Genomic DNA, 144,179 nt, shown 5'->3' with positions numbered 1-144,179 from the left:
TGTAGATATCTTCATCTTAATACAGATGGCGGTGTAGATATTTATATGTTCATACAGATGGCGGTGCAGATATTTCCATGTTCATACGGATGGCCGTGAAGATATTTCCATGTTCATACAGATGGCGGTGTAGAAACTTCCATGTTCGTACTGATAGCGGTGCTGATATTTCCCTGTTTACACAGGAAGCGGTGTAGATATTTCCATGTTTATACAGATAGCAGTGCAGATATTTCCATGTTTATACACATAGCGGTGTAGATATTTCCATGTTTATACAGATAGCGGTGTAGATATTTCCATGTTTATGCAGATAGTGGTGTAGATATCTCCATCTTAATACAGATGGCGGTGTAGATATTTATATGTTCATACAGATGGCGGTGCAGATATTTCCATGTTCATACAGATGGCGGTGTAGATATTTCCATGTTCATACAGATAGAGGTGTAGTTATTTCCATGTGTAAAGAGATAGCTGTGGAGGTATTTCCATGTATAAGCAGATAGCTCTGTAGATATTTCCGTTTTCATGCAGATAGCGGTGTATATATTTCCCTCTTCAAAGAGTTAGCGGTGTAGACATTTCCATGTTCATAAAGATAGCGGTGTAGATATTTCCATGTTTATACAGATAGCGGTGTAGATATTTCCATGTTCATACAGATAGACGTGTAGATATTGCCATGTTCATACCGATAGCGGTGCTGATACTTCCATGTTTATACAGGTAGCGGTGTACATATTTCCGTGTTTATACAGATACCGGTGTAGATATTTCCATGTTCATACAGATAGCGGTGTAGATATTTCCATGCTTATACAGATAGCGGTGTAGTTATCTCCTTCTTAATTCTGATGGCGGTGTAGATATTTCCATGTTCATACAGATGGCGGTGTAGATATTTCCATGTTTATAGAGATAGCGGTGTAGTTATTTCCATGTGCAAAGAGATAGCGGTGTAGATATTTCCATTTATATGCAGATAGTTGTGTAGATATTTCCTTTTTCATGCAGATAGCGGTGTGGATATTTCCATGTTCAAACAGATAGCGCGGTAGATATTTCCATGTTCATAAAGATAGCAGTGTAGATATTTCCATGTTTATACAGATAGCGGTGAAGATGTATGCATGTTTACACAGATAGCGGTGTAGATATTTCCAAGTTCATCCAGACGGCTGTGTAGACATATCCATGTTCATACAGATGGCGGTGAAGATATTTCCATGTTCATACAGATGGCTGTGTAGATATATCCATGTTCATACAGATGGCGGTGACGATATTTCCATGTTCATACAGACGGCGGTGTAGATATTTCCATGTTCATACAGATAGCGGTGCTGATATTTCCATGTTTATACAGGTAGCGGTGTAGATATTTCCATGTTTATACAGATAGCGGTGTAGATATTTCCATGTTTATACAGATAGCGGTGTAGATATTTCCATGTTTATACAGATAGCGGTGTAGATATCTCCATCTTAATACAGATGGCGGTGTAGATGTTTATATGTTCATACAGATGGCGGTGCAGATATTTCCATGTTCATACGGATGGCGGTGAAGATATTTCCATGTTCATACAGATGGCGGTGTAGAAACTTCCATGTTCATACTGATAGCGGTGCTGATATTTCCATGTTTATACAGGTAGCGGTGTAGATATTTCCATGTTTATACAGATAGCGGTGTAGATATTTCCATGTTTATACACATAGCGGTGTAGATATTTCCATGTTTATACATATATCGGTGTAGATATTTCCATGTTTATGCAGATAGTTGTGTAGATATCTCCATCTTAATACAGATGGCGGTGTAGATATTTAAATGTTCATACAGATGGCTGTGTAGACATATCCATGTTCATACAGATGGCGGTGAAGATATTCCCATGTTCATACAGATAGCGGTGTAGATATTTCCATGTTCATACAGATAGCGGTGTAGATATTTCCATGTTCATACAGATGTCTGTGTAGATATATCCATGATCCTACAGATGGCGGTGAAGATATTTCCATGTTCATACAGATGGCGGTGTAGATATTTCCATGTTCATCCGGATGGCTGTGTAGATATATCCATGTTCATACAGATAGCGGTGTTGATATTTCCATCTTAATACAGATAGCAGTGCAGATATTTCCATGTTCATCCAGATGGCTGTGTAGATATATCCATGTTCATACAGATGGCGGTGAAGATATTTCCATGTTCATACAGATAGCGGTGTAGATATTTCCATGTTCATACAGATAGCGGTGTAGATATTTCCGTGTTCATAAAGATAGCGGTGTAGATATTTCCATGTTTATACAGATAGCGGTGAAAATGTATGCATGTTTACACAGATAGCGGTGTAGATATTTCCATGCTCATCCAGATGGCTGTGTAGATATATCCATGTTCATACAGATGGCAGTGAAGATATTTCCATGTTCATACAGATAGCGGTGTAGATATTCCCATGTTTATACAGATAGCGGTGTAGATATTTCCATGTTCATACAGATAGCGGTGCATGTATTTCCATGTTCATACAGATAGCGGTGTAGATATTTCCGTGTTCATCCAGATGTCTGTGTAGATATTTCCATGTTGATACAGATAGCGGTGTATATATTTCCATGTTCATACAGATAGCGGTGTAGATATTTCCATGTTCATCCAGATGGCTGTGTAGACATATCCATGTTCATACAGATGGCGGTGAAGATATTTCCATGTTCATACAGATGGCTGTGTAGATATATCCATGTTCATACAGATGGCGGTGACGATATTTCCATGTTCATACAGACGGCGGTGTAGATATTTCCATGTTCATACAGATAGCGGTGCTGATATTTCCATGTTTATACAGGTAGCGGTGTAGATATTTCCATGTTTATACAGATAGCGGTGTAGATATTTCCATGTTTATACAGATAGCGGTGTAGATATCTCCTTCTTACTACAGATGGCGGTGTAGATATTTATATGTTCATACAGATGGCGGTGCAGGTATTTCCATGTTCATTCGGATGGCGGTGAAGATATTTCCATGTTCATACAGATGGCGGTGTAGAAAGTTCCATGTTCATACTGATAGCGGTGCTGATATTTCCATGTTTATACAGGTAGCGGTGTAGATATTTCCATGTTTATACAGATAGCGTTGTAGATATTTCCATGTTTATACACATAGCAGTGTAGATATTTCCATGTTTATACAGATAGCGGTGTAGATATTTCCATGTTTATGCAGATAGTTGTGTAGATATCTCCATCTTAATACAGATGGCGGTGTAGATATTTAAATGTTCATACAGATGGCTGTGTAGACATATCCATGTTCATACAGATGGCGGTGAAGATATTTCCATGTTCATACAGATAGCGGTGTAGATATTTCCATGTTCATACAGATAGCGGTGTGGATATTTCCATGTTCATACAGATGGCTGTGTAGATATATCCATGTTCCTACAGATGGCGGTGAAGATATTTCCATGTTCATACAGATGGCGTTGTAGATATTTGCATGTTCATACAGATAGCCGTGTAGATATTGGCATGTTCATACTGATAGCAGTGCTGATACTTCCATGTTTATACAGGTAGCGGTGTACATATTTCTGTGTTTATACAGGTAGCGGTGTAGATATTTCCATGTTCATACAGATAGCGGTGTAGATATTTCCATGTTTATACAGATAGCGGTGTAGATATCTCCTTCTTAATACAGACGGCAGTGTAGATATTTATATGTTCATAGAGATGGAGGTGCAGATATTTCCATTTTCATACAGATGGTGGTGTAGATATTTCCATGTTTATAGAGATAGCGGTGTAGTTATTTCCATGTGCAAAGAGATAGCTGTGTAGATATTTCCATGTATATGCAGATAGCTGAGTAGATATTTCCATTTTCATGCAGATAGCGGTGTAGATATTTCATTGTTCAAACAGATAGCGGTGTAGATATTACCATGTTCATACAGATAGCGGTGTGGATATTTCCCTGTTTATACAGATAGCGGTGAAGATGTATGCATGTTTACACAGATAGCGGTGTAGATATTTCCATGTTCATACAGATAGCTGTGTAGATATTTCCATGTTCATCCAGACGGCTGTGTAGACATATCCATGTTCACACAGATGGCGGTGAAGATATTTCCATGTTCATACAGATGGCTGTATAGTTATATCCATGTTCGTACAGATGACGGTGAAGATTTTTCCGTGCTCATACAGACGGCGGTGTAGATATTTCCATGTTCATACAGATAGCGGTGCGGATATTTCCATGTTTATACAGGTAGCAGTGTAGATATTAACATGTTTATACAGATAGCGGTGTAGATATTTCCATGTTTATACACATAGTGGTGTAGATATTTCCATGTTCATACAGATAGCGGTGTAGATATCTCCATCTTAATACAGATGGCGGTGTAGATATTTATATGTTCATACAGATGGCGGTGCAGATATTTCCATGTTCATACAGATGGCGGTGAAGATATTTCCATGTTCATACAGATGGCGGCGTAGATACTTCCATGTTCATACTGATAGCGGTGCTGATATTTCCTTGTTTATACAGGTAGCGGTGCAGATATTTCCATGTTTATACAGATAGCGGTGTAGATATTTCCATGTTTATACACATAGCGGTGTAGATATTTCCATCTTTATACAGATAGCGGTGTAGATATCTCCATCTTAATACAGATGGCGGTGTAGATATTTATATGTTCATTCAGATGTCGGTGCAGATATTTCCATGTTCATACAGACGGCGGTGTAGATATTTCCATGTTCATCCAGATGGCTGTGTAGATATATCCATGTTCATACAGATAGCGGTGTAGATATATCCATCTTCATACAGATAGCGGTGCAGATATTTCCATGTTCATCCAGATGGCTGTGTAGATATATCCATCTTCATACAGATGGCGGTGAAGATATTTCCATGTTCATACAGATAGCGGTGTAGATATTTCCATCTTCATACAGATAACGGTGCAGATATTTCCATGTTCATCCAGATGGCTGTGTAGATATATCCATGTCCATACAGATGGCGGTGAAGATATTTCCATGTTCATACAGATAGCGGTGTAGATATTTCCATGTTCATACAGATAGCGGTGTACATATTTCCATGTTCATACAGAAAGCGGTGTATATATTTCCATGTTTATACAGGTAGCGGTGTAGAAATCTCCTTCTTAATACAGATGGCGGTGTAGATATTTCCATGTTCATACAGATGGCGGTGTAGATATTTCCATGTTTATAGAGATAGTGGTGTAGCTATTTCCATGTGCAAAGAGATAGCTGTGTAGATTTTTCCATTTATATGCAGATAGTTGTGTATATATTTCCATTTTCATGCAGAAAGCGGTGTAGGTATTTCCATGTTCAAACAGATAGCGGTGTAGATATTTCCATGTTCATACAGATAGCGGTGTAGATATTTCCATGTTTATAAAAATACCGGTGAAGATGTATGCATGTTTACACAGATAGCGGTGTAGTTATTTCCATATTTATACAGATAGCGGTGAAGAGTTATGCATGTTTACACAGATAGCGGTGTAGATATTTCCATGTTCATCCAGATGGCTGTGTAGACATATCCATGTTCATACAGATGGCGGTGAAGATATTTCCATGTTCATACAGATAGCGGTGTAGATATTTCCATGTTCATACAGATGGCTGTGTAGATATATCCATGTTCCTAAAGATGGCGGTGAAGATATTTCCATGTTCATACAGATGGCGGTGTAGATATTTCCATGTTCATCCAGATGGCTGTGTAGATATATCCATGTTCATACAGATAGCGGTGTAGATATTTCCATCTTCATACAGATAGCGGTGCAGATATTTCCATGTTCATCCAGATGGCTGTGTAGATATATCCATGTTCATACAGATGGCGGTGAAGATATTTCCATGTTCATACAGATAGCGGTGTAGATATTTCCATGTTCATACAGATAGCGGTGTAGATATTTCCATGTTCATAAAGATAGCGGTGTAGATATTTCCATGTTTATACAGATAGCGGTGAAAATGTATGCATGTTTACACAGATAGCGGTGTAGATATTTCCATGTTCATCCAGATGACTTTGTAGATATATCCATGTTCATACAGATGGCGGTGAAGATATTTCCATGTTCATACAGATAGCGGTGTAGATATTTCCATGTTCATACAGATAGCGGTGTAGATATTTCCATGTTCATACAGATAGCGGTGCATGTATTTCCAAGTTCATACAGATAGCGGTGTAGATATTTCCGTGTTCATCCAGATGTCTGTGTAGATATTTCCATGTTCATACAGATAGCTGTGTAGATATTTCCATGTTCATACAGATAGCGGTGTAGATATTTCCATGTTCATCCAGATGGCTGTGTAGACATATCCATGTTCATACAGATGGCGGTGAAGATATTTCCATGTTCATACAGATGGCGGTGTAGATATTTCCATGTTCATACAGATAGCCGTGTAGATATTGCCATGTTCATGCCGATAGCGGTGCTGATACTTCCATGTTTATACAGGTAGCGGTGTACATATTTCCGTGTTTATACAGAGAGCGGTGTAGATATTTCCATGTTCATACAGAAAATGGTGTATATATTTCCAAGTTTATACAGATAGCGGTGTAGAAATCTCCTTCTTAATACAGATGGCGGTGTAGATATTTCCATGTTCATACAGATGGCGGTGTAGATATTTCCATGTTTATAGAGATAGCGGTGTAGCTATTTCCATGTGCAAAGAGATAGCTGTGTGGATATTTCCATTTATATGCAGATAGTTGTGTATATATTTCCATTTTAATGCAGAAAGCGGTATAGGTATTTCCATGTTCAAACAGATAGCGGTGTAGATATTTCCATGTTTAAACAGATAGCGGTGAAGATGTATGCATGTTTACACAGATAGCGGTGTAGTTATTTCCATATTTATACAGATAGCGGTGAAGATGTATGCATGTTTACACAGATAGCGGTGTAGATATTTCCATGTTCATACAGACGGCTGTGTAGACATATCCATGTTCATACAGATGGCGGTGAAGATATTTCCATGTTCATACAGATGGCTGTGTAGATATATCCATGTTCATACAGATGGCGGTGACGATATTTCCATGTTCATACAGACGGCGGTGTAGATATTTCCATGTTCATACAGATAGCGGTGCATGTATTTCCAAGTTCATACAGATAGCGGTGTAGATATTTCCGTGTTCATCCAGATGTCTGTGTAGATATTTCCATGTTCATACAGATAGCTGTGTAGATATTTCCATGTTCATACAGATAGCGGTTTAGATATTTCCATGTTCATCCAGATGGCTGTGTAGACATATCCATGTTCATACAGATGGCGGTGAAGATATTTCCATGTTCATACAGATGGCTGTGTAGATATATCCATGTTCATACAGATGGCGGTGACGATATTTCCATGTTCATACAGACGGCGGTGTAGATATTTCCATGTTCATACAGATAGCGGTGCTGATATTTCCATGTTTATACAGGTAGCGGTGTAGATATTTCCATGTTTATACAGATAGCGGTGTAGATATTTCCATGTTTATACAGGTAGCGGTGTAGATATTTCCATGTTTATACAGATAGCGGTGTAGATATCTCCATCTTAATACAGATGGCGGTGTAGATGTTTATATGTTCATACAGATGGCGGTGCAGATATTTCCATGTTCATACGGATGGCGGTGAAGATATTTCCATGTTCATACAGATGGCGGTGTAGAAACTTCCATGTTCATACTGATAGCGGTGCTGATATTTCCATGTTTATACAGGTAGCGGTGTAGATATTTCCATGTTTATACAGATAGCGGTGTAGATATTTCCATGTTTATACACATAGCGGTGTAGATATTTCCATGTTTATACATATAGCGGTGTAGATATTTCCATGTTTATGCAGATAGTTGTGTAGATATCTCCATCTTAATACAGATGGCGGTGTAGATATTTAAATGTTCATACAGATGGCTGTGTAGACATATCCATGTTCATACAGATGGCGGTGAAGATATTCCCATGTTCATACAGATAGCGGTGTAGATATTTCCATGTTCATACAGATAGCGGTGTAGATATTTCCATGTTCATACAGATGTCTGTGTAGATATATCCATGATCCTACAGATGGCGGTGAAGATATTTCCATGTTCATACAGATGGCGGTGTAGATATTTCCATGTTCATCCGGATGGCTGTGTAGATATATCCATGTTCATACAGATAGCGGTGTAGATATTTCCATCTTAATACAGATAGCAGTGCAGATATTTCCATGTTCATCCAGATGGCTGTGTAGATATATCCATGTTCATACAGATGGCGGTGAAGATATTTCCATGTTCATACAGATAGCGGTGTAGATATTTCCATGTTCATACAGATAGCGGTGTAGATATTTCCGTGTTCATAAAGATAGCGGTGTAGATATTTCCATGTTTATACAGATAGCGGTGAAAATGTATGCATGTTTACACAGATAGCGGTGTAGATATTTCCATGCTCATCCAGATGGCTGTGTAGATATATCCATGTTCATACAGATGGCGGTGAAGATATTTCCATGTTCATACAGATAGCGGTGTAGATATTTCCATGTTTATACAGATAGCGGTGTAGATATTTCCATGTTCATACAGATAGCGGTGCATGTATTTCCATGTTCATACAGATAGCGGTGTAGATATTTCCGTGTTCATCCAGATGTCTGTGTAGATATTTCCATGTTCATACAGATAGCGGTGTATATATTTCCATGTTCATACAGATAGCGGTGTAGATATTTCCATGTTCATCCAGATGGCTGTGTAGACATATCCATGTTCATACAGATGGCGGTGAAGATATTTCCATGTTCATACAGATGGCTGTGTAGATATATCCATGTTCATACAGATGGCGGTGACGATATTTCCATGTTCATACAGACGGCGGTGTAGATATTTCCATGTTCATACAGATAGCGGTGCTGATATTTCCATGTTTATACAGGTAGCGGTGTAGATATTTCCATGTTTATACAGATAGCGGTGTAGATATTTCCATGTTTATACAGATAGCGGTGTAGATATCTCCTTCTTACTACAGATGGCGGTGTAGATATTTATATGTTCATACAGATGGCGGTGCAGGTATTTCCATGTTCATACGGATGGCGGTGAAGATATTTCCATGTTCATACAGATGGCGGTGTAGAAAGTTCCATGTTCATACTGATAGCGGTGCTGATATTTCCATGTTTATACAGGTAGCGGTGTAGATATTTCCATGTTTATACAGATAGCGTTGTAGATATTTCCATGTTTATACACATAGCAGTGTAGATATTTCCATGTTTATACAGATAGCGGTGTAGATATTTCCATGTTTATGCAGATAGTTGTGTAGATATCTCCATCTTAATACAGATGGCGGTGTAGATATTTAAATGTTCATACAGATGGCTGTGTAGACATATCCATGTTCATACAGATGGCGGTGAAGATATTTCCATGTTCATACAGATAGCGGTGTAGATATTTCCATGTTCATACAGATAGCGGTGTGGATATTTCCATGTTCATACAGATGGCTGTGTAGATATATCCATGTTCCTACAGATGGCGGTGAAGATATTTCCATGTTCATACAGATGGCGTTGTAGATATTTGCATGTTCATACAGATAGCCGTGTAGATATTGGCATGTTCATACTGATAGCAGTGCTGATACTTCCATGTTTATACAGGTAGCGGTGTACATATTTCTGTGTTTATACAGGTAGCGGTGTAGATATTTCCATGTTCATACAGATAGCGGTGTAGATATTTCCATGTTTATACAGATAGCGGTGTAGATATCTCCTTCTTAATACAGACGGCAGTGTAGATATTTATATGTTCATAGAGATGGCGGTGCAGATATTTCCATTTTCATACAGATGGTGGTGTAGATATTTCCATGTTTATAGAGATAGCGGTGTAGTTATTTCCATGTGCAAAGAGATAGCTGTGTAGATATTTCCATGTATATGCAGATAGCTGAGTAGATATTTCCATTTTCATGCAGATAGCGGTGTAGATATTTCCATGTTCATACAGATAGCGGTGTGGATATTTCCCTGTTTATACAGATAGCGGTGAAGATGTATGCATGTTTACACAGATAGCGGTGTAGATATTTCCATGTTCATACAGATAGCTGTGTAGATATTTCCATGTTCATCCAGACGGATGTGTAGACATATCCATGTTCACACAGATGGCGGTGAAGATATTTCCATGTTCATACAGATGGCTGTATAGTTATATCCATGTTCGTACAGATGACGGTGAAGATTTTTCCGTGCTCATACAGACGGCGGTGTAGATATTTCCATGTTCATACAGATAGCGGTGCTGATATTTCCATGTTTATACAGGTAGCAGTGTAGATATTAACATGTTTATACAGATAGCGGTGTAGATATTTCCATGTTTATACACATAGTGGTGTAGATATTTCCATGTTCATACAGATAGCGGTGTAGATATCTCCATCTTAATACAGATGGCGGTGTAGATATTTATATGTTCATACAGATGGCGGTGCAGATATTTCCATGTTCATACAGATGGCGGTGAAGATATTTCCATGTTCATACAGACGGCGGTGTAGATACTGCCATGTTCATACTGAGAGCGGTGCTGATATTTCCTTGTTTATACAGGTAGCGGTGCAGATATTTCCATGTTTATACAGATAGCGGTGTAGATATTTCCATGTTTATACACATAGCGGTGTAGATATTTCCATCTTTATACAGATAGCGGTGTAGATATCTCCATCTTAATACAGATGGCGGTGTAGATATTTATATGTTCATTCAGATGGCGGTGCAGATATTTCCATGTTCATACAGACGGCGGTGTAGATATTTCCATGTTCATCCAGATGGCTGTGTAGATATATCCATGTTCATACAGATAGCGGTGTAGATATTTCCATCTTCATACAGATAGCGTTGCAGATATTTCCATGTTCATCCAGATGGCTGTGTAGATATATCCATGTTCATACAGATGGCGGTGAAGATATTTCCATGTTCATACAGATAGCGGTGTAGATATTTTCATCTTCATACAGATAGCGGTGCAGATATTTCCATGTTCATCCAGATGGCTGTGTAGATATATCCATGTTCATACAGATGGCGGTGAAGATATTTCCATGTTCATACAGATAGCGGTGTGGATATTTCCATGTTCATACAGATAGCGGTGTAGATATTTCCATGTTCATACAGATGGCTGTGTAGATATATCCATGTTCCTACAGATGGCGTTGAAGATATTTCCATGTTCATACAGATAGCGGTGTAGATATTTCCATCTTCATACAGATAGCGGTGCAGATATTTCCATGTTTTTCCAGATGGCTGTGTAGATATATCCATGTTCATACAGATGGCGGTGAAGATATTTCCATGTTCATACAGATAGCGGTGTAGATATTTCCATGTTCATACAGATAGCGGTGTAGATATTTCCATGTTCATAAAGATAGCGGTGTAGATATTTCCAAGTTTATACAGATAGCGGTGAAAATGCATGCATGTTTAAACAGGTAGCGGTGTAGATATTTCCATGTTCATCCAGATGGCTGTGTAGATATATCCATGTTCATACAGATGGCGGTGAAGATATTTCCATGTTCATACAGATAGCGGTGTAGATATTTCCATGTTCATACAGATAGCGGTGTAGATATTTCCATGTTCATACAGATAGCGGTGTATGTATTTCCAAGTTCATACAGATAGCGGTGTAGATATTTCCGTGTTCATCCAGATGTCTGTGTAGATATTTCCATGTTCATACAGATAGCTGTGTAGATATTTCATGTTCATACAGATAGCGGTGTAGGTATTTCCATGTTCATCCAGATGGCTGTGTAGACATATCCATGTTCATACAGATGGCGGTGAAGATATTTCCATGTTCATACAGATGGCGGTGTAGATATTTACATGTTCATACAGATAGCCGTGTAGATATTGCCATGTTCATACCGATAGCGGTGATGATACTTCCATGTTTATACAGGTAGCGGTGTACATATTTCCGTGTTTATACAGAGAGCGGTGTAGATATTTCCATGTTCATACAGAAAGCGGTGTATATATTTCCATGTTTATACAGGTAGCGGTGTAGAAATCTCCTTCTTAATACAGATGGCGGTGTAGATATTTCCATGTTCATACAGATGGCGGTGTAGATATTTCCATGTTTATAGAGATAGTGGTGTAGCTATTTCCATGTGCAAAGAGATAGCTGTGTAGATTTTTCCATTTATATGCAGATAGTTGTGTATATATTTCCATTTTCATGCAGAAAGCGGTGTAGGTATTTCCATGTTCAAACAGATAGCGGTGTAGATATTTCCATGTTCATACAGATAGCGGTGTAGATATTTCCATGTTTATACAAATACCGGTGAAGATGTATGCATGTTTACACAGATAGCGGTGTAGTTATTTCCATATTTATACAGATAGCGGTGAAGAGTTATGCATGTTTACACAGAGAGCGGAGTAGATATTTCCATGTTCATCCAGATGGCTGTGTAGACATATCCATGTTCATACAGATGGCGGTGAAGGTATTTCCATGTTCATACAGATAGCGGTGTAGATATTTCCATGTTCATACAGATAGCGGTGTAGATATTTCCATGTTCATACAGATGGCTGTGTAGATATATCCATGTTCCTAAAGATGGCGGTGAAGATATTTCCATGTTCATACAGATGGCGGTGTAGATATTTCCATGTTCATCCAGATGGCTGTGTTGATATATCCATGTTCATACAGATAGCGGTGTAGATATTTCCATCTTCATACAGATAGCGGAGCAGATATTTCCATGTTCATCCAGATGGCTGTGTAGATATATCCATGTTCATACAGATGGCGGTGAAGATATTTCCATGTTCATACAGATAGCGGTGTAGATATTTCCATGTTCATACAGATAGCGGTGTAGATATTTCCATGTTCATAAAGATAGCGGTGTAGATATTTCCATGTTTATACAGATAGCGGTGAAAATGTATGCATGTTTACACAGATAGCGGTGTAGATATTTCCATGTTCATCCAGATGACTTTGTAGATATATCCATGTTCATACAGATGGCGGTGAAGATATTTCCATGTTCATACAGATAGCGGTGTAGATATTTCCATGTTCATACAGATAGCGGTGTAGATATTTCCATGTTCATACAGATAGCGGTGCTTGTATTTCCAAGTTCATACAGATAGCGGTGTAGATATTTCCGTGTTCATCCAGATGTCTGTGTAGATATTTCCATGTTCATACAGATAGCTGTGTAGATATTTACATGTTCATACAGATAGCGGTGTAGATAATTCCATGTTCATCCAGATGGCTGTGTAGACATATCCATGTTCATACAGATGGCGGTGAAGATATTTCCATGTTCATACAGATGGAGGTGTAGATATTTCCATGTTCATACAGATAGCCGTGTAGATATTGCCATGTTCATGCCGATAGCGGTGCTGATACTTCCATGTTCATACAGGTAGCGGTGTACATATTTCCGTGTTTATACAGAGAGCGGTGTAGATATTTCCATGTTCATACAGAAAACGGTGTATATATTTCCAAGTTTGTACAGATAGCGGTGTAGAAATCTCCTTCTTAATACAGATGGCGGTGTAGATATTTCCATGTTCATACAGATGGCGGTGTAGATATTTCCATGTTTATAGAGATAGCGGTGTAGCTATTTCCATGTGCAAAGAGATAGCTGTGTAGATATTTCCATTTATATGCAGATAGTTGTGTATATATTTCCATTTTAATGCAGAAAGCGGTGTAGGTATTTCCATGTTCAAACAGATAGCGGTGTAGATATTTCCATGTTTAAACAGATAGCGGTGAAGATGTATGCATGTTTACACAGATAGCGGTGTAGTTATTTCCATATTTATACAGATAGCGGTGTAGATATTTCCATGTTCATACAGACGGCTGTGTAGACATATCCATGTTCATACAGATGGCGGTGAAGATATTTCCATGTTCATACAGATGACGGTGTAGATATTTCCATGTTCATACAGATAGCGGTGTAGATATTTCCATGTTCATACAGATAACGGTGTAGATATTTCCATGTTCATACAGATAGCGGTGTAGATATTTCCATGTTCATACAGATGGCTGTGTAGATATATCCATGTTCCTACAGATGGCGGTGAAGATATTTCCATGTTCATACAGATGGCGGTGTAGATATTTCCATGTTCATCCAGATGGCTGTGTAGATATATCCATGTTCATACAGATAGCAGTGTAGATATTTCCGTCTTCATACAGATAGCGGTGCAGATATTTCCATGTTCATCCAGATGGCTGTGTAGATATATCCATGTTCATACAGATGGCGTTGAAGATATTTCCATGTTCATACAGATAGCGGTGTAGATATTTCGATGTTCATACAGATAGCGGTGTAGATATTTCCATGTTCATAAAGATAGCTGTGTAGATATTTCCATGTTTATACAGATAGAGGTGAAAATGTATGCATGTTTACACAGATAGCGGTGTAGATATTTCCATGTTCATCCAGATGGCTGTGTAGATATATCCATGTTCATACAGATGGCGGTGAAGATATTTCCATGTTCATACAGATAGCGGTGCAGATATTTCCATGTTCATACAGATAGCGGTGTAGATATTTCCATGTTCATACAGATAGCGGTGCATGTATTTCCATGTTCATACAGATAGCGGTGTAGATATTTCCGTGTTCATCCAGATGTCTGTGTAGATATTTCCATTTTCATACAGATAGCGGTGTAGATATTTCCATGATCATACAGATAGCGGTGTAGATATTTCCATGTTTATCCAGATGGCTGTGTAGACATATCCATGTTCATACAGATGGCGGTGAAGATATTTCCATGTTCATACAGATGGCTGTGTAGATATATCCATGTTCATACAGATGACGGTGACGATATTTTCATGTTAATACAGACGGCGGAGTAGATATTTCCATGTTCATACAGACCGCGGTGCTGATATTTCCATGTTTATAAAGGTAGCGGTGTACATATTTCCATGTTTATACAGATAGCGGTGTAGATATTTCCATGTTTATACAGATAGCGGTGTAGATATTTCCATGTTTATACAGATAGCGGTGTAGATATCTCCATCTTAATACAGATGGCGGTGTAGATATTTATATGTTCATACAGATGGCGGTGCAGATATTTCCATGTTCATACGGATGGCGGTGAAGATATTTCCATGTTCATACAGATGGCAGTGTAGAAACTTCCATGTTCATACTGATAGCGGTGCTGATATTTCCATGTTTATACAGGTAGCGGTGTAGATATTTCCATGTTTATAGAGATAGCGGTGTAGATATTTCCATGTTTCTACACATAGCGGTGTAGATATTTCCATGTTTATACAGATAGCGGTGTAGATATTTCCATGTTTATGCAGATAGTTGTGTAGATATCTCCATCTTAATACAGATGGCGGTGTAGATATTTAAATGTTCATACAGATGGCTGTGTAGACATATCCATGTTCATACAGATGGCTGTGTAGATATATCCATGTTCCTACAGATGGCGGTGAAGATATTTCCATGTTCATACAGATGGCGGTGTAGATATTTCCATGTTCATCCAGATGGCTGTGTAGATATATCCATGTTCATACAGATAGCGGTGTAGATATTTCCATCTTCATACAGATAGCGGTGCAGATATTTCCATGTTCATCCAGATGGCTGTGTAGATATATCCATGTTCATACAGATGGCGGTGAAGATATTCCCATGTTCATACAGATAGCGGTGTAGATATTTCCATGTTAATACAGATAGCGGTGTAGATATTTCCATGTTCATAAAGATAGCGGTGTAGATATTTCCATGTTTATACAGATATCAGTGAAAATGTATGCATGTTTACACAGATAGCGGTGTAGATATTTCCATGTTTATACAGATAGCGGTGTAGATATCTCCTTCTTAATTTTGATGGCGGTGTAGATATTTCCATGTTCATACAGATGGCGGTGTAGATATTTCCATGTTTATAGAGATAGCGGTGTAGTTATTTCCATGTGCAAAGAGATAGCTGTGTAGATATTTCCATTTATATGCAGATAGTTGTCTAGATATTTCCTTTTTCATGCAGATAGCGGTGTAGATATTTCCATGTTCAAACAGATAGCGGTGTAGATATTTCCATGTTTATACAGATAGCGGTGAAGATGTATGCATGATTACACAGATAGCGGTGTAGATATTTAAATGTTCATCCAGACGGCTGTGTAGACATATCCATGTTCATACAGATGGCGGTGAAGATATTTCCATGTTCATACAGATGGCTGTGTAGATATATCCATGTTCATACAGATGACGGTGACGATATTTCCATGTTCATACAGATGGCGGTGTAGATATTTCCATGTTTATGCAGATAGTTGTGTAGATATCTCCATCTTAATACAGATGGCGGTGTAGATATTTAAATGTTCATACAGATGGCTGTGTAGACATATCTATGTTCATACAGATGGCGGTGAAGATATTTCCATGTTCATACAGATAGCGGTGTAGATATTTCCATGTTCATACAGATAGCGGTGTAGATATTTCAATGTTCATACAGATAGCGGTGTAGATATTTCCATGTTCATACAGATGGCTGTGTAGATATATCCATGTTCCTACAGATGGCGGTGAAGATATTTCCATGTTCATACAGATGGCGGTGTAGATATTTCCATGTTCATCCAGATGGCTGTGTAGATATATCCATGTTCATACAGATAGCAGTGTAGATATTTCCGTCTTCATACAGATAGCGGTGCAGATATTTCCACGTTCATCCAGATGGCTGTGTAGATATATCCATGTTCATACAGATGGCGGTGAAGATATTTCCATGTTCATACAGATAGCGGTGTAGATATTTCCATGTTCATACAGATAGCGGTGTAGATATTTCCATGTTTATAAAGATAGCTGTGTAGATATTTCCATGTTTATACAGATAGCGGTGAAAATGTATGCATGTTTACACAGATAGCGGTGTAGATATTTCCATGTTCATCCAGATGGCTGCGTAGATATATCCATGTTCATACAGATGGCGGTGAAGATATTTCCATGTTCATACAGATAGCGGTGCAGATATTACCATGTTCATACAGATAGCGGTGTAGATATTTCCATGTTCATACAGATAGCGGTGCATGTATTTCCATGTTCATACAGATAGCGGTGTAGATATTTCCGTGTTCATCCAGATGTCTGTGTAGATATTTCCATTTTCATACAGATAGCGGTGTAGATATTTCCTTGATCATACAGATAGCGGTGTAGATATTTCCATGTTCATCCAGATGGCTGTGTAGACATATCCATGTTCATACAGATGGCGGTGAAGATATTTCCATGTTCATACAGATGGCTGTGTAGATATATCCATGTTCATTCAGATGACGGTGACGATATTTCCATGTTAATACAGACGGCGGAGTAGATATTTCCATGTTCATACAGACAGCGGTGCTGATATTTCCATGTTTATAAAGGTAGCGGTGTAGATATTTCCATGTTTATACAGATAGCGGTGTAGATATTTCCATGTTTATACAGATAGCGGTGTAGATATTTCCATGTTTATACAGATAGCGGTGTAGATATCTCCATCTTAATACAGATGGCGGTGTAGATATTTATATGTTCATACAGATGGCGGTGCAGATATTTCCATGTTCATACGGATGGCGGTGAAGATATTTCCATGTTCATACAGATGGCGGTGTAGAAACTTCCATGTTCATACTGATAGCGGTGCTGACATTTCCATGTTTATACAGGTAGCGGTGTAGATATTTCCATGTTTATAGAGATAGCGGTGTAGATATTTCCATGTTTCTACACATAGCGGTGTAGATATTTCCATGTTTATACAGATAGCGGTGTAGATATTTCCATGTTTATGCAGATAGTTGTGTAGATATCTCCATCTTAATACAGATGGCGGTGTAGATATTTAAATGTTCATACAGATGGCTGTGTAGACATATCCATGTTCATACAGATAGCGGTGTAGATATTTCCATCTTCATACAGATAGCGGTGCAGATATTTCCATGTTCATCCAGATGGCTGTGTAGATATATCCATGTTCATACAGATGGCGGTGAAGATATTCCCATGTTCATACAGATAGCGGTGTAGATATTTCCATGTTCATACAGATAGCGGTGTAGATATTTCCATGTTCATAAAGATAGCTGTGTAGATATTTCCATGTTTATACAGATAGAGGTGAAAATGTATGCATGTTTACACAGATAGCGGTGTAGATATTTCCATGTTCATCCAGATGGCTGTGTAGATATATCCATGTTCATACAGATGGCGGTGAAGATATTTCCATGTTCATACAGATAGCGGTGCAGATATTTCCATGTTCATACAGATAGCGGTGTAGATATTTCCATGTTCATACAGATAGCGGTGCATGTATTTCCATGTTCATACAGATAGCGGTGTAGATATTTCCGTGTTCATCCAGATGTCTGTGTAGATATTTCCATTTTCATACAGATAGCGGTGTAGATATTTCCATGATCATACAGATAGCGGTGTAGATATTTCCATGTTTATCCAGATGGCTGTGTAGACATATCCATGTTCATACGGATGGCGGTGAAGATATTTCCATGTTTATACAGGTAGCGGTGTAGATATTTCCATGTTTATGCAGATAGTTGTGTAGATATCTCCATCTTAATACAGATGGCGGTGTAGATATTTAAATGTTCATACAGATGGCTGTGTAGACATATCCATGTTCATACAGATAGCGGTGTAGATATTTCCATCTTCATACAGATAGCGGTGCAGATATTTCCATGTTCATCCAGATGGCTGTGTAGATATATCCATGTTCATACAGATGGCGGTGAAGATATTCCCATGTTCATACAGATAGCGGTGTAGATATTTCCATGTTCATACAGATAGCGGTGTAGATATTTCCATGTTCATACAGATGTCTGTGTAGATATATCCATGATCCTACAGATGGCGGTGAAGATATTTCCATGTTCATACAGATGGCGGTGTAGATATTTCCATGTTCATCCAGATGGCTGTGTAGATATATCCATGTTCATACAGATAGCGGTGTAGATATTTCCATCTTAATACAGATAGCGGTGCAGATATTTCCATGTTCATCCAGAAGGCTGTGTAGATATATCCATGTTCATACAGATAGCGGTGTAGATATTTCCATGTTCATACAGATAGCGGTGTAGATATTTCCATGTTCATACAGATGGCGGTGTAGATATTTCCATGTTCATCCAGATGGCTGTGTAGATATATCCATGTTCATACAGATAGCGGTGTAGATATTTCCATCTTCATACAGATAGCGGTGCAGATATTTCCATGTTCATCCAGAAGGCTGTGTAGATATATCCATGTTCATACAGATGGCGGTGAAGATATTTCCATGTTCATACAGATAGCGGTGTAGCTATTTCCATGTTCATACAGATATCGGTGTAGATATTTCCATGTTCATAAAGATAGCGGTGTAGATATTTCCATGTTTATACAGATAGCGGTGAAAATGTATACATGTTTACACAGATAGCGGTGTAGATATTTCCATGTTCATCCAGATGGCTGTGTAGATATATCCATGTTCATACAGATGGCGGTGAAGATATTTCCATGTTCATACAGATAGCGGTGTAGATATTTCCATGTTCATACAGATAGCGGTGTAGATATTTCCATGTTCATACAGATAGCGGTGCATGTATTTCCAAGTTCATACAGATAGCGGTGTAGATATTTCCGTGTTCATCCAGATGTCTGTGTAGATATTTCCATGTTCATACAGATAGCTGTGTAGATATTTCCATGTTCATACAGATAGCGGTGTAGATATTTCCATGTTCATCCAGATGGCTGTGAAGACATATCCATGTTCATACAGATGGCGGTGAAGATATTTCCATGTTCATACAGATGGCGGTGTAGATATTTCCATGTTCATACAGATAGCCGTGTAGATATTGCCATGTTCATGCCGATAGCGGTGCTGATACTTCCATGTTTATACAGGTAGCGGTGTACATATTTCCGTGTTTATACAGAGAGCGGTGTAGATATTTCCATGTTCATACAGAAAGCGGTGTATATATTTCCAAGTTTATACAGATAGCGGTGTAGAAATCTCCTTCTTAATACAGGTGGCGGTGTAGATATTTCCATGTTCATACAGATGGCGGTGTAGATATTTCCATGTTTATACAGATAGCGGTGAAAATGTATGCATGTTTACACAGATAGCGGTGTAGATATTTCCATGTTCATCCAGATGGCTGTGTAGATATATCCATGTTCATACAGATAGCGGTGTAGATATTTCCATGTTCATACAGATAGCGGTGTAGATATTTCCATGTTCATACAGATAGCGGTGCATGTATTTCCATGTTCATACAGATAGCGGTGTAGATATTTCCGTGTTCATCCAGATGTCTGTGTAGATATTTCCATGTTCATACAGATAGCGGTGTAGATATTTCCATGTTCATACAGATAGCGGTGCAGATATTTCCATGTTCATACAAATGGCGGTGTAGAAACTTCCATGTTCATACTGATAGCGGTGCTGATATTTCCATGTTTATACAGGTAGCGGTGTAGATATTTCCATGTTTATACAGATAGCGTTGTAGATATTTCCATGTTTATACACATAGCGGTGTAGATATTTCCATGTTTATACAGATAGCTGTGTAGATATTTCCATGTTTATGCAGATAGTTGGGTAGATATCTCCATCTTAATACAGATGGCGGTGTAGATATTTAAATGTTCATACAGCTGGCTGTGTAGACATATCCATGTTAATACAGATGGCGGTGAAGATATTTCCATGTTCATACAGATAGCGGTGTAGATATTTCCATGTTCATACAGATAGCGGTGTAGATATTTCCATGTTCATACAGATGGCTGTGTAGATATATCCATGTTCCTACAGATGGCGGTGAAGATATTTCCATGTTCATACAGATAGCGGTGTAGATATTTCCATCTTCATACAGATAGCGGTGCAGATATTTCCATGTTCATCCAGATGGCTGTGTAGATATATCCATGTTCATACTGATGGCGGTGAAGATATTTCCATGTTCCTACAGATAGCGGTGTAGATATTTCCATGTTCATACAGATAGCGGTGTAGATATTTCCATGTTCATAAAGATAGCGGTGTAGATATTTCCAAGTTTATACAGATAGCGGTGAAAATGCATGCATGTTTAAACAGATAGCGGTGTAGATATTTCCATGTTCATCCAGATGGCTGTGTAGATATATCCATGTTCATACAGATGGCGGTGAAGATATTTCCATGTTCATACAGATAGCGGTGTAGATATTTCCATGTTCATACAGATAGCGGTGTAGATATTTCCATGTTCATACAGATAGCGGTGCATGTATTTCCAAGTTCATACAGATAGCGGTGTAGATATTTCCGTGTTCATCCAGATGTCTGTGTAGATATTTCCATGTTCATACAGATAGCTGTGTAGATATTTCATGTTCATACAGATAGCGGTGTAGGTATTTCCATGTTCATCCAGATGGCTGTGTAGACATATCCATGTTCATACAGATGGCGGTGAAGATATTTCCATGTTCATACAGATGGCGGTGTAGATATTTCCATGTTCATACAGATATCCGTGTAGATATTGCCATGTTCATACCGATAGCGGTGCTGATACTTCCATGTTTATACAGGTAGCGGTGTACATATTTCCGTGTTTATACAGAGAGCGGTGTAGATATTTCCATGTTCATACAGAAAGCGGTGTATATATTTCCATGTTTATACAGGTAGCGGTGTAGAAATCTCCTTCTTAATACAGATGGCGGTGTAGATATTTCCATGTTCATACAGATGGCGGTGTAGATATTTCCATGTTTATAGAGATAGTGGTGTAGCTATTTCCATGTTTATACAGATAGCGGTGTAGATATCTCCATCTTAATACAGATGGCGGTGTAGATATTTATATGTTCATACAGATGGCGGTGCAGATATTTCCATGTTCATACGGATGGCGGTGAAGATATTTCCATGTTCATACAGATGGCGGTGTAGAAACTTCCATGTTCATACTGATAGCGGTGCTGATATTTCCATGTTTATACAGGTAGCGGTGTAGATATTTCCATGTTTATAGAGATAGCGGTGTAGATATTTCCATGTTTCTACACATAGCGGTGTAGATATTTCCATGTTTATACAGATAGCGGTGTAGATATTTCCATGTTTATGCAGATAGTTGTGTAGATATCTCCATCTTAATACAGATGGCGGTGTAGATATTTAAATGTTCATACAGATGGCTGTGTAGACATATCCATGTTCATACAGATAGCGGTGTAGATATTTCCATCTTCATACAGATAGCGGTGCAGATATTTCCATGTTCATCCAGATGGCTGTGTAGATATATCCATGTTCATACAGATGGCGGTGAAGATATTCCCATGTTCATACAGATAGCGGTGTAGATATTTCCATGTTCATACAGATAGCGGTGTAGATATTTCCATGTTCATACAGATGTCTGTGTAGATATATCCATGATCCTACAGATGGCGGTGAAGATATTTCCATGTTCATACAGATGGCGGTGTAGATATTTCCATGTTCATCCAGATGGCTGTGTAGATATATCCATGTTCATACAGATAGCGGTGTAGATATTTCCATCTTAATACAGATAGCGGTGCAGATATTTCCATGTTCATCCAGAAGGCTGTGTAGATATATCCATGTTCATACAGATAGCGGTGTAGATATTTCCATGTTCATACAGATAGCGGTGTAGATATTTCCATGTTCATACAGATGGCGGTGTAGATATTTCCATGTTCATCCAGATGGCTGTGTAGATATATCCATGTTCATACAGATAGCGGTGTAGATATTTCCATCTTCATACAGATAGCGGTGCAGATATTTCCATGTTCATCCAGAAGGCTGTGTAGATATATCCATGTTCATACAGATGGCGGTGAAGATATTTCCATGTTCATACAGATAGCGGTGTAGCTATTTCCATGTTCATACAGATATCGGTGTAGATATTTCCATGTTCATAAAGATAGCGGTGTAGATATTTCCATGTTTATACAGATAGCGGTGAAAATGTATACATGTTTACACAGATAGCGGTGTAGATATTTCCATGTTCATCCAGATGGCTGTGTAGATATATCCATGTTCATACAGATGGCGGTGAAGATATTTCCATGTTCATACAGATAGCGGTGTAGATATTTCCATGTTCATACAGATAGCGGTGTAGATATTTCCATGTTCATACAGATAGCGGTGCATGTATTTCCAAGTTCATACAGATAGCGGTGTAGATATTTCCGTGTTCATCCAGATGTCTGTGTAGATATTTCCATGTTCATACAGATAGCTGTGTAGATATTTCCATGTTCATACAGATAGCAGTGTAGATATTTCCATGTTCATCCAGATGGCTGTGAAGACATATCCATGTTCATACAGATGGCGGTGAAGATATTTCCATGTTCATACAGATGGCGGTGTAGATATTTCCATGTTCATACAGATAGCCGTGTAGATATTGCCATGTTCATGCCGATAGCGGTGCTGATACTTCCATGTTTATACAGGTAGCGGTGTACATATTTCCGTGTTTATACAGAGAGCGGTGTAGATATTTCCATGTTCATACAGAAAGCGGTGTATATATTTCCAAGTTTATACAGATAGCGGTGTAGAAATCTCCTTCTTAATACAGGTGGCGGTGTAGATATTTCCATGTTCATACAGATGGCGGTGTAGATATTTCCATGTTTATACAGATAGCGGTGAAAATGTATGCATGTTTACACAGATAGCGGTGTAGATATTTCCATGTTCATCCAGATGGCTGTGTAGATATATCCATGTTCATACAGATAGCGGTGTAGATATTTCCATGTTCATACAGATAGCGGTGTAGATATTTCCATGTTCATACAGATAGCGGTGCATGTATTTCCATGTTCATACAGATAGCGGTGTAGATATTTCCGTGTTCATCCAGATGTCTGTGTAGATATTTCCATGTTCATACAGATAGCGGTGTAGATATTTCCATGTTCATACAGATAGCGGTGCAGATATTTCCATGTTCATACAAATGGCGGTGTAGAAACTTCCATGTTCATACTGATAGCGGTGCTGATATTTCCATGTTTATACAGGTAGCGGTGTAGATATTTCCATGTTTATACAGATAGCGTTGTAGATATTTCCATGTTTATACACATAGCGGTGTAGATATTTCCATGTTTATACAGATAGCTGTGTAGATATTTCCATGTTTATGCAGATAGTTGGGTAGATATCTCCATCTTAATACAGATGGCGGTGTAGATATTTAAATGTTCATACAGCTGGCTGTGTAGACATATCCATGTTAATACAGATGGCGGTGAAGATATTTCCATGTTCATACAGATAGCGGTGTAGATATTTCCATGTTCATACAGATAGCGGTGTAGATATTTCCATGTTCATACAGATGGCTGTGTAGATATATCCATGTTCCTACAGATGGCGGTGAAGATATTTCCATGTTCATACAGATAGCGGTGTAGATATTTCCATCTTCATACAGATAGCGGTGCAGATATTTCCATGTTCATCCAGATGGCTGTGTAGATATATCCATGTTCATACTGATGGCGGTGAAGATATTTCCATGTTCCTACAGATAGCGGTGTAGATATTTCCATGTTCATACAGATAGCGGTGTAGATATTTCCATGTTCATAAAGATAGCGGTGTAGATATTTCCAAGTTTATACAGATAGCGGTGAAAATGCATGCATGTTTAAACAGATAGCGGTGTAGATATTTCCATGTTCATCCAGATGGCTGTGTAGATATATCCATGTTCATACAGATGGCGGTGAAGATATTTCCATGTTCATACAGATAGCGGTGTAGATATTTCCATGTTCATACAGATAGCGGTGTAGATATTTCCATGTTCATACAGATAGCGGTGCATGTATTTCCAAGTTCATACAGATAGCGGTGTAGATATTTCCGTGTTCATCCAGATGTCTGTGTAGATATTTCCATGTTCATACAGATAGCTGTGTAGATATTTCATGTTCATACAGATAGCGGTGTAGGTATTTCCATGTTCATCCAGATGGCTGTGTAGACATATCCATGTTCATACAGATGGCGGTGAAGATATTTCCATGTTCATACAGATGGCGGTGTAGATATTTCCATGTTCATACAGATATCCGTGTAGATATTGCCATGTTCATACCGATAGCGGTGCTGATACTTCCATGTTTATACAGGTAGCGGTGTACATATTTCCGTGTTTATACAGAGAGCGGTGTAGATATTTCCATGTTCATACAGAAAGCGGTGTATATATTTCCATGTTTATACAGGTAGCGGTGTAGAAATCTCCTTCTTAATACAGATGGCGGTGTAGATATTTCCATGTTCATACAGATGGCGGTGTAGATATTTCCATGTTTATAGAGATAGTGGTGTAGCTATTTCCATGTGCAAAGAGATAGCTGTGTAGATTTTTCCATTTATATGCAGATAGTTGTGTATATATTTCCATTTTCATGCAGAAAGCGGTGTAGGTATTTCCATGTTCAAACAGATAGCGGTGTAGATATTTCCATGTTCATACAGATAGCGGTGTAGATATTTCCATGTTTATACAAATACCGGTGAAGATGTATGCATGTTTACACAGATAGCGGTGTAGTTACTTCCATATTTATACAGATAGCGGTGAAGAGTTATGCATGTTTACACAGATAGCGGTGTAGATATTTCCATGTTCATCCAGATGGCTGTGTAGACATATCCATGTTCATACAGATGGCGGTGAAGGTATTTCCATGTTCATACAGATAGCGGTGTAGATATTTCCATGTTCATACAGATAGCGGTGTAGATATTTCCATGTTCATACAGATGGCTGTGAAGATATATCCATGTTCCTAAAGATGGCGGTGAAGATATTTCCATGTTCATACAGATGGCGGTGTAGATATTTCCATGTTCATCCAGATGGCTGTGTTGATATATCCATGTTCATACAGATAGCGGTGTAGATATTTCCATCTTCATACAGATAGCGGAGCAGATATTTCCATGTTCATCCAGATGGCTGTGTAGATATATCCATGTTCATACAGATGGCGGTGAAGATATTTCCATGTTCATACAGATAGCGGTGTAGATATTTCCATGTTCATACAGATAGCGGTGTAGATATTTCCATGTTCATAAAGATAGCGGTGTAGATATTTCCATGTTTATACAGATAGCGGTGAAAATGTATGCATGTTTACACAGATAGCGGTGTAGATATTTCCATGTTCATCCAGATGACTTTGTAGATATATCCATGTTCATACAGATGGCGGTGAAGATATTTCCATGTTCATACAGATAGCGGTGTAGATATTTCCATGTTCATACAGATAGCGGTGTAGATATTTCCATGTTCATACAGATAGCGGTGCTTGTATTTCCAAGTTCATACAGATAGCGGTGTAGATATTTCCGTGTTCATCCAGATGTCTGTGTAGATATTTCCATGTTCATACAGATAGCTGTGTAGATATTTACATGTTCATACAGATGTCTGTGTAGATATTTCCATGTTCATCCAGATGGCTGTGTAGACATATCCATGTTCATACAGATGGCGGTGAAGATATTTCCATGTTCATACAGATGGAGGTGTAGATATTTCCATGTTCATACAGATAGCCGTGTAGATATTGCCATGTTCATGCCGATAGCGGTGCTGATACTTCCATGTTTATACAGGTAGCGGTGTACATATTTCCGTGTTTATACAGAGAGCGGTGTAGATATTTCCATGTTCATACAGAAAACGGTGTATATATTTCCAAGTTTGTACAGATAGCAGTGTAGAAATCTCCTTCTTAATACAGATGGCGGTGTAGATATTTCCATGTTCATACAGATGGCGGTGTAGATATTTCCATGTTTATAGAGATAGCGGTGTAGCTATTTCCATGTGCAAAGAGATAGCTGTGTAGATATTTCCATTTATATGCAGATAGTTGTGTATATATTTCCATTTTAATGCAGAAAGCGGTGTAGGTATTTCCATGTTCAAACAGATAGCGGTGTAGATATTTCCATGTTTAAACAGATAGCGGTGAAGATGTATGCATGTTTACACAGATAGCGGTGTAGTTATTTCCATATTTATACAGATAGCGGTGTAGATATTTCCATGTTCATACAGACGGCTGTGTAGACATATCCATGTTCATACAGATGGCGGTGAAGATATTTCCATGTTCATACAGATGACGGTGTAGATATTTCCATGTTCATACAGATAGCGGTGTAGATATTTCCATGTTCATACAGATAACGGTGTAGATATTTCCATGTTCATACAGATAGCGGTGTAGATATTTCCATGTTCATACAGATGGCTGTGTAGATATATCCATGTTCCTACAGATGGCGGTGAAGATATTTCCATGTTCATACAGATGGCGGTGTAGATATTTCCATGTTCATCCAGATGGCTGTGTAGATATATCCATGTTCATACAGATAGCAGTGTAGATATTTCCGTCTTCATACAGATAGCGGTGCAGATATTTCCATGTTCATCCAGATGGCTGTGTAGATATATCCATGTTCATACAGATGGCGTTGAAGATATTTCCATGTTCATACAGATAGCGGTGTAGATATTTCGATGTTCATACAGATAGCGGTGTAGATATTTCCATGTTCATAAAGATAGCTGTGTAGATATTTCCATGTTTATACAGATAGAGGTGAAAATGTATGCATGTTTACACAGATAGCGGTGTAGATATTTCCATGTTCATTAAGATGGCTGTGTAGATATATCCATGTTCATACAGATGGCGGTGAAGATATTTCCATGTTCATACAGATAGCGGTGCAGATATTTCCATGTTCATACAGATAGCGGTGTAGATATTTCCATGTTCATACAGATAGCGGTGCATGTATTTCCATGTTCATACAGATAGCGGTGTAGATATTTCCGTGTTCATCCAGATGTCTGTGTAGATATTTCCATTTTCATACAGATAGCGGTGTAGATATTTCCATGATCATACAGATAGCGGTGTAGATATTTCCATGTTTATCCAGATGGCTGTGTAGACATATCCATGTTCATACAGATGGCGGTGAAGATATTTCCATGTTCATACAGATGGCTGTGTAGATATATCCATGTTCATACAGATGACGGTGACGATATTTTCATGTTAATACAGACGGCGGAGTAGATATTTCCATGTTCATACAGACCGCGGTGCTGATATTTCCATGTTTATAAAGGTAGCGGTGTACATATTTCCATGTTTATACAGATAGCGGTGTAGATATTTCCATGTTTATACAGATAGCGGTGTAGATATTTCCATGTTTATACAGATAGCGGTGTAGATATCTCCATCTTAATACAGATGGCGGTGTAGATATTTATATGTTCATACAGATGGCGGTGCAGATATTTCCATGTTCATACGGATGGTGGTGAAGATATTTCCATGTTCATACAGATGGCAGTGTAGAAACTTCCATGTTCATACTGATAGCGGTGCTGATATTTCCATGTTTATACAGGTAGCGGTGTAGATATTTCCATGTTTATAGAGATAGCGGTGTAGATATTTCCATGTTTCTACACATAGCGGTGTAGATATTTCCATGTTTATACAGATAGCGGTGTAGATATTTCCATGTTTATGCAGATAGTTGTGTAGATATCTCCATCTTAATACAGATGGCGGTGTAGATATTTAAATGTTCATACAGATGGCTGTGTAGACATATCCATGTTCATACAGATGGCTGTGTAGATATATCCATGTTCCTACAGATGGCGGTGAAGATATTTCCATGTTCATACAGATGGCGGTGTAGATATTTCCATGTTCATCCAGATGGCTGTGTAGATATATCCATGTTCATACAGATAGCGGTGTAGATATTTCCATCTTCATACAGATAGCGGTGCAGATATTTCCATGTTCATCCAGATGGCTGTGTAGATATATCCATGTTCATACAGATGGCGGTGAAGATATTCCCATGTTCATACAGATAGCGGTGTAGATATTTCCATGTTAATACAGATAGCGGTGTAGATATTTCCATGTTCATAAGGATAGCGGTGTAGATATATCCATGTTTATACAGATATCAGTGAAAATGTATGCATGTTTACACAGATAGCGGTGTAGATATTTCCATGTTTATACAGATAGCGGTGTAGATATCTCCTTCTTAATTTTGATGGCGGTGAAGATATTTCCATGTTCATACAGATGGCGGTGTAGATATTTCCATGTTTATAGAGATAGCGGTGTAGTTATTTCCATGTGCAAAGAGATAGCTGTGTAGATATTTCCATTTATATGCAGATAGTTGTCTAGATATTTCCTTTTTCATGCAGATAGCGGTGTAGATATTTCCATGTTCAAACAGATAGCGGTGTAGATATTTCCATGTTTATACAGATAGCGGTGAAGATGTATGCATGATTACACAGATAGCGGTGTAGATATTTAAATGTTCATCCAGACGGCTGTGTAGACATATCCATGTTCATACAGATGGCGGTGAAGATATTTCCATGTTCATACAGATGGCTGTGTAGATATATCCATGTTCATACAGATGGCGGTGACGATATTTCCATGTTCATACAGATGGCGGTGTAGATATTTCCATGTTTATGCAGATAGTTGTGTAGATATCTCCATCTTAATACAGATGGCGGTGTAGATATTTAAATGTTCATACAGATGGCTGTGTAGACATATCTATGTTCATACAGATGGCGGTGAAGATATTTCCATGTTCATACAGATAGCGGTGTAGATATTTCCATGTTCATACAGATAGCGGTGTAGATATTTCCATGTGTAAAGAGATAGCTGTGTAGATTTTTCCATTTATATGCAGATAGTTGTGTATATATTTCCATTTTCATGCAGAAAGCGGTGTAGGTATTTCCATGTTCAAACAGATAGCGGTGTAGATATTTCCATGTTCATACAGATAGCGGTGTAGATATTTCCATGTTTATACAAATACCGGTGAAGATGTATGCATGTTTACACAGATAGCGGTGTAGTTATTTCCATATTTATACAGATAGCGGTGAAGAGTTATGCATGTTTACACAGATAGCGGTGTAGATATTTCCATGTTCATCCAGATGGCTGTGTAGACATATCCATGTTCATACAGATGGCGGTGAAGGTATTTCCATGTTCATACAGATAGCGGTGTAGATATTTCCATGTTCATACAGATAGCGGTGTAGATATTTCCATGTTCATACAGATGGCTGTGTAGATATATCCATGTTCCTAAAGATGGCGGTGAAGATATTTCCATGTTCATACAGATGGCGGTGTAGATATTTCCATGTTCATCCAGATGGCTGTGTTGATATATCCATGTTCATACAGATAGCGGTGTAGATATTTCCATCTTCATACAGATAGCGGAGCAGATATTTCCATGTTCATCCAGATGGCTGTGTAGATATATCCATGTTCATACAGATGGCGGTGAAGATATTTCCATGTTCATACGGATAGCGGTGTAGATATTTCCATGTTCATACAGATAGCGGTGTAGATATTTCCATGTTCATAAAGATAGCGGTGTAGATATTTCCATGTTTATACAGATAGCGGTGAAAATGTATGCATGTTTACACAGATAGCGGTGTAGATATTTCCATGTTCATCCAGATGACTTTGTAGATATATCCATGTTCATACAGATGGCGGTGAAGATATTTCCATGTTCATACAGACAGCGGTGTAGATATTTCCATGTTCATACAGATAGCGGTGTAGATATTTCCATGTTCATACAGAAAGCGGTGTATATATTTCCATGTTTATACAGGTAGCGGTGTAGAAATCTCCTTCTTAATACAGATGGCGGTGTAGATATTTCCATGTTCATACAGATGGCGGTGTAGATATTTCCATGTTTATAGAGATAGTGGTGTAGCTATTTCCATGTGCAAAGAGATAGCTGTGTAGATTTTTCCATTTATATGCAGATAGTTGTGTATATATTTCCATTTTCATGCAGAAAGCGGTGTAGGTATTTCCATGTTCAAACAGATAGCGGTGTAGATATTTCCATGTTCATACAGATAGCGGTGTAGATATTTCCATGTTTATAAAAATACCGGTGAAGATGTATGCATGTTTACACAGATAGCGGTGTAGTTATTTCCATATTTATACAGATAGCGGTGAAGAGTTATGCATGTTTACACAGATAGCGGTGTAGATATTTCCATGTTCATCCAGATGGCTGTGTAGACATATCCATGTTCATACAGATGGCGGTGAAGATATTTCCATGTTCATACAGATAGCGGTGTAGATATTTCCATGTTCATACAGATGGCTGTGTAGATATATCCATGTTCCTAAAGATGGCGGTGAAGATATTTCCATGTTCATACAGATGGCGGTGTAGATATTTCCATGTTCATCCAGATGGCTGTGTAGATATATCCATGTTCATACAGATAGCGGTGTAGATATTTCCATCTTCATACAGATAGCGGTGCAGATATTTCCATGTTCGTCCAGATGGCTGTGTAGATATATCCATGTTCATACAGATGGCGGTGAAGATATTTCCATGTTCATACAGATAGCGGTGTAGATATTTCCATGTTCATACAGATAGCGGTGTAGATATTTCCATGTTCATAAAGATAGCGGTGTAGATATTTCCATGTTTATACAGATAGCGGTGAAAATGTATGCATGTTTACACAGATAGCGGTGTAGATATTTCCATGTTCATCCAGATGACTTTGTAGATATATCCATGTTCATACAGATGGCGGTGAAGATATTTCCATGTTCATACAGATAGCGGTGTAGATATTTCCATGTTCATACAGATAGCGGTGTAGATATTTCCATGTTCATACAGATAGCGGTGCATGTATTTCCAAGTTCATACAGATAGCGGTGTAGATATTTCCGTGTTCATCCAGATGTCTGTGTAGATATTTCCATGTTCATACAGATAGCTGTGTAGATATTTCCATGTTCATACAGATAGCGGTGTAGATATTTCCATGTTCATCCAGATGGCTGTGTAGACATATCCATGTTCATACAGATGGCGGTGAAGATATTTCCATGTTCATACAGATGGCGGTGTAGATATTTCCATGTTCATACAGATAGCCGTGTAGATATTGCCATGTTCATGCCGATAGCGGTGCTGATACTTCCATGTTTATACAGGTAGCGGTGTACATATTTCCGTGTTTATACAGAGAGCGGTGTAGATATTTCCATGTTCATACAGAAAACGGTGTATATATTTCCAAGTTTATACAGATAGCGGTGTAGAAATCTCCTTCTTAATACAGATGGCGGTGTAGATATTTCCATGTTCATACAGATGGCGGTGTAGATATTTCCATGTTTATAGAGATAGCGGTGTAGCTATTTCCATGTGCAAAGAGATAGCTGTGTGGATATTTCCATTTATATGCAGATAGTTGTGTATATATTTCCATTTTAATGCAGAAAGCGGTGTAGGTATTTCCATGTTCAAACAGATTGCGGTGTAGATATTTCCATGTTTAAACAGATAGCGGTGAAGATGTATGCATGTTTACACAGATAGCGGTGTAGTTATTTCCATATTTATACAGATAGCGGTGAAGATGTATGCATGTTTACACAGATAGCGGTGTAGATATTTCCATGTTCATACAGACGGCTGTGTAGACATATCCATGTTCATACAGATGGCGGTGAAGATATTTCCATGTTCATACAGATGGCTGTGTAGATATATCCATGTTCATACAGATGGCGGTGACGATATTTCCATGTTCATACAGACGGCGGTGTAGATATTTCCATGTTCATACAGATAGCGTTGCTGATATTTCCATGTTTATAAAGGTAGCGGTGTAGATATTTCCATGTTTATACAGATAGCGGTGTAGATATTTCCATGTTCATCCAGATGGCTGTGTAGATATATCCATGCTCATACAGATGGCCGTGAAGACATTTCCATGTTCATACAGATAGCGTTGTAGATTTTTCCATGTTCATACAGATAACCGTGTAGATATTGCATTGTTCCTACCGATAGCGGTGCTGATGCTTCCATTTTTATACAGGTAGCGGTGTAGATATTTCCATGTTTATACACATAGCGGTGTAGATATTTCCATTTTTATACAGATAGCGGTGTAGATATCTCCATCTTAATACAGATGGCGGTGTAGATATTTATATGTTCATAAAGATGGCGGTGCAGATATTTCCATGTTCATACGGATGGCGGTGAAGATATTTCCATGTTCATACAGATGGCGGTGTAGAAACTTCCATGTTCGTACTGATAGCGGTGCTGATATTTCCCTGTTTACACAGGAAGCGGTGTAGATATTTCCATGTTTATACAGATAGCAGTGCAGATATTTCCATGTTTATACACATAGCGGTGTAGATATTTCCATGTTTATACAGATAGCGGTGTAGATATTTCCATGTTTATGCAGATAGTGGTGTAGATATCTCCATCTTAATACAGATGGCGGTGTAGATATTTAAATGTTCATACAGATGGCGGTGCAGATATTTCCATGTTCATACAGATGGCGGTGTAGATATTTCCATGTTCATACAGATAGAGGTGTAGTTATTTCCATGTGTAAAGAGATAGCTGTGGAGGTATTTCCATGTATAAGCAGATAGCTCTGTAGATATTTCCGTTTTCATGCAGATCGCGGTGTATATATTTCCCTCTTCAAAGAGTTAGCGGTGTAGATATTTCCATGTTCATAAAGATAGCGGTGTAGATATTTCCATGTTTATACAGATAGCGGTTTAGATATTTCCATGTTCATACAGATAGACGTGTAGATATTGCCATGTTCATACCGATAGCGGTGCTGATACTTCCATGTTTATACAGGTAGCGGTGTACATATTTCCGTGTTTATACAGATAGCGGTGTAGATATTTCCATGTTCATACAGATAGCGGTGTAGATATTTCCATGCTTATACATATAGCGGTGTAGATATCTCCTTCTTAATTCTGATGGCGGTGTAGATATTTCCATGTTCATACAGATGGCGGTGTAGATATTTCCATGTTTATAGAGATAGCGGTGTAGTTATTTCCATGTGCAAAGAGATAGCGGTGTAGATATTTCCATTTATATGCAGATAGTTGTGTAGATATTTCCTTTTTCATGCAGATAGCGGTGTGGATATTTCCATGTTCAAACAGATAGCGGGGTAGATATTTCCATGTTCATACAGATAGCAGTGTAGATATTTCCATGTTTATACAGATAGCGGTGAAGATGTATGCATGTTTACACAGATAGCGGTGTAGATATTTCCATGTTCATCCAGACGGCTGTGTAGACATATCCATGTTCATACAGATGGCGGTGAAGATATTTCCATGTTCATACAGATGGCTGTGTAGATATATCCATGTTCATACAGATGGCGGTGACGATATTTCCATGTTCATACAGACGGCGGTGTAGATATTTCCATGTTCATACAGATAGCGGTGCTGATATTTCCATGTTTATACAGGTAGCGGTGTAGATATTTCCATGTTTATACAGATAGCGGTGTAGATATTTCCATGTTTATACAGATAGCGGTGTAGATATTTCCATGTTTATACAGATAGCGGTGTAGATATCTCCATCTTAATACAGATGGCGGTGTAGATGTTTATATGTTCATACAGATGGCGGTGCAGATATTTCCATGTTCATACGGATGGCGGTGAAGATATTTCCATGTTCATACAGATGGCGGTGTAGAAACTTCCATGTTCATACTGATAGCGGTGCTGATATTTCCATGTTTATACAGGTAGCGGTGTAGATATTTCCATGTTTATACAGATAGCGGTGTAGATATTTCCATGTTTATACACATAGCGGTGTAGATATTTCCATGTTTATACAGATAGCGGTGAAAATGTATGCATGTTTACACAGATAGCGGTGTAGATATTTCCATGTTCATCCAGATGACTTTGTAGATATATCCATGTTCATACAGATGGCGGTGAAGATATTTCCATGTTCATACAGATAGCGGTGTAGATATTTCCATGTTCATACAGATAGCGGTGTAGATATTTCCATGTTCATACTGATAGCGGTGCATGTATTTCCAAGTTCATACAGATAGCGGTGTAGATATTTCCGTGTTCATCCAGATGTCTGTGTAGATATTTCCATGTTCATACAGATAGCTGTGTAGATATTTCCATGTTCATACAGATAGCGGTGTAGATATTTCCATGTTCATCCAGATGGCTGTGTAGACATATCCATGTTCATACAGATGGCGGTGAAGATATTTCCATGTTCATACAGATGGCGGTGTAGATATTTCCATGTTCATACAGATAGCCGTGTAGATATTGCCATGTTCATGCCGATAGCGGTGCTGATACTTCCATGTTTATACAGGTAGCGGTGTACATATTTCCGTGTTTATACAGAGAGCGGTGTAGATATTCCCATGTTCATACAGAAAACGGTGTATATATTTCCAAGTTTATACAGATAGCGGTGTAGAAATCTCCTTCTTAATACAGATGGCGGTGTAGATATTTCCATGTTCATACAGATGGCGGTGTAGATATTTCCATGTTTATAGAGATAGCGGTGTAGCTATTTCCATGTGCAAAGAGATAGCTGTGTAGATATTTCCATTTATATGCAGATAGTTTTGTATATATTTCCATTTTAATGCAGAAAGCGGTGTAGGTATTTCCATGTTCAAACAGATAGCGGTGTAGATATTTCCATGTTCATACAGATAGCGGTGTGGATATTTCCCTGTTTATACAGATAGCGGTGAAGATGTATGCATGTTTACACAGATAGCGGTGTAGATATTTCCATGTTTATACAGATAGCTGTGTAGATATTTCCATGTTCATCCAGACGGCTGTGTAGACATATCCATGTTCACACAGATGGCGGTGCAGATATTTCCATGTTCATACGGATGGCGGTGAAGATATTTCCATGTTCATACAGATGGCGGTGTAGAAACTTCCATGTTCATACTGATAGCGGTGCTGATATTTCCATGTTTATACAGGTAGCGGTGTAGATATTTCCATGTTTATACAGATAGCGGTGTAGATATTTCCATGTTTATACACATAGCGGTGTAGATATTTCCATGTTTATACATATAGCGGTGTAGATATTTCCATGTTTATGCAGATAGTTGTGTAGATATCTCCATCTTAATACAGATGGCGGTGTAGATATTTAAATGTTCATACAGATGGCTGTGTAGACATATCCATGTTCATACAGATGGCGGTGAAGATATTCCCATGTTCATACAGATAGCGGTGTAGATATTTCCATGTTCATACAGATAGCGGTGTAGATATTTCCATGTTCATACAGATGTCTGTGTAGATATATCCATGATCCTACAGATGGCGGTGAAGATATTTCCATGTTCATACAGATGGCGGTGTAGTTATTTCCATGTTCATCCGGATGGCTGTGTAGATATATCCATGTTCATACAGATAGCGGTGTAGATATTTCCATCTTAATACAGATAGCAGTGCAGATATTTCCATGTTCATCCAGATGGCTGTGTACATATATCCATGTTCATACAGATGGCGGTGAAGATATTTCCATGTTCATACAGATAGCGGTGTAGATATTTCCATGTTCATACAGATAGCGGTGTAGATATTTCCGTGTTCATAAAGATAGCGGTGTAGATATTTCCATGTTTATACAGATAGCGGTGAAAATGTATGCATGTTTACACAGATAGCGGTGTAGATATTTCCATGCTCATCCAGATGGCTGTGTAGATATATCCATGTTCATACAGATGGCGGTGAAGATATTTCCATGTTCATACAGATAGCGGTGTAGATATTTCCATGTTTATACAGATAGCGGTGTAGATATTTCCATGTTCATACAGATAGCGGTGCATGTATTTCCATGTTCATACAGATAGCGGTGTAGATATTTCCGTGTTCATCCAGATGTCTGTGTAGATATTTCCATGTTCATACAGATAGCGGTGTATATATTTCCATGTTCATACAGATAGCGGTGTAGATATTTCCATGTTCATCCAGATGGCTGTGTAGACATATCCATGTTCATCCAGATGGCGGTGAAGATATTTCCATGTTCATACAGATGGCTGTGTAGATATATCCATGTTCATACAGATGGCGGTGACGATATTTCCATGTTCATACAGACGGCGGTGTAGATATTTCCATGTTCATACAGATAGCGGTGCTGATATTTCCATGTTTATACAGGTAGCGGTGTAGATATTTCCATGTTTATACAGATAGCGGTGTAGATATTTCCATGTTTATACAGATAGCGGTGTAGATATCTCCTTCTTAATACAGATGGCGGTGTAGATATTTATATGTTCATACAGATGGCGGTGCAGTTATTTCCATGTTCATACGGATGGCGGTGAAGATATTTCCATGTTCATACAGTTGGCGGTGTAGAAACTTCCATGTTCATACTGATAGCGGTGCTGATATTTCCATGTTTATACAGGTAGCGGTGTAGATATTTCCATGTTTATACAGATAGCGTTGTAGATATTTCCATGTTTATACACATAGCAGTGTAGATATTTCCATGTTTATACAGATAGCGGTGTAGATATTTCCATGTTTATGCAGACAGTTGTGTAGATATCTCCATCTTAATACAGATGGCGGTGTAGATATTTAAATGTTCATACAGATGGCTGTGTAGACATATCCATGTTCATACAGATGGCGGTGAAGATATTTCCATGTTCATACAGATAGCGGTGTAGATATTTCCATGTTCATACAGATAGCGGTGTGGATATTTCCATGTTCATACAGATGGCTGTGTAGATATATCCATGTTCCTACAGATGGCGGTGAAGATATTTCCATGTTCATACAGATGGCGTTGTAGATGTTTGCATGTTCATACAGATAGCCGTGTAGATATTGGCATGTTCATACCGATAGCGGTGCTGATACTTCCATGTTTATACAGGTAGCGGTGTACATATTTCTGTGTTTATACAGGTAGCGGTGTAGATATTTCCATGTTTATACAGATAGCGGTGTAGATATCTCCTTCTTAATACAGACGGCAGTGTAGATATTTATATGTTCATAGAGATGGCGGTGCAGATATTTCCATTTTCATACAGATGGTGGTGTAGATATTTCCATGTTTATAGAGATAGCGGTGTAGTTATTTCCATGTGCAAAGAGATAGCTGTGTAGATATTTCCATGTATATGCAGATAGCTGAGTAGATATTTCCATTTTCATGCAGATAGCGGTGTAGATATTTCCATGTTCAAACAGATAGCGGTGTAGATATTTCCATGTTCATACAGATAGCGGTGTGGATATTTCCCTGTTTATACAGATAGCGGTGAAGATGTATGCATGTTTACACAGATAGCGGTGTAGATATTTCCATGTTCATACAGATAGCTGTGTAGATATTTCCATGTTCATCCAGACGGATGTGTAGACATATCCATGTTCACACAGATGGTGGTGAAGATATTTCCATGTTCATACAGATGGCTGTATAGTTATATCCATGTTCGTACAGATGACGGTGAAGATTTTTCCGTGCTCATACAGACGGCGGTGTAGATATTTCCATGTTCATACAGATAGCGGTGCTGATATTTCCATGTTTATACAGGTAGCAGTGTAGATATTAACATGTTTATACAGATAGCGGTGTAGATATTTCCATGTTTATACACATAGTGGTGTAGATATTTCCATGTTCATACAGATAGCGGTGTAGATATCTCCATCTTAATACAGATGGCGGTGTAGATATTTATATGTTCATACAGATGGCGGTGCAGATATTTCCATGTTCATACAGATGGCGGTGAAGATATTTCCATGTTCATACAGACGGCGGTGTAGATACTTCCATGTTCATACTGAGAGCGGTGCTGATATTTCCTTGTTTATACAGGTAGCGGTGCAGATATTTCCATGTTTATACAGATAGCGGTGTAGATATTTCCATGTTCATCCAGATGGCTGTGTAGATATATCCATGTTCATACAGATAGCGGTGTAGATATTTCCATCTTCATACAGATAGCGGTGCAGATATTTCCATGTTCATCCAGATGGCTGTGTAGATATATCCATGTTCATACAGATGGCGGTGAAGATATTTCCATGTTCATACAGATAGCGGTGTAGATATTTTCATCTTCATACAGATAGCGGTGCAGATATTTCCATGTTCATCCAGATGGCTGTGTAGATATATCCATGTTCATACAGATGGCGGTGAAGATATTTCCATGTTCATACAGATAGCGGTGTAGATATTTCCATGTTCATACAGATAGCGGTGTAGATATTTCCATGTTCATACAGATGGCTGTGTAGATATATCCATGTTCCTACAGATGGCGTTGAAGATATTTCCATGTTCATACAGATAGCGGTGTAGATATTTCCATCTTCATACAGATAGCGGTGCAGATATTTCCATGTTCATCCAGATGGCTGTGTAGATATATCCATGTTCATACAGATGGCGGTGAAGATATTTCCATGTTCATACAGATAGCGGTGTAGATATTTCCATGTTCATACAGATAGCGGTGTAGATATTTCCATGTTCATAAAGATAGCGGTGTAGATATTTCCAAGTTTATACAGATAGCGGTGAAAATGCATGCATGTTTAAACAGGTAGCGGTGTAGATATTTCCATGTTCATCCAGATGGCTGTGTAGATATATCCATGTTCATACAGATGGCGGTGAAGATATTTCCATGTTCATACAGATAGCGGTGTAGATATTTCCATGTTCATACAGATAGCGGTGTAGATATTTCCATGTTCATACAGATAGCGGTGTATGTATTTCCAAGTTCATACAGATAGCGGTGTAGATATTTCCGTGTTCATCCAGATGTCTGTGTAGATATTTCCATGTTCATACAGATAGCTGTGTAGATATTTCATGTTCATACAGATAGCGGTGTAGGTATTTATATGTTCATCCAGATGGCTGTGTAGACATATCCATGTTCATACAGATGGCGGTGAAGATATTTCCATGTTCATACAGATGGCGGTGTAGATATTTTCATGTTCATACAGATAGCCGTGTAGATATTGCCATGTTCATACCGATAGCGGTGATGATACTTCCATGTTTATACAGGTAGCGGTGTACATATTTCCGTGTTTATACAGAGAGCGGTGTAGATATTTCCATGTTCATACAGAAAGCGGTGTATATATTTCCATGTTTATACAGGTAGCGGTGTAGAAATCTCCTTCTTAATACAGATGGCGGTGTAGATATTTCCATGTTCATACAGATGGCGGTGTAGATATTTCCATGTTTATAGAGATAGTGGTGTAGCTATTTCCATGTGCAAAGAGATAGCTGTGTAGATTTTTCCATTTATATGCAGATAGTTGTGTATATATTTCCATTTTCATGCAGAAAGCGGTGTAGGTATTTCCATGTTCAAACAGATAGCGGTGTAGATATTTCCATGTTCATACAGATAGCGGTGTAGATATTTCCATGTTTATACAAATACCGGTGAAGATGTATGCATGTTTACACAGATAGCGGTGTAGTTATTTCCATATTTATACAGATAGCGGTGAAGAGTTATGCATGTTTACACAGATAGCGGTGTAGATATTTCCATGTTCATCCAGATGGCTGTGTAGACATATCCATGTTCATACAGATGGCGGTGAAGGTATTTCCATGTTCATACAGATAGCGGTGTAGATATTTCCATGTTCATACAGATAGCGGTGTAGATATTTCCATGTTCATACAGATGGCTGTGTAGATATATCCATGTTCCTAAAGATGGCGGTGAAGATATTTCCATGTTCATACAGATGGCGGTGTAGATATTTCCATGTTCATCCAGATGGCTGTGTTGATATATCCATGTTCATACAGATAGCGGTGTAGATATTTCCATCTTCATACAGATAGCGGAGCAGATATTTCCATGTTCATCCAGATGGCTGTGTAGATATATCCATGTTCATACAGATGGCGGTGAAGATATTTCCATGTTCATACAGATAGCGGTGTAGATATTTCCATGTTCATACAGATAGCGGTGTAGATATTTCCATGTTCATAAAGATAGCGGTGTAGATATTTCCATGTTTATACAGATAGCGGTGAAAATGTATGCATGTTTACACAGATAGCGGTGTAGATATTTCCATGTTCATCCAGATGACTTTGTAGATATATCCATGTTCATACAGATGGCGGTGAAGATATTTCCATGTTCATACAGATAGCGGTGTAGATATTTCCATGTTCATACAGATAGCGGTGTAGATATTTCCATGTTCATACAGATAGCGGTGCTTGTATTTCCAAGTTCATACAGATAGCGGTGTAGATATTTCCGTGTTCATCCAGATGTCTGTGTAGATATTTCCATGTTCATACAGATAGCTGTGTAGATATTTACATGTTCATACAGATAGCGGTGTAGATATTTCCATGTTCATCCAGATGGCTGTGTAGACATATCCATGTTCATACAGATGGCGGTGAAGATATTTCCATGTTCATACAGATGGAGGTGTAGATATTTCCATGTTCATACAGATAGCCGTGTAGATATTGCCATGTTCATGCCGATAGCGGTGCTGATACTTCCATGTTTATACAGGTAGCGGTGTACATATTTCCGTGTTTATACAGAGAGCGGTGTAGATATTTCCATGTTCATACAGAAAACGGTGTATATATTTCCAAGTTTGTACAGATAGCGGTGTAGAAATCTCCTTCTTAATACAGATGGCGGTGTAGATATTTCCATGTTCATACAGATGGCGGTGTAGATATTTCCATGTTTATAGAGATAGCGGTGTAGCTATTTCCATGTGCAAAGAGATAGCTGTGTAGATATTTCCATTTATATGCAGATAGTTGTGTATATATTTCCATTTTAATGCAGAAAGCGGTGTAGGTATTTCCATGTTCAAACAGATAGCGGTGTAGATATTTCCATGTTTAAACAGATAGCGGTGAAGATGTATGCATGTTTACACAGATAGCGGTGTAGTTATTTCCATATTTATACAGATAGCGGTGTCGATATTTCCATGTTCATACAGACGGCTGTGTAGACATATCCATGTTCATACAGATGGCGGTGAAGATATTTCCATGTTCATACAGATGACGGTGTAGATATTTCCATGTTCATACAGATAGCGGTGTAGATATTTCCATGTTCATACAGATAACGGTGTAGATATTTCCATGTTCATACAGATAGCGGTGTAGATATTTCCATGTTCATACAGATGGCTGTGTAGATATATCCATGTTCCTACAGATGGCGGTGAAGATATTTCCATGTTCATACAGATGGCGGTGTAGATATTTCCATGTTCATCCAGATGGCTGTGTAGATATATCCATGTTCATACAGATAGCAGTGTAGATATTTCCGTCTTCATACAGATAGCGGTGCAGATATTTCCATGTTCATCCAGATGGCTGTGTAGATATATCCATGTTCATACAGATGGCGTTGAAGATATTTCCATGTTCATACAGATAGCGGTGTAGATATTTCGATGTTCATACAGATAGCGGTGTAGATATTTCCATGTTCATAAAGATAGCTGTGTAGATATTTCCATGTTTATACAGATAGAGGTGAAAATGTATGCATGTTTACACAGATAGCGGTGTAGATATTTCCATGTTCATCCAGATGGCTGTGTAGATATATCCATGTTCATACAGATGGCGGTGAAGATATTTCCATGTTCATACAGATAGCGGTGCAGATATTTCCATGTTCATACAGATAGCGGTGTAGATATTTCCATGTTTATACAGATAGCAGTGTAGATATTTCCATGTTTATACACATAGCGGTGTAGATATTTCCATGTTTATACAGATAGCGGTGTAGATATTTCCATGTTTATGCAGATAGTGGTGTAGATATCTCCATCTTAATACAGATGGCGGTGTAGATATTTAAATGTTCATACAGATGGCGGTGCGGATATTTCCATGTTCATACAGATGGCGGTGTAGATATTTCCATGTTCATACAGATAGCGGTGTAGTTATTTCCATGTGTAAAGAGATAGCTGTGTAGGTATTTCCATGTATAAGCAGATAGCTCTGTAGATATTTCCGTTTTCATGCAGATGGCGGTGTATATATTTCCCTCTTCAAACAGTTAGCGGTGTAGATATTTCCATGTTCATAAAGATAGCGGTGTAGATATTTCCATGTTTATACAGTTAGCGGTGTAGATATTTCCATGTTCATACAGATAGAAGTGTGGATATTGCCATGTTCATACCGATAGCAGTGCTGATACTTCCATGTTTATACAGGTAGCGGTGTACATATTTCCGTGTTTATACAGATAGCGGTGTAGATATTTCCATGTTCATACAGATAGCGGTGTAGATATTTCCATGTTTATACAGATAGCGGTGTAGATATCTCCTTCTTAATTCTGATGGCGGTGTAGATATTTCCATGTTCATACAGATGGCGGTGTAGATATTTCCATGTTTATAGAGATTGCGGTGTAGTTATTTCCATGTGCAAAGAGATAGCTGTGTAGATATTTCCATTTATATGCAGATAGTTGTGTAGATATTTCCTTTTTCATGCGGATAGCGGTGTAGATATTTCCATGTTCAAACAGATAGCGGTGTAGATATTTCCATGTTCATACAGATAGCGGTGTAGATATTTCCATGTTTATTCAGATAGCGGTGAAGATGTATGCATGTTTACACAGATAGCGGTGTAGATATTTCCATGTTCATCCAGACGGCTGTGTAGACATATCCATGTTCATACAGATGGCGGTGAAGATATTTCCATGTTCATACAGATGGCTGTGTAGATATATCCATGTTCATGCAGATGGCGGTGACGATATTTCCATGTTCATACAGACGGCGGTGTAGATATTTCCATGTTCATCCAGATGGCTGTGTAGATATATCCATGTTCATACAGATAGCGGTGTAGACATTTCCATCTTCATACAGATAGCGGTGCAGATATTTCCATGTTCATCCAGATGGCTGTATAGATATATCCATGTTCATACAGATGGCGGTGGAGATATTTCCATGTTCATACAGATAGCGGTGTAGATATTTCCATGTTCATACAGATAGCGGTGTAGATATTTCCATGTTCATAAAGATAGCAGTGTAGATATTTCCATGTTTATACAGATAGCGGTGAAAATGTATGCATGTTTACACAGATAGCGGTGTAGATATTTCCATGTTCATCCAGATGGCTGTGTAGATATATCCATGTTCATACAGATGGCGGTGAAGATATTTCCATGTTCATACAGATAACGGTGTAGATATTTCCATGTTCATACAGATAGCGGTGTAGATATTTCCATGTTCATACAGATAGCGTTGCATGTATTTCCATGTTCATACAGATAGCGGTGTAGATATTTCCGTGTTCATCCAGATGTCTGTGTAGATATTTCCATGTTCATACAGATAGCGGTGTAGATATTTCCATGTTCATACAGATAGCGGTGTAGATATTTCCATGTTCATCCAGATGGCTGTGTAGGCATATCCATGTTCATACAGATGGCGGTGAAGATATTTCCATGTTCATACAGATGGCTGTGTAGATATATCCATGTTCATACAGATGGCGGTGACGATATTTCCATGTTCATACAGACGGCGGTGTAGTTATTTCCATGTTCATACAGATAGCGGTGCTGATATTTCCATGTTTATACTGGTAGCGGTGTAGATATTTCCATGTTTATACAGATAGCGGTGTAGATATTTCCATGTTTATACAGATAGCGGTGTAGATATATCCATGTTTATACAGATAGCGGTGTAGATATCTCCATCTTAATACAGATGGCGGTGTAGATATTTATATGTTCATACAGATGGCGGTGCAGATATTTCCATGTTCATACGGATGGCGGTGAAGATATTTCCATGTTCATACAGATGGCGGTGTAGAAACTTCCATGTTCATACTGATAGCGGTGCTGATATTTCCATGTTTATACAGGTAGCGGTGTAGATATTTCCATGTTTATACAGATAGCGGTGTAGATATTTCCATGTTTATACACATAGCGGTGTAGATATTTTCATGTTTATACAGATAGCGGTGTAGATATTTCCATGTTTATGCAGATAGTTGTGTAGATATCTCCATCTTTATACAGATGGCGGTGTAGATATTTAAATGTTCATACAGATGGCTGTGTAGACATATCCATGTTCATACAGATGGCGGTGAAGATATTTCCATATTCATACAGATAGCGGTGTAGGTATTTCCATGTTCATACAGATAGCGGTGTAGATATTTCCATGTTCATACAGATGACTGTGTAGATATATCCATGTTCCTACAGATGGCGGTGAAGATATTTCCATGTTCATACAGATGGTGGTGTAGATATTTCCATGTTCATCCAGATGGCTGTGTAGATATATCCATGTTCATACAGATAGCGGTGTAGATATTTCCATCTTCATACAGATAGCGGTGCAGGTATTTCCATGTTCATCCAGATGGCTGTGTAGATATATCTATGTTCCTACAGATGGCGGTGAATATATTTCCATGTTCATACAGATAGCGGTGTCGATATTTCCATGTTCATAAAGATAGCGGTGTAGATATTTCCATGTTTATACAGATAGCGGTGAAAATGTATGCGTGTTTACACAGATAGCGGTGTAGATATTTCCATGTTCATCCAGATGGCTGTGTAGATATATCCATGTTCATACAGATGGCGGTGAAGATATTTCCATGTTCATACAGATAGCGGTGTAGACATTTCCATGTTCATACAGATAGCGGTGTAGATATTTCCATGTTCATACAGATAGCGGTGCATGTATTTCCATGTTCATACAGATAGCGGTGTAGATATTTCCGTGTTCATCCAGATGTCTGTGTAGATATTTCCATGTTCATACAGATAGCGGTGTAGATATTTCCATGTTCATACAGATAGTGGTGTAGATATTTCCATGTTCATCCAGATGGCTGTGTAGATATATCCATGTTCATACACATGGCTGTGAAGATATTTCCATGTTCATACAGATAGCGGTGTAGATATTTCCATGTTCATACAGATAGCCGTGTAGATATTGCCATGTTCATACCGATAGCGGTGCTGATACTTCCATGTTTATACAGGTAGCGGTGTACATATTTCCGTGTTTATACAGAGAGCGGTGTAGATATTTCCATGTTCATACAGATAGCGGTGTATATATTTCCGTGTTTATACAGATAGCGGTGTAGATATCTCCTTCTTAATACAGATGGCGGTGTAGATATTTCCATGTTCATACAGATGGCGGTGTAGATATTTCCATGTTTATAGAGATAGCGGTGTAGCTATTTCCATGTGCAAAGAGATAGCTGTTTAGATATTCCCATTTTTATACAGATAGTTGTGTATATATTTCCATTTTCATGCAGATAGCGGTGTAGATATTTCCATGTTCAAACAGATAGCGGTGTAGATATTTCCATGTTCATACAGATAGCGGTGAAGATATTTCCATGTTTATACAGATAGCGGTGAAGATGTATGCATGTTTACACAGATAGCGGTGTAGATATTTCCATATTTATACAGACAGCGGTGAAGATGTATGCATGTTTACACAGATAGCGGTGTAGATATTTCCATGTTCATACAGACGGCTGTGTAGACATATCCATGTTCATACACATGGCGGTGAAGATATTTAAATGTTCATACAGATGGCTGTGTAGATATATCCATGTTCATACAGATGGCGGTGACGATATTTCCATGTTCACACAGACGGCGGTGTAGATATTTCCATGTTCATACAGATAGCGGTGCTGATATTTCCATGTTTATAAAGGTAGCGGTGTAGATATTTCCATGTTTATACAGATAGCGGTGTAGATATTTCCATGTTCATCCTGATGGCTGTGTAGATATATCCATGCTCATACAGATGGCGGTGAAGGCATTTCCATGTTCATACAGATAGCGGAGTAGATATTTCCATGTTCATACAGATAACCGTGTAGATATTGCATTGTTCCTACCGATAGCGGTGCTGATACTTCCATGTTTATACAGGAAGCGGTGTATATATTTCTATGTTTATACACATAGCGGTGTAGATATTTCCATGTTTATACAGATAGCGGTTTAGATATCTCCATCTTAATACAGATGGCGTTGTAGATATTTATATGTTCATACAGATGGCGGTGCAGATATTTCCATGTTAATACGGATGGCGGTGATGATATTTCCATGTTCATACAGATGGCGGTGTAGAAACTTCCATGTTCATACTGATAGCGGTGCTGATATTTCCATGTTTATACAGGTAGCGGTGTAGGTATTTCCATGTTTATACAGATAGCAGTGTAGATATTTCCATGTTTATACACATAGCGGTGTAGATATTTCCATGTTTATACAGATAGCGGTGTAGATATTTCCATGTTTATGCAGATAGTGGTGTAGATATCTCCATCTTAATACAGATGGCGGTGTAGATATTTAAATGTTCATACAGATGGCGGTGCAGATATTTCCATGTTCATACAGATGGCGGTGTAGATATTTCCATGTTCATACAGATAGCGGTGTAGTTATTTCCATGTGTAAAGAGATAGCTGTGTAGGTATTTCCATGTATAAGCAGATAGCTCTGTAGGTATTTCCGTTTTCATGCAGATAGCGGTGTATATATTTCCCTCTTCAAACAGTTAGCGGTGTAGATATTTCCATGTTCATAAAGATAGCGGTGTAGATCTTTCCATGTTTATACAGATAGCGGTGTAGATATTTCCATGTTCATACAGATAGACGTGTAGATATTGCCATGTTCATACCGATAGCGGTGCTGATACTTCCATGTTTATACAGGTAGCGGTGTACATATTTCCGTGTTTATACAGATAGCGGTGTAGATATTTCCATGTTCATACAGATAGCGGTGTAGATATTTCTATGTTTATACAGATAGCGGTGTAGATATTTCCATGTTCATCCAGATGGCTGTGTAGACATATCCATGTTCATACAGATGGCGGTGAAGATATTTCCATGTTCATACAGATGGCGGTGTAGATATTTCCATGTTCATACAGATAGCCGTGTAGATATTGCCATGTTCATACCGATAGCGGTGCTGATACTTCCATGTTTATACAGGTAGCGGTGTACATATGTCCGTGTTTATACTGAGAGCGGTGTAGATATTTCCATGTTCATACAGATAGCGGTGTATATATTTCCATGTTTATACAGATAGCGGTGTAGATATCTCCTTCTTAATACAGATGGCGGTGTAGATATTTCCATGTTCATACAGATGGCGGTGTAGATATTTCCATGTTTATAGAGATAGCGGTGTAGCTATTTCCATGTGCAAAGAGATAGCTGTGTAGATATTTCCATTTATATGCAGATAGTTGTGTATATATTTCCATTTTCATGCAGATAGCGGTGTAGGTATCTCCATGTTCAAACAGATAGCGGTGTAGATATTTCCATGTTCATACAGATAGCGGTGTAGATATTTCCATGTTTATACAGATAGCGGTGAAGATGTATGCATGTTTACACAAATAGCGGTGTAGATATTTCCATGTTCATACAGATAGCGGTGTAGATGTTTCCATGTTCATACAGATGGCGGTGTAGATATTTCCATGTTTATAGAGATAGCGGTGTAGCTATTTCCATGTGCAAAGAGATAGCTGTGTAGATATTTCCATTTATATGCAGATAGTTGTGTATATATTTCCATTTTCATGCAGATAGCGGTGTAGGTATTTCCATGTTCAAACAGATAGCGGTGTAGATATTTCCATGTTCATACAGATAGCGGTGTAGATATTTCCATGTTTATACAGATAGCGGTGAAGATGTATGCATGTTTAAACAGATAGCGGTGTAGATATTTCCATATTTATATAGATAGCGGTGAAGATGTATGCATGTTTACACAGATAGCGGTGTAGATATTTCCATGTTCATACAGACGGCTGTGTAGACATATCCATGTTCATACAGATGCCCGTGAAGATATTTCCATGTTCATACAGATGGCTGTGTAGATATATCCATGTTCATACAGATGGCGGTGACGATATTTCCATGTTCATACAGACGGCGGTGTAGATATTTCCATGTTCATACAGATAGCGGTGCTGATATTTCCATGTTTATAAAGGTAGCGGTGTAGATATTTCCATGTTTATACAGATAGCGGTGAAGATATTTCCATGTTCATCCAGATGGCTGTGTAGATATATCCATGCTCATACAGATGGCGGTGAAGTCATTTCCATGTTCATACAGATAGCGGTGTAGATATTTCCGTGTTCATACAGATAACCGTGTAGATATTGCATTGTTCCTACCGATAGCGGTGCTGATACTTCCATGTTTATACAGGTAGCGGTGAAGATATTTCCATGTTTATACACATAGCGGTGTAGATATTTCCATGTTTATACAGATAGCGGTGTAGATATCTCCATCTTAATACAGATGGCGGTGTAGATATTTATATGTTCATACAGATGGTGGTGCAGGTATTTCCATGTTCATACGGATGGCGGTGAAGATATTTCCATGTTCATACAGATGGCGGTTTAGAAACTTCCATGTTCATACTGATAGCGGTGCTGATATTTCCATGTTTATACAGGTAGCGGTGTAGATATTTCCATGTTTATACAGATAGCAGTGTAGATATTTCCATGTTTATACAGATAGCGGTGTAGATATTTCCATGTTTATGCAGATAGTGGTGTAGATATCTCCATCTTAATACAGATGGCGGTGTAGATATTTAAATGTTCATACAGATGGCGGTGCAGATATTTCCATGTTCATACAGATGGCGGTGTAGATATTTCCATGTTCATACAGATAGCGGTGTAGTTATTTCCATGTGTAAAGAGATAGCTGTGTAGGTATTTCCATGTATAAGCAGATAGCTCTGTAGATATTTCCGTTTTCATGCAGATAGCGGTGTATATATTTCCCTCTTCAAACAGTTAGCGGTGTAGATATTTCCATGTTCATAAAGATAGCGGTGTAGATATTTCCATGTTTATACAGATAGCGGTGTAGATATTTCCATGTTCATACAGATAGACGTGTAGATATTGCCATGTTCATACCGATAGCGGTGCTGATACTTCCATGTTTATACAGGTAGCGGTGTACATATTTCCGTGTTTATACAGATAGCGGTGTAGATATTTCCATGTTCATACAGATAGCGGTGTACATATTTCCATGTTTATACAGATAGCGGTGTAGATATCTCCTTCTTAATTCTGATGGCGGTGTAGATATTTCCATGTTCATACAGATGGCGGTGTAGATATTTCCATGTTTATAGAGATAGCGGTGTAGTTATTTCCATGTGCAAAGAGATAGCTGTGCAGATATTTCCATTTATATGCAGATAGTTGTGTAGATATTTCCTTTTTCATGCAGATAGCGGTGTAGATATTTCCATGTTCAAACAGATAGCGGTGTAGATATTTCCATGTTCATACAGATAGCGGTGTAGATATTTCCATGTTTATACAGATAGCGGTGAAGATGTATGCATGTTTACACAGATAGCGGTGTACATATTTCCATGTTCATCCAGACGGCTGTGTAGACATATCCATGTTCATACAGATGGCGGTGAAGATATTTCCATGTTCATACAGATGGCTGTGTAGATATATCCATGTTCATGCAGATGGCGTTGACGATATTTCCATGTTCATACAGACGGCGGTGTAGATATTTCCATGTTCATACAGATAGCGGTGCTGATATTTCCATGTTTATACAGGTAGCGGTGTAGATATTTCCATGTTTATACAGATAGCGGTGTAGATATTTCCATGTTTATACAGATAGCGGTGTAGATATTTCCATGTTTATACAGATAGCGGTGTAGATATCTCCATCTTAATACAGATGGCGGTGTAGATATTTATATGTTCATACAGATGGCGGTGCAGATATTTCCATGTTCATACGGATGGCGGTGAAGATATTTCCATGTTCATACAGATGGCTGTGTAGATATATCCATGTTCATACAGATGGCGGTGACGATATTTCCATGTTCATACAGACGGCGGTGTAGATATTTCCATGTTCATACAGATAGCGGTGCTGATATTTCCATGTTTATAAAGGTAGCGGTGTAGATATTTCCATGTTTATACAGATAGCGGTGTAGATATTTCCATGTTCATCCAGATGGCTGTGTAGATATATCCATGCTCATACAGATGGCGGTGAAGACATTTCCATGTTCATACAGATAGCGGTGTAGATATTTCCGTGTTCATACAGATAACCGTGTAGATATTGCATTGTTCCTACCGATAGCGGTGCTGATACTTCCATGTTTATACAGGTAGCGGTGAAGATATTTCCATGTTTATACACATAGCGGTGTAGATATTTCCATGTTTATACAGATAGCGGTGTAGATATCTCCATCTTAATACAGATGGCGGTGTAGATATTTATATGTTCATACAGATGGCCGTGCAGGTATTTCCATGTTCATACGGATGGCGGTGAAGATATTTCCATGTTCATACAGATGGCGGTTTAGAAACTTCCATGTTCATACTGATAGCGGTGCTGATATTTCCATGTTTATACAGGTAGCGGTGTAGATATTTCCATGTTTATACAGATAGCAGTGTAGATATTTCCATGTTTATACACATAGCGGTGTAGATATTTCCATGTTTATACAGATAGCGGTGTAGATATTTCCATGTTTATGCAGATAGTGGTGTAGATATCTCCATCTTAATACAGATGGCGGTGTAGATATTTAAATGTTCATACAGATGGCGGTGCAGATATTTCCATGTTCATACAGATGGCGGTGTAGATATTTCCATGTTCATACAGATAGCGGTGTAGTTATTTCCATGTGTAGATAGCTGTGTAGGTATTTCCATGTATAAGCAGATAGCTCTGTAGATATTTCCGTTTTCATGCAGATAGCGGTGTATATATTTCCCTCTTCAAACAGTTAGCGGTGTAGATATTTCCATGTTCATAAAGATAGCGGTGTAGATATTTCCATGTTTATACAGATAGCGGTGTAGATATTTCCATGTTCATACAGATAGACGTGTAGATATTGCCATGTTCATACCGATAGCGGTGCTGATACTTCCATGTTTATACAGGTAGCGGTGTACATATTTCCGTGTTTATACAGATAGCGGTGTAGATATTTCCATGTTCATACAGATAGCGGTGTAGATATTTCCATGTTTATACAGATAGCGGTGTAGATATCTCCTTCTTAATTCTGATGGCGGTGTAGATATTTCCATGTTCATACAGATGGCGGTGTAGATATTTCCATATTTATAGAGATAGCGGTGTAGTTATTTCCATGTGCAAAGAGATAGCTGTGTAGATATTTCCATTTATATGCAGATAGTTGTGTAGATATTTCCGTGTTCATCCAGATGTCTGTGTAGATATTTCCATGTTCATACAGATAGCGGTGTAGATATTTCCATGTTCATACAGATAGCGGTGTAGATATTTCCATGTTCATCCAGATGGCTGTGTAGGCATATCCATGTTCATACAGATGGCGGTGAAGATATTTCCATGTTCATACAGATGGCTGTGTAGATATATCCATGTTCATACAGATGGCGGTGACGATATTTCCATGTTCATACAGACGGCGGTGTAGATATTTCCATGTTCATACAGATAGCGGTGCTGATATTTCCATGTTTATACTGGTAGCGGTGTAGATATTTCCATGTTTATACAGATAGCGGTGTAGATATTTCCATGTTTATACAGATGGCGGTGTAGATATATCCATGTTTATACAGATAGCGGTGTAGATATCTCCATCTTAATACAGATGGCAGTGTAGATATTTATATGTTCATACAGATGGCGGTGCAGATATTTCCATGTTCATACGGATGGCGGTGAAGATATTTCCATGTTCATACAGATGGCGGTGTAGAAACTTCCATGTTCATACTGATAGCGGTGCTGATATTTCCATGTTTATACAGGTAGCGGTGTAGATATTTCCATGTTTATACAGATAGCGGTGTAGATATTTCCATGTTTATACACATAGCGGTGTAGATATTTTCATGTTTATACAGATAGCGGTGTAGATATTTCCATGTTTATGCAGATAGTTGTGTAGATATCTCCATCTTTATACAGATGGCGGTGTAGATATTTAAATGTTCATACAGATGGCTGTGTAGACATATCCATGTTCATACAGATGGCGGTGAAGATATTTCCATATTCATACAGATAGCGGTGTAGGTATTTCCATGTTCATACAGATAGCGGTGTAGATATTTCCATGTTCATACAGATGACTGTGTAGATATATCCATGTTCCTACAGATGGCGGTGAAGATATTTCCATGTTCATACAGATGGTGGTGTAGATATTTCCATGTTCATCCAGATGGCTGTGTAGATATATCCATGTTCATACAGATAGCGGTGTAAATATTTCCATCTTCATACAGATAGCGGTGCAGGTATTTCCATGTTCATCCAGATGGCTGTGTAGATATATCTATGTTCCTACAGATGGCGGTGAATATATTTCCATGTTCATACAGATAGCGGTGTCGATATTTCCATGTTCATAAAGATAGCGGTGTAGATATTTCCATGTTTATACAGATAGCGGTGAAAATGTATGCATGTTTACACAGATAGCGGTGTAGATATTTCCATGTTCATCCAGATGGCTGTGTAGATATATCCATGTTCATACAGATGGCGGTGAAGATATTTCCATGTTCATACAGACAGCGGTGTAGATATTTCCATGTTCATACAGATAGCGGTGTAGATATTTCCATGTTCATACAGATAGCGGTGCATGTATTTCCATGTTCATACAGATAGCGGTGTAGATATTTCCGTGTTCATCCAGATGTCTGTGTAGATATTTCCATGTTCATACAGATAGCGGTGTAGATATTTCCATGTTCATACAGATAGTGGTGTAGATATTTCCATGTTCATCCAGATGGCTGTGTAGATATATCCATGTTCATACACATGGCTGTGAAGATATGTCCATGTTCATACAGATAGCGGTGTAGATATTTCCATGTTCATACAGATAGCCGTGTAGATATTGCCATGTTCATACCGATAGCGGTGCTGATACTTCCATGTTTATACAGGTAGCGGTGTACATATTTCCGTGTTTATACAGAGAGCGGTGTAGATATTTCCATGTTCATACAGATAGCGGTGTATATATTTCCGTGTTTATACAGATAGCGGTGTAGATATCTCCTTCTTAATACAGATGGCGGTGTAGATATTTCCATGTTCATACAGATGGCGGTGTAGATATTTCCATGTTTATAGAGATAGCGGTGTAGCTATTTCCATGTGCAAAGAGATAGCTGTTTAGATATTCCCATTTATATACAGATAGTTGTGTATATATTTCCATTTTCATGCAGATAGCGGTGTAGATATTTCCATGTTCAAACAGATAGCGGTGTAGATATTTCCATGTTCATACAGATAGCGGTGAAGATGTTTCCATGTTTATACAGATAGCGGTGAAGATGTATGCATGTTTACACAGATAGCGGTGTAGATATTTCCATATTTATACAGACAGCGGTGAAGATGTATGCATGTTTACACAGATAGCGGTGTAGATATTTCCATGTTCATACAGACGGCTGTGTAGACATATCCATGTTCATACACATGGCGGTGAAGATATTTCCATGTTCATACAGATGGCTGTGTAGATATATCCATGTTCATACAGATGGCGGTGACGATATTTCCATGTTCACACAGACGGCGGTGTAGATATTTCCATGTTCATACAGATAGCGGTGCTGATATTTAGATGTTTATAAAGGTAGCGGTGTAGATATTTCCATGTTTATACAGATAGCGGTGTAGATATTTCCATGTTCATCCTGATGGCTGTGTAGATATATCCATGCTCATACAGATGGCGGTGAAGGCATTTCCATGTTCATACAGATAGCGGAGTAGATATTTCCATGTTCATACAGATAACCGTGTAGATATTGCATTGTTCCTACCGATAGCGGTGCTGATACTTCCATGTTTATACAGGAAGCGGTGTATATATTTCTATGTTTATACACATAGCGGTGTAGATATTTCCATGTTTATACAGATAGCGGTTTAGATATCTCCATCTTAATACAGATGGCGTTGTAGATATTTATATGTTCATACAGATGGCGGTGCAGATATTTCCATGTTAATACGGATGGCGGTGAAGATATTTCCATGTTCATACAGATGGCGGTGTAGAAACTTCCATGTTCATACTGATAGCGGTGCTGATATTTCCATGTTTATACAGGTAGCGGTGTAGGTATTTCCATGTTTATATAGATAGCAGTGTAGATATTTCCATGTTTATGCACATAGCGGTGTAGATATTTCCATGTTTATACAGATAGCGGTGTAGATATTTCCATGTTTATGCAGATAGTGGTGTAGATATCTCCATCTTAATACAGATGGCGGTGTAGATATTTAAATGTTCATACAGATGGCGGTGCAGATATTTCCATGTTCATACAGATGGCGGTGTAGATATTTCCATGTTCATACAGATAGCGGTGTAGTTATTTCCATGTGTAAAGAGATAGCTGTGTAGGTATTTCCATGTATAAGCAGATGGCTCTGTAGGTATTTCCGTTTTCATGCAGATAGCGGTGTATATATTTCCCTCTTCAAACAGTTAGCGGTGTAGATATTTCCATGTTCATAAAGATAGCGGTGTAGATCTTTCCATGTTTATACAGATAGAGGTGTAGATATTTCCATGTTCATACAGATAGACGTGTAGATATTGCCATGTTCATACCGATAGCGGTGCTGATACTTCCATGTTTATACAGGTAGCGGTGTACATATTTCCGTGTTTATACAGATAGCGGTGTAGATATTTCCATGTTCATACAGATAGCGGTGTAGATATTTCTATGTTTATACAGATAGCGGTGTAGATATTTCCATGTTCATCCAGATGGCTGTGTAGACATATCCATGTTCATACAGATGGCGGTGAAGATATTTCCATGTTCATACAGATGGCGGTGTAGATATTTCCATGTTCATACAGATAGCCGTGTAGATATTGCCATGTTCATACCGATAGCGGTGCTGATACTTCCATGTTTATACAGGTAGCGGTGTACATATGTCCGTGTTTATACAGAGAGCGGTGTAGATATTTCCATGTTCATACAGATAGCGGTGTATATATTTCCATGTTTATACAGATAGCGGTGTAGATATCTCCTTCTTAATACAGATGGCGGTGTAGATATTTCCATGTTCATACAGATGGCGGTGTAGATATTTCCATGTTTATAGAGATAGCGGTGTAGCTATTTCCATGTGCAAAGAGATAGCTGTGTAGATATTTCCATTTATATGCAGATAGTTGTGTATATATTTCCATTTTCATGCAGATAGCGGTGTAGGTATTTCCATGTTCAAACAGATAGCGGTGTAGATATTTCCATGTTCATACAGATAGCGGTGTAGATATTTCCATGTTTATACAGATAGCGGTGAAGATGTATGCATGTTTACACAAATAGCGGTGTAGATATTTCCATGTTCATACAGATAGCGGTGTAGATGTTTCCATGTTCATACAGATGGCGGTGTAGATATTTCCATGTTTATAGAGATAGCGGTGTAGCTATTTCCATGTGCAAAGGGATAGCTGTGTAGATATTTCCATTTATATGCAGATAGTTGTGTATATATTTCCATTTTCATGCAGATAGCGGTGTAGGTATTTCCAAGTTCAAACAGATAGCGGTGTAGATATTTCCATGTTCATACAGATAGCGGTGTAGATATTTCCATGTTTATACAGATAGCGGTGAAGATGTATGCATGTTTAAACAGATAGCGGTGTAGATATTTCCATATTTATACAGATAGCGGTGAAGATGTATGCATGTTTACACAGATAGCGGTGTAGATATTTCCATGTTCATACAGACGGCTGTGTAGACATATCCATGTTCATACAGATGGCCGTGAAGATATTTCCATGTTCATACAGATGGCTGTGTAGATATATCCATGTTCATACAGATGGCGGTGACGATATTTCCATGTTCATACAGACGGCGGTGTAGATATTTCCATGTTCATACAGATAGCGGTGCTGATATTTCCATGTTTATAAAGGTAGCGGTGTAGATATTTCCATGTTTATACAGATAGCGGTGTAGATATTTCCATGTTCATCCAGATGGCTGTGTAGATATATCCATGCTCATACAGATGGCGGTGAAGACATTTCCATGTTCATACAGATAGCGGTGTAGATATTTCCGTGTTCATACAGATAACCGTGTAGATATTGCATTGTTCCTACCGATAGCGGTGCTGATACTTCCATGTTTATACAGGTAGCGGTGAAGATATTTCCATGTTTATACACATAGCGGTGTAGATATTTCCATGTTTATACAGATAGCGGTGTAGATATCTCCATCTTAATACAGATGGCGGTGTAGATATTTATATGTTCATACAGATGGTGGTGCAGGTATTTCCATGTTCATACGGATGGCGGTGAAGATATTTCCATGTTCATACAGATGGCGGTTTAGAAACTTCCATGTTCATACTGATAGCGGTGCTGATATTTCCATGTTTATACAGGTAGCGGTGTAGATATTTCCATGTTTATACAGATAGCAGTGTAGATATTTCCATGTTTATACAGATAGCGGTGTAGATATTTCCATGTTTATGCAGATAGTGGTGTAGATATCTCCATCTTAATACAGATGGCGGTGTAGATATTTAAATGTTCATACAGATGGCGGTGCAGATATTTCCATGTTCATACAGATGGCGGTGTAGATATTTCCATGTTCATACAGATAGCGGTGTAGTTATTTCCATGTGTAAAGAGATAGCTGTGTAGGTATTTCCATGTATAAGCAGATAGCTCTGTAGATATTTCCGTTTTCATGCAGATAGCGGTGTATATATTTCCCTCTTCAAACAGTTAGCGGTGTAGATATTTCCATGTTCATAAAGATAGCGGTGTAGATATTTCCATGTTTATACAGATAGCGGTGTAGATATTTCCATGTTCATACAGATAGACGTGTAGATATTGCCATGTTCATACCGATAGCGGTGCTGATACTTCCATGTTTATACAGGTAGCGGTGTACATATTTCCGTGTTTATACAGATAGCGGTGTAGATATTTCCATGTTCATACAGATAGCGGTGTAGATATCTCCTTCTTAATTCTGATGGCGGTGTAGATATTTCCATGTTCATACAGATGGCGGTGTAGATATTTCCATGTTTATAGAGATAGCGGTGTAGTTATTTCCATGTGCAAAGAGATAGCTGTGCAGATATTTCCATTTATATGCAGATAGTTGTGTAGATATTTCCTTTTTCATGCAGATAGCGGTGTAGATATTTCCATGTTCAAACAGATAGCGGTGTAGATATTTCCATGTTCATACAGATAGCGGTGTAGATATTTCCATGTTTATACAGATAGCGGTGAAGATGTATGCATGTTTACACAGATAGCGGTGTACATATTTCCATGTTCATCCAGACGGCTGTGTAGACATATCCATGTTCATACAGATGGCGGTGAAGATATTTCCATGTTCATACAGATGGCTGTGTAGATATATCCATGTTCATGCAGATGGCGTTGACGATATTTCCATGTTCATACAGACGGCGGTGTAGATATTTCCATGTTCATACAGATAGCGGTGCTGATATTTCCATGTTTATACAGGTAGCGGTGTAGATATTTCCATGTTTATACAGATAGCGGTGTAGATATTTCCATGTTTATACAGATAGCGGTGTAGATATTTCCATGTTTATACAGATAGCGGTGTAGATATCTCCATCTTAATACAGATGGCGGTGTAGATATTTATATGTTCATACAGATGGCGGTGCAGATATTTCCATGTTCATACGGATGGCGGTGAAGATATTTCCATGTTCATACAAATGGCTGTGTAGATATATCCATGTTCATACAGATGGCGGTGACGATATTTCCATGTTCATACAGACGGCGGTGTAGATATTTCCATGTTCATACAGATAGCGGTGCTGATATTTCCATGTTTATAAAGGTAGCGGTGTAGATATTTCCATGTTTATACAGATAGCGGTGTAGATATTTCCATGTTCATCCAGATGGCTGTGTAGATATATCCATGCTCATACAGATGGCGGTGAAGACATTTCCATGTTCATACAGATAGCGGTGTAGATATTTCCGTGTTCATACAGATAACCGTGTAGATATTGCATTGTTCCTACCGATAGCGGTGCTGATACTTCCATGTTTATACAGGTAGCGGTGAAGATATTTCCATGTTTATACACATAGCGGTGTAGATATTTCCATGTTTATACAGATAGCGGTGTAGATATCTCCATCTTAATACAGATGGCGGTGTAGATATTTATATGTTCATACAGATGGCCGTGCAGGTATTTCCATGTTCATACGGATGGCGGTGAAGATATTTCCATGTTCATACAGATGGCGGTTTAGAAACTTCCATGTTCATACTGATAGCGGTGCTGATATTTCCATGTTTATACAGGTAGCGGTGTAGATATTTCCATGTTTATACAGATAGCAGTGTAGATATTTCCATGTTTATACACATAGCGGTGTAGATATTTCCATGTTTATACAGATAGCGGTGTAGATATTTCCATGTTTATGCAGATAGTGGTGTAGATATCTCCATCTTAATACAGATGGCGGTGTAGATATTTAAATGTTCATACAGATGGCGGTGCAGATATTTCCATGTTCATACAGATGGCGGTGTAGATATTTCCATGTTCATACAGATAGCGGTGTAGTTATTTCCATGTGTAAAGAGATAGCTGTGTAGGTATTTCCATGTATAAGCAGATAGCTCTGTAGATATTTCCGTTTTCATGCAGATAGCGGTGTATATATTTCCCTCTTCAAACAGTTAGCGGTGTAGATATTTCCATGTTCATAAAGATAGCGGTGTAGATATTTCCATGTTTATACAGATAGCGGTGTAGATATTTCCATGTTCATACAGATAGACGTGTAGATATTGCCATGTTCATACCGATAGCGGTGCTGATACTTCCATGTTTATACAGGTAGCGGTGTACATATTTCCGTGTTTATACAGATAGCGGTGTAGATATTTCCATGTTCATACAGATAGCGGTGTAGATATTTCCATGTTTATACAGATAGCGGTGTAGATATCTCCTTCTTAATTCTGATGGCGGTGTAGATATTTCCATGTTCATACAGATGGCGGTGTAGATATTTCCATATTTATAGAGATAGCGGTGTAGTTATTTCCATGTGCAAAGAGATAGCTGTGTAGATATTTCCATTTATATGCAGATAGTTGTGTAGATATTTCCTTTTTCATGCAGATAGCGGTGTAGATATTTCCATGTTCAAACAGATAGCGGTGTAGATATTTCCATGTTCATACAGATAGCGGTGTAGATATTTCCATGTTTATACAGATAGCGGTGAAGATGTATGCATGTTTACACAGATAGCGGTGTAGATATTTCCTTTTTCATCCAGACGGCTGTGAAGACATATCCATGTTCATACAGATGGCGGTGAAGATATTTCCATGTTCATACAGATGGCTGTGTAGATATATCCATGTTCATGCAGATGGCGTTGACGATATTTCCATGTTCATACAGACGGCGGTGTAGATATTTCCATGTTCATACAGATAGCGGTGCTGATATTTCCATGTTTATACAGATAGCGGTGTAGATATTTCCATGTTTATACACATAGCGGTGTAGATATTTTCATGTTTATACAGATAGCGGTGTAGATATTTCCATGTTTATGCAGATAGTTGTGTAGATATCTCCATCTTTATACAGATGGCGGTGTAGATATTTAAATGTTCATACAGATGGCTGTGTAGACATATCCATGTTCATACAGATGGCGGTGAAGATATTTCCATATTCATACAGATAGCGGTGTAGGTATTTCCATGTTCATACAGATAGCGGTGTAGATATTTCCATGTTCATACAGATGACTGTGTAGATATATCCATGTTCCTACAGATGGCGGTGAAGATATTTCCATGTTCATACAGATGGTGGTGTAGATATTTCCATGTTCATCCAGATGGCTGTGTAGATATATCCATGTTCATACAGATAGCGGTGTAAATATTTCCATCTTCATACAGATAGCGGTGCAGGTATTTCCATGTTCATCCAGATGGCTGTGTAGATATATCTATGTTCCTACAGATGGCGGTGAATATATTTCCATGTTCATACAGATAGCGGTGTCGATATTTCCATGTTCATAAAGATAGCGGTGTAGATATTTCCATGTTTATACAGATAGCGGTGAAAATGTATGCATGTTTACACAGATAGCGGTGTAGATATTTCCATGTTCATCCAGATGGCTGTGTAGATATATCCATGTTCATACAGATGGCGGTGAAGATATTTCCATGTTCATACAGACAGCGGTGTAGATATTTCCATGTTCATACAGATAGCGGTGTAGATATTTCCATGTTCATACAGATAGCGGTGCATGTATTTCCATGTTCATACAGATAGCGGTGTAGATATTTCCGTGTTCATCCAGATGTCTGTGTAGATATTTCCATGTTCATACAGATAGCGGTGTAGATATTTCCATGTTCATACAGATAGTGGTGTAGATATTTCCATGTTCATCCAGATGGCTGTGTAGATATATCCATGTTCATACACATGGCTGTGAAGATATGTCCATGTTCATACAGATAGCGGTGTAGATATTTCCATGTTCATACAGATAGCCGTGTAGATATTGCCATGTTCATACCGATAGCGGTGCTGATACTTCCATGTTTATACAGGTAGCGGTGTACATATTTCCGTGTTTATACAGAGAGCGGTGTAGATATTTCCATGTTCATACAGATAGCGGTGTATATATTTCCGTGTTTATACAGATAGCGGTGTAGATATCTCCTTCTTAATACAGATGGCGGTGTAGATATTTCCATGTTCATACAGATGGCGGTGTAGATATTTCCATGTTTATAGAGATAGCGGTGTAGCTATTTCCATGTGCAAAGAGATAGCTGTTTAGATATTCCCATTTATATACAGATAGTTGTGTATATATTTCCATTTTCATGCAGATAGCGGTGTAGATATTTCCATGTTCAAACAGATAGCAGTGTAGATATTTCCATGTTCATACAGATAGCGGTGAAGATGTTTCCATGTTTATACAGATAGCGGTGAAGATGTATGCATGTTTACACAGATAGCGGTGTAGATATTTCCATATTTATACAGACAGCGGTGAAGATGTATGCATGTTTACACAGATAGCGGTGTAGATATTTCCATGTTCATACAGACGGCTGTGTAGACATATCCATGTTCATACACATGGCGGTGAAGATATTTCCATGTTCATACAGATGGCTGTGTAGATATATCCATGTTCATACAGATGGCGGTGACGATATTTCCATGTTCACACAGACGGCGGTGTAGATATTTCCATGTTCATACAGATAGCGGTGCTGATATTTAGATGTTTATAAAGGTAGCGGTGTAGATATTTCCATGTTTATACAGATAGCGGTGTAGATATTTCCATGTTCATCCTGATGGCTGTGTAGATATATCCATGCTCATACAGATGGCGGTGAAGGCATTTCCATGTTCATACAGATAGCGGAGTAGATATTTCCATGTTCATACAGATAACCGTGTAGATATTGCATTGTTCCTACCGATAGCGGTGCTGATACTTCCATGTTTATACAGGAAGCGGTGTATATATTTCTATGTTTATACACATAGCGGTGTAGATATTTCCATGTTTATACAGATAGCGGTTTAGATATCTCCATCTTAATACAGATGGCGTTGTAGATATTTATATGTTCATACAGATGGCGGTGCAGATATTTCCATGTTAATACGGATGGCGGTGAAGATATTTCCATGTTCATACAGATGGCGGTGTAGAAACTTCCATGTTCATACTGATAGCGGTGCTGATATTTCCATGTTTATACAGGTAGCGGTGTAGGTATTTCCATGTTTATATAGATAGCAGTGTAGATATTTCCATGTTTATGCACATAGCGGTGTAGATATTTCCATGTTTATACAGATAGCGGTGTAGATATTTCCATGTTTATGCAGATAGTGGTGTAGATATCTCCATCTTAATACAGATGGCGGTGTAGATATTTAAATGTTCATACAGATGGCGGTGCAGATATTTCCATGTTCATACAGATGGCGGTGTAGATATTTCCATGTTCATACAGATAGCGGTGTAGTTATTTCCATGTGTAAAGAGATAGCTGTGTAGGTATTTCCATGTATAAGCAGATGGCTCTGTAGGTATTTCCGTTTTCATGCAGATAGCGGTGTATATATTTCCCTCTTCAAACAGTTAGCGGTGTAGATATTTCCATGTTCATAAAGATAGCGGTGTAGATCTTTCCATGTTTATACAGATAGAGGTGTAGATATTTCCATGTTCATACAGATAGACGTGTAGATATTGCCATGTTCATACCGATAGCGGTGCTGATACTTCCATGTTTATACAGGTAGCGGTGTACATATTTCCGTGTTTATACAGATAGCGGTGTAGATATTTCCATGTTCATACAGATAGCGGTGTAGATATTTCTATGTTTATACAGATAGCGGTGTAGATATTTCCATGTTCATCCAGATGGCTGTGTAGACATATCCATGTTCATACAGATGGCGGTGAAGATATTTCCATGTTCATACAGATGGCGGTGTAGATATTTCCATGTTCATACAGATAGCCGTGTAGATATTGCCATGTTCATACCGATAGCGGTGCTGATACTTCCATGTTTATACAGGTAGCGGTGTACATATGTCCGTGTTTATACAGAGAGCGGTGTAGATATTTCCATGTTCATACAGATAGCGGTGTATATATTTCCATGTTTATACAGATAGCGGTGTAGATATCTCCTTCTTAATACAGATGGCGGTGTAGATATTTCCATGTTCATACAGATGGCGGTGTAGATATTTCCATGTTTATAGAGATAGCGGTGTAGCTATTTCCATGTGCAAAGAGATAGCTGTGTAGATATTTCCATTTATATGCAGATAGTTGTGTATATATTTCCATTTTCATGCAGATAGCGGTGTAGGTATTTCCATGTTCAAACAGATAGCGGTGTAGATATTTCCATGTTCATACAGATAGCGGTGTAGATATTTCCATGTTTATACAGATAGCGGTGAAGATGTATGCATGTTTACACAAATAGCGGTGTAGATATTTCCATGTTCATACAGATAGCGGTGTAGATGTTTCCATGTTCATACAGATGGCGGTGTAGATATTTCCATGTTTATAGAGATAGCGGTGTAGCTATTTCCATGTGCAAAGAGATAGCTGTGTAGATATTTCCATTTATATGCAGATAGTTGTGTATATATTTCCATTTTCATGCAGATAGCGGTGTAGGTATTTCCATGTTCAAACAGATAGCGGTGTAGATATTTCCATGTTCATACAGATAGCGGTGTAGATATTTCCATGTTTATACAGATAGCGGTGAAGATGTATGCATGTTTAAACAGATAGCGGTGTAGATATTTCCATATTTATACAGATAGCGGTGAAGATGTATGCATGTTTACACAGATAGCGGTGTAGATATTTCCATGTTCATACAGACGGCTGTGTAGACATATCCATGTTCATACAGATGGCCGTGAAGATATTTCCATGTTCATACAGATGGCTGTGTAGATATATCCATGTTCATACAGATGGCGGTGACGATATTTCCATGTTCATACAGACGGCGGTGTAGATATTTCCATGTTCATACAGATAGCGGTGCTGATATTTCCATGTTTATAAAGGTAGCGGTGTAGATATTTCCATGTTTATACAGATAGCGGTGTAGATATTTCCATGTTCATCCAGATGGCTGTGTAGATATATCCATGCTCATACAGATGGCGGTGAAGACATTTCCATGTTCATACAGATAGCGGTGTAGATATTTCCGTGTTCATACAGATAACCGTGTAGATATTGCATTGTTCCTACCGATAGCGGTGCTGATACTTCCATGTTTATACAGGTAGCGGTGAAGATATTTCCATGTTTATACACATAGCGGTGTAGATATTTCCATGTTTATACAGATAGCGGTGTAGATATCTCCATCTTAATACAGATGGCGGTGTAGATATTTATATGTTCATACAGATGGCCGTGCAGGTATTTCCATGTTCATACGGATGGCGGTGAAGATATTTCCATGTTCATACAGATGGCGGTTTAGAAACTTCCATGTTCATACTGATAGCGGTGCTGATATTTCCATGTTTATACAGGTAGCGGTGTAGATATTTCCATGTTTATACAGATAGCAGTGTAGATATTTCCATGTTTATACACATAGCGGTGTAGATATTTCCATGTTTATACAGATAGCGGTGTAGATATTTCCATGTTTATGCAGATAGTGGTGTAGATATCTCCATCTTAATACAGATGGCGGTGTAGATATTTAAATGTTCATACAGATGGCGGTGCAGATATTTCCATGTTCATACAGATGGCGGTGTAGATATTTCCATGTTCATACAGATAGCGGTGTAGTTATTTCCATGTGTAAAGAGATAGCTGTGTAGGTATTTCCATGTATAAGCAGATAGCTCTGTAGATATTTCCGTTTTCATGCAGATAGCGGTGTATATATTTCCCTCTTCAAACAGTTAGCGGTGTAGATATTTCCATGTTCATAAAGATAGCGGTGTAGATATTTCCATGTTTATACAGATAGCGGTGTAGATATTTCCATGTTCATACAGATAGACGTGTAGATATTGCCATGTTCATACCGATAGCGGTGCTGATACTTCCATGTTTATACAGGTAGCGGTGTACATATTTCCGTGTTTATACAGATAGCGGTGTAGATATTTCCATGTTCATACAGATAGCGGTGTAGATATTTCCATGTTTATACAGATAGCGGTGTAGATATCTCCTTCTTAATTCTGATGGCGGTGTAGATATTTCCATGTTCATACAGATGGCGGTGTAGATATTTCCATATTTATAGAGATAGCGGTGTAGTTATTTCCATGTGCAAAGAGATAGCTGTGTAGATATTTCCATTTATATGCAGATAGTTGTGTAGATATTTCCTTTTTCATGCAGATAGCGGTGTAGATATTTCCATGTTCAAACAGATAGCGGTGTAGATATTTCCATGTTCATACAGATAGCGGTGTAGATATTTCCATGTTTATACAGATAGCGGTGAAGATGTATGCATGTTTACACAGATAGCGGTGTAGATATTTCCTTTTTCATCCAGACGGCTGTGTAGAAATATCCATGTTCATACAGATGGCGGTGAAGATATTTCCATGTTCATACAGATGGCTGTGTAGATATATCCATGTTCATGCAGATGGCGTTGACGATATTTCCATGTTCATACAGACGGCGGTGTAGATATTTCCATGTTCATACAGATAGCGGTGCTGATATTTCCATGTTTATACAGGTAGCGGTGTAGATATTTCCATGTTTATACAGATAGCGGTGTAGATATTTCCATGTTTATACAGATAGCGGTGTAGATATTTCCATGTTTATACAGATAGCGGTGTAGATATCTCCATCTTAATACAGATGGCGGTGTAGATATTTATATGTTCATACAGATGGCGGTGCAGATATTTCCATGTTCATACGGATGGCGGTGAAGATATTTCCATGTTCATTCAGATGGCGGTGTAGATATTTCCATGTTTATAGAGATAGCGGTGTAGCTATTTCCATGTGCAAAGAGATAGCTGTGTAGATATTTCCATTTATATGCAGATAGTTGTGTATATATTTCCATTTTCATGCAGATAGCGGTGTAGGTATTTCCATGTTCAAACTGATAGCGGTGTAGATATTTCCATGTTTATACAGATAGCGGTGAAGATATTTCCATGTTTATACACATAGCGGTGTAGATATTTCCATGTATATACAGAGAGCGGTGTAGATATTTCCATGTTTATGCAGATAGTTGTGTAGATATCTCCATCTTAATACAGATGGGTGTGTAGATATTTAAATGTTCATACAGATGGCTGTGTAGACATATCCATGTTCATACAGATGGCGGTGAAGATATTTCCATGTTCATACAGATAGCGGTGTAAATATTTCCATGTTCATACAGATAGCGGTGTAGATATTTCCATGTTCATACAGATGGCTGTGTAGATATATCTATGTTCCTACAGATGGCGGTGAAGATATTTCCATGTTCATACAGCTGGCGGTGTAGATATTTCCATGTTCATCCAGATGGCTCTGTAGGTATATCCATGTTCATACAGATAGCGGTGTAGACATTTCCATCTTCATACAGATAGCGGTGCAGATATTTCCATGTTCATCCAGTTGGCTGTATAGATATATCCATGTTCATACAGATGGCGGTGGAGATATTTCCATGTTCATACAGATAGCGGTGTAGATATTTCCATGTTCATACAGATAGCGGTGTAGATATTTCCATGTTCATAAAGATAGTGGTGTAGATATTTCCATGTTAATACAGATAGCGGTGAAAATGTATGCATGTTTACACAGATAGCGGTGTAGATATTACCATGTTCATCCAGATGGCTGTGTAGATATATCCATGTTCATACAGATGGCGGTGAAGATATTTCCATGTTCATACAGATAGCGGTGTAGATATTTCCATGTTCATACAGATAGCAGTGTAGATATTTCCATGTTCATACAGATAGCGGTGCATGTATTTCCATGTTCATACAGATAGCGGTGTAGATATTTCCGTGTTCATCCAGATGTCTGTGTAGATATTTCCATGTTCATACAAATAGCGGTGTAGATATTTCCATGTTCATACAGATAGCGGTGTAGATATTTCCATGTTCATCCAGATGGCTGTGTAGACATATCCATGTTCATACAGATGGCGGTGAAGATATTTCCATGCTCATACAGATGGCTGTGTAGATATATCCATGTTCATACAGATGGCGGTGACGATGTTTCCATGTTCATACAGACGGCGGTGTAGATATTTCCATGTTCATACAGATAGCGGTGCTGATATTTCCATGTTTATACTGGTAGCGGTGTAGATATTTCCATGTTTATACAGATAGCGGTGTAGATATTTCCATGTTTTTACAGATAGCGGTGTAGATATTTCCATGTTTATACAGATAGCGGTGTAGATATCTCCATCTTAATACAGATGGCGGTGTAGATATTTATATGTTCATACAGATGGCGGTGCAGATATTTCCATGTTCATACGGATGGCGGTGAAGATATTTCCATGTTCATACAGATGGCGGTGTAGAAACTTCCATGTTCATACTGATAGCGGTGCTGATATTTCCATGTTTATACAGGTAGCGGTGTAGATATTTCCATGTTTATACAGATAGCGGTGTAGATATTTCCATGTTTCTACACATAGCGGTGTAGATATTTCCATGTTTATACAGATAGCGGTGTAGATATTTCCATGTTTATGCAGATAGTTGTGTAGATATCTCCATCTTTATACAGATGGCGGTGTAGATATTTAAATGTTCATACAGATGGCTGTGTAGACATATCCATGTTCATACAGATGGCGGTGAAGATATTTCCATGTTCATACAGATAGCGGTGTAGGTATTTCCATGTTCATACAGATAGCGGTGTAGATATTTCCATGTTCATACAGATGACTGTGTAGATATATCCATGTTCCTACAGATGGCGGTGAAGATATTTCCATGTTCATACAGATGGCGGTGTAGATATTTCCATGTTCATCCAGATGGCTGTGTAGATATCTCCATGTTCATACAGATAACGGTGTAGATATTTCCATCTTCATACAGATAGCGGTGCAGGTATTTCCATGTTCATCCAGATGGCCGTGTAGATATATCCATGTTCTTACAGATGGCGGTGAATATATTTCCATGTTCATACAGATCGCGGTGTAGATATTTCCATGTTTATACAGATAGCGGTGTAGATATTTCCATGTTCATAAAGATAGCGGTGTAGATATTTCCATGTTTATACAGATAGCGGTGAAAATGTATGCATGTTTACACAGATAGCGGTGTAGATATTTCCATGTTCATCCAGATGGCTGTGTAGATATATCCTTGTTCATACAGATGGCGGTGAACATATTTCCATGTTCATACAGATAGCGGTGTAGATATTTCCATGTTCATACAGATACCGGTGTAGATATTTCCATGTTCATACAGATAGCGTTGTAGATATTTCCATGTTCATAAAGATAGCGGTGTAGATATTTCCATGTTTATACAGATAGCGGTGAAAATGTATGCATGTTTACACAGATAGCGGTGTAGATATTTCCATGTTCATCCAGATGGCTGTGTAGATATATCCATATTCATACAGATGGCGGTGAAGGTATTTCCATATTCATACAGATGGCGGTGCAGATATTTCCATGTTCATACAGATAGCTGTGTAGTTATTTCCATGTGTAAACAGATAGCTGTGTGGATATTTCCATGTATATGCAGATAGCTTTGTAGATATTTCCATTTTCATGCAGATAGCGGTGTAGATATTTCCATGTTCAAACAGATAGCGGTGTAGATATTTCCATGTTCATACAGATAGCGGTGTGGATATTTCCATGTTTATACAGATAGCGGTGAAGATGTATGCATGTTTACACAGATAGCGGTGTAGATATTTCCATGTTCATACAGATAGCGGTGTAGATATTTCCATGTTCATCCAGACGGCTGTGTAGACATATCCATGTTCATACAGATGGCGGTGAAGACATTTCCATGTTCATACAGATGGCTGTGTACATATATCCATGTTCATACAGATATCGGTGAAGATTTTTCCATGTTCATACAGATGGCGGTGTAGATATTTCCATGTTCATACAGATAGCGGTGCTGATATTTCCATGTTTATACAGGTAGCAGTGTAGATATTTCCATGTTTATACATATAGCGGTGTAGATATCTCCATCTTAATACAGATGGCGGTGTAGATATTTATATGTTCATACAGATGGCGGTGCAGATATTTCCATGTTCATACAGATGGCGGTGAAGATATTTCCATGTTCATACAGATGGCGGTGTAGATACTTCCATGTTAATTCTGATAGCGGTGCTGATGTTTCCATGTTTATACAGGTAGCGGTGTAGATATTTCCATGTTTATACATATAGCGGTGTAGATATTTCCATGTTTATACACATAGCGGTGTAGATATTTCCATGTTTATACACATAGCGGTGTAGATATCTCCATCTTAATACAGATGGCGGTGTAGATAATTATATGTTCATTCAGATGGCGGTGCAGATATTTCCATGTTCATACAGATGGTGGTGTAGATATTTCCATGTTAATACAGATAGCGGTGTAGTTATTTCCATGTGTAAAGAGATAGCTGAGTAGATATTTCCATGTTCTTACAGATAGCGGTGTAGTTATTTCCATGTGTAAAGAGATAGCTGTGTAGATATTTCCTTGTATATGCAGATAGCTGTGTTGACATTTCCATTTTCATGCAGATAGTGGTGTATATATTTCCCTGTTCAAACAGTTAGCGGTGTAGATATTTCCATGTTCAACAAGATAGCAGTGTAGATATTTCCATGTTTATACAGATAGCGGTGAAGATGTATGCAAGTTTACACAGATAGCGGTGTAGATATTTCCATGTTCATCCAGATGGCTCTGTAGATATATCCATGTTCATACAGATAGCGGTGTAGATATTTCCATGTTCATACAGATAGCGGTGCAGATATTTCCATGTTCATCCAGATGGCTGTGTAGATATATCCATGTTCATACAGATGGCGGTGAAGATATTTCCATGTTCATACAGATAGTGGTGTAGGTATTTTCATGTGCATACAGATAGCGCTGTAGATATTTCCATGTTCATACAGATAGCGGTGTATGTATTTCCATGTTCATACAGATAGCGGTGTAGATATTTCCATGTTCATCCAGATGGCTGTGTAGATATATCCATGTTCATACAGATAGCGGTGTAGATATTTCCATGTTCATCCAGATGGCTGTGTAGCTATTTCCATGTTCATACAGATAGTGGTGTGGATATTTCCATGTTCATACAGATAGCGATGTAGATATTTCCATGTTCATACAGATAGCGGTGCTGATACTTCCATGTTTATACAGGTAGCGGTGTACATATTTCCGTGTTTATACAGGTAGCGGTGTAGATATTTCCATCTTCATATAGATAGCGGTGTAGATATTTCCATGTTTATACATTTAGCGGTGTAGATATATCGTTCTTAATACAGATGGCGGTTTAGATATTTATATGTTCATACACACGGCGGTGCAGATATTTTCATGTTCATACAGATGGTGGTGTAGATATTTCAATGTTCATACAGATAGCGGTGTGGATATTTCCGTGTTTATACAGATAGCGGTGAAGATGTATGCATGTTTACACAGATAGTGGTGTAGATATTTCCATGTTCATACAGATAGCGGTGTAGATATTTCCATGTTCAGCCAGACGGCTGTGTAGACATATCCATGTTCATACAGTTGGCGGTGAAGATATTTCCATGTTGATACAGATGGCTGTGTAGATATATCCAAGTTCATATAGATGGCGGTGAAGATTATTCTATGTTCATACAGATGGCGGTGTAGATATTTCCATGTTCATACAGATAGCGGTGCTGATATTTCCATGTTTATACAGGTAGCAGTGTAGATATTTCCATGTTTATACCGATAGCGGTCTAGAAATTTCCATGTTTATACACATAGCGGTGTAGATATTTCCATGTTTATACAGATACCGGTGTAGATATCTCCATCTTAATACTGATGGTGGTGTAGATATTTATATGTTCATACAGATGGCGGTGCAGATATTTCCATGTTCATACAGATGGCGGTGAAGATATTTCCATGTTCACACAGATGGCGGTGTAGATACTTCCATGTTCATACTGATAGCGGTGCTGATATTTCCATGTTTATACAGGTAGCGGTGTAGATATTTCCATGTTTATACAGATAGCGGTGTAGTTATTTCCATGTTTATACAGATAGCGGTGTAGATATCTCCATCTTAATACAGATGGCGGTGCAGATATTTATATGTTCATTCAGTTGGCGGTGCAGATATTTCCATGTTCATACAGATGGCGGTGTAGATATTTCCATGTTCATACAGATAGCAGTGTAGTTATTTCCATGTGTAAAGAGATAGCTGTGTAGATATTTCCATGTATATGCAGTTAGCTGTGTAGACATTTCCATTTTCAAGCAGATAGCGGTGTAGATATTTCCCTGTTCAAACAGTTAGCGGTGTAGATATTTCCATGTTAATAAAGATAGCAGTGTAGATATTTCCATGTTTATACAGATAGCGGTGAAGATTTATGCATGTTTACACAGATAGCGGTGTAGATATTTCCATGTTCATCCAGATGGCTGTGTAGATATATCCATGTTCATACAGATAGCAGTGTAGCTATTTCCATGTTCATACAGATAGCGGTGCAGTTATTTCCATGTTCATCCAGATGGCTGTGTAGATACATCCATGTTCATACAGATAGCGGTGTAGATATTTCCATGTTCATACAGATAGCGGTGTAGATATTTCCATGTTCATACAGATAGCGGTGCTGATATTTCCATGTTTATACAGGTAGCGGTGTAGGTATTTCCATGTTTATACAGATAGCGGTGTAGATATTTCCATGTTTATACAGGTAGCGGTGTAGATATTTCCATGTTTATACATATAGCGGTGTAGATATCTTCATCTTAATTCAGATGGCGGTGTAGTTATTTATATGTTCATACAGATGACGGTGCAGATATTTCCATGTTCATACTGATGGCGGTGTAGATATTTCCATGTTTATACAGATTGCGGTGTACTTATTTCCATGTATAAAGAGATAGCTTTGTAGATATTTCCATGTATGTGCAGATAGCTGTGTACATATTTCCATTTTCATGCAGATAGCGGTGTAGATATTTCCATTTTCAAACAGATAGCGGTGTAGATATTTCCATGTTCATACAGATAGCGGTGTAGATATTTCCATGTTTATACAGATAGCGGTGAAGATGTATGCATGTTTACACAGATATCGGTGTAGATATTTCCATGTTCATACAGAAAACGGTGTAGATATTTCCATGTTTATACAGATAGCGGTGAAGATGTATGCATGTTTACACAGATAGCGGTGTAGATAATTCCATGTTAATCCAGATGGCTGTGTAGATATTTCCACGTTCATCCAGATGGCTGTGTAGATATATCCATGTTCATACAGATGGCGGTGAAGATATTTCCATGTTCATACAGATAGCGGTGTAGATATTTCCATGTTTTTACAGGTAGCTGTGTAGATATTTCCATATTTATACAGATAGCGGTGTAGATATTTCCATGTTTATACAGATAGCGGTGTAGATATTTCCATGTTTATACAGATAGCGGTGTAGATATTTCCATGTTTATACAGATAGCAGTGCAGATATTTCTGTGCTTATACAGATAGCCGTCTAGATATTTCCATCATCATTCAGCTGGCGGTGTAGATATTTGTAAGCTGATACAGATGGCGGTGTAGATATTTTCAAGTTTATAGAGATGGCGTACAGATATTTCCATGTTCTCACCGACGGCGGTGTAAATATTTCCATGTTTATAGAGATGGCGGTGTAGATATTTCCATGTTTATACACTTATCGCTGTAGATATTTCCATGTTTATTCAGATACCAGTGTTGATATTTCCATGTTTATACAAATAGCGGTGTAGATATTTCCATGTTTATAGAGATAGTGGTGTAGATATTTCCATGTTTATAGAGATAGTGGTGTAGATATTTCCATGATTATAGAGATTGTGGTGTAGTTATTTCCATGTTTATAGAGATAGCAGTGTAGAAATTTCCCTGTTTCACAGAAAGCAGTGTAGATATTTCCATGTTTATACAGATAGCGGTGTAGATATTTCCATGTTTATACAGATGGCAGTGTAGATATTTCCATGTTTATAGAGATGGTGGTGTAGATATTTCCTTGTTTATACAGATAGTAGTGTAAATATTTCGATGTTTATAGAGATAGATTTGTAGGTATTTCCATGTTCATACAGATAGCGGTGTAGATATTTCCATGTTCATACAGAAGGCGGTGTAGATATTTCCATCTTCATACAGATGGCGGTGAAGATATTTTCATGTTCATACAGATGGCGGTGTAGATATTTCCTTGTTCATACAGATGCCGGTGTAGATATTTCCATGTTCACACAGATGTCTGTGTAGGTATTTCCATGTTCATACAGACGACGTTGTTGATATTTCCATGTTCATACCGAGGGCGGTGTAGATATTTCCATGTTTATAGAGATGGCGGTGTAGATATTTCCAAGTTTATACAGATGGCAGTGTAGATATTTCCATGTTCATACAGATAGCATTGTAGATATTTCCATGTTTATGGAGATATCGGTGTAGATATTTGCATGTTTATACAGATAGCGGTGTAGATATTTCCATGATTACACAGATAGCGGTGTAGATATTTCCATGTTTATATAGATAGCGGTGTAGATATTTACATGTTTATACAGATTGCGGTGAAGATATTTCCATGTTTATACAGACAGCGGTGTTGATATTTCCATGTTTATACAAAGAGCATTGTAGATATTTCCATGTTTATGGAGTTAGCGGTGTAGATATTTCCCTGTTTTACAGATAGCAGAGTAGATATTTCCATGTTTACACAGATAGCAGTGTAGACATTTCCATGTTTATACCGATAACGGTGTAGATATTTCTCTGTCTATACATATAACGGTGTAGATATTTCCATGATCATACAGATGGCGGTGTGGATATTTCCATTTTCATACAGACTGGGTGTAGATATTTTCATGTTAATACAGATGACGGTGTAGATATTTACATGTTTATAGATATGGCGGTGTAGATATTTCCATGTTTTTACACATAGCAGTGTCGATATTTCCATGTTTATGGAGATATCGGTGTAGGTATTTCCATGTTTATAGAGAGAGCGTTGTAGACATTTCCATGTTTATACAGATAGCGGTGTAGATATTTCCATGTTTATACTCATAGCGGTATAGATATTTCTATGTTTACAGAGATATTGGTGTAGATATTTCCATGTTTATAGAGATAGTCGTGTAGATATTTCCATGTTTATAGAGATAGCGGTGTCGATAATTCCCTGTTTCACAGACAGCAGTGCAGATATTTCCATGTTCATTCAGATGGCGGTGTAGATATTTCCATGTTTATAGAGATTGCGGTGTAGATATTTCCATATGTAAAGAAATAGCTTTGTAGATATTTCCATATACAGGCAGAGAGCTGCGTAGATATTTCCATTTTCATGCAGATAGCGGTGTAGATATTTCCATGTTCAAACAGATAGCTTTGTAGATATTTCCATGTTCATACAGATAGCGGTGTAGATATTTCCATGTTTATACAGATAGCGGTGAAGATGTATGCATGTTAACACAGATAGCGGTGTAGATATTTCCATGTTCATACAGATAGCGGTGTAGATATTTCCATATTCATCCAGATGGCTGTGTAGATATATACATGTTCATACAGATGGCGGTGAAGATATTTCCATGTTCATACAGATAGCGGTGTAGATATTTCCATGTTCATACAGATAGCGGTGTAGATATTTCCATGTTCATACAGATAGCGGTGTAGCTATTTCCATGTTCATACAGATAGCGGTGTAGATATTTCCGTGTTCATCCAGATGGCTGTGAAGATATATCCATGTTCATACAGATGGCGGTGAAGATATTTCCATGTTCATACAGATAGCGGTGTAGATATTTCCATGTTTATACAGATATCGGTGTAGATATTTCCATGTTTATACAGATAGCAGTGTAGATATCTCCATCTTAATACAGATGGCGGTGTAGATAATTATAAGATCATACAGATGGCGGTGCAGATATTTCCATGTTTATACAGATATCGGTGTAGATATTTCCATGTTTATACAGATAGCGGAGTAGATATCTCCATCTTAATACAGATGGCGGTGTAGATATTTATATGATCATACAGATGGCGGTGCAGATATTTCCATGTTCATACAGATGGCGGTGTAGATATTTCCATGTTTATAGAGATAGCGGTGTAGTTATTTCCATGTGTAAAGAGATAGCTGTATAGATATTTCCATGTAGATGCAGATAGCTTTGTAGATATTTCCATTTTCATGCAGATAGCGGTTTAGATATTTCCATGTTCAAACAGATAGCGGTGTAGATATTTCCATGTTCATACAGATAGCTGTGTAGATATTTCCATGTTTAAACAGATAGTGGTGAAGATGTATACAGGTTTACACAGATGGCGGTGTAGATATTTCCATGCTGATACAGATAGCGGTGTAGATATTTCCGTGTTCATCCAGATGGCTGTGTAGATATATCCATGTTCATACAGATGGCGGTGAAGATATTTCCATGTTCATACAGAGAGCGGTGTAGATATTTCCATGTTCATACAGACAGCGGTGTAGATATTTCCATGTTCATACAGATAGTGGTGTAGATATTTCCATGTTCATACAGATAGCGGTGTAGCTATTTCCATGTTCATACAGATAGCGCTGTAGATATTTCCATGTTCATAGAGATAGCGGTGTAGATATTTCAATGGTCATACAGATAGCGGTGCTGATATTTCCATGTTTATACAGGTAGCGGTGTAGATAATTCCATGTTTATACAGATAGCGGTGTAGATATTTCCATGTTTATACAGATAGTGGTGTATATATTTCCATGTTTACAGAGATAGCGGTGTAGTTATTTCCATGTGTAAAGAGATAGCTTTGTAGATATTTCCATGTATATGCAGATAGCTGTGTAGATATTTCCATTTTCATGCAGATAGCAGTGTAGATATTTCCATGTTCATACAGATAGCGGTGTAGATATTTCCATGTTCATACAGATAGCGGTGCTGATATTTCCATGTTTATACAGGTAGCGGTGTAGATATTTCCATGTTTATACAGATAGCGGTGTAGATATTTCCATGTTTATACAGATAGCGGTGTAGATATTTCCATGTTTATACAGATAGCGGTGTAGATATCTCCATCTTAATACAGATGGCGGTGTAGATATTTATATGTTCATACAGATGGCGGTGCAGATATTTCCATGTTCATACAGATGGTGGTGTAGATATTTCCATGTTTATAGAGATAGCGGTGTAGTTATTTCCATGTGTAAAGAAATAGCTTTGTAAATATTTCCATGTATATGCAGATAGCTGTGTAAATATTTCCATTTTCATGCAGATAGCGGTGTAGTTATTTCCATGTTCAAACAGTTAGCGGTGTACATATTTCCATGTTTATACAGATAGCGGTGAAGATGTATGCATGTTTACAAGGATAGCAGTGTAGATATTTCCATGTTCATGCAGATAGCGGTGTAGATATTTCCATGTTCATCCAGATGGCTGTGTAGATATTTCCGTGTATATGCAGATAGCTGTGTAGATATTTCCATTTTCATGCAGATAGCGGTGTAGATATTTCCATGTTCATACAGACAGCAGTGTAGATATTTCCATGTTCATACAGATAGTGGTGTAGATATTTCCATGTTCATACAGATAGCAGTGTAGATATTTCCATGTTCATACCGATAGCGGTGTAGATATTTCCATGTTCATCCAGAAGGCTGTGTAGATATTTCCATGTTCATACAGATAGCGGTACTGATATTTCCATGTTGATACAGGTAGCGGTGTAGATATTTCCATGTTCATACAGGTAGCGGTGTAGATATTTCCATGTACATGCAGATAGCGGTGTAGATATTTCCATGTTCATACAGATAGCGGTGTAGATATTTCCATGTTCATACAGATAGCGGTGTAGCTATTTCCATGTTCATACTGATAGCGGTGTAGATATTTCCATGTTCATCCAGATGGGTGTGTAGATAAATCCATGTTCATACAGATGGCGGTCAAGATATTTCCATGTTCATACAGATAGCGGTGTAGATATTTAAATGTTTATACAGATATCGGTGTAGATATTTCCATGTTCATACAGATAGCGGTGTAGATATTTCCATGTTCATACAGATAGCGGTGTAGCTATTTCCATGTTCATACAGATAGCGGTGTAGATATTTCCATGTTCATCCAGATGGGTGTGTAGATAAATCCATGTTCATACAGATGGCGGGGAAGATATTTCCATGTTCATACAGATAGCGGTGAAGATATTTCCATGTTAATACAGATAGCGGTGTAGATATTTCCATGTTCATACAGACAGCAGTGTAGATATTTCCATGTTCATACAGATAGTGGTGTAGATCTTTCCATGTTCATACAGATAGCGGTGTAGCTATTTCCATGTTCATACAGATAGCGGTGTAGATATTCCCATGTTCATTGAGATAGCGGTGTAGATATTTCCATGGTCATACACATAGCGGTGCTGATATTTCCATGTTTATACAGGTAGCGGTGTAGATAATTCCATCTTTATACAGATAGCGGTGTAGATATTTCCATGTTTATACAGATAGCAGTGTAGATATTTCCATGTTTATACAGATAGCGGTGTAGATATTTCCATGTTTATAGAGATAGTGGTGTATATATTTCCATGCTTACAGAGATAGCGGTGTAGTTATTTCCATGTGTAAAGAGATAGCTTTGTAGATATTTCCATGTATATGCAGATAGCTGTGTAGATATTTCCATTTTCATGCAGATAGCGGTGTAGATATTTTCATGTTCATACAGATAGCGGTGCTGATATTTCCATGCTTATACAGGTAGCGGTGTAGATATTTCCATGTTTATACAGATAGCGGTGTAGATATTTCCATGTTTATACAGATAGCGGTGTAGATATCTCCATCTTAATACAGATGGCCGTGTAGATATTTATATGTTCATACAGATGGCGGTGCAGATATTTCCATGTTCATACAGATGGCGGTGTAGATATTTCCATGTTAATAGAGATAGCGGTGTAGTTATTTCCATGTGTAAAGAAATAGCTTTGTAGATATTTCCATTTATATGGAGATAGCTATGTAGATATTTCCATTTTCATGGAGATAGCGGAGTAGATATTTCCATGTTGAAACAGATAGCTGTGTAGATATTTCCATGTTCATACAGATAGCGGTGTAGATATTTCCATGTTTATACAGATAGCGGTGAAGATGTATGCATGTTTACACAGATAGTGGTGTAGATATTTCCATGTTCATACAGATAGCGGTGTAGATATTTTCATGTTCATCCAGATGGCTATGTAGATATATCCATGTTCATTCAGATGGCGGTGTAGATATTTCCATGTTCATAGAGACAGCGGTGTAGATATTTCCATGTTCATACATATAGCGGTGTAGATATTTCCATGTTCATCCAGATGGCTGTGTAGTTATATCCATGTTCATACAGATAGCGGTGTAGATATATCCTTGTTCATACAGATAGCGGTGTAGATATTTCCATATTCATACAGACAGCGGTGTAGATATTTCCATGTTCATATAGATAGTGGTATTGATATTTCCATGTTCATACAGATAGCAGTGTAGCTATTTCCATGTTCATACAGATAGCAGTGTAGATGTTTCCATGTTCATAGAGATAGCGGTGTAGATATTTCCATGGTCATACAGATAGCGGTACTGATATTTCCATGTTTATACAGGTAGCGGTGTACATAATTCCATGTTTATACAGATAGCGGTGTAGATATTTCCATGTTTATACAGATAGCGGTGTAGGTATTTCCATGTTTATGCAGATAGCGGTGTAGATATTTCCATGTTTATACAGATAGTGGTGTAGATATTTCCATGTTTATAGAGATAGCGGTGTAGTTTTTTCCATGTGTAAAGAGATAGCTTTGTAGATATTTCCATGTATATGCAGATAGCTGTGTAGATATTTCCATTTTCATGCAGATAGCAGTGTAGATATTTCCATGTTCATACAGATAGCGGTGTAGATATTTCCATGTTCATACAGATAGCAGTGCTGATATTTCCATGTTTATACAGGTAGCGGTGTAGATATTTCCATGTTTATACAGATAGCGGTGTAGATATTTCCATGTTTATACAGATAGCGGTGTAGATATCTCCATCTTAATACAGATGGGTGTGTAGATATTTATATGTTCATACAGATGGCAGTGCAGATATTTCCATGTTCATACAGATTGTGGTGTAGATATTTCCATGTTTATAGAGATAGCGGTGTAGTTATTTCCATGTGTAAAGAAATAGCTTTGTAGATATTTCCGTGTATATGCAGATAGCTGTGTAGATATTTCCATTTTCATGCAGATAGCGGTGTAGATATTTCCATGTTCAAACAGATAGCGGTGTAGATATTTCCATGTTCATACAGATAGCGGTGTAGATATTTCCATGTTTATACAGATAGCGGTGAAGATGTATGCATGTTTGCACAGATAGTGGTGTAGATATTTCCAGGTTCATACAGATAGCGGTGTAGATATTTCCATGTTCATACACATAGCAGTGTAGATATTTCCATGTTCATCCAGAAGGCTGTGTAGATATATCCATGTTCATAAGGATGGTGGTGAAGATATTTCCATGTTCATACAGATAGCGGTGTAGATATTTCCATGTTCATACAGATAGCTGTGTAGATATTTCCATGTTCATACAGATAGCGGTGTAGATATTTCCATGTTCATACAAATAGCGGTGTAGCTATTTCCATTTTCATACAGATAGCGGTGCAGATGTTTCCATGTTCATACAGATGGCGGTGTAGATATTTCCATGTTTATAGAGATACCGGTGTAGTTATTTCCATGTGTAAAGAAATAGCTTTGTAGATATTTCCATGTATATGCAGATAGCTGTGTAGATATTTCCATTTTCATGCAGATAGCGGTGTAGATATTTCCATGTTCAAACAGATAGCGGTGTAGATATTTCCATGTTCATACAGATAGCGGTGTAGATATTTCCATGTTTATACAGATAGCAGTGTAGATATTTCTATGTTTATACAGATAGCGGTGTAGATATTTCCATGTTCATACAGATAGCAGTGTAGATATTTCCATGTTTAAACAGATAGTGGTGAAGATGTATATATGTTTACACAGATAGCGGAGTAGATATTTCCATGATCATTCAGGTAGCGGTGTAGATATTTCCATGTTCATCCAGATGGCTGTGTAGATATATCCATGTTCATTCAGATGGCGGTGAAGATATTTCCATGTTCATACAGATAGCGGCGTAGATCTTTCCATGTTCATACAGATAGCGGTGTAGATCTTTCTATGTTCATACAGATTGCGGTGTAGATATTTCCATGTTCATCCAGATGGCTGTGCAGATATATCCATGTTCATACAGATGGCGGTGAAGATATTTCCATGTTCATACAGATAGCGGTGTAGATATATCTATGTTCATACAGATAGTGGTGTAGATATTTCCATGTTCATACAGATAGCGGTGTAGCTATTTCCATGTTCATACAGATAGCGGTGTAGATATTTCCATGTTCATCCAGATGGCTGCGTAGATATTTCCATGTTTATACAGATAGCGGTGCTGATATTTCCATGTTTATACAGGTAGCGGTGTAGATATTTCCATGTTTATACAGATAGCGGTGTAGATATTTCCATGTTTATACAGATAGCGGTGTAGATATTTCCATGTTTATACAGATAGCGGTGTAGATATCTCCATCTTAATACAGATGGCGGTGTAGATATTTATATGTTCATACAGATGGCGGTGCAGATATTTCCATGTTCATACAGATGGCGGTGTAGATATTTCCATGTTAATAGAGATAGCGGTGTAGTTATTTCCATGTGTAAAGAAATAGCTTTGTAGATATTTCCATGTATATGGAGATAGCTATGTAGATATTTCCATTTTCATGCAGATAGCGGAGTAGATATTTCCATGTTCAAACAGATAGCGGTGTAGATATTTCCATGTTCATACAGATAGCGGTGTAGATATTTCCATGTTTATACAGATAGCGGTGAAGATGTATGCATGTTTACACAGATAGTGGTGTAGATATTTCCATGTTCATATAGACAGCGGTGTAGATATTTTCATGTTCATCCAGATGGCTATGTAGATATATCCATGTTCATTCAGATGGCGGTGTAGATATTTCCATGTTCATAGAGACAGCGGTGTAGATATTTCCATGTTCATACATGTAGCGGTGTAGATATTTCCATGTTCATCCAGATGGCTGTGTAGTTATATCCATGTTCATACAGATACCGGTGTAGATATATCCTTGTTCATACAGATAGCGGTGTAGATATTTCCATATTCATACAGACATCGGTGTAGATATTTCCATGTTCATATAGATAGTGGTGTTGATATTTCCATGTTCATACAGATAGCAGTGTAGCTATTTCCATGTTCATACAGATAGCAGTGTAGATGTTTCCATGTTCATAGAGATAGCGGTGTAGATATTTCCATGGTCATACAGATAGCGGTGCTGATATTTCCATGTTTATACAGGTAGCGGTGTAGATAATTCCATGTTTATACAGATAGCGGTGTAGATATTTCCATGTTTATACAGATAGCGGTGTAGGTATTTCCATGTTTATGCAGATAGCGGTGTAGATATTTCCATGTTTATACAGATAGTGGTGTAGATATTTCCATGTTTATAGAGATAGCGGTGTAGTTTTTTCCATGTGTAAAGAGATAGCTTTGTAGATATTTCCATGTATATGCAGATAGCTGTGTAGATATTTCCATTTTCATGCAGATAGCAGTGTAGATATTTCCATGTTCATACAGATAGCGGTGTAGATATTTCCATGTTCATACAGATAGCAGTGCTGATATTTCCATGTTTATACAGGTAGCGGTGTAGATATTTCCATGTTTATACAGATAGCGGTGTAGATATTTCCATGTTTATGCAGATAGCGGTGTAGATATCTCCATCCTAATACAGATGGCTGTGTAGACATTTATATGTTCATACAGATGGCGGTGCAGATATTTCCATGTTCATACAGATTGTGGTGTAGATATTTCCATGTTTATAGAGATAGAGGTGTAGTTATTTCCATGTGTAAAGAAATAGCTTTGTAGATATTTCCGTGTATATGCAGATAGCTGTGTAGATATTTCCATTTTGATGCAGATAGCGGTGTACATATTTCCATGTTCATACAGATAGCGGTGTAGATATTTCCATGTTTATACAGATAGCGGTGAAGATATATGCATGTTTGCACAGATAGTGGTGTAGATATTTCCATGTTCATACAGATAGCGGTGTAGATATTTCCATGTTCATACAGATAGCTGTGTAGATATTTCCATGTTCATACAGATAGCGGTGTAGATATTTCCATGTTCATACAAATAGCGGTGTAGCTATTTCCATGTTCATACAGATAGCGGTGCAGATGTTTCCATGTTCATACAGATGGCGGTGTAGATATTTCCATGTTTATAGAGATAGCGGTGTAGTTATTTCCATGTGTAAAGAAATAGCTTTGTAGATATTTCCATGTATATGCAGATAGCTGTGTAGATATTTCCATTTTCATGCAGATAGCGGTGTAGATATTTCCATGTTCAAACAGATAGCGGTGTAGATATTTCCATGTTCATACAGATAGCGGTGTAGATATTTCCATGTTTATAGAGATAGCAGTGTAGATATTTCTATGTTTATACAGATAGCGGTGTAGATATTTCCATGTTCTTACAGATAGCAGTGTAGATATTTCCATGTTTAAACAGATAGTGGTGAAGACGTATACATGTTTACACAGATAGCAGAGTAGATATTTCCATGTTCATTCAGGTAGCGGTGTAGATATTTCCATGTTCATCCAGATGGCTGTGTAGATATATCCATGTTCATACAGATGGCGGTGAAGCTATTTCCATGTTCATACAGATAGCGGCGTAGATCTTTCCATGTTCATACAGATAGCGGTGTAGAACTTTCTATGTTCATACAGATTGCGGTGTAGATATTTCCATGTTCATCCCGATGGCTGCGTAGATATTTCCATGTTTATACAGATAGCGCTGCTGATATTTCCATGTTTATACAGGTAGCGGTGTAGACATTTCCATGTTTATACAGATAGCGGTGTAGATATTTCATGTTTATACAGATAGCGGTGTAGATATTTCCATGTTTATACAGATAGCGGTGTAGATATCTCCATCTTAATACAGATGGCGGTGTAGATATTTATATGTTCATACAGATGGCGGTGCAGATATTTCCATGTTCATACAGATGGCGGTGTAGATATTTCCATGTTAATAGAGATAGCGGTGTAGTTATTTCCATGTGTAAAGAGATAGCTGTATAGATATTTCCATGTATATGCAGATATCTTTTTAGATATTTCCATTTTCATGCAGATAGCGGTGTAGATATTTCCATCTTCAAACAGATAGCTGTGTAGATATTTCCACGTTCAAACAGATAGTGGTTAAGATGTATACATGTTTACACAGATATCGGTGTAGATATTTCCATGCTCATACAGATAGCGGTGTAGATACTTCCGTGTTCATCCAGATGGCTGTGTAGATATATCCATGTTCATAAAGACGGCGGTGAAGTTATTTCCATGTTCATACAGATAGCGGTGTAGATATTTCCATGTTCATAGAGATAGCGGTGTAGATATTTCCATGGTCATACAGATAGCGGTGCTGATATTTCCATGTTTATACAGGTAGCGGTGTAGATAATTCCATGTTTATACAGATAGCGGTGTAGATATTTCCATGTTTATACAGATAGCGGTGTAGATATTTCCATGTTTATACAGATAGCGGTATAGATATTTCCATGTTTATACAGATAGTGGTGTATATATTTCCATGTTTACAGAGATAGCGGTGTAGTTATTTCCATGTGTAAAGAGATAGCTTTGTAGATATTTCCATGTATATGCAGATAGCTGTGTAGATATTTCCATTTTCATGCAGATAGCGGTGGAGATATTTCCATGTTCATACAGAAAGCGGTGTAGATATTTCCATGTTCATACAGGTAGCGGTGCTGATATTTCCATGTTTATACAGGTAGCGGTGTAGATATTTCCATGTTTATACAGATAAAGGTGTAGATATTTCCATGTTTATACAGATAGCGGTGTAGAAATTTCCATGTTTATACAGATAGCGGTGTAGATATCTCCATCTTAATACAGATGGCGGTGTAGATATTGATATGTTCATACAGATGGCGGTGCAGATATTTCCATGTTCATACAGATGGTGGTGTAGATATTTCCATGTTTATAGAGATAGCGGTGTATTTATTTCCAAGTTTAAAGAAATAGCTTTGTAGATATTTCCGTGAATATGCAGATAGCTGTGTAAATATTTCCATTTTCATGCAGATAGCGGTGTAGATATTTCCATGTTCAAACAGTTAGCGGTTTAGATATTTCCATGTTCATACAGATAGCGGTGTAGATATTTCCATGTTTATACAGATAGCGGTGAAGATGTATGCATGTTTGCACAGATAGTGGTGTAGATATTTCCATGTTCATACAGATAGCGGTGTAAATATTTCCATGTTCATACAGATAGTGGTGTAGATATTTCCATGTTCATACAGATAGCGGTGTAGATATTTCCATGTTTATACAGATAGCGGTGTAGATATTTCCATGTTCATCCAGAAGGCTGTGTAGATATTTCCATGTTCATACAGATTGCGGTACTGATATTTCCATGTTGATACAGGTAGCGGTGTAGATATTTCCATGTTCATACAGATAGCGGTGTAGATATTTCCATGTTCATACAGATAGCGGTGTAGATATATCTATGTTCATACAGATAGTGGTGTACATATTTCCATGTTCATACAGATAGCGGTGTAGCTATTTCCATGTTCATACAGATAGCGGTGTAGATATTTCCATGTTCATCCAGATGGCTGCGAAGATATTTCCATGTTTATACAGATAGCGCTGCTGATATTTCCATGTTTATACAGGTAGCGGTGTAGATATTTCCATGTTTATACAGATAGCGGTGTAGATATTTCATGTTTATACAGATAGCGGTGTAGATATTTCCATGTTTATACAGATAGCGGTGTAGATATCTCCATCTTAATACAGATGGCGGTGTAGATATTTATATGTTCATTCAGATGGCGGTGCAGATATTTCCATGTTCATACAGATGGCGGTGTAGATATTTCCATGTTAATAGAGATAGCTTTGTAGTTATTTCCATGTGTAAAGAGATAGCTGTATAGATATTTCCATGTATATGCAGATAGCTTTGTAGATATTTCCATTTTCATGCAGATAGCGGTGTAGATATTTCCATGTTCAAACAGATAGCGGTGTAGATATTTCCATGTTCATACAGATAGCTGTGTAGATATTTCCATGTTTAAACAGATAGTGGTGAAGATGTATACATGTTTACACAGATAGCAGTGTAGATATTTCCATGCTCATACAGATAGCGGTGTAGATACTTCCGTGTTCATCCAGATGGCTGTGTAGATATATCCATGTTCATACAGATGGCGGTGAAGTTATTTACATGTTCATACAGATAGCGGTGTAGATATTTCCATGTTCATACAGACAGCGGTGTAGATATTTCCATGTTCATAGAGATAGCGGTGTAGATATTTCCATGGTCATACAGATAGCGGTGCTGATATTTCCATGTTTATGCAGGTAGCGGTGTAGATAATTCCATGTTTATACAGATAGCGGTGTAGATATTTCCATGTTTATACAGATAGCGTTGTAGATATATCCATGTTTATACAGATAGCGGTGTAGCTATTTCCATGTTCATACAGATAGCGGTGAAGATATTTCCATGTTCATAGAGATAGCGGTGTAAATATTTCCATGGTCATACAGATAGCGGTGCTGATATTTCCATGTTTGTACAGGTAGCGGTGTAGATAATTCCATGTTTATACAGATAGCGGTGTAGATATTTCCATGTTTATACAGATAGCGGTGTAGATATTTCCATGTTTATACAGATAGCGGTGTAGATATTTCCATGTTTATACAGATAGTGGTGTATATATTTCCATGTTTACAGAGATAGCGGTGTAGTTATTTCCATGTGTAAAGAGATAGCTTTGTAGATATTTCCATGTATATGCAGATAGCTGTGTAGATATTTCCATTTTCATGCAGATAGCGGTGTAGATATTTCCATGTTCATACAGAAAGCGGTGTAGATATTTCCATGTTCATACAGGTAGCGGTGCTGATATTTCCATGTTTATACAGGTAGCGGTGTAGATATTTCCATGTTTATACAGATAGCGGTGTAGATATTTCCATGTTTATGCAGATAGCGGTGTAGATATTTCCATGTTTATACAGATAGCGGTGTAGATATCTCCATCTTAATACAGATGGCGGTGTAGATATTTATATGTTCATACAGATGGCGGTGCAGATATTTCCATGTTCATACTGATGGTGGTGTAGATATTTCCATGTTTATAGAGATAGCGGTGTAGTTATTTCCATGTGTAAAGAAATAGCTTTGTAGATATTTCCGTGTATATGCAGATAGCTGTGTAAATATTTCCATTTTCATGCAGATAGCGGTGTAGATATTTCCATGTTCAAACAGTTAGCGGTGTAGATATTTCCATGTTCATACAGATAGCGGTGTAGATATTTCCATGTTTATACAGATAGCGGTGAAGATGTATGCATGTTTGCACAGATAGTGGTGTAGATATTTCCATGTTCATACAGATAGCGGTGTAAATATTTCCATGTTCATACAGATAGTGGTGTAGATATTTCCATGTTCATACAGATAGCGGTGTAGATATTTCCATGTTCATACAGATAGCGGTGTAGATATTTCCATGTTCATCCAGAAGGCTGTGTAGATATTTCCATGTTCATACAGACAGCGGTACTGATATTTCCATGTTGATACAGGTAGCGGTGTAGATATTTCCATGTTCATACAGATAGCGGTGTAGATATATCCATGTTCATACAGATAGCGGTGTAGATATTTCCATGTTCATACAGACAGCGGTGTAGCTATTTCCATGTTCATACAGATAGCGGTGTAGATATTTCCATGTTCATACAGATAGCGGTGTAGATATTTAAATGTTTATACAGATATCGGTGTAGATATTTCCATGTTCATACACATAGCGGTGTAGATATTTCCATGTTCATACAGATAGCGGTGTAGCTATTTCCATGTTCAGACAGATAGCGGTGTAGATATTTCCATGTTCATCCAGATGGGTGTGTAGATAAATCCATGTTCATACAGATGGCGGTGAAGATATTTCCATGTTCATACAGATAGCGGTGTAGATATTTCCATGTTTATACAGATATCGGTGTAGATATTTCCATGTTCATACAGATAGCGGTGTAGATATATCCATGTTCATACAGATGGCGGTGAAGATATTTCCATGTTCATACAGATAGCGGTGTAGATATTTCCATGTTCATACAGATAGCGGTGTAGCTATTTTCATGGTCATACACATAGCGGTGCTGATATTTCCATGTTTATGCAGGTAGAGGTGTAGATAATTCCATGTTTATACAGATAGCGGTGTAGATATTTCCATGTTTATACAGATAGCGGTGTAGATATTTCCATGTTTATACAGATAGCGGTGTAGATATCTCCATGTTTATACAGATAGTGGTGAATATATTTCCATGCTTACAGAGATAGCGGTGTAGTTATTTCCATGTGTAAAGAGATAGCTTTGTAGATATTTCCATGTATATGCAGATAGCTGTGTAGATATTTCCATTTTCATGCAGATAGCGGTGTAGATATTTTCATGTTCAGACAGATAGCGGTGCTGATATTTCCATGTTTATACAGGTAGCGGTTTAGATATTTCCATGTTTATACAGATAGCGGTGTAGATATTTCCATGTTTATACAGATAGCGGTGTAGATATCTCCATCTTAATACAGATGGCGGTGTAGATATTTATATGTTCATACAGATGGCGGTGCAGATATTTCCATGTTCATACAGATGGCGGTGTAGATATTTCCATGTTAATAGAGATAGCGGTGTAGTTATTTCCATGTGTAAAGAAATAGCTTTGTAGATATTTCCATGTATATGGAGATAGCTATATAGATATTTCCATTTTCATGCAGATAGCAGAGTAGATATTTCCATGTTCAAACAGATAGCGGTGTAGATATTTCCATGTTCATAGAGATAGCGGTGTAAATATTTCCATGGTCATACAGATAGCGGTGCTGATATTTCCATGTTTATACAGGTAGCGGTGTAGATAATTCCATGTTTATACAGATAGCGGTGTAGATATTTCCATGTTTATACAGATAGCGGTGTAGATATTTCCATGTTTATACAGATAGCGGTGTAGATATTTCCATGTTTATACAGATAGTGGTGTATATATTTCCATGTTTACAGAGATAGCGGTGTAGTTATTTCCATGTGTAAAGAGATAGCTTTGTAGATATTTCCATGTATATGCAGATAGCTGTGTAGATATTTCCATTTTCATGCAGATAGCGGTGGAGATATTTCCATGTTCATACAGAAAGCGGTGTAGATATTTCCATGTTCATACAGGTAGCGGTGCTGATATTTCCATGTTTATACAGGTAGCGGTGTAGATATTTCCATGTTTATACAGATAAAGGTGTAGATATTTCCATGTTTATACAGATAGCGGTGTAGAAATTTCCATGTTTATACAGATAGCGGTGTAGATATCTCCATCTTAATACAGATGGCGGTGTAGATATTGATATGTTCATACAGATGGCGGTGCAGATATTTCCATGTTCATACAGATGGTGGTGTAGATATTTCCATGTTTATAGAGATAGCGGTGTAGTTATTTCCAAGTTTAAAGAAATAGCTTTGTAGATATTTCCGTGAATATGCAGATAGCTGTGTAAATATTTCCATTTTCATGCAGATAGCGGTGTAGATATTTCCATGTTCAAACAGTTAGCGGTTTAGATATTTCCATGTTCATACAGATAGCGGTGTAGATATTTCCATGTTTATACAGATAGCGGTGAAGATGTATGCATGTTTGCACAGATAGTGGTGTAGATATTTCCATGTTCATACAGATAGCGGTGTAAATATTTCCATGTTCATACAGATAGTGGTGTAGATATTTCCATGTTCATACAGATAGCGGTGTAGATATTTCCATGTTTATACAGATAGCAGTGTAGATATTTCCATGTTCATCCAGAAGGCTGTGTAGATATTTCCATGTTCATACAGATTGCGGTACTGATATTTCCATGTTGATACAGGTAGCGGTGTAGATATTTCCATGTTCATACAGATAGCGGTGTAGATATTTCCATGTTCATACAGATAGCGGTGTAGATATATCTATGTTCATACAGATAGTGGTGTACATATTTCCATGTTCATACAGATAGCGGTGTAGCTATTTCCATGTTCATACAGATAGCGGTGTAGATATTTCCATGTTCATCCAGATGGCTGCGAAGATATTTCCATGTTTATACAGATAGCGCTGCTGATATTTCCATGTTTATACAGGTAGCGGTGTAGATATTTCCATGTTTATACAGATAGCGGTGTAGATATTTCATGTTTATACAGATAGCGGTGTAGATATTTCCATGTTTATACAGATAGCGGTGTAGATATCTCCATCTTAATACAGATGGCGGTGTAGATATTTATATGTTCATTCAGATGGCGGTGCAGATATTTCCATGTTCATACAGATGGCGGTGTAGATATTTCCATGTTAATAGAGATAGCTTTGTAGTTATTTCCATGTGTAAAGAGATAGCTGTATAGATATTTCCATGTATATGCAGATAGCTTTGTAGATATTTCCATTTTCATGCAGATAGCGGTGTAGATATTTCCATGTTCAAACAGATAGCGGTGTAGATATTTCCATGTTCATACAGATAGCTGTGTAGATATTTCCATGTTTAAACAGATAGTGGTGAAGATGTATACATGTTTACACAGATAGCAGTGTAGATATTTCCATGCTCATACAGATAGCGGTGTAGATACTTCCGTGTTCATCCAGATGGCTGTGTAGATATATCCATGTTCATGCAGATGGCGGTGAAGTTATTTACATGTTCATACAGATAGCGGTGTAGATATTTCCATGTTCATACAGACAGCGGTGTAGATATTTCCATGTTCATAGAGATAGCGGTGTAGATATTTCCATGGTCATACAGATAGCGGTGCTGATATTTCCATGTTTATGCAGGTAGCGGTGTAGATAATTCCATGTTTATACAGATAGCGGTGTAGATATTTCCATGTTTATACAGATAGCGTTGTAGATATATCCATGTTTATACAGATAGCGGTGTAGCTATTTCCATGTTCATACAGATAGCGGTGAAGATATTTCCATGTTCATAGAGATAGCGGTGTAAATATTTCCATGGTCATACAGATAGCGGTGCTGATATTTCCATGTTTGTACAGGTAGCGGTGTAGATAATTCCATGTTTATACAGATAGCGGTGTAGATATTTCCATGTTTATACAGATAGCGGTGTAGATATTTCCATGTTTATACAGATAGCGGTGTAGATATTTCCATGTTTATACAGATAGTGGTGTATATATTTCCATGTTTACAGTGATAGCGGTGTAGTTATTTCCATGTGTAAAGAGATAACTTTGTAGATATTTCCATGTATATGCAGATAGCTGTGTAGATATTTCCATTTTCATGCAGATAGCGGTGTAGATATTTCCATGTTCATACAGAAAGCGGTGTAGATATTTCCATGTTCATACAGGTAGCGGTGCTGATATTTCCATGTTTATACAGGTAGCGGTTTAGATATTTCCATGTTTATACAGATAAAGGTGTAGATATTTCCATGTTTATACAGATAGCGGTGTAGATATTTCCATGTTTATACAGATAGCGGTGTAGATATCTCCATCTTAATACAGATGGCGGTGTAGATATTTATATGTTCATACAGATTGCGGTGCAGATATTTCCATGTTCATACAGATGGTGGTGTAGATATTTCCATGTTTATAGAGATAGCGGTGTAGTTATTTCCATGTTTAAAGAAATAGCTTTGTAGATATTTCCGTGTATATGCAGATAGCTGTGTAAATATTTCCATTTTCATGCAGATAGCGGTGTAGATATTTCCATGTTCAAACAGTTAGCGGTGTAGATATTTCCATGTTCATACAGATAGCGGTGTAGATATTTCCATGTTTATACAGATAGCGGTGAAGATGTATGCATGTTTGCACAGATAGTGGTGTAGATATTTCCATGTTCATACAGATAGCGGTGTAAATATTTCCATGTTCATACAGATAGTGGTGTAGATATTTCCATGTTCATACAGATAGCGGTGTAGATATTTCCATGTTTATACAGATAGCGGTGTAGATATTTCCATGTTCATCCAGAAGGCTGTGTAGATATTTCCATGTTCATACAGATTGCGGTACTGATATTTCCATGTTGATACAGGTAGCGGTGTAGATATTTCCATGTTCATACAGATAGCGGTGTAGATATTTCCATGTTCATACAGATAGCGGTGTAGATATATCTATGTTCATACAGATAGTGGTGTACATATTTCCATGTTCATACAGATAGCGGTGTAGCTATTTCCATGTTCATACAGATAGCGGTGTAGATATTTCCATGTTCATCCAGATGGCTGCGAAGATATTTCCATGTTTATACAGATAGCGCTGCTGATATTTCCATGTTTATACAGATAGCGGTGTAGATATTTCCATGTTTATACAGATAGCGGTGTAGATATCTCCATCTTAATACAGATGGCGGTGTAGATATTTATATGTTCATTCAGATGGCGGTGCAGATATTTCCATGTTCATACAGATGGCGGTGTAGATATTTCCATGTTAATAGAGATAGCTTTGTAGTTATTTCCTTGTGTAAAGAGATAGCTGTATAGATATTTCGATGTATATGCAGATAGCTTTGTAGATATTTCCATTTTCATGCAGATAGCGGTGTAGATATTTCCATGTTCGAACAGATAGTGGTGTAGATATTTCCATGTTCATACAGATAGCTGTGTAGATATTTCCATGTTTAAACAGATAGTGGTGAAGATGTATACATGTTTACACAGATAGCGGTGTAGATATTTCCATGCTCATACAGATAGCGGTGTAGATACTTCCGTGTTCATCCAGATGGCTGTGTAGATATATCCATGTTCATACAGATGGTGGTGAAGTTATTTACATGTTCATACAGATAGCGGTGTAGATATTTCCATGTTCATACAGACAGCGGTGTAGATATTTCCATGTTCATAGAGATAGCGGTGTAGATATTTCCATGGTCATACAGATAGCGGTGCTGATATTTCCATGTTTATGCAGGTAGCGGTGTAGATAATTCCATGTTTATACAGATAGCGGTGTAGATATTTCCATGTTTATACAGATAGTGTTGTAGATATATCCATGTTTATACAGATAGCGGTGTAGCTATTTCCATGTTCATACAGATAGCGGTGAAGATATTTCCATGTTCATAGAGATAGCGGTGTAAATATTTCCATGGTCATACAGATAGCGGTGCTGATATTTCCATGTTTATACAGGTAGCGGTGTAGATAATTCCATGTTTATACAGATAGCGGTGTAGATATTTCCATGTTTATACAGATAGCGGTGTAGATATTTCCATGTTTATACAGATAGCGGTGTAGATATTTCCATGTTTATACAGATAGTGGTGTATATATTTCCATGTTTACAGAGATAGCGGTGTAGTTATTTCCATGTGTAAAGAGATAGCTTTGTAGATATTTCCATGTATATGCAGATAGCTGTGTAGATATTTCCATTTTCATGCAGATAGCGGTGTAGATATTTCCATGTTCATACAGAAAGCGGTGTAGATATTTCCATGTTCATACAGGTAGCGGTGCTGATATTTCCATGTTTATACAGGTAGCGGTGTAGATATTTCCATGTTTATACAGATAGCGGTGTAGATATTTCCATGTTTATGCAGATAGCGGTGTAGATATTTCCATGTTTATACAGATAGCGGTGTAGATATCTCCATCTTAATACAGATGGCGGTGTAGATATTTATATGTTCATACAGATGGCGGTGCAGATATTTCCATGTTCATACTGATGGTGGTGTAGATATTTCCATGTTTATAGAGATAGCGGTGTAGTTATTTCCATGTGTAAAGAAATAGCTTTGTAGATATTTCCGTGTATATGCAGATAGCTGTGTAAATATTTCCATTTTCATGCAGATAGCGGTGTAGATATTTCCATGTTCAAACAGTTAGCGGTGTAGATATTTCCATGTTCATACAGATAGCGGTGTAGATATTTCCATGTTTATACAGATAGCGGTGAAGATGTATGCATGTTTGCACAGATAGTGGTGTAGATATTTCCATGTTCATACAGATAGCGGTGTAAATATTTCCATGTTCATACAGATAGTGGTGTAGATATTTCCATGTTCATACAGATAGCGGTGTAGATATTTCCATGTTCATACAGATAGCGGTGTAGATATTTCCATGTTCATCCAGAAGGCTGTGTAGATATTTCCATGTTCATACAGACAGCGGTACTGATATTTCCATGTTGATACAGGTAGCGGTGTAGATATTTCCATGTTCATACAGATAGCGGTGTAGATATATCCATGTTCATACAGATAGCGGTGTAGATATTTCCATGTTCATACAGACAGCGGTGTAGCTATTTCCATGTTCATACAGATAGCGGTGTAGATATTTCCATGTTCATACAGATAGCGGTGTAGATATTTAAATGTTTATACAGATATCGGTGTAGATATTTCCATGTTCATACACATAGCGGTGTAGATATTTCCATGTTCATACAGATAGCGGTGTAGCTATTTCCATGTTCAGACAGATAGCGGTGTAGATATTTCCATGTTCATCCAGATGGGTGTGTAGATAAATCCATGTTCATACAGATGGCGGTGAAGATATTTCCATGTTCATACAGATAGCGGTGTAGATATTTCCATGTTTATACAGATATCGGTGTAGATATTTCCATGTTCATACAGATAGCGGTGTAGATATATCCATGTTCATACAGATGGCGGTGAAGATATTTCCATGTTCATACAGATAGCGGTGTAGATATTTCCATGTTCATACAGATAGCGGTGTAGCTATTTTCATGGTCATACACATAGCGGTGCTGATATTTCCATGTTTATGCAGGTAGAGGTGTAGATAATTCCATGTTTATACAGATAGCGGTGTAGATATTTCCATGTTTATACAGATAGCGGTGTAGATATTTCCATGTTTATACAGATAGCGGTGTAGATATCTCCATGTTTATACAGATAGTGGTGAATATATTTCCATGCTTACAGAGATAGCGGTGTAGTTATTTCCATGTGTAAAGAGATAGCTTTGTAGATATTTCCATGTATATGCAGATAGCTGTGTAGATATTTCCATTTTCATGCAGATAGCGGTGTAGATATTTTCATGTTCAGACAGATAGCGGTGCTGATATTTCCATGTTTATACAGGTAGCGGTTTAGATATTTCCATGTTTATACAGATAGCGGTGTAGATATTTCCATGTTTATACAGATAGCGGTGTAGATATCTCCATCTTAATACAGATGGCGGTGTAGATATTTATATGTTCATACAGATGGCGGTGCAGATATTTCCATGTTCATACAGATGGCGGTGTAGATATTTCCATGTTAATAGAGATAGCGGTGTAGTTATTTCCATGTGTAAAGAAATAGCTTTGTAGATATTTCCATGTATATGGAGATAGCTATATAGATATTTCCATTTTCATGCAGATAGCAGAGTAGATATTTCCATGTTCAAACAGATAGCGGTGTAGATATTTCCATGTTCATAGAGATAGCGGTGTAAATATTTCCATGGTCATACAGATAGCGGTGCTGATATTTCCATGTTTATACAGGTAGCGGTGTAGATAATTCCATGTTTATACAGATAGCGGTGTAGATATTTCCATGTTTATACAGATAGCGGTGTAGATATTTCCATGTTTATACAGATAGCGGTGTAGATATTTCCATGTTTATACAGATAGTGGTGTATATATTTCCATGTTTACAGAGATAGCGGTGTAGTTATTTCCATGTGTAAAGAGATAGCTTTGTAGATATTTCCATGTATATGCAGATAGCTGTGTAGATATTTCCATTTTCATGCAGATAGCGGTGTAGATATTTCCATGTTCATACAGAAAGCGGTGTAGATATTTCCATGTTCATACAGGTAGCGGTGCTAATATTTCCATGTTTATACAGGTAGCGGTGTAGATATTTCCATGTTTATACAGATAGCGGTGTACATATTTCCATGTTTATGCAGATAGCGGTGTAGATATTTCCATGTTTATACAGATAGCGGTGTAGATATCTCCATCTTAATACAGATGGCGGTGTAGATATTTATATGTTCATACAGATAGCGGTGCAGATATTTCCATGTTCATACAGATGGCGGTGTAGATATTTCCATGTTAATAGAGATAGCGGTGTAGTTATTTCCATGTGTAAAGAAATAGCTTTGTAGATATTTCCATGTATATGGAGATAGCTATATAGATATTTCCATTTTCATGCAGATAGCGGAGTAGATATTTCCATGTTCAAAAAGATAGCGGTGTAGATATTTCCATGTTCATAGAGATAGCGGTGTAAATATTTCCATGGTCATACAGATAGCGGTGCTGATATTTCCATGTTTATACAGGTAGCGGTGTAGATAATTCCATGTTTATACAGATAGCGGTGTAGATATTTCCATGTTTATACAGATAGCGGTGTAGATATTTCCATGTTTATACAGATAGCGGTGTAGATATTTCCATGTTTATACAGATAGTGGTGTATATATTTCCATGTTTACAGAGATAGCGGTGTAGTTATTTCCATGTGTAAAGAGATAGCTTTGTAGATATTTCCATGTATACGCAGATAGCTGTGTAGATATTTCCATTTTCATGCAGATAGCGGTGTAGATATTTCCATGTTCATACAGAAAGCGGTGTAGATATTTCCATGTTCATACAGGTAGCGGTGCTGATATTTCCATGTTTATACAGGTAGCGGTGTAGATATTTCCATGTTTATACAGATAGCGGTGTAGATATTTCCATGTTTATGCAGATAGCGGTGTAGATATTTCCATGTTTATACAGATAGCGGTGTAGATATCTCCATCTTAATACAGATGGCGGTGTAGATATTTATATGTTCATACAGATGGCGGTGCAGATATTTCCATGTTCATACTGATGGTGGTGTAGATATTTCCATGTTTATAGAGATAGCGGTGTAGTTATTTCCATGTGTAAAGAAATAGCTTTGTAGATATTTCCGTGTATATGCAGATAGCTGTGTAAATATTTCCATTTTCATGCAGATAGCGGTGTAGATATTTCCATGTTCAAACAGTTAGCGGTTTAGATATTTCCATGTTCATACAGATAGCGGTGTAGATATTTCCATGTTTATACAGATAGCGGTGAAGATGTATGCATGTTTGCACAGATAGTGGTGTAGATATTTCCATGTTCATACAGATAGCGGTGTAAATATTTCCATGTTCATACAGATAGTGGTGTAGATATTTCCATGTTCATACAGAGAGCGGTGTAGATATTTCCATGTTCATACAGATAGCGGTGTAGATATTTCCATGTTCATCCAGAAGGCTGTGTAGATATTTCCATGTTCATACAGATAGCGGTACTGATATTTCCATGTTGATACAGGTAGCGGTGTAGATATTTCCATGTTCATACAGATAGCGGTGTAGATATTTCCATGTTCATACAGATAGCGGTGTAGATATTTCCATGTTCATACAGATAGCGGTGTAGCTATTTCCATGTTCATACAGATAGCGGTGTAGATATTTCCATGTTCATACAGATAGCGGTGTAGATATTTAAATGTTTATACAGATATCGGTGTAGATATTTCCATGTTCATACAGATAGCGGTGTAGATATTTCCATGTTCATACAGATAGCGGTGTAGCTATTTCCATGTTCAGACAGATAGCGGTGTAGATATTTCCATGTTCATCCAGATGGGTGTGTAGATAAATCCATGTTCATACAGATGGCGGTGAAGATATTTCCATGTTCATACAGATAGCGGTGTAGATATTTCCATGTTAATACAGATATCGGTGTAGATATTTCCATGTTCATACAGATAGCGGTGTAGATATATCCATGTTCATACAGATGGCGGTGAAGATATTTCCATGTTCATACAGATAGCGGTGTAGATATTTCCATGTTCATACAGATAGCGGTGTAGCTATTTTCATGGTCATACACATAGCGGTGCTGATATTTCCATGTTTATGCAGGTAGCGGTGTAGATAATTCCATGTTTATACAGATAGCGGTGTAGATATTTCCATGTTTATACAGATAGCGGTGTAGATATTTCCATGTTTATACAGATAGCGGTGTAGATATCTCCATGTTTATACAGATAGTGGTGAATATATTTCCATGCTTACAGAGATAGCGGTGTAGTTATTTCCATGTGTAAAGAGATAGCCTTGTAGATATTTCCATGTATATGCAGATAGCTGTGTAGATATTTCCATTTTCATGCAGATAGCGGTGTAGATATTTTCATGTTCAGACAGATAGCGGTGCTGATATTTCCATGTTTATACAGGTAGCGGTTTAGATATTTCCATGTTTATACAGATAGCGGTGTAGATATTTCCATGTTTATACAGATAGCGGTGTAGATATCTCCATCTTAATACAGATGGCGGTGTAGATATTTATATGTTCATACAGATGGCGGTGCAGATATTTCCATGTTCATACAGATGGCGGTGTAGATATTTCCATGTTAATAGAGATAGCGGTGTAGTTATTTCCATGTGTAAAGAAATAGCTTTGTAGATATTTCCATGTATATGGAGATAGCTATATAGATATTTCCATTTTCATGCAGATAGCGGAGTAGATATTTCCATGTTCAAACAGATAGCGGTGTAGATATTTCCATGTTCATAGAGATAGCGGTGTAAATATTTCCATGGTCATACAGATAGCGGTGCTGATATTTCCATGTTTATACAGGTAGCGGTGTAGATAATTCCATGTTTATACAGATAGCGGTGTAGATATTTCCATGTTTATACAGATAGCGGTGTAGATATTTCCATGTTTATACAGATAGCGGTGTAGATATTTCCATGTTTATACAGATAGTGGTGTATATATTTCCATGTTTACAGAGATAGCGGTGTAGTTATTTCCATGTGTAAAGAGATAGCTTTGTAGATATTTCCATGTATATGCAGATAGCTGTGTAGATATTTCCATTTTCATGCAGATAGCGGTGTAGATATTTCCATGTTCATACAGAAAGCGGTGTAGATATTTCCATGTTCATACAGGTAGCGGTGCTGATATTTCCATGTTTATACAGGTAGCGGTGTAGATATTTCCATGTTTATACAGATAGCGGTGTAGATATTTCCATGTTTATGCAGATAGCGGCGTAGATATTTCCATGTTTATACAGATAGCGGTGTAGATATCTCCATCTTAATACAGATGGCGGTGTAGATATTTATATGTTCATACAGATGGCGGTGCAGATATTTCCATGTTCATACTGATGGTGGTGTAGATATTTTCATGTTTATAGAGATAGCGGTGTAGTTATTTCCATGTGTAAAGAAATAGCTTTGTAGATATTTCCGTGTATATGCAGATAGCTGTGTAAATATTTCCATTTTCATGCAGATAGCGGTGTAGATATTTCCATGTTCAAACAGTTAGCGGTTTAGATATTTCCATGTTCATACAGATAGCGGTGTAGATATTTCCATGTTTATACAGATAGCGGTGAAGATGTATGCATGTTTGCACAGATAGTGGTGTAGATATTTCCATGTTCATACAAATAGCGGTGTAAATATTTCCATGTTCATACAGATAGTGGTGTAGATATTTCCATGTTCATACAGATAGCGGTGTAGATATTTCCATGTTCATACAGATAGCGGTGTAGATATTTCCATGTTCATCCAGAAGGCTGTGTAGATATTTCCATGTTCATACAGATAGCGGTACTGATATTTCCATGTTGATACAGGTAGCGGTGTAGATATTTCCATGTTCATACAGATAGCGGTGTAGATATTTCCATGTTCATACAGATAGCGGTGTAGATATTTCCATGTTCATACAGATAGCGGTGTAGCTATTTCCATGTTCATACAGATAGCGGTGTAGATATTTCCATGTTCATACAGATAGCGGTGTAGATATTTAAATGTTTATACAGATATCGGTGTAGATATTTCCATGTTCATACAGATAGCGGTGTAGATATTTCCATGTTCATACAGATAGCGGTGTAGCTATTTCCATGTTCAGACAGATAGCGGTGTAGATATTTCCATGTTCATCCAGATGGGTGTGTAGATAAATCCATGTTCATACAGATGGCGGTGAAGATATTTCCATGTTCATACAGATAGCGGTGTAGATATTTCCATGCTTATACAGATATCGGTGTAGATATTTCCATGTTCATACAGATAGCGGTGTAGATATATCCATGTTCATACAGATGGCGGTGAAGATATTTCCATGTTCATACAGATAGCGGTGTAGATATTTCCATGTTCATACAGATAGCGGTGTAGCTATTTCCATGGTCATACACATAGCGGTGCTGATATTTCCATGTTTATGCAGGTAGCGGTGTAGATAATTCCATGTTTATACTGATAGCGGTGTAGATATTTCCATGTTTATACAGATAGCGGTGTAGATATTTCCATGTTTATACAGATAGCGGTGTAGATATCTCCATGTTTTTACAGATAGTGCTGAATATATTTCCATGCTTACAGAGATAGCGGTGTAGTTATTTCCATGTGTAAAGAGATAGCTTTGTAGATATTTCCATGTATATGCAGATAGCTGTGTAGATATTTCCATTTTCATGCAGATAGCGGTGTAGATATTTTCATGTTCATACAGATAGCGGTGCTGATATTTCCATGTTTATACAGGTAGCGGTTTAGATATTTCCATGTTTATACAGATAGCGGTGTAGATATTTCCATGTTTATACAGATAGCGGTGTAGATATCTCCATCTTAATACAGATGGCGGTGTAGATATTTATATGTTCATACAGATGGCGGTGTAGATATTTCCATGTTCATACAGATGGCGGTGTAGATATTTCCATGTTAATAGAGATAGCGGTGTAGTTATTTCCATGTGTAAAGAAATAGCTTTGTAGATATTTCCATGTATATGGAGATAGCTATATAGATATTTCCATTTTCATGCAGATAGCGGAGTAGATATTTCCATGTTCAAACAGATAGTGGTGTAGATATTTCCATGTTCATAGAGATAGCGGTGTAAATATTTCCATGGTCATACAGATAGCGGTGCTGATATTTCCATGTTTATACAGGTAGCGGTGTAGATAATTCCATGTTTATAGAGATAGCGGTGTAGATATTTCCATGTTTATACAGATAGTGGTGTAGATATTTCCATGTTCATACAGATAGCGGTGTAGATATTTCCATGTTCATACAGATAGCGGTGTAGCTATTTCCATGTTCATACAGATAGCGGTGTAGATATTTCCATGTTCATACAGATAGCGGTGTAGATATTTAAATGTTTATACAGATATCGGTGTAGATATTTCCATGTTCATACAGATAGCGGTGTAGATATTTCCATGTTCATACAGATAGCGGTGTAGCTATTTCCATGTTCAGACAGATAGCGGTGTAGATATTTCCATGTTCATCCAGATGGGTGTGTAGATAAATCCATGTTCATACAGATGGCGGTGAAGATATTTCCATGTTCATACAGATAGCGGTGTAGATATTTCCATGTTAATACAGATATCGGTGTAGATATTTCCATGTTCATACAGATAGCGGTGTAGATATATCCATGTTCATACAGATGGCGGTGAAGATATTTCCATGTTCATACAGATAGCGGTGTAGATATTTCCATGTTCATACAGATAGCGGTGTAGCTATTTTCATGGTCATACACATAGCGGTGCTGATATTTCCATGTTTATGCAGGTAGCGGTGTAGATAATTCCATGTTTATACAGATAGCGGTGTAGATATTTCCATGTTTATACAGATAGCGGTGTAGATATTTCCATGTTTATACAGATAGCGGTGTAGATATCTCCATGTTTATACAGATAGTGGTGAATATATTTCCATGCTTACAGAGATAGCGGTGTAGTTATTTCCATGTGTAAAGAGATAGCCTTGTAGATATTTCCATGTATATGCAGATAGCTGTGTAGATATTTCCATTTTCATGCAGATAGCGGTGTAGATATTTTCATGTTCAGACAGATAGCGGTGCTGATATTTCCATGTTTATACAGGTAGCGGTTTAGATATTTCCATGTTTATACAGATAGCGGTGTAGATATTTCCATGTTTATACAGATAGCGGTGTAGATATCTCCATCTTAATACAGATGGCGGTGTAGATATTTATATGTTCATACAGATGGCGGTGCAGATATTTCCATGTTCATACAGATGGCGGTGTAGATATTTCCATGTTAATAGAGATAGCGGTGTAGTTATTTCCATGTGTAAAGAAATAGCTTTGTAGATATTTCCATGTATATGGAGATAGCTATATAGATATTTCCATTTTCATGCAGATAGCGGAGTAGATATTTCCATGTTCAAACAGATAGCGGTGTAGATATTTCCATGTTCATAGAGATAGCGGTGTAAATATTTCCATGGTCATACAGATAGCGGTGCTGATATTTCCATGTTTATACAGGTAGCGGTGTAGATAATTCCATGTTTATACAGATAGCGGTGTAGATATTTCCATGTTTATACAGATAGCGGTGTAGATATTTCCATGTTTATACAGATAGCGGTGTAGATATTTCCATGTTTATACAGATAGTGGTGTATATATTTCCATGTTTACAGAGATAGCGGTGTAGTTATTTCCATGTGTAAAGAGATAGCTTTGTAGATATTTCCATGTATATGCAGATAGCTGTGTAGATATTTCCATTTTCATGCAGATAGCGGTGTAGATATTTCCATGTTCATACAGAAAGCGGTGTAGATATTTCCATGTTCATACAGGTAGCGGTGCTGATATTTCCATGTTTATACAGGTAGCGGTGTAGATATTTCCATGTTTATACAGATAGCGGTGTAGATATTTCCATGTTTATGCAGATAGCGGCGTAGATATTTCCATGTTTATACAGATAGCGGTGTAGATATCTCCATCTTAATACAGATGGCGGTGTAGATATTTATATGTTCATACAGATGGCGGTGCAGATATTTCCATGTTCATACTGATGGTGGTGTAGATATTTTCATGTTTATAGAGATAGCGGTGTAGTTATTTCCATGTGTAAAGAAATAGCTTTGTAGATATTTCCGTGTATATGCAGATAGCTGTGTAAATATTTCCATTTTCATGCAGATAGCGGTGTAGATATTTCCATGTTCAAACAGTTAGCGGTTTAGATATTTCCATGTTCATACAGATAGCGGTGTAGATATTTCCATGTTTATACAGATAGCGGTGAAGATGTATGCATGTTTGCACAGATAGTGGTGTAGATATTTCCATGTTCATACAAATAGCGGTGTAAATATTTCCATGTTCATACAGATAGTGGTGTAGATATTTCCATGTTCATACAGATAGCGGTGTAGATATTTCCATGTTCATACAGATAGCGGTGTAGATATTTCCATGTTCATCCAGAAGGCTGTGTAGATATTTCCATGTTCATACAGATAGCGGTACTGATATTTCCATGTTGATACAGGTAGCGGTGTAGATATTTCCATGTTCATACAGATAGCGGTGTAGATATTTCCATGTTCATACAGATAGCGGTGTAGATATTTCCATGTTCATACAGATAGCGGTGTAGCTATTTCCATGTTCATACAGATAGCGGTGTAGATATTTCCATGTTCATACAGATAGCGGTGTAGATATTTAAATGTTTATACAGATATCGGTGTAGATATTTCCATGTTCATACAGATAGCGGTGTAGATATTTCCATGTTCATACAGATAGCGGTGTAGCTATTTCCATGTTCAGACAGATAGCGGTGTAGATATTTCCATGTTCATCCAGATGGGTGTGTAGATAAATCCATGTTCATACAGATGGCGGTGAAGATATTTCCATGTTCATACAGATAGCGGTGTAGATATTTCCATGCTTATACAGATATCGGTGTAGATATTTCCATGTTCATACAGATAGCGGTGTAGATATATCCATGTTCATACAGATGGCGGTGAAGATATTTCCATGTTCATACAGATAGCGGTGTAGATATTTCCATGTTCATACAGATAGCGGTGTAGCTATTTCCATGGTCATACACATAGCGGTGCTGATATTTCCATGTTTATGCAGGTAGCGGTGTAGATAATTCCATGTTTATACTGATAGCGGTGTAGATATTTCCATGTTTATACAGATAGCGGTGTAGATATTTCCATGTTTATACAGATAGCGGTGTAGATATCTCCATGTTTTTACAGATAGTGCTGAATATATTTCCATGCTTACAGAGATAGCGGTGTAGTTATTTCCATGTGTAAAGAGATAGCTTTGTAGATATTTCCATGTATATGCAGATAGCTGTGTAGATATTTCCATTTTCATGCAGATAGCGGTGTAGATATTTTCATGTTCATACAGATAGCGGTGCTGATATTTCCATGTTTATACAGGTAGCGGTTTAGATATTTCCATGTTTATACAGATAGCGGTGTAGATATTTCCATGTTTATACAGATAGCGGTGTAGATATCTCCATCTTAATACAGATGGCGGTGTAGATATTTATATGTTCATACAGATGGCGGTGTAGATATTTCCATGTTCATACAGATGGCGGTGTAGATATTTCCATGTTAATAGAGATAGCGGTGTAGTTATTTCCATGTGTAAAGAAATAGCTTTGTAGATATTTCCATGTATATGGAGATAGCTATATAGATATTTCCATTTTCATGCAGATAGCGGAGTAGATATTTCCATGTTCAAACAGATAGTGGTGTAGATATTTCCATGTTCATAGAGATAGCGGTGTAAATATTTCCATGGTCATACAGATAGCGGTGCTGATATTTCCATGTTTATACAGGTAGCGGTGTAGATAATTCCATGTTTATAGAGATAGCGGTGTAGATATTTCCATGTTTATACAGATAGTGGTGTAGATATTTCCATGTTTATACAGATAGCGGTGTAGATATTTCCATGTTTATACAGATAGTGGTGTATATATTTCCATGTTTACAGAGATAGCGGTGTAGTTATTTCCATGTGTAAAGAGATAGCTTTGTAGATATTTCCATGTATATGCAGATAGCTGTGTAGATATTTCCATTTTCATGCAGATAGCGGTGTAGATATTTCCATGTTCATACAGAAAGCGGTGTAGATATTTCCATGTTCATACAGGTAGCGGTGCTGATATTTCCATGTTTATACAGGTAGCGGTGTAGATATTCCCATGTTTATACAGATAGCGGTGTAGATATTTCCATGTTTATGCAGATAGCGGTGTAGATATTTCCATGTTTATACAGATAGCGGTGTAGATATCTCCATCTTAATACAGATGGCGGTGTAGATATTTATATGTTCATACAGACGGCGGTGCAGATATTTCCATGTTCATACTGATGGTGGTGTAGATATTTCCATGTTTATAGAGATAGCGGTGTAGTTATTTCCATGTGTAAAGAAATAGCTTTGTAGATATTTCCATGTATATGGAGATAGCTATATAGATATTTCCATTTTCATGCAGATAGCGGAGTAGATATTTCCATGTTCAAACAGATAGCGGTGTAGATATTTCCATGTTCATAGAGATAGCGGTGTAAATATTTCCGTGGTCATACTGATAGCGGTGCTGATATTTCCATGTTTATACAGGTAGCGGTGTAGATAATTCCATGTTTATACAGATAGCGGTGTAGATATTTCCATGTTTATACAGATAGCGGTGTAGATATTTCCATGTTTATACAGATAGCGGTGTAGATATTTCCATGTTTATACAGATAGTGGTGTATATATTTCCATGTTTACAGAGATAGCGGTGTAGTTATTTCCATGTGTAAAGAGATAGCTTTGTAGATATTTCCATGTATATGCAGATAGCTGTGTAGATATTTCCATTTTCATGCAGATAGCGGTGTAGATATTTCCATGTTCATACAGAAAGCGGTGTAGATATTTCCATGTTCATACAGGTAGCGGTGCTGATATTTCCATGTTTATACAGGTAGCGGTGTAGATATTTCCATGTTTATACAGATAGCGGTGTAGATATTTCCATGTTTATGCAGATAGCGGTGTAGATATTTCCATGTTTATACAGATAGCGGTGTAGATATCTCCATCTTAATACAGATGGCGGTGTAGATATTTATATGTTCATACAGATGGCGGTGCAGATATTTCCATGTTCATACTGATGGTGGTGTAGATATTTCCATGTTTATAGAGATAGCGGTGTAGTTATTTCCATGTGTAAAGAAATAGCTTTGTAGATATTTCCATGTATATGGAGATAGCTATATAGATATTTCCATTTTCATGCAGATAGCGGAGTAGATATTTCCATGTTCAAACAGATAGCGGTGTAGATATTTCCATGTTCATAGAGATAGCGGTGTAAATATTTCCATGGTCATACAGATAGCGGTGCTGATATTTCCATGTTTATACAGGTAGCGGTGTAGATAATTCCATGTTTATACAGATAGCGGTGTAGATATTTCCATGTTTATACAGATAGCGGTGTAGATATTTCCATGTTTATACAGATAGCGGTGTAGATATTTCCATGTTTATACAGATAGTGGTGTATATATTTCCATGTTTACAGAGATAGCGGTGTAGTTATTTCCATGTGTAAAGAGATAGCTTTGTAGATATTTCCATGTATATGCAGATAGCTGTGTAGATATTTCCATTTTCATGCAGATAGCGGTGTAGATATTTCCATGTTCATACAGAAAGCGGTGTAGATATTTCCATGTTCATACAGGTAGCGGTGCTGATATTTCCATGTTTATACAGGTAGCGGTGTAGATATTTCCATGTTTATACAGATAGCGGTGTAGATATTTCCATGTTTATGCAGATAGCGGTGTAGATATTTCCATGTTTATACAGATAGCGGTGTAGATATCTCCATCTTAATACAGATGGCGGTGTAGATATTTATATGTTCATACAGATGGCGGTGCAGATATTTCCATGTTCATACTGATGGTGGTGTAGATATTTCCATGTTTATAGAGATAGCGGTGTAGTTATTTCCATGTGTAAAGAAATAGCTTTGTAGATATTTCCGTGTATATGCAGATAGCTGTGTAAATATTTCCATTTTCATGCAGATAGCGGTGTAGATATTTCCATGTTCAAACAGTTAGCGGTTTAGATATTTCCATGTTCATACAGATAGCGGTGTAGATATTTCCATGTTTATACAGATAGCGGTGAAGATGTATGCATGTTTGCTCAGATAGTGGTGTAGATATTTCCATGTTCATACAGATAGCGGTGTAAATATTTCCATGTTCATACAGATAGTGGTGTAGATATTTCCATGTTCATACAGATAGCGGTGTAGATATTTCCATGTTCATACAGATAGCGGTGTAGATATTTCCATGTTCATCCAGAAGGCTGTGTAGATATTTCCATGTTCATACAGATAGCGGTACTGATATTTCCATGTTGATACAGGTAGCGGTGTAGATATTTCCATGTTCATACAGATAGCGGTGTAGATATTTCCATGTTCATACAGATAGCGGTGTAGATATTTCCATGTTCATACAGATAGCGGTGTAGCTATTTCCATGTTCATACAGATAGCGGTGTAGATATTTCCATGTTCATACAGATAGCGGTGTAGATATTTAAATGTTTATACAGATATCGGTGTAGATATTTCCATGTTCATACAGATAGCGGTGTAGATATTTCCATGTTCATACAGATAGCGGTGTAGCTATTTCCAAGTTCAGACAGATAGCGGTGTAGATATTTCCATGTTCATCCAGATGGGTGTGTAGATAAATCCATGTTCATACAGATGGCGGTGAAGATATTTCCATGTTCATACAGATAGCGGTGTAGATATTTCCATGTTTATACAGATATCGGTGTAGATATTTCCATGTTCATACAGATAGCGGTGTAGATATATCCATGTTCATACAGATGGCGGTGAAGATATTTCCATGTTCATACAGATAGCGGTGTAGATATTTCCATGTTCATACAGATAGCGGTGTAGCTATTTCCATGGTCATACACATAGCGGTGCTGATATTTCCATGTTTATGCAGGTAGCGGTGTAGATAATTCCATGTTTATACAGATAGCGGTGTAGATATTTCCATGTTTATACAGATAGAGGTGTAGATATTTCCATGTTTATACAGATAGCGGTGTAGATATTTCCATGTTTATACAGATAGTGGTGAATATATTTCCATGCTTACAGAGATAGCAGTGTAGTTATTTCCATGTGTAAAGAGATAGCTTTGTAGATATTTCCATGTATATGCAGATAGCTGTGTAGATATTTCCATTTTCATGCAGATAGCGGTGTAGATATTTTCATGTTCATACAGATAGAGGTGCTGATATTTCCATGTTTATACAGGTAGCGGTTTAGATATTTCCATGTTTATACAGATAGCGGTGTAGATATTTCCATGTTTATACAGATAGCGGTGTAGATATCTCCATCTTAATACAGATGGCGGTGTAGATATTTATGTGTTCATACAGATGGCGGTGCAGATATTTCCATGTTCATACAGATGGCGGTGTAGATATTTCCATGTTAATAGAGATAGTGGTGTAGTTATTTCCATGTGTAAAGAAATAGCTTTGTAGATATTTCCATGTATATGGAGATAGCTATATAGATATTTCCATTTTCATGCAGATAGCGGAGTAGATATTTCCATGTTCAAACAGATAGCGGTGTAGATATTTCCATGTTCATACAGATAGCGGTGTAGATATTTCCATGTTTATACAGATAGCGGTGAAGTTGTATGCATGTTTACACAGATAGTGGTGTAGGTATTTCCATGTTCATACAGATAGCGGTGTAGATATTTTCATGTTCATCCAGATGTCTATGTTGATATATCCATGTTCATTCAGATGGCGGTGAGGATATTTCCATGTTCATACAGATAGCGGTGTAGATATTTCCATGTTCATACAGATAGCGGTGTAGATATTTCCATGTTCATACAGATAGCGGTGTAGCTATTTCCATGTTCATACATATAGCGGTGTAGATATTTCCATGTTCATCCAGATGGCTGTGTAGATATATCCATGTTCATACAGATGGCGGTGAAGATATTCCCATGATCATACAGATAGCGGTGTAGATATTTCCATGTTTATACAGATAGCGGTGTAGCTATTTCCATGTTCATACAGATAGCGGGGTAGCTATTTCCATGTTCATACAGATAGCGGTGTAGATATTTCCGTGTTCCTCCAGATGGCTGTGTAGATATTTCCATGTTCATACAGATAGCGGTGCTGATATTTCCATGTTTATACAGGTAGCAGTGTAGATATTTCCATGTTTATACAGATAGCGGTGTAGATATTTCCATGTTCATACAGATAGCGGTGTAGATATTTCCATGTTCATCCAGATGGCTGTGTAGACATATCCATGTTCAGAAAGATGGCGTTGAAGATATTTCCATGTTCATACAGGTAGCGGTGTAGATATTTCCATGTTCATACAGATAGCGGTGTAGATATTTCCATGTTCATCCAGATGGCTCTGTAGAGATATCCATGTTCAGAAAGATGGCGTTGAAGATATTTCCATGTTCATACAGGTAGCGGTGTAGATATTTCCATGTTCATACAGATAGCGGGGTAGATATTTCCATGTTCATACAAATGGCTGTGTAGATATATACATGTTGATACAGATGGCGGTGAAGATATTTCCATGTTCATACAGATAGCGGTGCATATATTTCCATGTTCATACAGATAGCCGTGTAGATATTGCCATGTTTATACCGATAGCGGTGCTGATACTTCCATGTTTATACAGGTAGCGGTGTACATATTTCCATGTTTATACAGATAGCGGTGAAGATGTATGCATGTTTACACTGATAGAGGTTTAGATATTTCCATGTTCATACAGATAGCGGTGTAGATATTTCCATGTTCATCCAGATGGCTGTGTAGATATATCCATGTTCATACAGATAGCGGTGAAGATATTTCCATGTTCATACAGAGAGCGGTGTAGATATTTCCATGTTCATACAGATAGCGGTGTAGATATTTCCATGTTTGTACAGATAGCGGTGTAGATATCTCCATCTTAATACAGATGGCGGTGTAGATATTTATATGTTCATACAGATGGCTGTGCAGATATTTCCATGTTCATACAGACGGCGGTGTAGATATTTCCATGCTCATACAGATAGTGGTGTAGTTATTTCCATGTGTAAAGAGATAGCTGTGTAGATATTTCCATGTATATGCAGATAGCTGTGTAGATATTTCCATTTTCATGCAGATAGCGGTGTATATATTTCCCTGTTCAAACAGTTAACGGTGTAGATATTTCCATGTTCAGAAAGATAGCGGTGTAGATATTTCCATGTTTATACAGATAGCGGTGAAGATGTATGCATGTTTACACAGATAGCGGTGTAGATATTTCCATGTTCATCCAGATGGCTGTGTAGGTATATCCATGTTCATACAGATAGCGGTGTAGATATTTCCATCTTCATACAGATAGCAGTGCAGATATTTCCATGTTCATCCAGATGGCTGTGTAGATATATCCAAGTTCATTCAGATGGCGGTGAAGATATTTCCATGTTCATACAGATAGCGGTGTAGATATTTCCATGTTCATACAGAAAGCGGTGTAGATATTTCCATGTTCATACAGATAGCGGTGTATATATTTCCATGTTCATACAGATAGCAGTGTAGATATTTCCATTTTCAAGCAGATAGCGCTGTATATATTTCCATGTTCAAACAGATAGCGTTGTAGATATTTCCATGTTCATAAAGATAGCGGTGTAGATATTTCCATGTTTATACAGATAGCGGTGAAAATGTATGCATGTTTACACAGATAGCGGTGTAGATTTTCCATGTTCATCCAGATGGCTGTGTAGATATATCCGTGTTCATAGAGATGGCGGTGAATATATTTCCATGTTCATACAGATAGCGGTGTAGATATTTCCATGTTCATACAGATAGCGGTGAAGTTATTTCCATGTTCATACAGATAGCGGTGTAGCTATTTCCATGTTCATACAGATAGCGGTGTAGATATTTCCATGTTCACCCAGATGGCTGTGTAGATATTTCCATGTTCATACAGATAGCGGTGTAGATATTTCCATGTTCATACAGATAGCGGTGTAGATATTTCCATGTTCATGCAGATGGCTGTGTAGATATATCCATGTTCATACAGATGGCTGTGAAGATATTTCCATGTTCATACAGATAGCGGTGTAGATATTTCCATGTTCATACAGATAGCCGTGAAGATATTGCCATGTTCATACCGATAGCGGTGCTGATACTTCCATGTTTATACAGGTAGCGGTGTACATATTTCCGTGTTTATACAGATAGCGGTGTAGATATTTCCATGTTCATACAGATAGCGGTGTAGATATTTCCATGTTTATACAGATAGCAGTGTAGATATCTCCATCTTAATACAGTTGGCGGTGTAGATATTTATATGTTCATACAGATGGCGGTGTAGATATTTCCATGTGTATAGAGATTGCGGTGTAGTTATTTCCATGTGTAAAGAGATAGCTGTATAGATATTTCCATGTATATGCAGATAGCTTTGTAGATATTTCCATTTTCATGCAGATAGCGGTGTAGATATTTCCATGTTCAAACAGATAGCGGTGTAGATATTTCCATGTTCATACAGATAGCTGTGTAGATATTTCCATGTTTAAACAGATAGTGGTGAAGATGTATACATGTTTACACAGATAGCGGTGTACATATTTCCATGCTCATACAGATAGCGGTGTAGATACTTCCGTGTTCATCCAGATGGCTGTGTAGATATATCCATCTTCATACAGATGGCGGTGAAGTTATTTACATGTTCATACAGATAGCGGTGTAGATATTTCCATGTTCATACAGACAGCGGTGTAGATATTTCCATGTTCATAGAGATAGAGGTGTAGATATTTCCATGGTCATACAGATAGCGATGCTGATATTTCCATGTTTATGCAGGTAGCGGTGTAGATAATTCCATGTTTATACAGATAGCGGTGTAGATATTTCCATGTTTATACAGATAGCGGTGTAGATATTTCCATGTTTATACAGATAGCGGTGTAGCTATTTCCATGTTCATACAGATAGCTGTGTAGATATTTCCATGTTCATAGAGATAGCGTTGTAGATATTTCCATGGTCATACAGATAGCGGTGCTGATATTTCCATGTTTATACAGGTAGCGGTGTAGATAATTCCATGTTTATACAGATAGCGGTGTAGATATTTCCATGTTTATACAGATAGCGGTGTAGATATTTCCATGTTTATACAGATAGCGGTGTAGATATTTCCATGTTTATACAGATAGTGGTGTATATATTTCCATGTTTACAGAGATAGCGGTGTAGTTATTTCCATGTGTAAAGAGATAGCTTTGTAGATATTTCCATGTATATGCAGATAGCTGTGTAGATATTTCCATTTTCATGCAGATAGCGGTGTAGATATTTCCATGTTCATACAGAAAGCGGTGTAGATATTTCCATGTTCATACAGATAGCGGTGTAGATATTTCCATGTTTGTACAGATAGCGGTGTAGATATCTCCATCTTAATACAGATGGCGGTGTAGATATTTATATGTTCATACAGATGGCTGTGCAGATATTTCCATGTTCATACAGACGGCGGTGTAGATATTTCCATGTTCATACAGATAGTGGTGTAGTTATTTCCATGTGTAAAGAGATAGCTGTGTAGATATTTCCATGTATATGCAGATAGCTGTGTAGATATTTCCATTTTCATGCAGATAGCGGTGTATATATTTCCCTGTTCAAACAGTTAGCGGTGTAGATATTTCCATGTTCAGAAAGATAGCGGTGTAGATATTTCCATGTTTATACAGATAGCGGTGAACACGTATGCATGTTTACACAGATAGCGGTGTAGATATTTCCATGTTCATCCAGATGGCTGTGTAGGTATATCCATGTTCATACAGATAGCGGTGTAGATATTTCCATCTTCATACAGATAGCGGTGCAGATATTTCCATGTTCATCCAGATGGCTGTGTAGATATATCCAAGTTCATACAGATAGCGGTGTAGATATTTCCATGTTCATACAGAAAGCGGTGTAGATATTTCCATGTTCATACAGATAGCGGTGTATATATTTCCATGTTCATACATATAGCAGTTTAGATATTTCCATTTTCAAGCAGATAGCGCTGTATATATTTCCATGTTCAAACAGATAGCGTTGTAGATATTTCAATGTTCATAAAGATAGCGGTGTAGATATTTCCATGTTTATACAGATAGCGGTGAAAATGTATGCATGTTTACACAGATAGCGGTGTAGATTTTCCATGTTCATCCAGATGGCTGTGTAGATATATCCGTGTTCATAGAGATGGCGGTGAATATATTTCCATGTTCATACAGATAGCGGTGTAGATATTTCCATGTTCATACACATAGCCGTGAAGTTATTTCCATGTTCATACAGATAGCGGTGTAGCTATTTCCATGTTCATACAGATAGCGGTGTAGATATTTCCATGTTCACCCAGATGGCTGTGTAGATATTTCCATGTTCATACAGATAGCGGTGTAGATATTTCCATGTTCATACAGATAGCGGTGTAGATATTTCCATGTTCATCCAGATGGCTGTGTAGATATATCCATGTTCATACAGATGGCTGTGAAGATATTTCCATGTTCATACAGATAGCGGTGTAGATATTTCCATGTTCATACAGATAGCCGTGTAGATATTGCCATGTTCATACCGATAGCGGTGCTGATAGTTCCATGTTTATACAGGTAGCGGTGTACATATTTCCGTGTTTATACAGATAGCGGTGTAGATATTTCCATGTTCATACAGATAGCGGTGTAGATATTTCCATGTTTATACAGATAGCGGTGTAGATATCTCCATGTTAATACAGTTGGCGGTGTAGATATTTATATGTTCATACAGATGGCGGTGTAGATATTTCCATGTTTATAGAGATAGCGGTGTAGTTATTTCCATGTGTAAAGAGATAGCTGTATAGATATTTCCATGTATATGCAGATAGCTTTGTAGATATTTCCATTTTCATGCAGATAGCGGTGTAGATATTTCCATGTTCAAACAGATAGCAGTGTAGATATTTCCATGTTCATACAGATAGCTGTGTAGATATTTCCATGTTTAAACAGATAGTGATGAAGATGTATACATGTTTACACAGATAGCGGTGTAGATATTTCCATGCTCATACACATAGCGGTGTAGATACTTCCGTGTTCATCCAGATGGCTGTGTAGATATATCCATCTTCATACAGATGGCGGTGAAGTTATTTACATGTTCATACAGATAGCGGTGTAGATATTTCCATGTTCATAGAGATAGCGGTGTAGATATTTCCATGGTCATACAGATAGCGATGCTGATATTTCCATGTTTATGCAGGTAGCGGTGTAGATAATTCCATGTTTATACAGATAGCGGTGTAGATATTTCCATGTTTATACAGATAGCGGTGTAGATATTTCCATGTTTATACAGATAGCGGTGTAGCTATTTCCATGTTCATACAGATAGCGGTGTAGATATTTCCATGATCATAGAGATAGCGGTGTAGATATTTCCATGGTCATACAGATAGCGGTGCTGATATTTCCATGTTTATACAGGTAGCGGTGTAGATAATTCCATGTTTATACAGATAGCGGTGTAGATATTTCCATGTTTATACAGATAGCGGTGTAGATATTTCCATGTTTATACAGATAGCGGTGTAGATATTTCCATGTTTATACAGATAGTGGTGTATATATTTCCATGTTCACAGAGATAGCGGTTTAGTTATTTCCATGTGTAAAGAGATAGCTTTGTAGATATTTCCATGTATATGCAGATAGCTGTGTAGATATTTCCATTTTCATGCAGATAGCGGTGTAGATATTTCCATGTTCATACAGAAAGCGGTGTAGATATTTCCATGTTCATACAGGTAGCGGTGCTGATATTTCCATGTTTATACAGGTAGCGGTGTAGATATTTCCATGTTTATACAGATAGCGGTGTAGATATTTCCATGTTTATACAGATAGCGGTGTAGATATTTCCATGTTTATACAGATAGCGGTGTAGATATCTCCATCTTAATACAGATGGCGGTGTAGATATTTATATGTTCATACAGATGGCGGTGCAGATATTTCCATGTTCATACAGATGGTGGTGTAGATATTTCCAGGTTTATAGAGATAGCGGTGTAGTTATTTCCATGTGTAAAGAAATAGCTTTGTAGATATTTCCGTGTATATGCACATAGCTGTGTAAATATTTCCATTTTCATGCAGATAGCGGTGTAGATATTTCCATGTTCAAACAGTTAGCGGTTTAGATATTTCCATGTTCATACAGATAGCGGTGTAGACATTTCCATGTTTATACAGATAGCGGTGAAGATGTATGCATGTTTGCACAGATAGTGGTGTAGATATTTCCATGTTCATACAGATAGCGGTGTAAATATTTCCATGTTCATACAGATAGTGGTGTAGATATTTCCATGTTCATACAGATAGCGGTGTAGATATTTCCATGTTCATACAGATAGCGGTGTAGATATTTCCATGTTCATCCAGAAGGCTGTGTAGATATTTCCATGTTCATACAGATAGCGGTACTGATATTTCCATGTTGATACAGGTAGCGGTGTAGATATTTCCATGTTCATACAGATAGCGGTGTAGATATTTCCATGTTTATACAGATATCGGTGTAGATATTTCCATGTTCATACAGATAGCGGTGTAGATATATCCATGTTCATACAGATGGCGGTGAAGATATTTCCATGTTCATACAGATAGCGGTGTAGATATTTCCACGTTCATACAGATAGCTGTGTAGCTATTTCCATGTTCATACAGATAGCGGTGTAGATATTTCCATGTTCATACAAATAGCGGTGTAGCTATTTCCATGTTCATACAGATAGCGGTGCAGATGTTTCCGTGTTCATACAGATGGCGGTGTAGATATTTCCATGTTTATAGAGATAGCGGTGTAGTTATTTCCATGTGTAAAGAAATAGCTTTGTAGATATTTCCATGTATATGCAGATAGCTTTGTAGATATTTCCATTTTCATGCAGATAGCGTTGTAGATATTTGCATGTTCAAACAGATAGCGGTGTAGATATTTCCATGTTCATACAGACAGCGGGGTAGATATTTCCATGTTTATACAGATAGCAGTGTAGATATTTCTATGTTTATACAGATAGCGGTGTAGATATTTCCATGTTCATACAGATAGCAGTGTAGATATTTCCATGTTTAAACAGATAGTGGTGAAGATGTATACATGTTTACACAGATAGCGGAGTAGATATTTCCATGTTCATTCAGGTAGCGGTGTAGATATTTCCATGTTCATCCAGATGGCTGTGTAGATATATCCATGTTCATACAGATGGCGGTGAAGATATTTCCATGTTCATACAGATAGCGGTGTAGATATTTCCATGTTCATCCAGATGGCGGTGTAGATCTTTCTTTGTTCATACAGATTGCGGTGTAGATATTTCCATGTTCATCCAGATGGCTGTGTAGATATATCCATGTTCATACAGATGGCGGTGAAGATATTTCCATGTTCATACAGATAGCGGTGTAGATATATCTATGTTCATACAGATAGTGGTGTAGATATTTCCATGTTCATACAGATAGCGGTGTAGATATTTCCATGTTTATACAGATAGCGGTGCAGATATTTCCATGTTTATACAGATAGCGGTGTAGATATCTCCATCTTAATAGAGATTGCGGTGTAGATATTTATATATTCATACAGGTGGCGGTGCAGATATTTCCATGTTCATACAGATGGCGGTGTAGATATTTGCATGTTAATAGAGATAGCGGTGTAGTTATTTCCATGTGTAAAGAAATAGCTTTGTAGATATTTCCATGTATATGCAGATAGGTGTGTAGATATTTCCATTTTCATATAGATAGCGGAGTAGATATTTCCATGTTCAAACAGATAGCGGTGTAGATATTTCCATGTTCATACAGATAGCGGTGTAGATATTTTCATGTTCATCCAGTTGTCTATGTAGATATATCCATGTTCATACAGATGGCGGTGAAGATATTTCCATGTTCATACACACAGCGGTGTAGATATTTCCATGTTCATACAGATAGCGGTGTAGATATTTCCATGTTCATACAGATAGAGGTGTAGATATTTCCATGTTCATACATATAGCGGTGTAGATATTTCCATGTTCATCCAGATGGCTGTGTAGTTATATCCATGTTCATACAGATGGCGGTGAAGATATTTCCATGATCATACAGATAGCAGTGTAGATATTTCCATGTTCATACAGATAGCGGTGCTGATATTTCCATGTTCATCCAGATGGCTGTGTAGATATATCCATGTTCATACAGATGGCGGTGAAGAAATTTCCATGTTCATACAGATAGCGGTGTAGATATTTCCATGTTCATACAGATAGTGGTGTAGATATTTCCATGTTCATACAGATAGCAGTGTATCTCTTTCCATGTTCATACAGATAGCAGTGTAGATATTTCCATGTTCATCCAGATGGCTGTGTAGATATTTCCATGTTCATACAGATAGCGGTGCTGATATTTACATGTTTATACAGGTAGCGGTGTAGATATTTCCATGTTTATACAGATAGCGGTGTAGATATTTCCATGTTTATACAGATATCGGTGTAGACATGTCCATGTTTATACAGATAGCGGTGTAGATATCTCCATCTTAATACAGATGGCGGTGTAGATATTTATATGTTCATACAGATGGCGGTGAAGATATCTCCATGTTCATACAGATGGCGGTGTAGATATTTCCATGTTAATAGAGATAGCGGTGTAGTTATTTCCATGTGTAAAGAAATAGCTTTGTAGATATTTCCATGTATATGCAGATAGCTGTGTAGATATTTCCATTTTCATTCAGATAGCGGAGTAGATATTTCCATGTTCAAACAGATAGCGGTGTAGATATTTCCATGTTCATACAGATAGCGCTGTAGATATTTCCATGTTTATACAGATAGCGGTGAAGATATATGCATGTTTACACAGATAGTGGTGTAGATATTTCCATGTTCATACTGATTGCGGTGTAGATATTTCCATGTTCAACCGTTAGCGGTTTAGATATTTCCATGTTCATACAGATAGCGGTGTAGATATTTCCATGTTTATACAGATAGCGGTGAAGATGTATGCATGTTTGCACAGATAGTGGTGTAGATATTTCCATGTTCATACAGATAGCGGTGTAAATATTTCCATGTTCATACAGATAGTGGTGTAGATGTTTCCATGTTCATACAGATAGCGGTGTAGATATTTCCATGTTCATACAGATAGCGGTGTAGATATTTCCATGTTCATCCAGAAGGCTGTGTAGATATTTCCATGTTCATACAGATAGCGGTACTGATATTTCCATGTTGATACAGATATCGGTGTAGATATTTCCATGTTCATACAGATAGCGGTGTAGATATATCCATGTTCATACAGATGGCGGTGAAGATATTTCCATGTTCATACAGATAGCGGTGTAGATATTTCCATGTTCATACAGATAGCGGTGTAGCTATTTCCATGGTCATACACATAGCGGTGCTGATATTTCCATGTTTATGCAGGTAGCGGTGTAGATAATTCCATGTTTATACAGATAGCAGTGTAGATATTTCCATGTTTATACAGTTAGCGGTGTAGATATTTCCATGTTTATACAGATAGCTTTGTAGATATTTCCATGTTTATACAGATAGTGGTGAATATATTTCCATGCTTACAGAGATAGCGGTGTAGTTATTTCCATGTGTAAAGAGATAGCTTTGTAGATATTTCCATGTATATGCAGATAGCTGTGTAGATATTTCCATTTTCATGCAGATAGCGGTGTAGATATTCTCATGTTCATACAGATAGCGGTGCTGATATTTCCATGTTTATACAGGTAGCGGTGTGGATATTTCCATGTTTATACAGATAGCGGTGTAGATATTTCCATGTTTATACAGATAGCGGTGTAGATATCTCCATCTTAATACAGATGGCGGTGTAGATATTTATATGTTCATACAGATGGCGGTGCAGATATTTCCATGGTCATACAGATGGTGGTGTAGATATTTCCATGTTAATAGAGATAGCGGTGTAGTTATTTCCATGTGTAAAGAAATAGCTTTGTAGATATTTCCATGTATATGGAGATAGCTATATAGATATTTCCATTTTCATGCAGATAGCGGAGTAGATATTTCCATGTTCAAACAGATAGCGGTGTAGATATTTCCATGTTCATACAGATAGCGGTGTAGATATTTCCATGTTTATACAGATAGCGGTGAAGGTGTATGCATGTTTACACAGATAGTGGTGTAGGTATTTCCATGTTCATACAGATAGCGGTGTAGATATTTTCATGTTCATCCAGATGTCTATGTTGATATATCCATGTTCATACAGATGGCGGTGAGGATATTTCCATGTTCATACAGATAGCGGTGTAGATATTTCCATGTTCATACAGATAGCGGTGTAGATATTTCCATGTTCATACAGATAGCGGTGTAGCTATTTCCATGTTCATACATATAGCGGTGTAGATATTTCCATGTTCATCCAGATGGCTGTGTAGTTATATCCATGTTCATACAGATGGCAGTGAAGATATTTCCATGATCATACAGATAGCGGTGTAGATATTTCCATGTTCATACAGATAGCGGTGTAGCTATTTCCATGTTCATACAGATAGCGGGGTAGCTATTTCCATGTTCATACAGATAGCGGTGTAGATATTTCCGTGTTCCTCCAGATGGCTGTGTAGATATTTCCATGTTCATACAGATAGCGGTGCTGATATTTCCATTTTTATACAGGTAGCAGTGTAGATATTTCCATGTTTATACAGATAGCGGTGTAGATATTTCCATGTTCATACAGATAGCGGTGTAGATATATCCATGTTCATCCAGATGGCTGTGTAGACATATCCATGTTCAGAAAGATGGCGTTGAAGATATTTCCATGTTCACACAGGTAGCGGTGTAGATATTTCCATGTTCATACAGATAGCGGTGTAGATATTTCCATGTTCATCCAGATGGCTCTGTAGACATATCCATGTTCAGAAAGAAGGCGTTGATGATATTTCCATGTTCATACAGGTAGCGGTGTAGATATTTCCGTGTTCATACAGATAGCGGGGTAGATATTTCCATGTTCATACAGATGGCTGTGTAGATATATCCATGTTCATACAGATGGCGGTGAAGATATTTCCATGTTCATACAGATAGCGGTGCATATATTTCCATTTTCATACAGATAGCCGTGTAGATATTGCCATGTTTATACCGATAGCGGTGCTGATACTTCCATGTTTATACAGGTAGCGGTGTACATATTTCCATGTTTATACAGATAGCGGTGAAGATGTATGCATGTTTACACAGATAGCGGTTTAGATATTTCCATGTTCATACAGATAGCGGTGTAGATATTTCCATGTTCATCCAGATGGCTGTGTAGATATATCCATGTTCATACAGATAGCGGTGAAGATATTTCCATGTTCATACAGAGAGCGGTGTAGATATTTCCATGTTCATACAGATAGCGGTGTAGATATTTCCATGTTTGTACAGATAGCGGTGTAGATATCTCCATCTTAATACAGATGGCGGTGTAGATATTTATATGTTCATACAGATGGCTGTGCAGATATTTCCATGTTCATACAGACGGCGGTGTAGATATTTCCATGTTCATACAGATAGTGGTGTGGTTATTTCCATGTGTAAAGAGATAGCTGTGTAGATATTTCCATGTATATGCAGATAGCTGTGTAGATATTTCCATTTTCATGCAGATAGCGGTGTATATATTTCCCTGTTCAAACAGTTAGCGGTGTAGATATTTCCATGTTCAGAAAGATAGCGGTGTAGATATTTCCATGTTTATACAGATAGCGGTGAAGATGTATGCATGTTTACACAGATAGCGGTGTAGATATTTCCATGTTCATCCAGATGGCTGTGTAGGTATATCCATGTTCATACAGATAGCGGTGTAGATATTTCCATCTTCATACAGATAGCGGTGCAGATATTTCCATGTTCATCCAGATGGCTGTGTAGATATATCCAAGTTCATACAGATGGCGGTGAAGATATTTCCATGTTCATACAGATAGCGGTGTAGATATTTCCATGTTCATACAGAAAGCGGTGTAGATATTTCCATGTTCATACAGATAGCGGTGTATATATTTCCATGTTCATACAGATAGCAGTGTAGATATTTCCATTTTCAAGCAGATAGCGCTGTATATATTTCCATGTTCAAACAGATAGCGTTGTAGATATTTCCATGTTCATAAAGATAGCGGTGTAGATATTTCCATGTTTATACAGATAGCGGTGAAAATGTATGCATGTTTACACAGATAGCGGTGTAGATTTTCCATGTTCATCCAGATGGCTGTGTAGATATATCCGTGTTCATAGAGATGGCGCTGAATATATTTCCATGTTCATACAGATAGCGGTGTAGATATTTCCATGTTCATACACATAGCGGTGAAGTTATTTCCATGTTCATACAGATAGCGGTGTAGCTATTTCCATGTTCATACAGATAGCGGTGTAGATATTTCCATTTTCACCCAGATGGCTGTGTAGATATTTCCATGTTCATTCAGATAGCGGTGTAGATATTTCCATGTTCATACAGATAGCGGTGTAGATATTTCCATGTTCATCCAGATGGCTGTGTAGATATATCCATGTTCATACAGATGGCTGTGAAGATATTTCCATGTTCATACAGATAGCGGTGTAGATATTTCCATGTTCATACAGATAGCCGTGTAGATATTGCCATGTTCATACCGATAGCGGTGCTGATACTTCCATGTTTATACAGGTAGCGGTGTACATATTTCCGTGTTTATACAGATAGCGGTGTAGATATTTCCATGTTCATACAGATAGCGGTGTAGATATTTCCATGTTTATACAGATAGCGGTGTAGATATCTCCATCTTAATACAGTTGGCGGTGTAGATATTTATATGTTCATACAGATGGCGGTGTAGATATTTCCATGTTTATAGAGATAGCGGTGTAGTTATTTCCATGTGTAAAGAGATAGCTGTATAGATATTTCCATGTATATGCAGATAGCTTTGTAGATATTTCCATTTTCATGCAGATAGCGGTGTAGATATTTCCATGTTCAAACAGATAGCGGTGTAGATATTTCCATGTTCATACAGATAGCTGTGTAGATATTTCCATGTTTAAACAGATAGTGGTGAAGATGTATACATGTTTACACAGATAGCGGTGTAGATATTTCCATGCTCATACACATAGCGGTGTAGATAATTCCGTGTTCATCCAGATGGCTGTGTAGATATATCCATCTTCATACAGATGGCGGTGAAGTTATTTACATGTTCATACAGATAGCGGTGTAGATATTTCCATGTTCATAGAGATAGCGGTGTAGATATTTCCATGGTCATACAGATAGCGATGCTGATATTTCCATGTTTATGCAGGTAGCGGTGTAGATAATTCCATGTTTATACAGATAGCGGTGCTGATATTTCCATGTTTATACAGGTAGCGGTGTAGATAATTCCATGTTTATACAGATAGCGGTGTAGATATTTCCATGTTTATACAGATAGCGGTGTAGATATTTCCATGTTTATACAGATAGTGGTGTATATATTTCCATGTTTACAGAGATAGCGGTGTAGTTATTTCCATGTGTAAAGAGATAGCTTTGTAGATATTTCCATGTATATGCAGATAGCTGTGTAGATATTTCCATTTTCATGCAGATAGCGGTGTAGATATTTCCATGTTCATACAGAAAGCGGTGTAGATATTTCCATGTTCATACAGGTAGCGGTGCTGATATTTCCATGTTTATACAGGTAGCGGTGTAGATATTTCCATGTTTATACAGATAGCGGTGTAGATATTTCCATGTTTATATAGATAGCGGTGTAGATATTTCCATGTTTATACAGATAGCGGTGTAGATATCTCCATCTTAATACAGATGGCAGTGTAGATATTTATATGTTCATACAGATGGCAGTGCAGATATTTCCATGTTCATACACATCGTGGTGTAGATATTTCCATGTTTATAGAGATAGCGGTGTAGTTATTTCCATGTGTAAAGAAATAGCTTTGTAGATATTTCCGTGTATATGCACATAGCTGTGTAAATATTTCCATTTTCATGCAGATAGCGGTGTAGATATTTCCATGTTCAAACAGTTAGCGGTTTAGATATTTCCATGTTCATACAGATAGCGGTGTAGATATTTCCATGTTTATACAGATAGCGGTGAAGATGTATGCATGTTTGCACAGATAGTGGTGTAGATATTTCCATGTTCATACAGATAGCGGTGTAAATATTTCCATGTTCATACAGATAGTGGTGTAGATATTTCCATGTTCATACAGATAGCGGTGTAGATATTTCCATGTTCATACAGATAGCGGTGTAGATATTTCCATGTTCATCCAGAAGGCTGTGTAGATATTTCCATGTTCATACAGATAGCGGTACTGATATTTCCATGTTGATACAGGTAGCGGTGTAGATATTTCCATGTTCATACCGATAGCGGTGTAGATATTTCCATGTTCATACAGATAGCGGTGTAGATATTTCCATGTTTATACAGATAGCGGTGTAGATATTTCCATGTTCATACAGATAGCGGTGTAGATATTTCCATGTTCATACAGATAGCGGTGTAGATATTTAAATGTTTATACAGATATCGGTGTAGATATTTCCATGTTCATACAGATAGCGGTGTAGATATTTCCATGTTCATACAGATAGCGGTGTAGCTATTTCCATGTTCAGACAGATAGCGGTGTAGATATTTCCATGTTGATCCAGATGGGTGTGTAGATAAATCCATGTTCATACAGATGGCGGTGAAGATATTTCCATGTTCATACAGGTAGCGGTGTAGATATTTCCATGTTCATACAGATAGCGGTGTAGATATTTCCATGTTCATCCAGATGGCTCTGTAGACATATCCATGTTCAGAAAGAAGGCGTTGATGATATTTCCATGTTCATACAGGTAGCGGTGTAGATATTTCCGTGTTCATACAGATAGCGGGGTAGATATTTCCATGTTCATACAGATGGCTGTGTAGATATATCCATGTTCATACAGATGGCGGTGAAGATATTTCCATGTTCATACAGATAGCGGTGCATATATTTCCATTTTCATACAGATAGCCGTGTAGATATTGCCATGTTTATACCGATAGCGGTGCTGATACTTCCATGTTTATACAGGTAGCGGTGTACATATTTCCATGTTTATACAGATAGCGGTGAAGATGTATGCATGTTTACACAGATAGCGGTTTAGATATTTCCATGTTCATACAGATAGCGGTGTAGATATTTCCATGTTCATCCAGATGGCTGTGTAGATATATCCATGTTCATACAGATAGCGGTGAAGATATTTCCATGTTCATACAGAGAGCGGTGTAGATATTTCCATGTTCATACAGATAGCGGTGTAGATATTTCCATGTTTGTACAGATAGCGGTGTAGATATCTCCATCTTAATACAGATGGCGGTGTAGATATTTATATGTTCATACAGATGGCTGTGCAGATATTTCCATGTTCATACAGACGGCGGTGTAGATATTTCCATGCTCATACAGATAGTGGTGTGGTTATTTCCATGTGTAAAGAGATAGCTGTGTAGATATTTCCATGTATATGCAGATAGCTGTGTAGATATTTCCATTTTCATGCAGATAGCGGTGTATATATTTCCCTGTTCAAACAGTTAGCGGTGTAGATATTTCCATGTTCAGAAAGATAGCGGTGTAGATATTTCCATGTTTATACAGATAGTGGTGAAGATGTATGCATGTTTACACAGATAGCGGTGTAGATATTTCCATGTTCATCCAGATGGCTGTGTAGGTATATCCATGTTCATACAGATAGCGGTGTAGATATTTCCATCTTCATACAGATAGCGGTGCAGATATTTCCATGTTCATCCAGATGGCTGTGTAGATATATCCAAGTTCATACAGATGGCGGTGAAGATATTTCCATGTTCATACAGATAGCGGTGTAGATATTTCCATGTTCATACAGAAAGCGGTGTAGATATTTCCATGTTCATACAGATAGCGGTGTATATATTTCCATGTTCATACAGATAGCAGTGTAGATATTTCCATTTTCAAGCAGATAGCGCTGTATATATTTCCATGTTCAAACAGATAGCGTTGTAGATATTTCCATGTTCATAAAGATAGCGGTGTAGATATTTCCATGTTTATACAGATAGCGGTGAAAATGTATGCATGTTTACACAGATAGCGGTGTAGATTTTCCATGTTCATCCAGATGGCTGTGTAGATATATCCGTGTTCATAGAGATGGCGCTGAATATATTTCCATGTTCATACAGATAGCGGTGTAGATATTTCCATGTTCATACACATAGCGGTGAAGTTATTTCCATGTTCATACAGATAGCGGTGTAGCTATTTCCATGTTCATACAGATAGCGGTGTAGATATTTCCATTTTCACCCAGATGGCTGTGTAGATATTTCCATGTTCATTCAGATAGCGGTGTAGATATTTCCATGTTCATACAGATAGCGGTGTAGATATTTCCATGTTCATCCAGATGGCTGTGTAGATATATCCATGTTCATACAGATGGCTGTGAAGATATTTCCATGTTCATACAGATAGCGGTGTAGATATTTCCATGTTCATACAGATAGCCGTGTAGATATTGCCATGTTCATACCGATAGCGGTGCTGATACTTCCATGTTTATACAGGTAGCGGTGTACATATTTCCGTGTTTATACAGATAGCGGTGTAGATATTTCCATGTTCATACAGATAGCGGTGTAGATATTTCCATGTTTATACAGATAGCGGTGTAGATATCTCCATCTTAATACAGTTGGCGGTGTAGATATTTATATGTTCATACAGATGGCGGTGTAGATATTTCCATGTTTATAGAGATAGCGGTGTAGTTATTTCCATGTGTAAAGAGATAGCTGTATAGATATTTCCATGTATATGCAGATAGCTTTGTAGATATTTCCATTTTCATGCAGATAGCGGTGTAGATATTTCCATGTTCAAACAGATAGCGGTGTAGATATTTCCATGTTCATACAGATAGCTGTGTAGATATTTCCATGTTTAAACAGATAGTGGTGAAGATGTATACATGTTTACACAGATAGCGGTGTAGATATTTCCATGCTCATACACATAGCGGTGTAGATAATTCCGTGTTCATCCAGATGGCTGTGTAGATATATCCATCTTCATACAGATGGCGGTGAAGTTATTTACATGTTCATACAGATAGCGGTGTAGATATTTCCATGTTCATAGAGATAGCGGTGTAGATATTTCCATGGTCATACAGATAGCGATGCTGATATTTCCATGTTTATGCAGGTAGCGGTGTAGATAATTCCATGTTTATACAGATAGCGGTGTAGATATTTCCATGTTTATACAGATAGCGGTGTAGATATTTCCATGTTTATACAGATAGCGGTGTAGCTATTTCCATGTTCATACAGATAGCGGTGTAGATATTTCCATGTTCATAGAGATAGCGGTGTAGATATTTCCATGTTCATACAGATAGCGGTGTAGATATTTCCATGTTCATCCAGAAGGCTGTGTAGATATTTCCATGTTCATAAAGATAGCGGTACTGATATTTCCATGTTGATACAGGTAGCGGTGTAGATATTTCCATGTTCATACAGATAGCGGTGTAGATATTTCCATGTTCATACAGATAGCGGTGTAGATATTTCCATGTTTATACAGATAGCGGTGTAGATATTTCCATGTTCATACAGATAGCGGTGTAGATATTTCCATGTTCATACAGATAGCGGTGTAGATATTTAAATGTTTATACAGATATCGGTGTAGATATTTCCATGTTCATACAGATAGCGGTGTAGATATTTCCATGTTCATACAGATAGCCGTGTAGCTATTTCCATGTTCAGACAGATAGCGGTGTAGATATTTCCATGTTGATCCAGATGGGTGTGTAGATAAATCCATGTTCATACAGATGGCGGTGAAGATATTTCCATGTTCATACAGATAGCGGTGTAGATATTTCCATGTTTATACAGATATCGGTGTAGATATTTCCATGTTCATACAGATAGCGGTGTAGATATATCCATGTTCATACAGACGGCGGTGAAGATATTTCCATGTTCATAGAGATAGCTGTGTAGATATTTCCATGTTCATACAGACAGCAGTGTAGATATTTCCATGTCCATACAGATAGTGGTGTAGATATTTCCATGTTCATACAGATAGCGGTGTAGCTATTTCCATGTTCATACAGATAGCGGTGTAGATATTTCCATGTTCATAGAGATAGCGGTGTAGATATTTCCATGTTCATACAGATAGTGGTGTAGTTATTTCCATGTGTAAAGAGATAGCTTTGTAGATATTTCCGTGTATATGCAGATAGCTGTGTAGATATTTCCATTTTCATGCAGATAGCGGTGTAGATATTTCCATGTTCAAACAGATAGCGGTGTAGGTATTTCCATGTTCATTCAGATAGCGGTGTAGATATTTGTATGTTTATACAGATAGCGGTGAAGATGTATGCATGTTTGCACAGATAGCGGTGTAGATATTTCCATGTTCATACAGATAGCGGTGTAGATATTTCCATGTTCATACAGATAGCGGTGTAGATACTTCCATGTTCATCCAGAAGGCTGTGTAGATATTTCCATGTTCATACAGATAGCGGTGCTGATATTTCCATGTTTATATAGGTAGCTGTGTAGATATTTCCATGTTCATACAGATAGCGGTGTAGATATTTCCATGTTTATAAAGATAGCGGTGTAGATATTTCCATGTTTATACAGATAGCGGTGTGGATATGTCCATCTTAATACAGATGGTGGTGTAGATATTTATATGTTCATGCAGATGGCGGTGCTGATATTTCCATGTTCATACAGATGGCGGTGTAGCTATTTCCATGTTCATACATATAGCGGTGTAGATATTTCCATGTTCATCCAGATGGCTGTGTAGTTATATCCATGTTCATACAGATGGCGGTGAAGATATTTCCATGATCATACAGATAGCGGTGTAGATATTTCCATGTTCATACAGATAGCGGTGTAGCTATTTCCATGTTCATACAGATAGCGGTGTAGCTATTTCCATGTTCATACAGATAGCGGTGTAGATATTTCCATGTTCATCCAGAAGACTGTGTAGATATTTCCATATTCATACAGATAGCGGTGCTGATATTTCCATGTTTATATAGGTAGCGGTGTAGATATTTCCATGTTCATACAGATAGCGGTGTAGTTCTTTCCATGTTTATACAGATAGTGGTGTAGATATTTCCATGTTTATTCAGATAGCGGTGTAGATATCTCCATCTTAATACAGATGGTGGTGTAGATATTTATATGTTCATACAGATGGCGGTGCAGATATTTCCATGTTCATACAGATGGCTGTGTAGATATTTCTATGTTTATAGTGATAGCGGTGTAGTTATTTCCATGTGTAAAGAAATATCTTTGTAGATATTTCCATGTATATGCAGATAGCTCTGTAGATATTTCCATTTTCATGCAGATAGCGGTGTAGAAATTTCCATGTACAAACAGATAGTGGTGTAGATATTTCCATGTTCATACAGATAGCGGTGTAGATATTTCCATGTTCATACAGATAGCGGTGTAGATATTTCCATGTTCATACAGATAGCAGTGTAGATATTTCCATGTTTATACATATAGCGGTGTAGATATTTCCATGTTCATACATATAGCGGTGTAGATATTTCCATGTTCATCCAGATGGCTGTGTAGTTATATCCATGTTCATACAGATGGCGGTGAAGATATTTCCAAGATCATACAGATAGCGGTGTAGATATTTCCATGTTCATACAGATAGCGGTGTAGACATTTCCATGTTCATACAGATTGCGGTGTAGCTATTTCCATGTTCATACAGATAGCGGTGTAGATATTTCCATGTTCCTCCAGATGGCTGTGTAGATATTTCCATGTTTATACAGATAGTGGTGCTGATATTTCCATGTTTATACAGGTAGCGGTGTAGATATTCCCATGTTTATACAGATAGCGGTGTAGATATTTCCATGTTTATACAGATAGAGGTGAAGATGTATGCATGTTTACACAGTTAGCGGTGCAGATATTTCCAAGTTCATACAGATAGCGGTGTAGATATTTCCATGTTCACACAGACAGCGGTGTAGATATTTCCATGTTCATCCTGACAGCGGTGCTGATATTTCCATGTTCATCCAGATGGCTGTGTAGATATATCTATGTTCATACAGATGGTGGTGAAGATATTTCCATGTTCATACAGATAGCGGTGTAGATATTTCCATGTTCATACAGATAGCAGTGTAGGTATTTCCACTTTCATACAGATAGCGGTGCTGATATTTCCATGTTCATACAGGTAGCGGTGTAGATATTTCCATGTTTATACAGATAGCGGTGTAGATATTTCCATGTTCATACACATAGCGGTGTAGATATTTCCATGTTTATACAGATAGCGGTGTAGATATTTCCATGTTTATACAGATAGCGTTGTAGATATTTCCATGTTTATACAGATAGCTGTGTAGATATTTCCATGTTTATACAGATAGCGGTGTAGATATCTCCATCTTAATACAGATGGCGCTGTAGATATTTATATGTTCATACAGATGGCGGTGAAGATATCTCCATGTTCATACAGATGGCGGTGTAGATATTTCCATGTTAATAGAGATAGCGATGTAGTTATTTCCATGTGTAAAGAAATAGCTTTGTAGATATTTCCATGTATATGCAGATAGCGGTGTAGATATTTCCATGTTCATCCAGATGGCTGTGTAGATATATCCATGTTCATACAGATAGCGGTGTAGATATTTCCATGTTTATACAGATAGCGGTGAAGATGTATGCATGTTTACACAGATAGTGGTGTAGATATTTCCATGTTCATACAGATTGCGGTGTAGATATTTCCATGTTCATTCAGATGGCTATGTAGATATATCCATGTTCATACAGATGGCGGTGAAGATATTTCCATGTTCATACAGATAGCGGTGTAGATATTTCCATGTTCATACAGATAGCGGTGTAGATATTTCCATGTTTATACATATAGCGGTGTAGACATTTCCATGTTCATAGAGATTGCGGTGTAGCTATTTCTATGTTAATACAGATAGCGGTGCTGATATTTCCATGTTTATACAGGTAGCGGTGTAGATATTTCCATGTTTATACAGATAGCGGTGTAGATATTTCCATGTTAATACAGAAAGCTGTGTAGATATTTCCATGTTTATACAGATAGCGGTGTAGATATCTCCATCTTAATACAGATGGCGGTGTAGATATTTATATGTTCATACAGATGGCGGTGAAGATATCTCCATCTTCATACGGATGGCGGTGTAGTTATTTCCATGTTAATAGAGATAGCGGTGTAGTTATTTCCATGTGTAAAGAAATAGCTTTGTAGATATTTCCATGTATATGCAGATAGCTGTGTAGATATTTCCATTTTCATGCAGATAGTGGAGTAGATATTTCCATGTTCAAACAGATAGCGGTGTAGATATTTGCATGTTCATACAGATAGCGGTGTAGATATTTCCATGATTATACAGATAGTGGTGAAGATGTATGCATGTTTACACAGATAGTGGTGTAGATATTTCCATGTTCATACAGATTGCGGTGTAGATATTTCCATGTTCATTCAGATGGCTATGTAGATATATCCATGTTCATACAGATGGCGGTGAAGGTATTTCCATGTTCATACAGATAGCGGTGTAGATATTTCCATGTTCATACAGATAGTGGTGTAGATATTTCCATGTTTATACATATAGCGGTGTAGATATTTCCATGTTCATACATATAGCGGTGTAGATATTTCCATGTTCATCCAGATGGCTGTGTAGTTATATCCATGTTCATACAGATGGCGGTGAAGATATTTCCAAGATCATACAGATAGCGGTGTAGATATTTCCATGTTCATACAGATACCGGTGTAGACATTTCCATGTTCATACAGATTGCGGTGTAGCTATTTCCATGTTCATACAGATAGCGGTGTAGATATTTCCATGTTCCTCCAGATGGCTGTGTAGATATTTCCATGTTTATACAGATAGTGGTGCTGATATTTCCATGTTTATACAGGTAGCGGTGTAGATATTCCCATGTTTATACAGATAGCGGTGTAGATATTTCCATGTTTATACAGATAGAGGTGAAGATGTATGCATGTTTACACAGTTAGCGGTGCAGATATTTCCATGTTCATACAGATAGCGGTTTAGATATTTCCATGTTCACACAGACAGCGGTGTAGATATTTCCATGTTCATACTGACAGCGGTGCTGATATTTCCATGTTCATCCAGATGGCTGTGTAGATATATCTATGTTCATATAGATGGTGGTGAAGATATTTCCATGTTCATACAGATAGCGGTGTAGATATTTCCATGTTAATACAGATAGCAGTGTAGGTATTTCCACTTTCATACAGATAGCGGTGATGATATTTCCATGTTTATACAGGTAGCGGTGTAGATATTTCCATGTTTATACAGATAGCGGTGTAGATATTTCCATGTTTATACAGATAGCGGTGTAGATATTTCCATGTTTATACAGATAGTGGTGTAGATATTTCCATGTTTATAGAGATTGCGGTGTAGTTATTTCCATGTGTAAAGAGATAGCTTTGTAGATATTTCCATGTATATGCAGATAGCTGTGTAGATATTTCCATTTTCATGCAGATAGCGGTGTAGATATTTCCATGTTCATACAGATAGCGGTGTAGATATTTCCATGTTCATACAGATAGCGGTGCTGATATTTCCATATTTATACAGGTAGCGGTGTAGATATTTCCATGTTTATACAGATAGCGGTGTAGATATTTCCATGTTTATACAGATAGCGGTGTAGATATTTCCATGTTTATACAGATAGCGGTGTAGATATCTCCATCTTAATAGAGATGGCGGTGTAGATATTTATATGTTCATACAGATGGCGGTGCAGATATTTCCATGTTCATACAGATGGCGGTGTAGATATTTCTATGTTTATAGTGATAGCGGTGTAGTTATTTCCATGTGTAAAGAAATAGCTTTGTGGATATTTCCATGTATATGCAGATAGCTCTGTAGATATTTCCATTTTCATGCAGATAGCGGTGTAGAAATTTCCATGTTCAAACAGATAGCGGTGTAGATATTTCCATGTTCATACAGATAGCGGTGTAGATATTTCCATGTTCATACAGATAGCGGTGTAGATATTTCCATGTTCATACAGATAGCAGTGTAGATATTTCCATGTTTATACATATAGCGGTGTAGATATTTCCATGTTCATACATATAGCGGTGTAGATATTTCCATGTTCATCCACATGGCTGTGTAGTTATATCCATGTTCATACAGATGGCGGTGAAGATATTTCCAAGATCATACAGATAGCGGTGTAGATATTTCCATGTTCAAACAGATAGCGGTGTAGGCATTTCCATGTTCATACAGATTGCGGTGTAGCTATTTCCATGTTCATACAGATAGCGGTGTAGATATTTCCATGTTCCTCCAGATGGCTGTGTAGATATTTCCATGTTTATACAGATAGTGGTGCTGATATTTCCATGTTTATACAGGTAGTGGTGTAGATATTCCCATGTTTATACAGATAGCGGTGTAGATATTTCCATGTTTATACAGATAGAGGTGAAGATGTATGCATGTTTACACAGTTAGCGGTGCAGATATTTCCATGTTCATACAGATAGCGGTGTAGATATTTCCGTGTTCACACAGACAGCGGTGTAGATATTTCCATGTTCATACTGACAGCGGTGCTGATATTTCCATGTTCATCCAGATGGCTGTGTAGATATATCTATGTTCATACAGATGGTTGTGAAGATATTTCCATGTTCATACAGATAGCGGTGTAGATATTTCCATGTTCATAGAGATAGCAGTGTAGGTATTTCCACTTTCATACAGATAGCGGTGCTGATATTTCCATGTTTATACAGGTAGCGGTGTAGATATTTCCATGTTTATACAGATAGCGGTGTAGATATTTCCATGTTTATACAGATAGCGGTGTAGATATTTCCATGTTTATACAGATAGTGGTGTAGATATTTCCATGTTTATAGAGATTGCGGTGTAGTTATTTCCATGTGTAAAGAGATAGCTTTGTAGATATTTCCATGTATATGCAGATAGCTGTGTAGATATTTCCATTTTCATGCAGATAGCGGTGTAGATATTTCCATGTTCATACAGATACCGGTGTAGACATTTCGATGTTCATACAGATTGCGGTGTAGCTATTTCCATGTTCATACAGATAGCGGTGTAGATATTTCCATGTTCCTCCAGATGGCTGTGTAGATATTTCCATGTTTATACAGATAGTGGTGCTGATATTTCCATGTTTATACAGGTAGCGGTGTAGATATTCCCATGTTTATACAGATAGCGGTGTAGATATTTCCATGTTTATACAGATAGCGGTGTAGATATCTCCATCTTAATAGAGATGGTGGTGTAGATATTTATATGTTCATACAGATGGCGGTGCAGATATTTCCATGTTCATACAGATGGCGGTGTAGATATTTCTATGTTTATAGTGATAGCGGTGTAGTTATTTCCATGTGTAAAGAAATAGCTTTGTGGATATTTCCATGTATATGCAGATAGCTCTGTAGATATTTCCATTTTCATGCAGATAGCGGTGTAGAAATTTCCATGTTCAAACAGATAGCGGTGTAGATATTTCCATGTTCATACAGATAGCGGTGTAGATATTTCCATGATTATACAGATAGCGGTGAAGATGTATGCATGTTTACACAGATAGTGGTGTAGATATTTCCATGTTCATACAGATTGCGGTGTAGATATTTCCATGTTCATTCAGATGGCTATGTAGATATATCCATGTTCATACAGATGGCGGTGAAGGTATTTTCATGTTCATACAGATAGCGGTGTAGATATTTCCATGTTCATACAGATAGCGGTGTAGATATTTCCATGTTTATACATATAGCGGTGTAGATATTTCCATGTTCATACATATAGCGGTGTAGATATTTCCATGTTCATCCAGATGGCTGTGTAGTTATATCCATGTTCATACAGATGGCGGTGAAGATATTTCCAAGATCATACAGATAGCGGTGTAGATATTTCCATGTTCATACAGATAGCGGTGTAGGCATTTCCATGTTCATACAGATTGCGGTGTAGCTATTTCCATGTTCATACAGATAGCGGTGTAGATATTTCCATGTTCCTCCAGATGGCTGTGTAGATATTTCCATGTTTATACAGATAGTGGTGCTGATATTTCCATGTTTATACAGGTAGCGGTGTAGATATTCCCATGTTTATACAGATAGCGGTGTAGATATTTCCATGTTTATACAGATAGAGGTGAAGATGTATGCATGTTTACTCAGTTAGCGGTGCAGATATTTCCATGTTCATACAGATAGCGGTGTAGATATTTCCGTGTTCACACAGACAGCGGTGTAGATATTTCCATGTTCATACTGACAGCGGTGCTGATATTTCCATGTTCATCCAGATGGCTGTGTAGATTTATCTATGTTCATACAGATGGTTGTGAAGATATTTCCATGTTCATACAGATAGCGGTGTAGATATTTCCATGTTCATACAGATAGCAGTGTAGGTATTTCCACTTTCATACAGATAGCGGTGCTGATATTTCCATGTTTATACAGGTAGCGGTGTAGATATTTCCATGTTTATACAGATAGCGGTGTAGATATTTCCATGTTTATACAGATAGCGGTGTAGATATTTCCATGTTTATACAGATAGTGGTGTAGATATTTCCATGTTTATAGAGATTGCGGTGTAGTTATTTCCATGTGTAAAGAGACAGCTTTGTAGATATTTCCATGTATATGCAGATAGCTGTGTAGATATTTCCATTTTCATGCAGATAGCGGTGTAGATATTTCCATGTTCATACAGATACCGGTGTAGACATTTCCATGTTCATACAGATTGCGGTGTAGCTATTTCCATGTTCATACAGATAGCGGTGTAGATATTTCCATGTTCCTCCAGATGGCTGTGTAGATATTTCCATGTTTATACAGATAGTGGTGCTGATATTTCCATGTTTATACAGGTAGCGGTGTAGATATTCCCATGTTTATACCGATAGCGGTGTAGATATTTCCATGTTTATACAGATAGAGGTGAAGATGTATGCATGTTTACACAGTTAGCGGTGCAGATATTTCCATGTTCATACAGATAGCGGTGTAGATATTTCCATGTTCACACAGACAGCGGTGTAGATATTTCCATGTTCATACTGACAGCGGTGCTGATATTTCCATGTTCATCCAGATGGCTGTGTAGATATATCTATGTTCATACAGATGGTGGTGAAGATATTTCCATGTTCATACAGATAGCGGTGTAGATATTTCCATGTTCATACAGATAGCAGTGTAGGTATTTCCACTTTCATACAGATAGCGGTGCTGATATTTCCATGTTTATACAGGTAGCGGTGTAGATATTTCCATGTTTATACAGATAGCGGTGTAGGTATTTCCATGTTTATACAGATAGCGGTGTAGATATTTCCATGTTTATACAGATAGTGGTGTAGATATTTCCATGTTTATAGAGATTGCGGTGTAGTTATTTCCATGTGTAAAGAGATAGCTTTGTAGATATTTCCATGTATATGCAGATAGCTGTGTAGATATTTCCATTTTCACGCAGATAGCGGTTTAGATATTTCCATGTTCATACAGATAGCGGTGTAGATATTTCCATGTTCATACAGATAGCGGTGCTGATATTTCCATATTTATACAGGTAGCGGTGTAGATATTTCCATGTTTATACAGATAGCGGTGTAGATATTTCCATGTTTATACAGATAGCGGTGTAGATATTTCCATGTTTATACAGATAGCGGTGTAGATATCTCCATCTTAATAGAGATGGCGGTGTAGATATTTATATGTTCATACAGATGGCGGTGCAGATATTTCCATGTTCATACAGATGGCGGTGTAGATATTTCTATGTTTATAGTGATAGCGGTGTAGTTATTTCCATGTGTAAAGAAATAGCTTTGTGGATATTTCCATGTATATGCAGATAGCTCTGTAGATATTTCCATTTTCATGCAGATAGCGGTGTAGAAAATTCCATGTTCAAACAGATAGCGGTGTAGATATTTCCATGTTCATACAGATAGCTGTGTAGATATTTCCATGTTCATACAGATAGCGGTGTAGATATTTCCATGTTCATACAGATAGCAGTGTAGATATTTCCATGTTTATACATATAGCGGTGTAGATATTTCCATGTTCATACATATAGCGGGGTAGATATTTCCATGTTCATCCAGATGGCTGTGTAGTTATATCCATGTTCATACAGATGGCGGTGAAGATATTTCCAAGATCATACAGATAGCGGTGTAGATATTTCCATGTTCATACAGATAGCGGTGTAGGCATTTCCATGTTCATACAGATTGCGGTGTAGCTATTTCCATGTTCATACAGATAGCGGTGTAGATATTTCCATGTTCCTCCAGATGGCTGTGTAGATATTTCCATGTTTATACAGATAGTGGTGCTGATATTTCCATGTTTATACAGGTAGCGGTGCAGATATTCCCATGTTTATACAGATAGTGGTGTAGATATTTCCAAGTTTATACAGATAGAGGTGAAGATGTATGCATGTTTACACAGTTAGCGGTGCAGATATTTCCAAGTTCATACAGATAGCGGTGTAGATATTTCCGTGTTCACACAGACAGCGGTGTAGATATTTCCATGTTCATACTGACAGCGGTGCTGATATTTCCATGTTCATCCAGATGGCTGTGTAGATATATCTATGTTCATACAGATGGTTGTGAAGATATTTCCATGTTCATACAGATAGCGGTGTAGATATTTCCATGTTAATACAGATAGCAGTGTAGGTATTTCCACTTTCATACAGATAGCGGTGCTGATATTTCCATGTTTATACAGGTAGCGTTGTAGATATTTCCATGTTTATACAGATAGCGGTGTAGATATTTCCATGTTTATACAGATAGCGGTGTAGATATTTCCATGTTTATACAGATAGTGGTGTAGATATTTCCATGTTTATAGAGATTGCGGTGTAGTTATTTCCATGGGTAAAGAGATAGCTTTGTAGATATTTCCATGTATATGCAGATAGCTGTGTAGATATTTCCATTTTCATGCAGATAGCGGTGTAGATATTTCCATGTTCATACAGATACCGGTGTAGACATTTCCATGTTCATACAGATTGCGGTGTAGCTATTTCCATGTTCATACAGATAGCGGTGTAGATATTTCCATGTTCCTCCAGATGGCTGTGTAGATATTTCCATGTTTATACAGATAGTGGTGCTGATATTTCCATGTTTATACAGGTAGCGGTGTAGATATTCCCATGTTTATACAGATAGCGGTGTAGATATTTCCATGTTTATACAGATAGCGGTGTAGATATCTCCATCTTAAAAGAGATGGCGGTGTACATATTTATATGTTCATACAGATGGCGGTGCAGATATTTCCATGTTCATACAGATGGCGGTGTAGATATTTCTATGTTTATAGTGATAGCGGTGTAGTTATTTCCATGTGTAAAGAAATAGCTTTGTGGATATTTCCATGTATATGCAGATAGCTCTGTAGATATTTCCATTTTCATGCAGATAGCGGTGTAGAAATTTCCATGTTCAAACAGATAGCGGTGTAGATATTTCCATGTTCATACAGATAGCGGTGTAGATATTTCCATGTTCATACAGATAGCGGTGTAGATATTTCCATGTTCATACCGATAGCAGTGTAGATATTTCCATGTTTATACATATAGCGGTGTAGATATTTCCATGTTCATACATATAGCGGTGTAGATATTTCCATGTTCATCCAGATGGCTGTGTAGTTATATCCATGTTCATACAGATGGCGGTGAAGATATTTCCAAGATCATACAGATAGCTTTGTAGATATTTCCATGTTCATACAGATAGCGGTGTAGGCATTTCCATGTTCATACAGATTGCGGTGTAGCTATTTCCATGTTCATACAGATAGCGGTGTAGATATTTCCATGTTCCTCCAGATGGCTGTGTAGATATTTCCATGTTTATACAGATAGTGGTGCTGATATTTCCATGTTTATACAGGTAGCTGTGTAGATATTCCCATGTTTATACAGATAGCGGTGTAGATATTTCCATGTTTATACAGATAGAGGTGAAGATGTATGCATGTTTACACAGTTAGCGGTGCAGATATTTCCATGTTCATACAGATAGCGGTGTAGATATTTCCGTGTTCACACAGACAGCGGTGTAGATATTTCCATGTTCATACTGACAGCGGTGCTGATATTTCCATGTTCATCCAGATGGCTGTGTAGATATATCTATGTTCATACAGATGGTTGTGAAGATATTTCCATGTTCATACAGATAGCGGTGTAGATATTTCCATGTTCATACAGATAGCAGTGTAGGTATTTCCACTTTCATACAGATAGCGGTGCTGATATTTCCATGTTTATACAGGTAGCGGTGTAGATATTTCCATGTTTATACAGATAGCGGTGTAGATATTTCCATGTTTATACAGATAGCGGTGTAGATATTTCCATGTTTATACAGATAGTAGTGTAGATATTTCCATGTTTATAGAGATTGCGGTGTAGTTATTTCCATGTGTAAAGAGATAGCTTTGTAGATATTTCCATGTATATGCAGATAGCTGTGTAGATATTTCCATTTTCATGCAGATAGCGGTGTAGATATTTCCATGTTCATACAGATAGCGGTGTAGACATTTCCATGTTCATACAGATTGCGGTGTAGCTATTTCCATGTTCATACAGATAGCGGTGTAGATATTTCCATGTTCCTCCAGATGGCTGTGTAGATATTTCCATGTTTATACAGATAGTGGTGCTGATATTTCCATGTTTATACAGGTAGCGGTGTAGATATTCCCATGTTTATACAGATAGCGGTGTAGATATTTCCATGTTTATACAGATAGAGGTGAAGATGTATGCATGTTTACACAGTTAGCGGTGCAGATATTTCCATGTTCATACAGATAGCGGTGTAGATATTTCCATGTTCACACAGACAGCGGTGTAGATATTTCCATGTTCATACTGACAGCGGTGCTGATATTTCCATGTTCATCCAGATGGCTGTGTAGATATATCTATGTTCATACAGATGGTGGTGAAGATATTTCCATGTTCATACAGATAGCGGTGTAGATATTTCCATGTTCATACAGATAGCAGTGTAGGTATTTCCACTTTCATACAGATAGCGGTGCTGATATTTCCATGTTTATACAGGTAGCGGTGTAGATATTTCCATGTTTATACAGATAGCGGTGTAGGTATTTCCATGTTTATACAGATAGCGGTGTAGATATTTCCATGTTTATACAGATAGTGGTGTAGATATTTCCATGTTCATACAGACAGCGGTGTAGATATTTCCATGTTTATACAGATAGCGGTGTAGATATTTCCATGTTTATACAGATAGTAGTGTAGATATTTCCATGTTTATAGAGATTGCGGTGTAGTTATTTCCATGTGTAAAGAGATAGCTTTGTAGATATTTCCATGTATATGCAGATAGCTGTGTAGATATTTCCATTTTCATGCAGATAGCGGTGTAGATATTTCCATGTTCATACAGATAGCGGTGTAGATATTTCCATGTTCATACAGATAGCGGTGCTGATATTTCCATATTTATACAGGTAGCGGTGTAGATATTTCCATGTTTATACAGATAGCGGTGTAGATATTTCCATGTTTATACAGATAGCGGTGTAGATATTTCCATGTTTATACAGATAGCGGTGTAGATATCTCCATCTTAATAGAGATGGCGGTGTAGATATTTATATGTTCATACAGATGGCGGTGCAGATATTTCCATGTTCATACAGATGGCGGTGTAGATATTTCTATGTTTATAGTGATAGCGGTGTAGTTATTTCCATGTGTAAAGAAATAGCTTTGTGGATATTTCCATGTATATGCAGATAGCTCTGTAGATATTTCCATTTTCATGCAGATAGCGGTGTAGAAATTTCCATGTTCAAACAGATAGCGGTGTAGATATTTCCATGTTCATACAGATAGCGGTGTAGATATTTCCATGTTCATACAGATAGCGGTGTAGATATTTCCATGTTCATACAGATAGCAGTGTAGATATTTCCATGTTTATACATATAGCGGTGTAGATATTTCCATGTTCATACATATAGCGGTGTAGATATTTCCATGTTCATCCAGATGGCTGTGTAGTTATATCCATGTTCATACAGATGGCGGTGAAGATATTTCCAAGATCATACAGATAGCGGTGTAGATATTTCCATGTTCATACAGATAGCGGTGTAGGCATTTCCATGTTCATACAGATTGCGGTGTAGCTATTTCCACGTTCATACAGATAGCGGTGTAGATATTTCCATGTTCCTCCAGATGGCTGTGTAGATATTTCCATGTTTATACAGATAGTGGTGCTGATATTTCCATGTTTATACAGGTAGCGGTGTAGATATTCCCATGTTTATACAGATAGCGGTGTAGATATTTCCAAGTTTATACAGATAGAGGTGAAGATGTATGCATGTTTACACAGTTAGCGGTGCAGATATTTCCATGTTCATACAGATAGCGGTGTAGATATTTCCGTGTTCACACAGACAGCGGTGTAGATATTTCCATGTTCATACTGACAGCGGTGCTGATATTTCCATGTTCATCCAGATGGCTGTGTAGATATATCTATGTTCATACAGATGGTTGTGAAGATATTTCCATGTTCATACAGATAGCGGTGTAGATATTTCCATGTTAATACAGATAGCAGTGTAGGTATTTCCACTTTCATACAGATAGCGGTGCTGATATTTCCATGTTTATACAGGTAGCGGTGTAGATATTTCCATGTTTATACAGATAGCGGTGTAGATATTTCCATGTTTATACAGATAGCGGTGTAGATATTTCCATGTTTATACAGATAGTGGTGTAGATATTTCCATGTTTATAGAGATTGCGGTGTAGTTATTTCCATGTGTAAAGAGATAGCTTTGTAGATATTTCCATGTATATGCAGATAGCTGTGTAGATATTTCCATTTTCATGCAGATAGCGGTGTAGATATTTCCATGTTCATACAGATACCGGTGTAGACATTTCCATGTTCATACAGATTGCGGTGTAGCTATTTCCATGTTCATACAGATAGCGGTGTAGATATTTCCATGTTCCTCCAGATGGCTGTGTAGATATTTCCATGTTTATACAGATAGTGGTGCTGATATTTCCATGTTTATACAGGTAGCGGTGTAGATATTCCCATGTTTATACAGATAGCGGTGTAGATATTTCCATGTTTATACAGATAGAGGTGAAGATGTATGCATGTTTACACAGTTAGCGGTGCAGATATTTCCATGTTCATACAGATAGCGGTGTAGATATTTCCATGTTCACACACACAGCGATGTAGATATTTCCATGTTCATACTGACAGCGGTGCTGATATTTCCATGTTCATCCAGATGGCTGTGTAGATATATCTATGTTCATACAGATGGTGGTGAAGATATTTCCATGTTCATACAGATAGCGGTGTAGATATTTCCATGTTCATACAGATAGCAGTGTAGGTATTTCCACTTTCATACAGATAGCGGTGCTGATATTTCCATGTTTATACAGGTAGCGGTGTAGATATTTCCATGTTTATACAGATAGCGGTGTAGATATTTCCATGTTTATACAGATAGTGGTGTAGATATTTCCATGTTTATAGAGATTGCGGTGTAGTTATTTCCATGTGTAAAGAGATAGCTTTGTAGATATTTCCATGTATATGCAGATAGCTGTGTAGATATTTCCATTTTCATGCAGATAGCGGTGTAGATATTTCCATGTTCATACAGATAGCGGTGTAGATATTTCCATGTTCATACAGATAGCGGTGCTGATATTTCCATGTTTATTCAGGTAGCGGTGTTGATATTTCCATGTTTATACATGTAGCGGTGTAGATATTTCCATGTTTATACAGATAGCGGTGTAGATATTTTCATGTTTATACAGATAGCGGTGTAGATATCTCCATCTTAAGACAGATGGCGGTGTAGATATTTATATGTTCATACAGATGGCGGTGCAGATATTTCCATGTTCATTCAGATGGCGGTGTAGATATTTCCATGTTTATAGAGATTGCGGTGTAGATATTTCCATGTGTAAAGAAATAGCTCTGTAGATATTTCCATGTACATGCAGAGAGCTGTGTAGATATTTCCATTTTCATGCAGATAGCGGTGCAGATATTTCCATGTTCAAACAGATAGCTGTGTAGATATTTCCATGTTGATACAGATAGCGGTGTAGATATTTCCATGTTTATACAGATAGCGGTGAAGATG

Source organism: Gorilla gorilla, chromosome 11, assembly GCF_029281585.2.
Source record: "Gorilla gorilla gorilla isolate KB3781 chromosome 11, NHGRI_mGorGor1-v2.1_pri, whole genome shotgun sequence".
Classification (NCBI taxonomy): Eukaryota; Metazoa; Chordata; class Mammalia; order Primates; family Hominidae; genus Gorilla; species Gorilla gorilla.
The sequence above is the reverse complement of the archived record's forward strand: the minus strand, read 5'-3'. Positions refer to the sequence as shown.